We start from the raw sequence: 144,179 nt of genomic DNA, 5'->3' as shown, positions 1-144,179 counted from the left end.
TCAACAAAAGGAAGCACATTTGGAAGCACAATCAACAAAAAGAACGCATAAACGGAAGCACAATCAACAAAAAGGAAGAACATTTGGAAGCACAATCAACGAATAAGGAAGCACAATCATAGAAAAGGACGCACAATCTGAAGCACATTCAACAAAAGACGCACATTTGGAAGCACATTCAACAAAAAGGAAGCACAATCGAAAGCACAATCAACAAAAGGAAGCTCAATCAACAAAAAGGACGCATATTTGGAAGCACAATCAACAAAAAGGAAGCACATTGGAAGCACAATCAACGAAAAAGGAAGCACATTCATAGAAAAGGACGCACAATCGGAAGCACAATCATAGAAAAGGACTCACAATCGGAAACACATTTGATGAAGAGGAAGCACAATTGGGAGCATGTTAAACGAAGAGGTAGCAGTATTACGAGATCTCAGTCTTAGTTTGAATTCAGTTTACAAGAAATAAAAGATACTTCTTTAAATTTAAATAATATATTTATTTTTCAATAGTACACACATGACAGTTAAACAAATGATTATTGTATGTAGCCAGCTTTCCGCAGTTCTTGTAAGTATGGACGATACTTGGTCGATATGCGAGTAGTTTCCTCTACGAACATATGCCATCATCAGTGTCAGTCTATCAACTAATATGTTAGGATCTTCACATGACATATAATCAATCTATTCTGCTACGATAATATTCCCTGCATGGTTATAATAAATATTATGATCTCTAGTGTCTTACGTTTTAACACCAAACCTCAAGGTAACTTTCGTCATCGATAGCTTGATCAGGATAATTAATTTTATTACGACGTCTCAAGTGTTTCGGACTCAGGACATCGTCTCAGTACTCGATCTTGTCAACTTTAGGTGCTTCATCACAGTCTTTGCCTTTGTCATCAGCCTCAGAGTCACTGTCGCCATCACCGTAGAAGGCATCGTCTTCACCCAGATTACTGTAAGAATTCGATATCAGTAGTTGGAAATAGGGGGTTCAAGCACAGGCGCAGGAGCCAGGAGCCCGCCATCTTGGATGACGTCATCGGCGGCCATCTTGGATGACGTCATCGGCGGCCATCTTGGATGACGTCATCATGACCTTTGACCTTGACCTTTGACCTTGCTAATCTATGCTAATCTATGCCAATCTATGCCAATCTATGCTAATCTATGCCAATCTATGCTAATCTATGCCAATCTATGCTAATCCGTATGCTAATCTATGCTAATCTGTATGCTAATCCATGCTAATCTGTATGCCAATCCATGCTAATCCATCCGCCATTTTGTATTTCTAGAAATTTCCACCAACTTTGAATCATGACGTCACCGTTGCACTTTGTGTCACGGACGCCATCTTGGATTTGAATTTTTTTTTTATAACTTTGAAATTCGATGTAAACATCAACCACCATCTTGTTTTCGTCTGCTGGTGGCCGCCATATTGTTTTCGTCTGCTGGAGGCAGCCATCTTGTGACATCATATAGTTCTGTTGGTCGCCACCAGATAGCACCAGGGATTATTTTATTTTAACTAAAATATTTTCAGTGCCGAGGCTGGGATTCGATCCATGGGACATGAAAACGTCCAGGATGTCGTGGTTACGAGGCGGACACCTTGACCACTAGACCACGAGACCAATTGGGATATGGTGGAATAAATAATCTATATATGCTACGTACTGACGGCAAGTTTATGATAAATGGGGGAGGAGGGTGTTTTTGCCTTCCTTAATGCATACCTAAGGCGCCACATTTGAAATTAAAATTATTATTATACCATCGCCATCTTTAATTCCAGCACAGACTACCAGATGGCGCCAAATTCAAATATTAGTTAGGGAGTCGGCAGGCAGGTGTCGCATGCCGCCATCTTGGTTCTCAAGTTGGCTGGTAGATGTCGCTAGTATCGCGCGCCAAATTCAAAAATTAGTTGCCAGAGGCGCCGCCATCTTGGTTCTCAAGTTGGCTGGTAGATGTCGCTAGTATCGCGCGCCAAATTCAAAAATTAGTTGCCAGAGGCGTCGCCATCTTGGTTCTCAAGTTGGCTGGTAGATGTCGCTAGTATCGCGCGCCAAATTCAAAAATTAGTTGCCAGAGGCACCGCCATCTTGGTTCTCAAGTTGGCTGGTAGATGGCGCCACCGTCGCCATATTTTAGTTCATACAATCGATACCAGATGAAGCCACCATCGCCATCTTTAGTTCCTAGTGTTGCTACCAGAGTGTGCCACCATCGCCATCTTTAATTCTTAAAGTTACCGCTGGAGCGCGCCACCATCGCCATCTTTTATTCATAAAGTCGCTACCGGATGGCACCACTGTCGGCCATCTTTAATTCAAGGTATTGTCGCCGGATGGTGCCAAGTTTGAATTTAAAAACCTACAAGTGTTATGCAATGTGTAACCAGTCGAGATAAGTTTGGAACCTGTAGCCATATTATTATTATTATTATTTATTAATGTATGTTTATTAAATATGATAGAGTATTTATAAAATATTGGTGTTGTGTAGAGTCTCTCTCTCTTATTCTCGTAGTGGCAGACAGTTGTAGCAATTGTAGTCAGTTTGGAACCACTATACTACATCTCGACACTACTTAGAAATTATGCCTCCACTATTTTACCCGGACTTGGCACCGGGCAAGCATGGAACCAGAGGAGTAATGCAAGGGAATGGCTTTTCATTTGTTTGTAACAAACAAACCATCCATCCGATTACATTATCCCAAGTACCATGCCTGGCTGTGTTACCCCCCCACGAAGCTGAAAAATGAAAACAATTCCCATAAGAACACAAGGGGAGGGTAAATATGTGCAAACATTGAGGGAAAAATAACCATCGCTGAAACATACTTCCCAGCATTAATTACAAAAACAAAAGATGACAGCAAAGAGGACGGGGAAGAGAAGGCCTAAATAAAAAATGTATAAATACATGTGATAAGCCTCCATTACCCAACGTAGCCATGGGGTAGCGTATGTATACCATCATCCTGGATAACTCTTTTGTTATCTGTCCAAGTAAGTGCTAGTTTGTTGGTGCACTCGGAATAGATATCATGGTGGTAGGAGCGTATAGATCGCACTTTTACACGCAATGTAGACTCCTGGTGTAGTGTACGCAGGTAGTCCTCAAAAGTGATTCGGTTTTTAATCACAGACCTTTGCACACCTTTGGACTTCTTGGTTACAATGTCACTGCACTTTAGGGCGTACAGCTTAGCCCTCAAGCCGATAAATTCTGTCATGGGTCGGCCACAGCACTCATCTTTGAATTTCCCGATTACTTTAGAATTGGTCGCAGAGTGCAGGACATGGTTGGTAGGGTAACCACTCATGTCAAAGTGGTCTAACAGTGCATGGTCAGACTGCAAATCAGAGTAGAAATCATGAGTATCAATCTGATAAATAAAGCTGTCTGTATCCATGTAGGCTAGCTCAAGCCTATCATTATACCTGGGTTTCATCACATCATAATGGAAGTGGTACATCAAAGTCTTGGAGAGGTCAAGAACGGCAAATCCAACATATATTGGCTTGTCGAACATTATTTTCTCGTGCTGAAGGTGCACCAGTGCCAGACTCTGATCATAGACTGTGTAGTCCTTGAAGGTGGGGCGAGCCACAAGCTTGCGGAGGCGCTCTTCACAGCACACCAGCTCCATTGCTTGCCTCTTACGTTTCGCCTCCATCAATTTCCCAAAAGTAGCATTATTAGCTAGTTTGAAAAAGTCTTTCTCAAAGTCGTTCTGTGCGGCTTGTCGTTTTCCAGTGTTCAATGCTATGTATGGCTGTAACCATGCTGACTGACGAAAATGTAGGACTCTATGGATATGAGTTAGGCGGAGACCGTGGGAAATTGCTTGTTTGAGGTTAATGTAATGGATAAATTAGTGGGATTTGTTGGAGAGAGTGGTGAGAAGTTTAGATTGGGTAGAATTGGGAGGACACTCATTCCTAGGAAGGAAGGGTAGATCCCGGTGGGACGGATGTAATTCTACTGGATACTCGACGTCACACTCCACAATGTAGCCAATATCACTATCATCAGGTATGCTGGTAAAATCAATGTTCGTATCATTGCTCCACTGAAAGTCACTGTGTGGTAGAGGGCAAGACATGGCCCAACCGTACAAATTGTTGGCATCTAGGTATGCAAGAGACGATGAAGGTTTGGTGGGGTTGTGTGTCTCAGGTGCATAGGCATTGTTTGCCACGCAGTGCCTTTTCATGCACTGTGCCACCCCACCTCGGATGCCTGACTCAACAAATAAATGCATGTCATAATCTGTGAGCAGGTCCAACCGAACTTGGGTAGTCTTGAGCATGGCATCAAAAGTAAATCCTGGTGCACTGACGTAATGCGCACAATCTATACCATACGTGTCAAGACAAAGGCTGCGGAAGCTCTCGAAAACATCACATAAGATCAAAACATCTGACTTTAGGTATACATCGCTATACTCCCCCAATGTCGAGCAATGAAAGGCATCCCAGACGGTGTGTGCATGAACATAATCCTCATCGCTAATGGTAGAGTCGGTGAGAATGTTAAAGAAAGCCTCCTTGGGCGGTAGCTGTTGTTCGTCCAGACGTTCCCAGGAATCAATGTGATCATATGGGAATACTCCCTTCCGCATGACGAGCGACACACAGGTGGGATCGAAAAACTTCATGGTGGTGACAAACTGTGCTGGTGGTAGGTTATGTGCTAGTGTAGACAGGGAGCATGCCATGAATCTAAGTGTGTCAATGAACTGGACTGAGAACCTATCACCAAGCTTCTTCGAGAATGTTATCATTTTCTCTTCACTGTGTGGTATGATGAAGATCTCCTTAGTGTCATACCCAAGCTGCTTGACAATAAAGTGCTGGTCGTAGCCGAGATTATGGAAGAAGACTACTAGCTTCTTTGGTCTACGACGCAACATGTTACAGCCATTACAGGAAGGTCCAATGTAATTTCCTGTAAAATGATCATGATCCTTCACCCTATAGTTTGATGCAGTGAAGGGTTTGTGGCAGTAGCAGCATTGTGCTGCATGGTTGAAGGTAATGTACTGGGCCCGTGTCAGAGGTGTCATTGGGATGGAGGTAGCATATATATCCTTCACTTTGTTCCCAATTTCAACTATATCCTCCATGAACCTACTCGCAGCATCCACACCTCGGTATATAATCGGTTCCTGTGGCAGGTTTGCTGTAAGGTGTGTGGGTATACGAGCATTGTCCACCTTGATGTATATACCATAGCTATATGGCTCATGCTTCTGGTACTTCTCTGTGTATGCTATATTGGGGTCATGCTGACATGAGTCCACCTTGGTTAGCATGGCCTCGAAGTCTGCATACACAACTATAGGCAGTTTACCCATGTGGTGGAAGTTGGTGAATTCCAACCTGGGTGGGTTTCCATCCTTGTCTGGAAGCGGCATTTCAACACGCACAGGTGCATGAGGAACACAGTACCTCCTATGTTGTTCCAGGCACTGTTGTCCCATCATTCCAGTCACTCGGAGTTGATCATCAAATGATTTGAAGCATCTCTTACATATATATATTCTTTCATTGTGATTGGTTACCTGAGACCGTATCAGCCGTGAAAAGTCCGTAATGAGGCAGTAGTGCTTGTGATCGACATCAGATATTAGCAGAAGATCGAAATGCTGCTGCTTCTCTTCATCAACAACCCGAATTGTGACCACCTTATTCTCTTCACCGAGAGTATAGACATTAACTGACACGGTTGGGTTGTGTCGCTCAAAGACATTAATCTGTTTGACTGGTGTAGGGAAATCAAGTCCGTCAAAGTTAAATTGTGTCTCCAGGTTCAGGTATCGTTGGTCAACTCGACACACATTAAATCCCCCAACAAACTTGGAGATAATGGCCCACTTGAAACATTCTTGATCTTCGTTCTGGGGATTAAGTACAGCATGTTTGATAGCAATCGATGGTGGCAGAGGCAGATAGGAAGATGCACGCAGTGGGTCGAGCTTGCTGACACGAAGTTGTATGCACTTCACTGACGTCAGCGACCAGCCAGAACCTTTGCTCATGTACTCGTCCTCCTCCTTACAGATGTTCAAAATACTATTTCGAACAGCTATAGCAACATCATCTACATTGTATAGAGGGATGTTGGGGGTCTTGAAGGCACGCAGGTCTGCACTGTCGTCGAATGGTGCTGGTTTTGCATAATTGCACTCGAGCCACATATTAAATTTTACGGCCCCAGTTGCCTCTACAATCTCAGTTAGCTGCGCAACTATTCTATCCTCCATCGTCTCAAGATATGTACAGATATCCAATGAACGGTCGAAATTGTTCCCGGCTACGAAGGTGCGCAAACTACCACTGAATGCACGAGCCACTTCAACGAAATCATTATTATTATTAATATCTTCTGGCTCAATGGTTGATGTGGCCTGGGATGTTGAGGTATTAGGCAACACCATGGGTTGAACTGCTCTAGAAGTAGAGGCTTGCTGCTCATTACTCACAAGCATTGTGCACCGAGTCGGGAGAGCTGGAGTCGTCGCCGCAGACCCACGACATACCAAGCGGTGTGCTGCTAAATTGTCGCGCCGGGCAAAAACATTTCCGCACTTATCACAAAGAGCATTAACTGCTCGAGCCTGGTTTCCAGTACAGGAATCCTCATGCCTACGAGCATCGAAGGTCCTCGTAAACTGCCTGTAGCAGTACCGACAATGCTTGCTGCGAGATGTATGTGTGCCGGTACAGATCTTCAAATGGCACTGTAGGTTACCCCAACGAGCAAATGTAGTGCCGCATTTCTCGCAGAGGTGCATTTCTAGGTTAGGTGCGTCTGCACACTGTCGTTCATGACGTAAGGCATTTTTCCAGGCCGTAAATAACTTCTTGCAAAAGCGACAACTAGGACCCATCGCGCCTACCCCTGAACTAACTGAAATATCAGCAGACGTGGATGATGATGATGATGATGATGATGATGATGATGCTATATATCTTGCTATCAGCTCCGGATCCTGCAGAGAAGCCTCGATGCGGTTCGACGGAGAAGTAGATACCTACCAACGAAATACTAGTTAAAATACTATTTCGAAGAATAACCAGCAGTCACTTGCATAAAAACAGATGAAAGTGTATAAGCAGGACCACCAACTTGTTAAAAAAAATTTTATGTATTACTGAGAACTTGACAAAAAAAAATGTGTCAACAGTTTGAAGCTGTAATATTTCCTGTGTAAACATAAGCAGGTCACACTAGCTTTATAATAATTAATTGTACTGGTAGGAAATGTGTGTACTAGCCGACGAGACTCTAACAGACCGTCTACCGCTACGTGATACAGTGCTAGGTATCGTGCGTGAAAAAACTTTATTCATTAAGAATATATTTGTAATGAAATACGCAGCAAATGTAAATAACGAGTTAACAAAAATACAAATAATATTTATGATTTAATAAGGTATGAGACTCAGTAATATCGTGCGCGATGTAAGGAAATGGACTCGCAGTGCATATATAATTTCACGTAGCTCTGCGCTGGGTCAGAGCACTAATGGAAACCTTTCAGAAGGTATGTTGAAGCTCCCCCCCTCCCCCCAACCCCACCTCTCTTACACCACTCTCTTCAGACAGGCGGCGCGCGCTTCATGACAGTCTGAGTCGTGTCCCGACATGTCTCGAGCACCCGATGCTGTCAGGGGGGCATTTACGTATAATGAAAGGAAGTAGCTCTGCTGTTTTATTGCTGGAATACTAGACATACTTACACTGATATTTAAAATAAAAACATAATCTATATAAATTAATGTATCGCTACTCATAACATAGTGTGCTGCCAACTATGCGTCCTTTTTCTGTATGTGGCCAGACACTTTAGGATATATGATTTCAGCATAAGTACAACAAGAAAAATATTACTTCCTAATGTGGTCCCTACATTGTTCCCAGGGTATCGTAAATGGTTTCATGGCTACAACTGCATGTGACACTACATAAAATAACAATCACAAGTGTAATACTTTTTACAAGTATGTGTAGGCTTCTGACTGTGGCGGACTGAAGGCTCGTGCCTGCAGTAGGACGTTAACACAGACTACGTATTCATCAGTTGAGACGTGATAAAATTACAGGTTACATCAGCTGAGGCGAGGTCAAAGACTTGTCCGTACCCTATAGCATAGGACCGATGCCTGAGAGCAGCGGTATATATGTAAGCCGCTAGGATATTACAGTACATTATGTAGACGTCAACTACCACTCAAGTCAAAAATGTGTTTAATAAATACGAAAATAACTATTCTATGTGAAAATACACTAGTATGAAAAATCCATATTACTCATGCTAGAGAATAAAACTGTGTAAGGACATGCACAATAAATTATAAAACTAATAATGAGCCTACTAGTGTTACATTGGAAATAATTATTTAAAATAAATACATCTTAATTTGTGGCTTGTCAGAATAAATAAAGTCATCGGTCCCCCCCGAGCATGTCTGGCATTTGGTTCAGTCAGGGAAAGAGGACTGAGCATGGTTGCTTACGAGATTATGGCTCGCAGACAATAATGCATGCGATACTAGAATTGCACTTGGACGTAACGTATACAGTAAATGTGACTATGAAAGATTTCAATATATAGACATAGTGAACAACTTTTTTTTGTAATAACATAAAACTGGACGAGATGGGTATCGAACCGCGCACTCCAGACTATGGAGCGCCATGTCTACCAGATAGGAGCACAACACTGTAGCTACGAGTTGCAGAGGGGATCAATGTAAACAGTTTACAACTAACCTACAGACGTGTTAGGAATAAAGCATAAGCGTGCACGATTTGTGTTGGATTTCCCCAGTGTGCTTCTACTTATTCTTGAGACGGTAATTCTCCGTAAAGTTTTTTAGATATTAGCCACCACGACACTCGTGATTTGATGTGTGTTGGTATATATCGTAACAAAACTAGTAGATACATGGTTTATGCAAAAAGAGGAAATTAACTCTCGCTAATGAATTATTTTAGGAAATATGTTTCAATTTTAAAATATCTGAATGCACCTGAATATATAAGCTAATATAGAATGCAGATCGATGCCTATAGTGTTATCGAAAGGTTGTAGATTTTTAGAGCCGAATAATCTGACTCATCGTAATGATTGCTAGACATTCAAAATGTTTTTAATTTTGAGTTAAATTTAAAATCTAGATGCTTGTTGACGCCACGGTACAGACGTTAACAATATAGATTATTTTTAACTACTGCTTTTGCTTCTTGTAAAATAAATAATTAGTTGCAAACGAATTTAGTTATTACTATAAGCCGTTAATCTTCAGCCGCGAATAGTGTTACTTCACAACTAATGAAATGCACGAATGACAATACTTTAATATTAATGTGACATGGATCTGAACAATGCACTGTTATACTAATATTTCTTTTATAAACGGGGAGCGGGCATCTTACCTCAGCGGTGAACTGAAGACGTGGACTAGTGGACTGGTAGAACTCGATCATGAAGGCACGATACAAAATGGTTGGAGTTGCGCTCGCTCGAGTATATAAAGGATTTCTGTGTGTGACGTCAGAGAGGTCATGGACGAGTCACTAGGGTGGGTTCACACCTGAACGTTCATTTGATGTGTTAGCTTTTAAAAAAAATCGAGTAAATTTATATTGGTTTCCAACACAGGTTCTAAAGATGATGACTGTTTATAAATATATATTTTTAAAAACATTAATTTTTTTTATATGTTTAGTGGTTTGATTTTTAGTATTAATGCATACCAGTAGTTTCATACATTATAAACTAATGGTATGCATTATTGAACTTCCTTTAGACATGCGTATTACAAAATTAATTTCGGATTTGTTGGGTCTGTTCATTACGAAGGACCTCGCATGAAACCACCTTAAGACTGACCCGTCTCCCACAGGCAGTCAACAAAATTCCTTACCCCGGAAATACTTTTTCCGTCCGGTCGCTGGCCTAGCATGCTGCTCCGAACCGTTGACCTCAACCTGCGTTTCAAAGCATGCACTATTTGCTTTAGGGATTTTTACACGAATAAATATTAATTTGAAGTTATACACTTTGGGGGTTTACTTAAATTAAAGTCGAGAAATACATTCATTATTTTTATTACAAGAAAGTCGACATATACTCGTGCAACCACAGATTTGCAAATAATAATAATATATTTTTAAAAACAAGCCATTTATAAAACTTTTAAAATTAAATTTCTCGAGTTACAAACATTGTAATTTTAAAACTAAAAATATTCCACTTCATAAGTAAACTGCGTATGGCTCAGAGCATACTGGTGGTATGTGGTTCATTGTATACAGTTGGCGCATGAGTCTTATTTAATATTATAATAATTAGTTTCACGATTATGACGGAAACAATGTCATACAGTTGTACCAACTTTATTGTTGTGCAACACTTTCGTTTTTTTTTTTTTCAAAAATGGTTCTCTTGCTTGTATTTCATAGATGTCACTTGGTACTAACTACCGGGTTCGTACAGAGGCTTAAAACTATGTAGGTTACATTGCAGGTAGTTGCATGAAGCCCACCATACTTGATTACTTTCTTCCTCAATGGTGTGGTGAATAAGCCCGTCACACTGTTCCGTCCAACTGATAACCGCGCCGGTGCTACGCCGCAACTCACACTTCATTGACGCTTGTCCTGGACGCACACGTAACGTTTCGGTTGCTGATGCAGCCTTAAGTATGTCTAAGCTTGTGGGAAATTTACTGTCAGGTCGTATATGATATATAACACAGTTGACCTTACTACATGCTTGATTGCGTACATCTAGGTTGTCCTCGTCACAGTTCGACACCCAGTGATGACCAAAGTTGCAGACCTCCAGCTGGAACTGACCATCAGCTGTCACGAAGAACACACGACGGAATCCAGACGTTACCTCTGCATACTCAGCAGATGGATGAAAAGACATTTTGACCACAGTACACGGGTAGTGGATGAGATCTATGATTCAACTAGCTTCTTCAGGATCGTTGTCCTCAAATTTATATCACAGTACAAAATTTCAATATGGCCGCTGGACATGTTATTAATTTGTCAACATTTAATTTTCAAAATATTATTTAACTGTAAAAATTAAATGCAATCATTAAATTAAAGATTTGTCTGTTATCAAAGAAACATGTACAGTATACTTAATGCTCTAAGATGTAGATGTTATATAGAATAAAATAATGTTTAGTTGGATGAAGAATATTTATAAATTGTATTTTATGATTTAATAAAATTTAAACAGTTGATATTAAGAGGTGTATCTTAATTTTTGTAACTTAGTTCTGTATCGGGTGCAGATGGAGAATGAGTGTTTAATTGAGTGTTGATTTTGAATATGAATGTTGAATTAAGTGTCGATTTTTGAAAAATGAGTGGAGAGTATTTATTTCCATACATTACAACATTTAAAGTATGATTATCGCACAGGAATTGTCTCATGTCATTTATGAAGTTGGGTAGTCTAAATATATTTGGTTATTCAATTGTTCTAGCTCCTGTAGCATACGCCTGTTTTGTCTGCTGCGGGAGTGACGTCTGTGCTTGGGAAGAGGCTTTCACAGCAGCGCGTGTTCGGGCAGGAGGAAACACGCAGAGCCACTTAGGGGTGTTTGTGTCGTCAACCATAGGCTGCGTCGGGTTTTTGGAATGTGTTGTGCAGGTTATTTCGATCGAGTTCTGGGGCCTCACAGCATCGCTCCGCTAACGTGGTAGTCTGCTTCTAACCACGCTCTCATCATCATGGCTTCATCCAGCGACAGCGAAATGGATGATAGTAGGGAGCGATCCCGCAGCCCTCTGCATCGAAGGACACTTTCTTCCCTGGACAGAGAGGCTGAAAATGATGCCGCTCGAACTGCCATTCTGCTACTCAGCAGTGGTAGTGATGATGATGATGATTATGATGTTGATGATGACAATGATGATCAAGATGATGATGATGGCGATGATGGCGATGATGACGAAGATTTTGATGATGATGATGACGAAGATTTTGATGATGATGAAGGTGATTATGTAGACATGGATAATTATACGGAAGATGAGTGGGATGCTTATTTACAAAATTTGTTTGCGGAGATAGACGATGAACGGATGACGAGAGATTTTGAAGTGGAGGAGTAATTTATTATTATCTTCCTTCCAACCTCTTTGCTGTCATCTTTTGTTGTTGTAATTAATGCTGGGAAGTATGTTTCAGCGATGGTTATTTTTCCCTCAATGTTTGCACATATTTACCCTCCCCTTGTGTTCTTATGGGAATTGTTTTCATTTTTCAGCTTCGTGGGGGGGTAACACAGCCAGGCATGGTACTTGGGATAATGTAATCGGATGGATGGTTTGTTTGTTACAAACAAATGAAAAGCCATTCCCTTGCATTACTCCTCTGGTTCCATGCTTGCCCGGTGCCAAGTCCGGGTAAAATAGTGGAGGCATAATTTCTAAGTAGTGTCGAGATGTAGTATAGTGGTTCCAAACTGACTACAATTGCTACAACTGTCTGCCACTACGAGAATAAGAGAGAGACTCTACACAACACCAATATTTTATAAATACTCTATCATATTTAATAAACATACATTAATAAATAATAATAGTAATAATATGGCTACAGGTTCCAAACTTATCTCGACTGGTTACACATTGCATAACACTTGTAGGTTTTTAAATTCAAACTTGGCACCATCCGGCGACAATACCTTGAATTAAAGATGGCCGACAGTGGTGCCATCCGGTAGCGACTTTATGAATTAAAGATGGCGATGGTGGCGCGCTCCGGCGGTAACTTTAAGAATTAAAGATGGCGATGGTGGCACACTCTGGTAGCAACACTAGGAACTAAAGATGGCGATGGTGGCGTCATCTGGTATCGATTGTATGAACTAAAATATGGCGACGGTGGCGCCATCTACCAGCCAACTTGAGAACCAAGATGGCGGTGCCTCTGGCAACTAATTTTTGAATTTGGCGCGCGATACTAGCGACATCTACCAGCCAACTTGAGAACCAAGATGGCGACGCCTCTGGCAACTAATTTTTGAATTTGGCGCGCGATACTAGCGACATCTACCAGCCAACTTGAGAACCAAGATGGCGGCGCCTCTGGCCACTAATTTTTGAATTTGGCGCGCGATACTAGCGACATCTACCAGCCAACTTGAGAACCAAGATGGCGGCATGCGACACCTGCCTGCCGACTCCCTAACTAATATTTGAATTTGGCGCCATCTGGTAGTCTGTGCAATTTTAATTTCAAATGTGGCGCCTTAGGTATGCATTAAGGAAGGCAAAAACACCCTTCTCCCCCATTTATCATAAACTTGCCGTCAGTACGTAGCATATATAGATTATTTATTCCACCATATCCCAATTGGTCTCGTGGTCTAGTGGTCAAGGTGTCCGCCTCGTAACCACGACATCCTGGACGTTTTCACGTCCCATGGATCGAATCCCAGCCTCGGCACTGAAAATATTTTAGTTAAAATAAAATAATCCCTGGTGCTATCTGGTGGCGACCAACAGAACTATATGATGTCACAAGATGGCTGCCTCCAGCAGACGAAAACAATATGGCGGCCACCAGCAGACTAAAACAAGATGGCGGCCACCAGCAGACGAAAACAATATGGCGGCCACCAGCAGACGAAAACAAGATGGTGGTTGATGTTTACATCGAATTTCAAAGTTCGAAAAAAAAAAATTCAAATCCAAGATGGCGTCCGTGACACAAAGTGCAACGGTGACGTCACGATTCAAAGTTGGTGGAAATTTCTAGAAATACAAAATGGCGGATGGATTAGCATGGATTGGCATACATATTAGCATGGATTAGCATACAGATTAGCATAGATTAGCATACGGATTAGCATAGATTGGCATAGATTAGCATAGATTGGCATATATTGGCATAGATTAGCGTAGATTGGCATAGATTGGCATAGATTAGCATAGATTAGCAAGGTCAAAGGTCAAGGTCAAAGGTCATGATGACGTCATCCAAGATGGCCGCCGATGACGTCATCCAAGATGGCGGGCTCCTGGCTCCTGCGCCTGTGCTTGAACCCCCTATTTCCAACTACTGATATCGTTGATGTCGAAGCTTCTTCATCGTCTTCATGCTTCCTTTTTTAGGAGTCCACCATTTTTACAAAGTAGTAAAGATCTACTTGAATTCAGCTTGAATGTATTCACAATTTTCATGTTAAGGATTCTTACATTGTCTTCATTCTTCCATAAATCATCAACGTCCTTCAATTTAAGTTCTTTGTTGAGATCGGAAGAGCCATGAACATAATCTCTTTCAAGGCAAGGAAAGTTATTGACGTAATGCAGATCACTCTTCTTTAGATTAGTGGATCATTCGTTGACCTCTAGCTTATATGCAGGCGTAGCGTTACAAGTTCTATCATGTCTTTTTAAGCTCTCTCTTCGATTGAACGACTTGCTACATCGAGCACAACTTATCATATTGCTTAGTGGATTTTTAACACAATCATACTTCTCGTGTTGCCTTCCATTCTTTCTCAATATGAATTCTTTGCTGCAATAATTACACCTGTGTACTTTCGATACAGTGACAGACACCGAATCAGGATTCATATTAGTTACTGAGACCAATGCCAGATGCAAACTGAGAGTTATAAATTAGACCCTGTACTTAAATAGAATATGTTTAATATTTAATAGGCGAGAGTTAGGTTATCTAAAACAAAATAACTTTTTACAAGTAGTTCCGATTATTGGCATGATTTGCCGTTACTTGTTGTGTTGAGTCATAATTTATTTATTTATTTCATGTTGGATGCGGAATGCTCACTAACGATCGCAAAAAAAGGATGGCTCCGCTAAGCACCAATGCGAAGGAAGTTCGTCTTGCTTTTTTGTGACTTTCAGATGTTTCAGAGCTTATTATTATATATATGACTGAGTAATGGTATTGTCGTTTGAATTCTACCTGATAAAAATATTACGAGTGATGATTTAGTATCAGAAATCCAATTAATTAAATTTAACTCTGAATAATATGTCATGTCTCATTAGGAAACAAATCATACTTGCATAGATCGGTTTCTCAGAAACAACCCGAAGCACTTGGAGAAACCTCATGATTAATAACCAGGAGCACACGGAGAAAACCATCATAATATTGAAAAGAATAATAGGGAGCACACGGAGAAAACTGTCAAAAATTTTCTTCGATATAAGAAAAATCATAAAAAAATTAAAATTAATAAATAATAATAAATAAAAACAATAAAGTTAAAAAAATTACAAAAACTGCTTCTGTTAGCCTGTGAACTTCTCACTTGTAGAACAAGGATAAAGTTATAGAACAAGCCAGAACCGACTCGAGCTGCTGTAACAAGTTGCGTTATCCTGTGCCAACCCGACGACCGAAAAGTTCAGAAGAGCGGCGCTTATTCATGCTACTTCACATGGTGCAAAGAGGAATTCCCAAGGACGCTCAGTGAATGGCAATATTGGGGGTTGGGAATGGGGGAGTGGGTAAAGATGAACCTTGTAATCTGGCCAGGGAACAAGTGGCATGCCTTACATCAGTGGACGGCATGTGACACGGCATGTGAGGCCAGTGGCCATGGAGGGTCCTCAGCCAGCTCTGAACCTGGTGCGTGTCATGGTCATGTCTGCATTCGTAACACTGTTCATCACGAACAGGTAATGCATCTCTTCTAGCATATTCCTTCAACCATTCCAAATGTACTACTTTCATCCGTCCCCTCTTACCTCTCTGCATGCGGTATCCACATAATTTAGCGGCTTAAAGATTTCATACGGGCCTTACCACGCTGCTTGAAGTTTAGGGCACATTTCCTCCCTTCATTGTATGTTGTACATCCACACCAAATCACCCCATGAAATCTGATTGAGTTAGCTTTCAGGTCGTACCTCGTCTTCATTCGATTCGTCGCTAATGGAAAATTTTTGCGAGCTTCCTCATGTATATGTGCCATTAGCTCCTCTAGACGATTCACATAATCAGGGGTGCTAGTCGGCTCTGTGCGAGGACGACCGAACTTGACATCACAGGGCAGCCTCAACTCCTGTCCAAACACAATACTCGCAGGTGTCTGTCCAGTGGAGTCATAGATGGCCGACCTATATGACATTAGGAACAACTGTATGTGTTGATCCCAATCCTGTTGATGCATGGTCACAACCTTGACAAGGTTTTCCTCAAAAGTTCTGTTAAAACATCGCCACCATTCCATCGGACTGAATATTTAGGGCTGTAGTCCTGCTTTTATTTATTCCCGGCAGCCGATACATCTCCTAAAATATTGACAACTCTAAATTGCAGCCTTTTTCTGAATGGAGCTCAATAGGTACCCCAAATCTGAAAATAAAGTTATTGAGTATTGCATCCGCAATTGTAGTAGCTTCTTGGTTATGAAGTGCATAAACCTCTGGCCACTTACTGAAGTAATCCATTGCCACCAGAACATACTGTTTGTCATCTTAAGTATTGGAAAATGGTGGAGTCATGTCAATGACTAACCTCTCATCATGGATTTCATTCAACATCTCTTTCACCAGACTCTTTGGAAGGAGTATCTGCATGGTAAATAAATTTCCATTTGGACTCATCCGCGCCCTTATTAGCAGCCCATACACCATACTCAAGGAATCCCACTTTTCCGAGAAAGCTTTTACAGTTCTATGGTCACTGGAAATCTTATGCGATATTTGTCTTCCAGTACCACTCTATAGCCAGCTTATAATAGGTGCCAGGTCAGGATCTTGCCATGGAGCTGCTTACAAGCCGGCATTACCCCATTTATATTCCCTATTAGTAATCGTTGTTCGCAAAAAATCATGATTCCCTCATTTTTTCCGCCCAATTTAAATTGTTGCAGACTGTCTTGCAAGTTCTTTAAAAGAGGCCATCGACATTGCCGAGAATTCGGTCTTCCAGGGTTCTATCCGACAATAACATTGCTGTATCTGTTCAATCCACCTAGCAAGTATTCCCTCTGGATTCTTAAACTGTAGTAGCCACTTAAGTGCGTCATGGTTAGTGCGTAAAATAAATTTTCTCCCATGTAAATATTTGTGGAAATGTTGCAGAAATTTTACTACAGTCAAGAGTTATCATTTGTGATAGAATAGTTGCATTCAGAATTAGACAAAACTTTGGTGAAGTATGCTATTACTTTTTCATTTCCATCTTGTACCTGGGAAAGTAGAGCACCCAAACCATCTCCGCTTCCATCTGTGTCGAGGCTATACTCTCCATGTTGAGGGGGGTAGGCAAGTATACAGTTAGTACACAGAGATTCCTTGAGGTCTTGAAAGGCAGTCTCACGTGCTGAAGTCCATATGAATAGTTTCTTATCCACGGTCAGCTGATGCAATGGTTTTTTTATCATCGAGAACCCAAGCACAAACCACCTATAGCAAGTACAGGGTCCCAAGAAACTCCTTGCTTCATTCTTATCCTTAGGTTTGAGGCCACTCCTTAACTGAATGGATCTTCTCAGGATCTTTTCGTACTCCATCCTATGATACAATATGTCCCAGGAATGTAACCTCATGTTTTAACAAGAAGCTCTTCTTAGGATTTAACTTAAGATTTGTTTGGTGAAGCCTGTCGAATACATCATGGAGATTTTGCAATTTTTCTTTCACTGTATTCCCCACCACAATCATATCGTCTATTGTAAATTTCTGGTATCAAAGTATCACAAAAAATATTTATTATCAATTTGAATTCAAACAAGAAACATACATTACTCAGTCAAATAATATGCCATTATAAGCACTAACATGCAATACGAACTACCTTTACTTTGATGTCTATCGTAGCCTTCCGATGATGCCAATGATCGCTGGAGCCAATGACTGTTGTAGCTAATGATTATTGGAATCAATGACCATGGGAGCCAATGACTGTTGGAGACAATGACTGTTGGCACCATTGACTGTTGTAGCCAATGACTGCTGGAGCCAATGGCTGTTGGAGCCAAAGACTGTTGGAACCGATAGCCGTTGCTGCCAATGACTGTTGGAACCCATGACCGTTGGAGTCGATGACTGTTGGTGCCAATGACTTTTGGAGTCAATGACTTTTGAGCCAAAATACTGCTGGAGCCAATGTAAAATTGGCGATCACATCATACTGTGTTGAATGTTAGTGAAAATGTATGTCATTTTCTTTAAATCTACTTAGACAAGCTTGTAGTATCATATCCGTTTGATGGGACAGAGTCAATATAATGAGATCGTTTTTTAATGAGTTGACCTTTCGTACCTATATGCGCTATTTTCGTTAAATTTGTTTATTTTTTTTGTGCTTCCTTTTATTATTATGCTTCCTTTTCTTTGCTTGTACATCCAAATGGCTTCCTTTTCTATGATTGTGCTTCCTGTTTGTCAAAGTCTGTACTCAGGACATGATTTGCCTCATGGTTCGGAGACAACTGGTATATTGGCATGAAATTGAGCATGACCTGTTTAAAATGAATGCTGGTCGCATATCGGTCGATGTAATCTCTTGGTTTGGAGACGCTTGGTCTATGCGTATGATTTTGTACATGAACTGTTAAAAATTTTCGTCGAGTGTTGACGAAGAAATACCTCTTGACTACTTATTGGAAGTGTGTTGACCACCTACTGGATGCACCTGACTACCATCTAGATATGACTTACCACCTAAAGGGATGTACATTACTGAATGCTGAATAGACATTCCTGGCCACTGACTGGGTGCGTATTACCACCTACTGGACATGTCTGACCACCGAATACATTCCTGTCCACCAACTAGTCGTGCATGGTTGCTTACTGGACATGCCTATCTGATAACTAGTCATGTCGGCCACAAACTGAATGCTCTGGACATCGGTTACATGCCTGGCTACTGAATATAATGGCTTAACTACCAACTGGAAAATTCTTATCATCTACTGATTGTGCTTTTCTGGCATCTTAATATATACGTGCCTGGCCACAGTCTGGTTGTGTTTAACCAACAACTACTGGATGTGCTTGGATACCAACTTGATTTGCCTGATCACTAACTGATCGTGACCTCGATCTAGAAGTGCCCTAACAAAATGGACGTTTCTAGCCAACACCCTGAATATGGCTATAACTTAAGTAGATGCCTGACCACAGAATATTGTGACGGAGGCCCTTGGTCTCCGTCAATATCTGCCAAATGTCACTCAAAATAAAAATAATAAAATAACATCTTAAGATTTCAAAAACATTTGGAGGGGAGGGGGGTAGCAGTATAGCTGGTACAAGGAAGTCTAACCTCCTTGGGACAGGGGTTGTATCTAAGGTGTTCAATGAAAAAAAGAATTATTCATCCCACATCGTTTCAGGTTTATTTCCGGTAAACTATGACCAACACATAAATAAATAAATAATGTAAATAATTTCAAACTACTTTGTTCACAATAAATAAATAAATACTCCTTTGAAAAAAAAAAACAATAATTTATCCTCTTCTTGGCACGAGTATTAACTTTTAAAATAACATGATTAATCTTAACACACACCTCGACCCATCCTTAGGCTAAATTAACAAAAGAAATTTAACATTACTGGATTCCAAACTGCCTGCAATCCTGGAAAGAAACAAAAAGTTAAGTCATCCTAACACAATTTGAAATACGCCTACATACTTTAACCTAGGTGAAGGAGAGTTACGTGTTCGCCATTACTTACAACACTGTCTCCGAACGGCAGCACGCAGCTACCTGCCAGAGAGGGGCTCCGACAGTCCTCAAACACCTCACCGAGAAGAACCACCCTGGGCGCACCCTGGGTGCACCCAGGGTGGCCCATTTATTAATTGCCCCTCAAATCGTCATCACGTCGAGAACATTCCAGGCGAAAGCAAAAATCCCGGCCGCGATTTCACAACACAACCGCCATGCCGCCAACCGACGCTATCCCCTCTTCACCCGTCATGCCAGACTCGCATTTCTTCAACCAGATTGCGACACCAACACCAGCATGTCAGGCGCGCGTGCCTGGGCGAAAACAACAATGCAGCGAAAACGACTAGGGCGGCCAACGCTCCCGGAGATTCCAGGCCACGATGTCGCAACCACCCGCGTAGCTGGCCAGGCCCCCGGGTGGCGAATCACGCCACCATTCCAGAAAAACAGAGAGCGTTAGCAATCTACCGTGCCAGGAAGACAAAATACAACACCCGAGTGTCGCATGCAAGCATCAGGAGCTCAAGCGGACTCTCACAAAGCACTACTTGCGCAAAGCCAAGTTCAATAAACCCTTCACGTAAAATTTTGCTCGTGACAATATAAATGCCTGGCCACCTCGAATGGACGCGCCTTGACACCAACTGGACATACCTGACCGTCAAATATGTGCCTGGCCACGGACTCAATAGGTCTAACCACCGACTGGATTTTCCTGGTGGCGTATTACGTGGCTGGTTACTGAATATACATGCCTGGTTAATCAACTGTTATACATAACTGACTCGAAGACATATGTCAAGGCATGCAAAAGACTCGCTTCACCTTCATAGAGGACTTTAGTTATAGAGGAATGATGGTAATTTACTTGTTTGTAATTGTACAATTTATGTAATTAATGTTTTTATTTGAAGTTGTGTTGTTTTATTTTTCAAACCTGTAACCTTTATGATAATTTTAATTTAATTAATTTTCTTTTACCTGAAATTATATTATTTTGTATAAATAAAGGCTAGAACCGAGGACGGATATAGTTCGAATCAATCATTATTTTAATAAGTAGGTTTTTTTTAATGAATTTTGTATGAGTTTCTAGGTAAAAAATTATGAATTTCTAATATGTCGTCGAAATGTCAAGATGTCGGATACCACAAGAGATAACGGTATGTTAATAAATAATACCCCACACTAGCGGCTAAGAATTAAACTAATATGACGGCAACACCCACTAGCAGGTGACACTGTACTAGATGACACTATCACTCCTAGTAACAAGTATTGAAAACAAGATGGTGGGGATGTCCTCTAGCAGGCGATGTGTGTTAACTAACGCTCTTGATAGCGAGTACTGAAAACCAGATTGTGGATCCAAGAAGGTCACTGTGGTCAAGGTCAAAATTCAAGGTCAAAGGTCAAGTTCCACATTAGAGGTCAAAGGGTAATGGTCAAAGGTCAAGGTCAACATTTTTGAACAAGGTTAGATGCAAAGTGAACAAAATATTAACTAACACGGTGTTAGTGGATTTTAGCAGACGAAATCAAGATTGTGGCATCCTGCAGATGAAAATGAGATGGCGGACGTGACATCATACTAGCTGTCGATATATACTTTGTCATTATTGGTGAGAGGTCTGTCTGCCGGCGGCTTCCATTGAAGAAAGAATTTGTCTTAATTTTTGCCCTCGCCATTTTCGAAACAAGGACTTTAGTGCGTAATTTGAATAATATTTTATTAATATTTGTTTAGTTTTTTTTTTAAATTTTAATTTTTTCCTATTAAAATCTGATAATAATCACCAATTTTCAAGATTATGGACGTGACATTGAATTCTAAATCGCGGAGTGTTTTTATGTAATTATTTATTACATTTTTTTATAATTTTTTGGATTTTCCCGAATTTATAGATTAATAGTTACTCATTTCCAAGATGGTGCCCAAATATCAAGATTGTGGGTGACACAGTAATAATAATTGATTACTGCACTCTAGCAGGTAAAAATTAAACTAACATGATGATAACGCACTCTAGCAGATGGCATGTTTACTACATGACACAATTGCTCCTGGTAGCAAGTATTGAAAACAAGATGTTGGTTCTGTCTTGAACAGGCAATGTTATTATTCCTTCAATTGAAAAAAAATAGAAGACCGAATATGTGTGTTATTTTAATACACATTATTTAATTTTCAGTCTGGTAAATGTCTCGATGGCCATGCGGTTAAAGGCGTTTGTTTTTTAACCTAGAGGTCAGAGCTGTAATGGTTAGAAACACAGCACTTCCAATGCATTTTGTAAAAAAATTAAATTCAATATGGCGATAAGGACCATAATTAATAGCTCTGGTAGGTAATGGAACATCGACCTCATGTGATGAGAGAGAGCAACGCTGGTGCTATCTAGGAGTAAACAGCAGAAACAAAGATGTCGGTTTCGAAGATGGTGGCCTCCAGCAGAACAGAAAAAAAAACAAAAACAAATTGGCATATGTATCGTCATTCAAGATGGTTTCCTCCAGCGAATGTAAACAAGATGGCGGACATATCACAATCGATAAAAATGGCTTTGAAATCAAATCCAAGATGGTGGACATGTTATTAGAATTCAAGATGGTGGACATGTTATTAGAATTCATGATGACATACATGTTATTAGAATTCTCGATGGCAGCCATAGCAAAAACTGCAATGTACTTGAATCCAAGGTGGTGGCCATAATGAAAAGTGCAACGATGTTGTCATACACATCTAAGATGGTGGGTGTAACTAAAATGGTAGCATTAGTGAGAAGGGCAATCGATTTAAAGATGGTGGATCCAAGATGGCATATCCAAGATGGCAGATCCAAAATGGTGGATCCAATATGGCCACCAGGGTAAAGGTCAAGGGTCCAGTTCATTCAAGATGGCCGCCATGACATCACAATCCAGGATAGGGGTCGGCACCTGGCACCTCAGTCAGAAGCCAGGTTCTAAGGAACATTTATATACTACTCACTACATATGTTACTCAGCTGAGAGTTCAATATTTAATTAAATTATATGCCATATTTTAATATTTCATTTATATTTAATGAATAAAAGGCTAGAACTTCTATGACACTGTTATCAAGCACATTCAGAGTCACCATTACAATTGTGTATTACACATTCACGAAGCTTCAAGTTAACGATGTTGTCACAGAATTTACAACCTGGGCACTGCTTAACTGGCCCGAAGCAAATTTCATCATGTCGCTTTAAGTTATTACGAGAACGAAATAGTAGGGGCACTGATACATTGCTCTTTGTACACTATTAGGGAATACACATCTTCAATGCCGGTCAACATAAGATTATATGGTAAAGTAATTTCCCCAGCAGTCACATCGGTAGTCTGAAATTGTCGCTGCACCTCCATTGGTCTTCGCTGATGGATTTACCAAAGTATATGTCTTTGTATCCATTGAAGTCTCTTTAGCTGAAGACACTTCAGAAGTTAAAGTTTCCTTGGCCAATGAAACTGCTGTAATCATGTTTCCTGAAGTGCAGCTACCACTAACATTTCCAAGGTGTCAGTATCGCTGCCATCGAAATCTCATATGATGATGGTATACATTCCCTCTAGAAATCTGAAGTCGTCAGCATCGCTGACATCAGTCCCCGCGACCGCTACTGAACACATTCCATTAATGTCTCTGCATTTGGCGGCCTTGTTGCCAACATGGTCCACACTGCCGATGGTACACCTTCCATCAAGCTAGACAATGAAGATGCTCCAGCTAAATTCCTGTGTGTGTATTAAAAAGAGCTGATTCACATATACTAAAAAAGCCGCAGGTGAACTGACGACTCCAAATCTGGACCTCACTTATACACTCATGGTCTCTGGTATAAAATTTGATTTAAAACAATAAATTTCCTTTTTTATATAACGTTTATATTATGTACGAATTTTAGATTGACCAATCATATTACAAAATTGTTCCAACAGGTTACACTTTGTTTCAACTAGCTCCAATAACATTTGACTCAAATTGCCTCCAATGGCTTTAATTAGATGCAATTGCTTCAAATAGCTCTAATGGCTCTTACTGGCTACATATGGCTCAATATGGCTCCATAAAGCTACATCAGGCTCCAACTAGCTGCAATTACCTTTAGCGCCAACTGGATAATCCGGCTTCAATAGCTCCAATTAGCTATATTTATCTCCAAATAACTGGTTTCAACAGATGCATTAAGGTTTTATAAGTAATTAACAGTATGTAGCCTAAAACTGTTATGTCACTAAGTTATTTTGGTGATAGATAAATTTCAGGCAATTTGTGAAGCAAATAGCAGTCTTAACCTGACGACCAATATGTTAGAATCTTTTCACAATGAGTAATCAATCTTTTCCGCTTATTTTAGTTTCCATACATTGTAACGGGTCGTACATCTGTTATGTCTCCACATGCGTCAGCAGTTACCAAACTCTTAATTCAGTGAAACATCCTGCGAGCTCGTGTGATGCAACAGAAAAATAACCGGGATCAGTGATTTCAATAGTTTTCTGGGTTTTATTACAGTTTTCTCAGTCTTAACGACGGTTGCTGCCTACAAGTACATAAAACTGCCATGCAGGTGACCAGACATCGGAAGTCACCAAAAGACGTTCATGGGCGATCAACTATACAAGAAGATAGCTGCGACCAACTCGATGCCACCACAAAAGAGGGAGACTAAGCACTGGTCACCATGACTATTGACATAGGGAGAAATGTTGAACGGGGCAGTAAGGAGTGTCAAGAGACTCACTGTGAATAATGTGTTGGAGTCCACCACCAAAGAGTAGCAACTCGCTGGGTGACTTTTAGTCCGAAAGCGAGTAATGCCAGACATCACCAAATATGCTATTGTCTACACCCCGATGAGAGAAACTGGTTACGGTCCACCAGTGACAATCAGATACTCGCTGAATGAGTTGATGGCTGTAATGCCAGTGAACAGAAACACCATCGAGGAGATGGCAAGAAATACTACATCATGAGAGTCCAGGTTGGAGTCCTCCTCCCACGAATAACTACTCGATTGGCTACTGCCCACTGAGCTGATCCTAATCAAAGAGAATCATTTAGACAACTAGGGGTTGCTGGTTGGAATCAAGTAACTCTGGCTGCCCAATAACTGGGCGAGTGCAATCCAAGGAAAGCAGACGAGGCCGTTGAGTTATTGTCCAGACGACCAACCAGGCGGCATCACTCCCTATGCTCCATTCTGCGGAGGTGAACGAGTGACGGACGAGTTAGCATGATGCGGCGCTCGTCTCTGGGAGGCCGCACAATCCGTCGCTTCTGGAGAGACTGCTTGATATAATGCGATTAGCGTCTCTCGACAGCGTTTGTAGCAGATGCCCCTTGTTCTTGTATTTTTAAAATAACATGCATATTAACTGGAGACTGTTTCTGGCATAATATGTCTAACTTTAGCTCCAGGAACGATTTTATAATACACGTTTGTACAATTGCAGCAAAGTAACTATGGAGTTTGTCTTTTTTTAACATTTAAGTGTTTTAATAAGTATTAAAACAGAGTGCAAAACAGAGTGAAGTGTTTTCGTTGTGAATATGGAAAATTATTTCTAATAGTTTCTGAAACAAAAATTTTGTTTGCAGCCAAGTTTAGGTGAGACCACGGAATCGGCATTTACTATTAGATTAATTACTCTTGTTTTGTGAATGTTTAAGTAATAAATTGCAAATGATCTTTGTGCTTTTGAAATCGGAGGACCCATATGTTTTTAAAATTGATTGGCTGTGTTTTTAAGAAAAAAACACACAAACCACTTAACAACATGATCATTATTAATAATTTCAAAGTCGCTAGTCTTCATCACTATTGCCAGCTACATAATCATAATTCATAACAGCATTACATACATTTACGGTATCTTTTATACTTATTTTAAAACATTTTTTACATCGTTTTGTTTTGGGGCCTTCAAAATAGTTTTCGATCTAGTCGGCTATATGTGTTTCTTATTGTTCTATGTTTGCGGAGGTGACTAAGATTTGGTGTAATTTTTTTTTCCTCTCCATGGAGGTATAAGTCCATTCTTCTTTCACTGTCTTTTTGATACCTTTACCAGCTTTCTATTTTAAATCATTAGTGTAATCTGCATTAGTGTTTATAGCATCATCATTTTCACTTTCCTTGAGATATTAATATTGGTCTAATTATTTTCTGTCATTCCATTTTCTTGATGCTGTAGACATGTCCTCGTTATTATTAGTTAGCTTGGTTGTACAATTTTGCGATGATTATTCAAGAAACATCTTCGTCCAAAATACTTCTGGAACTGACAGCAAATAAATGGTTTTTGATAAGGACCCAAAATACAATACATGTATTTCTTAAGGTAATCTACTTGCTGCAGTAACAACAAAGTTGGCCTTTCGATAACACCGCAGGCATCTCTCCGGAATGCACAAAATCACCTTTGTGACTTTTTACAGATGCATACTACAAAAAGTATGTATTTAAATCCAACACATAAGCATTAATTTAAATAATCGATTAGCGAGAGTTAATTTTCTATTTGGAAAAATGCATGCCTAATTAGTTCTGCATTTGACTAACAGATGTTGCATCATGTAATGACTGAGAGAGTGCTCTTTCTTTAAGAAGAAATATTTCAATCCACCTATCATAATTATCTTGTATTTTAATAGACTTATCAAACATTCTAATTCATTGTGTTTTCAAAGTAGTCGCTGTTTTATGTGGAATGTAGGATGCTCTCTGACGGTCGTAAGAGAAGGAGGGCATCGCTAGACCTTAAAGGGAAGAGGAATGATATTGCATTATAGTGTTTCTCAGTTTTAATTAACATAGTTTATGGACTGAAAAGAGAGTTTCAGTGCCACCTGATTAAAATATTAAATATTGCTGATTTTGTAACAGGAATTCAAGACAAAATCACTCAAATTATTTCAAGATAGGATTTTATCATCGAAATTAAATATAAGATTTTCAATTATTCTGCATTTTGATATTGCACTTAATTCGGAAATCATTTATTTTAATGTTTATTAAAAATTATTTTAATAAATATTAATTTATCTTAATAATCTAAAGTATTTCTTTTAATTATTTTTTATATTTTTTTATTTGCTGTCAGACCTGCTATGACTCTTTTCGGTTTTGTTTATGTGAAAATATTTTTTTAACCTTATTTTTGCAGCTGTTATAAAATAATTGTAATTCGGTCTAACAATATAAAAGCATATCTAATGTCAGGAAAAGCATCAATCCCATTAGGATGCATACATGCACAGACTCAATACAGAAGAAAATGATACAGCTGTTGATACCTTTCCGGAGTAATGTTAAGCCACATACAATTTAACTGAACTCTAAATACATACAATATCTGTTCTGCGTTAGAGTTCACGTTGCGCTGCTCCCACAAATGTTCTAAAATAAAAATATCGGAACAACATTCTGGCCTCGGCAGTGAGTTAGTGTGATGCATAAAAATCAAAAATAATTTTTCTTCCATGCTGTTGCTGCCGTTGCCAATCAATTTACATGCTTGATCATATATGATTACATAATTTTGTTCACTTTAATAATTATCATAAACAAGATATTTTCATGATATTTACTAAAACAAACTTAATGGTTGGATTGTAAAAATTTACAGAGCGTGAAATAAAATTTGCCTTTTATCACATAAATTTTAGAAAGCAATATGTTTTTAACTAAATTCCATATTTGTGCAAATGTAAAATAATTGAAAGATATTAAAACAAATGTCTAATAAATTTTTAATAAATAAATTTATTTACAAAAAATTCATCAAAATTTAATAAAACAATTTTTCAAGACAAATGATTATTTTTACTATCATTTGGAATACACTCCGTTGTAATGTTCAACATTTCCTTTTCTGAGGGATGTTGGACGTCCGCTTTACGCGAGTCGCCGTATTTCTTCATGAACCAAACCAGTAACCGAGCATCCACAGTCTTCGGGTCCTGGAATCCTGTGAAGTAGCTGACGGCTAGTCCAACCACTACGACAATGGTTGCTCCCACAAGACAGTAGTAGTTGAAGGAAATTTTGTAAAGTATGAAGGCGTCGTCTCCCATTCCTGGAGGTAATGCTGTGGGCCTGTAGGGATAGAACACGGCAAAATTATAATTTAAATTATTATGTTAAGTCTATTAATAACATTAATTTATTTATTTTAAATTTTTATTCAAACATTTGTTTCAAAAATTGAAATTAAATTATAATCAAATACAAAAAAAATTAATAAAATTGGTTTAGGTTTGATTCTGATAAACTTAATTATAAATTGCTGTTATACTACTGAAAAAATGAATTCCGTTTTAAATTGCATTTTTAAAGAAAATAGTTTTAAACATATTTAGATACTAAAAAAAAATATTATTTAAAACTAAAAAAAGACATGATTTGGTAACCATTATGTTCATGGTTTTAGTAAAATAATGTAGATACAGCAAAAATCATTAATTATAGTGATTGTGTCGATATTGATAACCACATGTATTTCATAAATATACATTTTGGCATGGCCAAAAAATTCATAATTTTATATGGACGAGTAAATTTTTATTGATTGTGGGGAAATTCATGCACGTAAACAGTAATAAAATCAAGAAAATATTTTTTTGACTGCCACAGCTGCATGTCCACCTGTTTGCTCGACGCTAATTTATTTTCCTTTCTTTGATATAAAATTTTATTTCTTATTTAGTCAGTGCATCTAACTTCTAAGCTAAGAAATGTTTAAATTAAAAGCATTTTTAATACAGTGAGCACAATTCTAGATAAAATAAAAAAATTGTAAAAATAAACATTTAAATAATCTCAGCTTAAATGGAAGTGATAATTTCGAAACTTTAGTTGTAGTATTTCTAATCATGTTCATATATTTGTACAGTATGAACATAGGATATGACATAACCATCTATTTATTATTAAAAAAAGGTACCTGGTATTAAATTCGTATATTTTAATTTGTGAATCACTGTTTTTATTTGCACAGTCACTTTGACTGCATAATGATATTTTAATTTATTTATTTTACTAAACTTATTTACTTTATCGTTTTTATACCATTAGTCTTTGACCTGAAGGGTTAACATAATAAAATATTCAATTATTATATTACACAGTATCACACAAATGTATATAGGAAAATAATATTTCAAAAAAATTATCCAGGATTAAAAATTAGAACCTGAGTAGTTTATAAGAGCCGGTACTAGTCCCTGTTGCTGGATGAGTTTCTGGTACCATGTGTCACCATCTTGGATAGTGACTTGAAGTATGGAATTTTAGATTACTTTGACCTTACGCCATATAGGATTCCATAATATTGCATGAAATCCTGTCCGCCCTTATGAAAAACAGTAATTATTGTGTAAAACATCATTAAATGTTTTAAATTTACAAAAATTATTTTATTAAGTTTTATCCTGTACTTGTGAAAAAATCGAAATATAATTTATCCACAATATTGACCAACCGACTGACCCCTACCACATATACCAAGGAATATATATTACGGTAACCAGTATGACATCATGGAGGTCATCTTAGATCTGCTATCTTGTATTCTTTTTTGTCTATTAGAATATGCTAACACCATAATGTTTTGTTTCGTTACCCACTACGATCGTCAGCTGTCGTAACACCCACCATCTTGTCACCTTTATTGGCCACCATAATGAAAATCCATATTTTTCAAACGAAAAAATCCTAAAAAAATTTAAAAATAATTAAAAATTTAACTATTGATATATTTATCGATTCTTTAGATTTCTGTCCTTGGTTTGACACTAAGAATTACAAAGTTAGTTAAATTGACATATTAAAAAATAGTTTCCATTACAAGTTCAAGATATGAAGCCACTATTTTACAATAATAATTATTACTTAAATTTCTAAACCACAACATGAACAAACAAGCACGTTATTGAAAACTTTAGGAGTTCTGAATTTTCGCATTTGCTACCTTCGAATTAAAACGATAAAGTCCCACTTTTGAATTGTAGAGTCAACAATCTCTTCGTTTAAGTATATTTTCTACAAATTATTTGTACAGATTCATCGTAGGCTGAATCTCTTTGGCATAAAAGCCACACCGAATATGCTTGTGAAATTAATCTTCGAGGGGATAGGTACTGGGCTCTAATTCGCAAACGTGGGTCTTAGGGATCAGTGTGGGTCTTTAATTCGTAGTGAAACCTTTCTCGAAGACGCCCTTATGCTTGGAGATCTGCAAAAGTTTAACGCTTTCGTCTGTTTTTCTTCTTCGTGTTGGGAAACTGTCTAAAGTGAACGATTGTCCTTTAAGCCTTTGGGGTTAATTTTCGTGTTAAAATGCACCTTTTGATGGGATTCATCAGTAGGAATGTTCGACAAGGTAACCAACGACTTGTATGTTTCTTTAGCCGTGTACTCACACTCTTGATGTACAAAATGGTGGTACGAAGGTTTTGACATAACTAAATACAAAGTAGTTTTTGGTGCCAAACGTTTTCATCAAAGCCTTAAGGGTCGCATTGTGGGATTATTGGCCGATATCTGTTTGCTCAAAATGATTGCAATGGCTTTAGTGACACCAGTCGCCTTCTTCGATTTCAAAGGTGTGGCCTAAGCTCACCTGATATACACATCAATGACTGTCAACATGTATTCGTTCTTGTATATGGTATTATCTTAACAAGATCCCCGTGGAATAAAGCACTTATGCTCACATACTAATACTTTGGGTCGAAGATAGTTCCATCTTGCAAGAGCAGGAATTTCTCGAGTGATTCGTGTTAGACTTATAGTATGGTTCCCCTAGTTCTTTAAGTATAAAAACTATGTTGTTAGTTTGCGAATAGATTCCTGCACTAAGCGAAGTCAGCAGCGAGATCACCTTGTTCTCCAGGCGACGTCTCTTCGGACGCAGTGGCCACACCAGCTGGTCTGCTGGCAGTCAGAGAGCAGAATTGTGGTTGGATCAGGGACTTCCGACTCACACCGCGGCCGCGAGTCCATCGCCGCCTCCCAGGCTTCTTTCAGCAAACAAAACCTCCAAAACTACGGGTCTAGAGTCCTCCTGGGTTCGCCACAAGATGATATGTACCCCTCGCCCCGGGCACTAAGTGTCTCGCGATGGCCCTGTATGATGTTTACAGCTAATCAACGGTATGGTCGTCAGAGATGGAAATCGAACCAACAACACATTCAAGGGCAGGGGGAATGAACCAGCCAGGTTCTACAGTAAAGAACCATCTCGGCAATTCGGGTGAACTGTTCTGGTTTTGAAATTGGATCCCCCTGAGTCCTATTTTTATATTTCAAATAATTGGTGTAGTACCCTTAATTTTCACATTTGCCATACCTATTTCTGCAATTAATACCACCCTTCTTAACTTTTATTTAGCGAGCTGAAAATTTCGGAGAATGTTCTTCAAGGTGTTTAGAATCTTATAAAATTCTATGTATTTCTAATGATTTAATTTTAAATTTAGTTATTTTTTTGCTGTAAGGTTTTGTTTGATTAAAATTTGTTTATTTTTAAATGATCCGATTTAGCAAAAAATTACAGTTTAAATCCAGCTGTTTTAAAAAAATTTTTTAAAATAATGGTCATGAGTGGGATTCGAATTCATGCTAAAAGTGTACCAGAACGCTCACTTAACTTCAAAGTCAAAGCAAAGATCTCTATAAGTCTGGCAATTTAGACAACGTTTTTAATTTTTTATTTTATAAAATATGGGTGGCACACTGGCAAGTTTGACAGTCACCAATGTACCAAACACTTCCCCCCTCCCCGTAATGTGGTTTCTTTCATTTAACCCCACGTCGTTGTGATATTGTATTTGTAGTGGTTGGTGTATGGTTAAGCGCCAAGGAGACCATTAGGACAACACAAAATACATCTATGTCTTACCCGGGATTCTAACCCAGAGACCCCGGACCGTATCTCAACCATCCTGACACTTCAATAGTGTGGCAACTCCAACATTATTTGCGTACGAAAATGTTATAGCTAAAACATTTTTGATTGATTCTATCTGGACTAAGAAAAAATATAAAAAAATAATAATCTTCCAAATTGCTTCAATTGTACTTTTTTTAACTCAATAATCTACTAATTTCCCAAAAAAAATCCATCGTTATTAGCCGACGGACAGAAACATGTGTATAATGTATTATTACGTATTACTGGGGGGCAATTGTAATTTGACTCGTCCCAATACGCATAGACAACGTTCTAACTTATTTCGTGCTTTTAACCTTTACTGCAAGTTCACTTAAAATATTAATAAAATAATTTTTGATTTTTTTTGTTTTGCTTCGTTTATGTGACTATCTGGATAGCTATCGCGAAAATATTCATTAGTAAGCTGCATCAGTTTTTTTTTACTTTTGAAAATATTCGCAGGAATAGCCATTAGTTTAATTTCTATACATCAATTCGTATAGACATGGAGTCCCAGGTATTTTGTAATCATCTAATAATATAATAGGTATTTCCTGGTAATAAGAGAATTCCTTTAGCAATGAGAAAACATTTATGTTTTCGGTACATTCCATAGGTCGAATAATTACTCAGACTCGTGAATGGTCTCAGGTATGGTCGAACTATTGCATTAACTTTGTGTCCACATTTCCCTTATTTTTTATTGAGCATTAATTCTGTACTCGTAAAGTCATGTGCTCCTCGAGCTACTTGATAATTTCCTCTTATTTTATTTTTGTATGTCATTCATTACAGTCTTCACGGTGATGAATGATTCAGATTTGTTTTTGAGTTGGTCAAGATGGCAAGTGAATAGTTTAAAAATTTATTAAATTTCCATTTAATGTGAATGTCTCAGTCATCTAGCATGAATATATCTTGCAGAATCATACTGTGTAGTGCGATGAAGTTTATTGGCCAAGTCTATACTATACTTACTTAAAAATAAGTAACAAAATCTTCCTTTGTACATTTTTTCGTCCTCACTAACTTTACCGATTTCTTCCATACATTACTCGATCACAATCTTACTGTATTTAGCAAGATCTTTTAAATTTGCTAATTAAGATAGTGAATCATTCAGACTATCATGCAAGGTCGTCAAATTAACACATATATTATTGAATTCTTTACCTGAATCATGTTACGAATTTTAGAATCCGAGACCTTTACACGCTGGTCAATGTCTACTTTGTACTCAAGTAATTCGTGTTTCGCACTTTACAATTTTATACCAAGTGGCAAAATGTACTTACGGATTTCTGTGATACGAATCTTGAGAACAGTATGCAAGTAATTTTAAGTACTTAAAGTTCAACTGCTATGACCAAATTTGGAAGTGCTATGATTCATGTTTGAACATAAATTGATTGAATACTTGTCATTATCAGCACTTTTATAAAGGCCAGTACTTGATAATAACAAGAAATCCGTGCAGGTTTTTTTCAGCACAAGGTCAACATGTGGTTAAATTTCTGAATCCTCTTATCAGTGCTTATAATATCGTCATAAGAATGACATAAATTAAGTTTGTCCATGCGATACAACAACGTGTCGTTGGCATTGTTCCGTAGCAAATGTTTAGGTATTCTGTTCTACATATGCTCTAACCTAGTTTTGTGTGTCTTCCCATGGAAAACTATGTTTGAATCAGGACAAGCTTCTCGCACATGACATCGCCGAAAACAAACCCGCAATCGGCTTGTGCTTTGCTAGAAGTTATCACACCTGCAAAGTCAGTAAAGAAAAAACTCCATGCACTCCACCATTTAAATAATCGTAGCCAAGCTCTAGTACAAAGGCTGCTGCAGCGACTCGGAACACAGGTACATGTTCTCGAACCTAAGATAATTTGGTTCTTCTAGCAAAATTGGTAAAACACACATTTTTCAGCAGTTGGATTGGCCTACGATTAAAATACAACAAATATCCATCAGATGATTTACACGGACTGGTTTGTACTGCGTCATGAGCACAGGCTAACACATTTCCTGCTTGATGACTAGTGTGATATTGGCGAAATTCTATCAGAACCAACACATTTATACCTTTGGCTCTGAGGTGCATAATGTCCCGTGGGGGTAATAGCAAAATTGCATTAATAATCTGAGTATTGAGCTACAGATTCCTTGCTACAGAATATGTAGTCCAGGAACGAAATTAGCCAAACGACTAGCTTGTGGTGACGTTAATTCTCTTGATGTGGCATGCAGGCAAAACATATTTCCTCAGTCAGAATATGGAATGTAGGCATCTTTCTGACGAGATAATGGCTCATGTAGGCAAAGATATAAATGGCTGGCCAGGCCTACGAATCGGAAAAACAAATCGCAGCATGAGGTGTATGTATTGAAGGTGATAAAGGCCAAGAATAAATTAGGAATGGCTATTTGTCAAACTAAAATTGGACCCGCAAGACTAAGATAACATGCTCTTGCAAGACTGGTGGAGGTGTGCGAAATATAAAGAAAAAAGCACAGACTCAGAATACGAAATTACTGGACGATTATTTTGTGTTTGATCGGCGGGCTCATTGGTGCAATAACCTGTACAGTACTGGCAATCAATACTTCGAAAAAGTAGCGCAAAGAGTTAAAGAAGCACAAATACACAATGCCAACACAAAAGCCATAGTCACGGACACGAAAAAAATAGCACTTGACTTAACCCGTGACTGCACAAATAAGGTTGCGTTGTAAGAAAGTAACAAGTGAAAAGATCATAATTTATCTGCCAAAGTTTGGAACAGTGGGTGGTCTATTTCCCATATGTAGAACTTGAAGTATGTGTATTGAAATAGGAGATTTTCAAACTTATATTGCTATACAAAATATTGATTACCATAAATGCAAATCTGATTCCTGAAAAGGGATGTGACCACTCAAGATATACAAATACCTGCTGGCTCTTACGAAATTGACATTACAAATTATACCCAGGAAAAGCTATCATTGGATGTTGACTTTCAACTGTGCGGAAATAAAACACAAAAATATTATTTTAACCTGCAGTGAAAAGGTCAAACTATGAAGCAATATCAATAGGTACGATGCATGGATTAAAACTAAATACATACATTGCAGGAAAAATATTAATTAAATAAGAATAAACTGCAAGGCGGCAAATGTAACATATATCAAAGTAAGACTAAACTACATTTTATTTGAGTTTTTACCAATGGTTCCATCAAGATTAAAATTGTTTGAAGTGCCACAAAGCATTATTTAAGTTCCAGTTCTCGTTAAAAGTTCATACAAATTCATCGTCAGAATCGTTGACCTAGCAAGGGTGATTGGAGAATTTTAAAAACGAAAAAAATAGCATATGTCTGCAAAGAAGCGATGGGCTTAAAGTTTGAAAGACTGGACAGTTATGAAATAAATCGCATTGGGTGCAGAAGACCAGTTCTCTGCGAGATTTCGGTGTATTAACACTTGAAAAAGTAATTTTTTTTTTTTCAGTATAGATGTATGACGAAATCCTCTCCTTTGCAGTCATTTATAAAAAAAATCAGATCGAGGTAATCCGACCAAAAAGACAATTTGTTGTAATCGTATTCTTCACCTAATCAATCCAATTACATAAATATGTACTTAATGGTATTGAGGTAGACCAGAGAATAGATGTGGGCATAACATTCGCATAGGCCTAAAGAACAGTATTTTTCAAAGATGGCCAGATGACCCCTCAAGTATGAGTACAAGAAACATGTTTATGTCAAAGGAGTGTTCAAAGCCTGTGATTCTCTGTTCATTTTGCTTAGATAGGTTCAAGACAACAATAATAATTCAAATAAAAGTTTGGATCGTTAATAACCAACATTCACTTTAGTGCAATATTAGCTGCTGCAGATAATCCAGAGGATGTCTCGCTGACACTACACTCTATCAAGTGGATACATCTTCATGTCAAGTGAGCATGGTAAAACATTTAGAGATGCTGAAGAATGTAGTAAATAGCATATCAATTGAATGCTAAGATCAAGCACGCATACTACGGTCACAGATATTGTCTCTAATACTGACTCCACACCATTTCAAGAGAAATTCTCTGGTAATTATATTTGCCATATACAAACAGGATGATCAAATGCATTGAAACATAATCGAATGTAGGATGGAGATATCGACCAACGGAAATATTCCACCAAAAACCTGTGCTTTCCGTATAATACTTTATGATCGAATTGCATAATAAAACTACCAAGACCAACTATTAAAAATTTTCTCACAATAAGTTATGTGTTAACAATTTTAATTTAGCCACGACAATACATTGCTAGCCTCAAGATGTACTGCAACCTCCGTGGTTTCCAGAGACCAAATAGATTTATGCTCAAGGAGATTGCCATCACCTACAATTATGACGGCATGACTCGAACTTGTAACTTTCATTTCGTTATCCACGGAAAATATGAATGAAAAAAGCAAGTGGATCAACAATTGTCTAACCAAATATCACCATAGCCTGAAGTGAATCGAAGAAAATATTCTGTACCACCAAGCAAAAAACACACTTGAAGATTTACTACTGCAGAATAATGAATAACATCATTTATGTCGCGGAGCCCTAATAGAAGAAATAACTATGCAACTTTTTTTCACTAAGCCATTGAAATCGTTGACCTTCAGGTTTACTAAGGCGGTCCTTCTCTGCAGAAGCATAGTGCAATGTATGGCAAGCAACCTTACAATTGAAAATGGATACGAATGGAATTGTGCCTGCTGCAATTCTCAGATATTGCGTAAAGGTTTTTTGAAATGAAGTACCTAGTCTTGAAAGAACTATTATGGTTCTTGTATATATAAATGTCTGCAACAGTTTGTGCCGACAGTGGTCATCTGACCTGTAAGAAGATGTTTTTGCTCCATCCTGCTAATCTCTATGTGAGCATAAGATAACATCTTAAGCAGAGCCAAGTAAAGCTACTGGGATGCTTGATATCTGTGCAGATAAACAGATCTCCTTCAATAAGGTGCTTAGCACTGGCGGATTTTTGCACTCTCCTCTGTCCTAAGAACCGACTCAAATACTACTAGATTGCTGCAACACTTAAACTTTGTCATCTATGACACTAGACCACTTGCAATCTTTTTAGTCATCGTCGAAGTAGTAGTATCTTTCACTGCATATATGCGACATCAAACTTTTCATTTGAAGGCTTGTTACAAACTTTTACGACCAGCAAATTCATTTTTGCAGAGGTACAAACGACAGAGGACACATAAATATCGTCTTTGCTCTGACAGTGTTCCTGTTTCAATAAGTATTGAGACAAAGTCATGTCGCAGCTGTGGTAATCATAGGATACCTGTGTTCCTGAGCCAGAGGTAATCGAACGAATTTTAAGCAGAATTGATGGTGCAATAACCGGAGTTGACGAGGCATTAGCTAGAGTCGAAGAAGCAATTAATGCAGCATTAAAGACTCTGCTTACAAAAATGCTGATAGCCTTAACCTATTATGTATTAGTAATTTCTATATTTTCTAAAATAAATCATCTAATATTTTAATATTGTATTTCTTATTATGAGAGTTTTTAGCTACCCTCAAATTAAATCAATTAACTTAAAAACTAGAAGTTATTTTGACTAACATATTATACAAGTGACTGTGTTATTTGAGTGAGGTTCATACAACCAGGTTTACATTCTAACTTTAACTGTAGTGTAGATCGTCTCTCTTTAGTACTCAGTGTCAAACAATTTCCTCACGACCATACATAAATGATAGCTTTGGCGTGACGCTCATTTATGTTTTGACTGTAAGATCGAGGACAGACTCTTCTCTCACTCTTCTCTCTTACTGAACACAGTTAAACCTTAATCAGACTTGACCGCTACAGTAGCATCAAAGACGAAACCCTTTATGACACCTATACAATCATAAATGGAATATATTTCTGCTCAGACTGACCAATCACCTACAACAAAAGTAATGTCAACTCCATCATCAATAGAAATATCAGCGATGGCGACAACCATGGGGATCTTGGGGGTAGCAGCTCTGACATTATCTACTGTCTTAGCAGTATCGCAGAATTAAACGAATAAGCATTTATCAGTAGCAGGAGTAACACCGTTAACCAAGGAAGCAACAACTTTCGATGATCCATTAACGAAATAATCCTTTAAACTGGAAACTTAAAGGTAGGTAGTTGTGTAATACACGATCGTAGTAATAATTGTAAACATTTTAAATATCAGCGTAGCCAGTTTATACTATCTGGAAACTTTATTAGCATGTTATTAGGTACAAATAAGTGGTTAAACATTCACAATGACAAAACTAGACCTTATGTAGAAATTCCTTAACACACGTGTTCTGTGCAAGGCATTATGAAATATATTAGTTTCATTTTAATAAAATGGAATACTCTCAATTGTGACATGTGTGGTGATCTACTCTCATGTGGTTTTGCCCTGAAAGATATGCAAATGACTCGCTTCATACACTTGAAGACAGACAGAGTCAATAATATTTTGAGACTATTTATACTTGCAGTGTAGTATAATATATGTAATAAACATTTGTTAACTTGTTTGTTTTATTTCCTGTAGTATTAATCCATGGACATTTTTTTGGTGAATCGTACAATACGTTATTTGGAAGATGTAAGAACATTACCAGGGAACATGATGTCTGTGAAGCCAATGACCACGGACATACTTTATGCTTAATCACTGTCAATAAGTGAATTTACTTTAACAGACGCGGTTAAACCAGCAGAAGAACTCTCTAAACCTAAATGTTCTTTCGTCGGATAATGAGACTTTATGAGTACAGTGTCTTCAGCAATGGTATTGAGAACAGCGGCCTCAGTGACAGCAATGACTAACAAAGATATTCGATGCATCAGTATAGACACTGTTAAATGTATTTTATCAAGTGTTTTATTGTTCGCATCTGTAAATGATGCGAATGCCCGAATAATAAACTCCAAATACTCTATTAGTGTGTCAAATGTAATTAACTGATGGGATCATGCGATAGCTGAAAATTCCATAGTGAAATATGCATGTACCGGTTATGTGTAAGTAAAATCCGATAGTAAATTTGGTGGCAAACATGTGTACCATGATATACACTAAAAGGATTTAATTCTTCACTGAGCAAACCAATTAATTTGTAGCAGTGTGAATAGTATGTCATATCGACATCGCGATAATTTGGCAGTCAATCCAAATATTTTAAAGTGACAAAATGAAGAAATAATATGGTACTCAGTGTCAAACAGTTTTCTCACAACCATACATAAATGATAGCTTTGGCGTGACTCTCATTTATGTTTTGACTGTGTAAGATCGAGGACCGACTCTTCTCTCAGTTACTGAACACAGTTAATCCTTAATCAGACTTGACAACTACAGTAGCATCAAAGACGAAACCCTCTATGACACCTATACAATCATAATGGGATATATTTCTGCTCTGACTGAACAACCACCTACAACAACAGTAATGTCAACTCCATCATCAATAGAAATATCAGCGATGGCGACAACCATGGGGATCTTGGGGGTAGCAGCTCTGACATTATTTACGGTCTTAGCAGTATCGCAGAATTAAACGAATAAGCATTTATCAGTAGCAGGAGTAACACCGATAACCAAGGAAGCAACAACTGACGATGTTCCATTAACGAAATAATCCTTTAAACTGGAAACTTAAAGGAAGGTGGTTGTGTAATACACGATCGTAGTAATAATTGTAAACATTTTAAATATCAGTGTAGCCAGTTAAAACTATGTGGAAACTTTATTAGCATGTCATTAGGTACAAATAAGTGGTTAAACAGTCACTATGACAAAACTAGACCTTATGCAGAAATTCCTTAACACACGTGTTCTGTGCAAGGCATTATGAAATACATTAGTTTCATTTTAATGAAATGGAATACTCTCAATTGTGACATGTGTGGTGATCTACTCTCATGTGGTTTTGCCCTGAAAGATATGCAAAGGACTCGCTTCATACACTTGAAGACTGACAGAGTCAATAATATTTTGAGACTATTTATACTTGCAGTGTAGTATAATATATGTAATAAACATTTGTTAACTTGTTTGTTTTATTTCCTGTAGTATTAATCCATGGACATTTTTTTGGTAAATCGTTAAATTTACATATAGTACTGGAATGGTGTTTTCTAAAATAAGTACTTTATTTTTCGACCCGAAAAAGTATTGAAATGGATAGATATTAACCGTTTCATTTAATATATAAATATGTTAATTTTTTAAAAGCATTTTGATGTTGATGTTTTTTTATTTTCATTGGGCGGCGAATATGGCCTACAAGGAGTGTGAAATCATTGCAACTAATGATTTGGCGATTTATGTTACTGTGTTCTAGCGGCAAAAATTAACAATATGCCAGTAGTGATCTCTATCAGACGAAAAGAGAATGCAATATGGCGCATCCAATAAGGCCACCATGATGTCATACTGGTTGGAGTATTATATATTTTTCTTGGTAATAGTGGTGGGCTTCACTTGGATGGTAAATATTATGAAAGAAATATGTGTTGAATTTTTTCACACGTGCATAAACATGTTTCGAACCACAGGCTTTAAGGTAAACTACTTATTGCTTTTAATAGAATTTTGTAAAAAAATTTTTTTTATTATTTTCTTAATTTTTCTATTTTTTATAAATAATATTATTTTTTTATGGGGGACATGACAACATGAAAGATGGTGGGTGGAGTGTTATAGAAAAACGGGCAGCTGTAACGTTATTATCCATTATAGCGGCATTCAAGATGGCAGCTGGTGTCAAGGTCATTAAATATGACGGCTGCAGTCAAGATCATTTAATGTGTTGGATAACTTACGTTGGTGTAACTGGAGCAGTGAAGTTAAAGATTTCTTCGCATCCCTCAGTGGACATGGGAGCATACGGAAACCTTTCTATTCCCGTACCCTTGTAGACTTGGGCACCGGTAGTTATCCATGTCATGATCACAAGACTGGTTATACTTCCCGCTAGGCAACCCTGAAAACCCAAAATCCTCACGTAAATACATACAATATTATCAAAATTTTTTATCTGTTTACAATTGGTTATTGTTGGAAAATCAATTTAGACCAATTAAAAAATCCGAAATCTTATGGTACAAACATTATGACAAATTATAAGTAACTTCTAAAAAGTAAAAATAAATTACGAAAATATATACTTAATCTTGTAGCCTAAAATTTATAGGTAAATAAATAATTGTATTTAATACCCTGTAGTTTGTTACAACAGAAATTAAATTTCAGGAAATTCCAAAGCAATTATTTAAATATCCATTTCAATTTTTTTTATCTTTTCTCCGTAAACAAAAATATCGTAATTAAAATATCAACATTTTTAACACAACAATGTACCTCAAGATTAATAAAAGTAATGATCAGATATAAAGCAATGTCATAAAATTTGTCCTCAATTCAGAATATAAGACATGTAGCTTGTAGTAAAGATTGTTTTTCTCTTCCTGCACTTTATCAAATTAAAATTATTAATTGATTTTTCGATATGTTAAACCAGAAGAATTGTATACAATGACAATAATTGGTACAGGTAAAATAGTTCCAAAAATTTTACTAAAAAGAAAGAAAGGCCTTCGATGAAACATGTTTAAAACTTTTTGTTTGTCATGAAAATGAAGAACCAAAGAATGTCCATAAAAATTGTTAATGCAAAAAGTGATTTTTTAGGAAATTTCAGTTTTATGGAAAAGAAAAAACATGATTATGGTAATATCTAGTAAAATGGAACACTTTTATGAGTATAATTTGACACCGTATCGAATAAAAAATTCAAGAATGTAATTTTAACCTAGAAAAAAATTTTATACTCATTTCCATAAACGGATATACAATTTAAAAGTGCGGATGGTAATGGGAAAAAGATGAAAGGTGCCAATGAAAATGTAACTGCTTCTAAACAACCAACAGCAATGAGCCTTCTCTTCTTTTCCCGAGTTCCTTTTTTTCAAATTTTTTTTTGCTTCGTGAACACGTCTATTTTTGGCATCGAAGCCTCTGATAGAATAACTTAACTGCAACTGTTACCAACCCACGGATATTTATCCCACCGCAAAAAAAAATACTTTGAAATTTCGGTATATCCATTTTGAAAGAAGTAATTATAATGTGAAGTTACACCAGAAAATGAAAGAAAACAAATAGTTACTGTGTGAAAACGTACGATGACTATCCTTCATATCACAATAATATTAGAATGGCTGGAAATTTAAAAAATTTGGAGGAAACCCCTGGATGGGATGGGATTTTGGAAAACCGTGCTCTGAGTACAATGGCATATATACAGGTAAACAGGTGACTTTAATCGTGGGACCACCATCTGACTACGGCACTACCCACATAGCATTAACAATGTCAGAAACTGAATGGGAAAAGGGTCTACATAAATTTTTTTTATTGAAATCCTCTTATATATAAAACCTGTAAATGTGGTTATTTCTGTTCCCGTTCATTCACAATTGAAGATATTCAGTTTAAGATTAAAAGAATTCAATCTTTTTATGTCCTTTTTAGAAACAATATGTTACCTATTGAATGGCAGTGGCTTGCAGAAGCGATTGTCAGTAATTTATGCTGAAAACTCGGAGAAGCTTATAATTAGTTTGCACACCTGCGCACTAGCAGAACGTGCTCATAATTTATGTCTACTGTTGTCCATAAGTTGATATTCAAAAATGTTAATACTTTTTAAGACGGTGCAATGTTAGCAAGTTTCTTGAAGATAAGAAAAGCCGTCCTGAATGACGAACACACTAAGAACGAATATTTACACATAAAAAACGTTTATTCAAAATTCTGATGACAACTTGACTCCACTGAACGGAAAGAAACAACTACGAAACTTTGGATTCAGTATTTAGAGATGATGCCATTAATAAAAAACACACAGCAGCTATAGGAACAAACATCTGGGAGATCTATTTGCATAATCTCAAAATAACGATGCCTTATTTAATTTCCAGTGGTCCTTTAAATTATTCGAAAACAAGGAACATATACTTGTAGATGTTTGAACGGTCTCATAAAATGGACCCACTGTTGGAAGAAAAATTCTTAAAGAGATTATGTGTTAATGGTACAATAACATTACGTTCAGTTACGTGTACTTATATGGTTATAGCAGACCAAGTATCTTGAATTAAAGTGGCAGGAGAAATTTTAAGGAGGAGTTTCACGGAGGATATGTTAAATGCTTACATATTTACTAAACTAAAAAGTATAAAATAATCTTTAAATTTAAGTAATTGGTTCAACAGCGACAGAATGAATCTTATCTTTGTATATCGAAATTTTTAATCAGTTTAAAATAAAAAAAAACAAGTAAAAACAAAACAACTATTAGTTATTCTGTCCTAAAGAATAGTCATTAGTGGTATAAAAATAAGACAACTGATATCAAAAACACCAATGTATAATTTTAAAATAAATTGTTCTGTTTATTACTTGATGATTATTTTAAGCTTATTAAATAATTGCGTTATACAGAGATGTAGTTCATTACTTAAATTAATTACAATTAAAAATAATTTCATACTTTATACAACATAGAAAGCGTGTTTTTGAGTTGTTTTTTTTTTCTTTTTTATTTCATATTAATTTTTTTTATAAATTCCTCGAAATGCATAACAATTTTCAAATTCCTGAAAAGGGGAATTCGACCCCCCCCCCCCCCCCGAGGGTAATAAGTGGTGTCCGAAGGCCTCGGAAGCACGTCCATATCAACATACTTAAATTTTTCCGCCTTTTAAAAAAAGTGGGCAAACTGTAGAATCGTTTTATTGAAATTTTATCAATTTTGTGGCAATGACCAACTCAACCCTTCTACCGGTGGACGGGGGGGCAGTTTAATTGGGAAAGAATGCCCACCATGACCCGGCCTCATGTATATCTACACAAAAAGCATAGCTCGAAAGTAGTGGTCTTTTGCCCATATGTCGAAAGAAATGGTTTTTTGCCCCTATGATACTTCTTCCCTCTCTCTTTTCAGGATATAGTCATCAAACCGTTGTATTGTCACACTAAATGCATATTCTTGCAAAGTTTCAAATAGTTACGGCATGTAGAAGATCAACTTTCAAGATTGTATTACATAGTTAGTTACAAGTGAAGCTAATACTTGCGTGTTAAAAAAGGAAGGAAAGAAGTGAGTCAAATTATATTTTCATCGCTGTACAGCGATAATAAGTGTAAAGGTTCTCTAAATCAATAAAGATACAGACTGTTTCAAATGACTTTGAAAATGTCTAGTGCCAAATTGCAATATTTATTACATACGTCAGACACTGCATTTCAGCACTCATAAATATGTTACTACCAAGTAAAGCTGTGACTTGATAATTAATTTCTGCCTGAACAGTGCGTTTGGACATGAAAGGATGGAAATTTGTCGCTACCCACTTAAACCGACATTGGAAGTAGCCCCTGAAGACATTCTGAAGTTTGTGTCATGTACATGTGTAGCAGAGAGCAAACTACGCTCTGAATACCATTTTGTAACCTACGCTGGGCTGCAGATAAAAACTCTTCAATCAATAAGTAAAAAAAAATAAGGCTTTGGAAGCGTCAGACCACAAACAAAAAAACACAACAATTATCACAGAGGTGTCCAGACGTCGTATAAAGGAATTTACTTATAACCTACTAGGAACTCTAGGAGGCTATGTGGATCGAGGATGAATAATAATTAAATTTAAAAAATGCTGGTTTGATTTATGTTTATGCCCTTTTACTAAAATTATTTACTTAGCTTTTTCTTTTCTGTTTTTATCTATAAGCACACATGTATTAAAATACATTAATTACAAACAGAAGGGAGCCCGGTGCGAAAATTACATATAAAAGAGAAACAACCATATCTCTTCTGGTTTTACGTGAGCTCGCAGGCTCAAAAGTAAGATAATTACATTTTTAATTTGATTTTAAAATGAATTTAATCAACTACGATGTCCTGAAAACTGGCGGTCCTGGAACCGGACGTTTCTGGGAATTAAAGTTTAGAGAAAGCCGATTTATGAAGTAACTTGAATGTCGACCAGTGTGGGGAGAAATTTTGTTACTCCATGAGCCCAATCACGGACTGCTAATTTTGGCGGTGAAGTTCCGTCATAAATCTTGAATCTACTTCTTGGACCACGTCTGTAACTAAAAATTCCAATTTGGTTAACAGACGGCTGAATCTAGGCGGAGTTAAGTCCAGGAGAAAGATTAAAAGGGAGGTGTGTGGGACCTTGAAGAACACACTTACCGAAGCTGCGGGGTGTAGTCGGACAGGGCGGTCCCTAATGTAGTCCAGGTGACGCGCTTCGCCGAAGATCGCGGTAAACATGGTTGATATAAAGAAGTTGACAAAAAAAATGGAAACTAAACTATTTTGGGTAGCCAAGACTTAAAATTTAATAGAGAGCCAAACTGGCTATGCCGAGAGCCAACTACATGCTGTAGCGAAACGGTTCACGATTCGTATTCTCTTTCTCTGGATGCGGAGTCGAAACGTCTCTTTCGAGTGCTGCCAGTGGAATCTCTAAAAATGGCGCCGGGACGCGTAGTTAAAACGCGCTCCTCTGGCTATCCCGGGTGGAGGGGGGCGGCTTCTCAAGCTCGCTCGCTCTGGCGAGTCGCTAGGTAACTACAGGTAAGGGCCGACCGCTCGACTAGGAGCCGAGTTGATTCTTTAGGCACGGCTCGTGTGGGAGAGAGCCGTGCTGCGCTCTGGCGGAGAGAAGGGGGAAGCTGCCCGTTAGTTCTGGCCGCTCTCGCTAGATGGCGCGGGCATGAAGGACTGTTGGCCTCGAGTGCGAGACCGTTCGAACGTCGCGCCTCCTGATGGCGACCAATCGCGCTCGGACGGGCAGTCCGGGTCATCGGGGGTCGTTGGCTCCCAACACCTTTGGCCAGGGAAGGACGGGGGGGGGGGGGGGCTGGAGAGAAATGCTTACTCTGGTGGGAAAGGGCTTCCGTCGGACGTGCTTGGACGGTAGGGAACACGAGCAGCGTGGCTCGCGAATCTCGCCGATGTCAGGCTGTTACTTGGAGGGAGTGGTGGGTGGCAGGTGGCCTTCCGCAAGCGTTTTGTGACACGAAGGTGTTGGCTACCAACACCCGGGGCATGGCTCCAAGCGAGAAAAATATGAAGCCGGCTGCTTGGCTAAGACTAGCCGGAGAAAACTGCGGTTGAGTCAGGAAAAAAAAGGGGGAGGAGTGCACTACACCGAAGAATCATGGGTCCGGCCGTACACTGGGCCGATTAAATTTTTAAAAACTGGTCATATAAGTTTAGATAAAATTTAAAAAAATTAGGAAATAATCTAATTTTTATTATTATTAGAAATAATGGTGCCGAAGTGGCGCATTATCGGCACACATGCAAATGCAAATGTTCTAATTCTTTTTTTATTTCTTTATTTAAACATATGTTATTAAGTTATTACTTATTCCTAGAGACATGCAATATTCGCGGATTCAATTCGCGATAGGCTAGCATCAAAACAACTATACCCTAGTACCGCTTCTGCTATTGGCCCACATTTTAGCCGGTGAAATGTGAGCCAATGGGAAACACTAAACCAAGAAAGTGCCGAATTACGGACAGCCTAGTTGAGACGTCTCACGCGTCAGTAGCCAATGAACAGGTGTCATTTCTGCGAGTATTTAAAGGACTGTGGAGTCTATCCTAGAAGTCAATGAATCCGCGAATTTTGCAGGTCTCTAATATTCCTTAACACTTATACTTATTAATACTTCTGTTTTATTTATTCATTACTGTGTAATTTTTTTAATTAAACTAAAATAAACTATTTCACCCTTGCGAATTCCACAGTGCGCATCAAATCGTTTTGTATGGCATTCCATTCTTTAAACATTTGAGAGAAATGATATTTTGAAAAAGAATAGAAAAAAGTAAACGGGTGTCGGTACAAAAGAGGTCATGTAATCGAACACATCAGTACAAATAGCTGTTACATATTTTTAACGTGACAACGTCTAATAAATCGATAAACGCCGGCTGCACGCATGAAAAAGTGTCCCGTAACGCACATTTTCCCACTACGAATGTGTCATGTTATGCTCATTGTACGCATGCGTGGCATATCTCTTCCACTCGATTGGAACAACCATCGATTTGACTTTTCATTAATGTTTTCGTCGTTTGAATTATTAATATTATGCAATTTAACGATCGTCCACCGATTTTCAGCACAATCGGTACGGCTATTTAAAAGAAATATTGAATTTTCAATTACGTTTTTAACGACCAATGGTGTTTTACATTTACACATACTAATAATTCAAATTACACCCGAAATCTTTTGCACAATGTTTTAAAAAATACTGTAACACATTATAAATAAGGTTGGTATATTTGGGATGCGCATTTGTTATAAAATCGTGTTATAAAAACGAAATAATATTATTCCCCTACCGTGCTGCCATCAACGGTGACAGACGCGAACCGAATGAATCGCGATATCTATCCGCTATAGAGTGAACCAGGCACTCCTTAAAACATATTTTCCTTTGTTTATCGCGAGGGGCGTTATTATTAATGAATTATAAATAAAATTTCGTGGCCGGGGCCAAAATTGCATATCATTTTGAGCACTGGAAGACACAAAAACAAAAATATTCTCGACGGATTTTAATCTCTGGTTTTCATTGCGTATTACAACAACAATTTCGGCAAAAAAGGTAAATTATTTTTGCATTTTAAAAATCTGATTACTCGTATAATTTCAAGTATTTATTCTTTTATTATTTAAAAAAAGTAGCACCTGTCGGCGAGTGCAGTAATAATAGGTTGATCACAGTTATTTATATGAAAACTTGTTAATAATTATGTTTAAACGAAAAGTTAATATGGTTTCAATTCTTATTACAACAACAATTTCGGCAACAAAGGTTAACTATTCTTGCATTTTAAATATCTGATTACTAGTATAAATTCAATATTTAAAAAAGTAGCATCTGTCGGCGAGTGCAGTAATAATAGGTCATGTTACAATTAACTAAAAATTATGGTGATTCATATAATTGATGATAGATATTTGATTACATTTTATTTATATGAAAACTTGTTCATAATTATATTTAAACTTTATAGCTAAACGCCAGTTTTTAAAATTAATTACAAGTCATCTACACGTGAACTATTTCGTCGACTGTTTATAAAGTGAAGTGAAAAGTTAATGTGGTTTTCATTGCTGATTACAACAGCAATTTTGGCAATAAAGGTTAATTATTCTTGCATTTTTAAAATCGGAATACTAGTATAATTTAAAGTATTTATTCTTTTATTATTAAAATAAAAATTATTAAATTTTATTCATAAAAGTATGCAATCATTTCATCAATGTTTTGTTATGACGTTGTCACGTTAAACTATCGTCCGTAAACCGACTTTACAGACAACGAATTTTTTTTTACATAAGTAATATATTCAAACATATCAATAATATACGCGTTTACAAAACCTCTTTCAATACAATGTTGGAAGTGATTATGTGATCATCGTTCACTTTTTTGTTGTACGTATATTCAATACTGACTGTTGCTATGAGAAGTAAATGTAAGAGGTTATATTTTTAGGGTATGTTACTGATACAAAATATTAACAGTTATTGCAAAAGTACTTAATTATAATAAAAGTTTGACGTGTCAGAAGTTTTGGTTAAGTGGTTTTTTTGGTGGAATTTTTTGGTTAAGATCAAGGATTCTCTATGATTTCTTTATCAAATGTTCTGTATATTATAACGGAAGAGCAATATAAAAAAATATGTAAACGATGATGTTTCAAGTGGATATACTTTTCGATATTTATCGAATCCGATTCGATATCTATCGAAACATAGACGCATCCATTAAAGGACCTCTTCTTAGATGATTTTAAATCTCAAATTTAAGAGTAGCGGTACATTACTAGATAGTGGGTATGTTTTTCGTCATTAGCCGGAACGATAAGCTTTAAAACGATGGGTAAATCATGGAATTTTGATAAAGGAATAAGAAAGACCTCGCGGACCGAAAGATAAACTGTCTAGAGAAATAAAATTGTTACAAACGCAAGCAGGGCCGCGACGCGCGCCAGGTTCGGTGCTGGCTGGCGGCCCCGCACGGTCACTGAGGTCATGTGCCATCCATTGACGTAAGACATTCCACGCATGCCTACCCGGTTTACAAGGGTCGTCGCTAGCCCCTCCTCCTCTACGCTCCCCGTGCGGCACCCTGCCTCGCGCGAGTGGCCAAAGCCCTTCTCGACGCATCGTGTGTCGGGTCGGCACAGGATGACGCGACTGGCCCCAGCCACGCTCGTCCCTTCTAGAAGGGCGTCAGGATCTATATAAGCGAGAGCGGCTCAACGAATTGGAGTGAGCTCCTTGACCAAGGAAGTGCGACGTGGACGACGGAGTTCCGATGAAGAGTGCTGCGGCGAGAGTTGCGCGAGGGGTGCGGCCAGCGAGGTGTGCGGTGTGTAAGGACTTGAGATACTGAGTGCGAGTAATTGATTAGTAGGCATTTTAAGTAAGATTATGTAATAGTATTGTAAAAATTAGCAGTCAAAAAAACTGTACAGAAATAAATATATAATTGGGCTATCCTTATACGAACCCAGCTCGTCCCATTTAACAATTATTAAAATCATAACTATATATGTGATGATTACATATTTTGTCTATTGTAATTTTTCTAATTTCCATTAATAATAAAACTTTTTAATAAATAAGTAGTATATTTTGGTATGTCCTGGGACAGGCTTCAGGCTGTGTTGAGTTGTGCCAGGTCAATGTCAGATTGCTCTGATGTCACGGCGGCCATCTTGGACTCAAAAATTACTCAAAATTACTCAAAAATTCCCATTTTGAGAAACAATTTCTTGTTTTCTTCCACAAAAATTCAAAAATTAGGATTTCGAAAAACATCAAAATACTTTTGCCTTTGAAAGAACACCACCCTAAAAGCGGTTTGAAAGTCCTAAGAGCTAGCCGCTCTAAGCCGCTGACATCATCGAGGATTATGACATAACTGTTGCATTTTCCGTTACGGCCGCCATCTTGAAAAACCTTATTATATGATTTTAATGAAAAAAATTAAATCTATAAAAAAATTCAATTAATAAAATTTTAATAAAAAATATTTAAAAAACATACATTTACGACTTGGAACTCAGAGTCCTCGGTTCGAACCCGACAAGGACAAAATAAAAATGGCAACCGTGTTAGTGTAATTTTTACATGCTAGAGTATAGTTATCATTTATTTTTGCCGAGGCACCCATTATCTTGAAATTTGAGTGCCATCTTGGAATTGTGTAATTATTTAGCTAGAGATTCGGGAAAAAATCCAAAATTTATAAAAAAACCTATTAAAGTAATGATTGATTCGATCAATTCCTGTCCTTGGTTCGATACCTTGGCGATACAAAAAAAATAATTTTATGTTAAAAATAATAACTTCAATAAATCATGTTCTAAATCCTAAAAGAGGCTTAAAATCGTCTACGACCAGCATCCAGTAAGCCATTAGGACCACCATATTGACAATATGAATTTATTGACCTATAAATTCGGGGAAAATTCCAAAATACACGGAAAAAATAACTCATTAATTTTACATATTGAATATATGGATTCCTCTCCTCGGTTTGGTTCTTGACCAGGGCAAAGTATAACTAAATATTAAATAAATTTTATATTCTAGTTTCCATTACCTTTCGCGGAATTAATTAATCATTCACTCTACGAAAAACAACTCAAGACAATATACCTGTTCGACTAATTAAATACATTGCCGATAAGCCTAACATGAAAATCTAGTTTTTCGATACTTAGAATAACCTTTAAATCGTTCATGTAGAAAGTCATACATATAGACCAATCGTCATCGGACCACGATACCGGGTCATAAACAATGTCAGACGTATAGACCAGTCATTTCCGAAACTTACGACCTTTTTCATCGACAACAAATTATATTAAATTAGACCAACGTTACATGTTTTACGCATAGGAAAGGATCAGCAGACGTTGAAAAATATTCTACCAACACCACGTGGTTTTGAACTAGTAAATATTCGGTCACTACAGATATTACTAAGCACAATCATCGAAAAGGCAGCACATTTGGAAGCACAATATAACAAAATGAAGCACAATCAACAAAAAGGAAGCACATTTGGAAGAAAAATCAAAAAGGCAGCAAATTTGGAAGCACAATCAAAAAATAGGAAGCACATTTTGGAAGCACCATCAACAAAAAGGAAGCACATTTGGAAGCACAATCAACCAAAGGAAGCTCATTTAACGAAAAGGACGCCCATTTGGAAGCACGATTTAAAGAGGAAGCTGTGTTACGAGAACTAAGTCCTAGTTAGAAATCAGAATACAAGAATATAATCATTAAATTTTTACTTTAAATATTTAATTTATTTCACAACATTTTACAAATGCAAGTAAAACAAGCCATTAGTGTACGTAGCTAGCTTACCTCAGTTCTTTGAGTATGAAGGATATTATTTTGATGCACGAATAGTTTCCTGTACATAGCGAGTCATGTAGAGCACACGGAGAAAACCATCACGATTTACATAATTACAGAAAATCACAGAAAAAATTCATAGTAAAAATAAAAAAATGGAAAAAATTACAAAAAATACTGCCTGCTGTGAACTTATATTTTGTAGAACAAGGTAGAGTTCTAGCACAAGTAAGCTCCCGATTATTCTTGTCAATATTATGATGGCTTTCTCCCTGTGTTCCTGATTATTCCTGTGGTTTCTCCAAGTGCTTCTGGTTATTTCTAAGAAACCGATCTCTGCATGAAGTATTGTTTACCTAATGAGACATGCCATTTTATCCAGAGTTGCAATTAAATTGTGAATTTCTGCTACTAAATCAGCACTTGTAATATTTTTATAAGGTGGAATTAAATGAGTTATTTATGAGGAATTTTTGAGTCCAAGATGGCCACCGTGACGTCAGAGCAAGCGGTCATTGACCTGGCACCACTCACCACAGCCGGAGGCCTGTCCCAGGACATACAAAAACCAACTACTTAAATAATACATGTAATTTCGTTTTTACAAATAATACACCTTTTTTTAGGGTGAATTTGTTTATTCGATCCAGGGCCAAAAATTAAAAAAAAAAAATTGCTTTACTTGCTTAGATTGTACCAAATTAATTTTTCAATTTCAATAGCCAAAATTTTCTTCTCTTACCAGCCTTTAAATAACCACCCTTCAAAAAACATCCCTTACATCCTATACATTATTATATATGGTTTTTAATATTATTTATTCTCATGAGTGATGACTATTTTTTGCCAAGTTTTATAAAATTATTAATTTTTATTTAATAAAAAAATCATTTTTACTTCTTTTTTTAAAGCAATAAGCAACGAATCCCAAATTTATGAACTCAGTTGCAAAAAAAGTAAACAAACGGGTTTTAAATACATAATCCTATTTACCTTCCAATTGGCCCATGGAATAAACATGCCAAGAAAAAACATGCCCAGTGTAGCTCCTGAAGTTATGCCGGCTAGGGTTGAAGCAACCTGTAGAAGGAAACAGAAAAACAGTTTGTGCCTCAAAAAAGTTACAATGGAAAGATTTAACTTTTGAATGTATAAATAAGATAAATTAAAATAAATAAGTTTTTAAATTTTGTTACTATATAGCAGAAAATATATCAATTAAAAAATATTAACTTCATTTTGAAAAAAAAATTACTGGATGTCTAACTATTAAAGTTAACTTGAAATATATTTTACTTTAAAGATGATTAAATTCTCGTATTATTTTAATTGTACATTTAATGACATAAAATACCTACCAACAAGTATTAAATAATTTTTTTTCTAAACTCAGGCAAATTATAAAAGACTAGCTTTTACCCGCGGCTTCGCTCGCGTTATGTCCTTAAGTATCAAAGATCATTGCAAAGAAAATAAAATAATATGACAATTTTTTTATTGCGTGACTGGAAACATCAGTATTTAAACATTTTAACATCCGATTTAGCTTAAAAAACTGAAAACATGATTTATTGAAATATGTTTCACTATTACAAAAAATGATAATTTTTAATCCTATCATTTTAAAAAGTTCAAAGTATTAACGTAGAATAAAAAAATAAATTAATTAATATTCTGCCCCAACTGTGTGATCCGAAGCCTCGTTCCATTACATAGTCGAGGAGCATCTAGATTTCGTATATGCGTAACTTGTAGGCCTACATTTAGTTTCATTTGAAGTTTATGTGAGGGTACACCCGAAAGTTCAAGTGAATTTAGAAACTCCGAAGGATATGAAGTGTTTGTTCTCTATCCATGATTGTATATATTGACAAATACTCCATTTCCCCTTGCACCTCTTTTAAAATATAAGTGTAGATTTTATTAAAGATATACATTTTTGGGCGCCAATATTGCTCTTGCGTACAACCACCGATCACTATTCAAATTTTGCTGCAAGTGCGGGAAAACTTGAGTAATTAGATCCACATCATTTTCACTAAATTACAAAATTATCTTGAAAGAAAAGTATAAGTAAAATAGGAATGGGCATACGGGCGCAGGCTTCAGGCTGTGGATTGAAGATTGTTTACATTGTGACGTCACGGCGGCCATATTGGATGAGTGTAACGGGACACAGCGTAACGGGACACAGTGTAACGGGACATAACGTAACGGGACAAGTAGATCACGGCGGCCATCTTGGATCCGCCATTTTGGATGACGTCATTGTGTTCTAGAAAATTCCGGCGATGTGTTTTCCGCCATATTGGATGATGACGTCACCGTTGCAATTTCCGTTACGGCCGCCATCTTTAACTTTTTTATTTATCATCCGAATTTAATGAAATGTTTTTTAAAAATTATAAAAAAATTCAAATAATAAAATTTTAATAAATTATTTATAAAAATCATACATTAACGACACGGAGTTCGGAGTCTTCGGTTCGAACCCGACGAGGTCAAAAAAAAATGGCGACCGATCCTTCCCTCACAGTGGATGCTGGCATACTAACTCCCACCACTTTTTTTCAAAGCATATATATCGTCATCTAGTATGACGTCATGTACGCCATCTTGAAATTTGGACGCCATCTTGAAAATCTTTATTTATTATCCGATTTTAATGAAAAAAATTCCAAAATTCATCAAAAAATTAGCGTATTTGAATTCTGTTTGATTATATCGATGTACGTCCTTGGTTCGACTCCCGGCGAGAGTAAACACTCGATCCTTCCTCCATGAAAGCTACCTAGACTGATCTACCACCAACAATACCAAGGTTTATATCGTCAACTGGTATGGCATCATGTCCGCCATCTTGTCTTCATCCGCTGGAGACCACCATCTTGTTTTCGTCTGCTAGAGTGTGCCGATACCATGTAGTATAATTATCTGGTACCATACTTTTGTCCTCAACTGTTGACATTGAACATTGACCTTGACCTTGAACCTTGACCTTGAACTTTGACATTGACCTTAAAATTTGACCTTGGAATTTGACCTTAACCTTGAACTTTGACCTTGACCTTGAAATTTGACCTTGACCTTTAAATTTGACCTTGACCTTGAAATTTGACCTTGACCTTGAAATTTGACTTCGTCCTTGAAATTTGACTTCGTCCTTGAAATTTTACTTTGTCCTTGTCGTCCATCATGGATCCGACATTTTATGTTCAGTACATGCTACCAGGAGCCACCACCTGCTGGAGTACGCCATATTGTGTGTGTACTTGTATTATAGAGTACATTTCCATCTTGATAATTTTATTCTAACCCGCTACACTGCAGTAATCATTTATTATGGAGGTGCCCCCCGCCATCTTGAAATTCGGCCGCCATCTTAAAATCATGTAATAATGTAGCTATAAAAGCGGGAAAAAATCCAAAATTCATTAAATAAATTAGTAATCCATATAATGATTGATTGGATCGACTAAGGTCCTTGGTTCGATCCCTGGCCGATACAAAACAACTTTAATTTAAAAAAATACTAAAAACGTGTTAGGTTTGAGAAAATAAAAACACCACAAGTTCTTTTAAAAAAATTAATTACATAAATTCAATACACTACTACAAGTACAAAAAACACTGACAAATTACCAAAGCCTTTTGGATTCCCCGATTCAAAAAGTCTTCTTATTGTACGGACTAAGCCTTTTACATGACTTTAAATGTCTATCCGATCCAGTCATCACCGCAGCCAGAGACGGACTGAAGTTCATATCACTTATATAGTCTCATTAGCCGGTACAACACATGAGTCAAATCAATAACCATGTTCATTATACGTCTCGGAGCATTTTTTATAATGACGATGTAAGCTATCGAGACGTGAAATTAGTTTATTGCACTTATTGCACTGAAATTATATTCTTTGAACATTATTAGAACAACCGCTTCTTTCATGTCTGCGAGCATTTGAGGTGATAGTAAATGATGCACCACAGTATTTGCACTGATGCGAAGTATGCTCTTCATTAATTGAAGTATTCAATGCTGATGAAACTTCAGCTGATGGTAGAACAGCACATATCCAAGTCTCCTCCAGTGTTGTCAGGACCGTTGCCAACGGGATCTGCTCCAACATCGTCGGCGCCGACGTCATGGTTCCCGTAGTCGATGATACATCCTCCATCGAGTATGACGTTAAAGTCGGTAAAGATGCCATCGAAGTCTCAAGAACAGGCAATTACACGACCTATGCACCAGAAGAAAAAAACTAGGTGATCAGTACACCGTCGACGACAGTAACAAACTGAGCGTCCTGCTGTCTAGGACTCGCTTATATACATGCACCGTATGGAATAATACGCCAGTCAAATCAAGAACAATTTACTAAAATACGAGAGTCAAAACAACATTAAAAAAATAGAAGCACCATCAACAAAAAAGGAAGCACATTTGGAAGCACCTTCAAAAAAGTAAAAACAATAGGAAGCACCGACTACGAAAAGGCAGCACATTTGGAAGCACCGACAACGAAAAGGCAGCACATTTGGAAGCACCGACTACGAAAAGGAAGCACATTTGGAAGCACCGACAACGAAAAGGAAGCACATTTGGAAGCGCCGTCAACGAAATGGCAGCACATTTGGAAGCACCGACTACGAAAAGGCAGCACATTTGGAAGCACCGTCATCGAAAAGGCAGCACATTTGGAAGCACCGTCTACGAAAAGGCAGCATATTTGACAGCACCGACAACGAAAAGGCAGCACATTTGGAAGCACCGACTACGAAAAGGCAGCACATTTGGAAGCACCGACAACGAAAAGGCAGCACATTTGGAAGCACCGACAACGAAAAGGCAGCACATTTGGCAGCACCGACAACGAAAAGGCAGCACATTTGGAAGCACCGTCTCAAAAAGGAAGCACATTTGGCAGTACCGACAACGAAAAGGCAGCACATTTGGAAGCACCGACTACGAAAAGGCAGCACATTTGGAAGCACCGACAACGAAAATGCAACACATTTGGAAGCACCGACTACGAAATGGCAGCACATTTGGAAGCACCGACAACGAAAAGACAGCACATTTGGAAGCACCGACAACGAAATGGCAGCACATTTGGAAGCAACGACTTCGAAATGGCAGCACATTTGGCAGCACCGACAACGAAAAAAAAAAGGCAAAAAGGAAGCACAAGTTACGAGATCTAAGTCTTAGTTAGAAATCAGAATACAAGAAATAAAAACATTAAATTCTTACAATTTAAATTATTTATTTTATTGCTTTACATTATACAAATGCAAGTAAAACAAGCCATTATTGTATATAGCCAGCATTCCTCAGTTCCTTGAGTATGAAGGATATTTCTTTGATGCACGAATAGTTCCCTGCACAAAGCGAACCATGTAGTAGTCTTAGCCGGTCAACCAATATGTTTGGATCTTTCCATGATGTGTAATCATTCTCTTCTACCACCATCTTCCTTGCACCTTTATAATAAATATTATGATCTCTGGTGTCTTCCGTTTTACCGCCAACCTCAGGGTAACTTTCATGTTTGAGACGGTGATCATCACAAGCTTGATCAGATTTATTTAATATATCACGTCGTTTCCACCGTTTCGGTCTCAGGACACCGCCACATTCTTCGATCTTGGAAGCTTTAGGTGCTTCATCATAGTCTATGTCTTTGTCAACAGCCTCAGAGTCACTGTATCAATCACCGTAGAAGGAATCGTCTTCACCCAATTTACCGTAATAATTCGATGTTGATGATGTTGAAGTGTCTTCATCGTCTTCATGCTTCCTTTTTAGGAGTCCATCATTTTTACAAAGTAGGAAAGATCTACTTGAATTCGGCTGGAATATATTCTCACTTTTCACGTTAAGGATTCTTCCATTGTCTTCATTCTTCCGTAAATCATCAACCTCCTTCAATTTAAGTTCTTTGTCGAGATCGGAAGAGCCAAGAAAATTATTGTCGTAATGCAGATCACTCTTCCTTAGGCTAGTAGATTCATCGTTGTCCTATAGGTTGTACGCAGGCTTGGCGCTACAAGTTCTGCCATGTCTTTTTAGGCTCTCTCTCCGCGTAAACGACTTGCTACATCGAACACAACTTATCATATTGCGCCGTGGATTTTTAACACAGTCATTCTTCTCGTGTTGTCTTTTATTCTTTCTCAAGATAAACTCTTTACTGCAAAACTTACACCTATGTTCTTTCGATACAGCGTCAGATCCCAAATCGGAATTCATATTAGTTACTGAGACTAATGCCAGATACCAATTGAGTGTTTTAAATTAGATCCAATACTTAAATAGAAATTTTGTCATATTTCATCAGCGAGAATTAATATATCTCATGCAAAAGTAATTTATGCATGTAGTTCTGCTTTTCAACAACAGATGTCGCCACATGTTGCTTGCAGGTAAATAATATTTAGTTCTTTTATGCGGGATGCGGGATGCTCACTAACGATCGCAAAAGAAGGCTGGCTTCGCTAGACTCAAAGGAAAAGGAAGTTCGTCTTGCATGTTGGTGCCTCACAGATGTCTCATGGCGTAATATTAATTTGACTGAGTAATGATATTTTTTAATTCCACCTGATAAAAATATTGCAAGTTTTGATTTAGTAGCAGAAATTATCGAATTAAATGTAACTCCAAATAAAATGACATGTCTCATTAGACAAAAAAAAAATCCATGCAGAGATAGATCTCTCACAAATAATCAGGAGCACTCGGTGAAAACCATCAGATGTCTAGTCAGGAATAATCAGAAACACTTGGGGAAAGCCATCAATATAATAACAAGAATAATCAGGAGCACACGGAGAAAACTACCATAATATTGTCAAGAATAATCAGGAGCACACGGATAAATCCACCATAATACTGTCAAGAATAAACGGGAGCACACTGAGAAAACCACCATAATATTGACAAGAATAATCAGGAGCACACGGAGAAAACCGCCACAAGTTTTCTTTGATATCATAAAATTTCAGAAATAAATAATTAATAAAAAATTTAAAAAAATGAAATATAAAAATACATAAAATTCTGGCTTGTACTAGAACTATATCTTTGCTCAACAATGAAAAGTTCACAAGCTAGCAGATTCTATTTATGTATTTTTTATTTCATTTTTTTAAATTTTTTATTATTAATTTTTTTCTGAAATTTTATGATATCAAAGAAAACTTGTGGCGGTTTTCTCCGTGTGCTCCTGATTATTCTTGTCAATATTATGGTGGTTTTCTCCGTGTGCTCCTGTTTATTCTTGACAGTATTATGGTGGATTTATCCGTGTGCTCCTGATTATTCTTGACAATATTATGGTAGTTTTCTCCGTGTGCTCCTGATTATTCTTGTTATTATATTGATGGCTTTCCCCAAGTGTTTCTGATTATTCCTGACTAGACATCTGATGGTTTTTACCGAGTGCTCCTGATTATTTGTGAGAGATCTATCTCTGCATGGATTTTTTTTTTGTCTAATGAGACATGTCATTTTATTTGGAGTTACTTTTAATTCGATAATTTCTGCTACTAAATCAAAACTTGCAATATTTTTATCAGGTGGAATTAAAAAATATCATTACTTAGTCAAATTAATATTACGCCATGAGACATCTGTGGAGCACCAACATGCAAGACGAACTTCCTTTTCCTTTGAGTCTAGCGAAGCCATCCTTCTTTTGCGATCGTTAGTGAGCATCCCGCATCCCGCATAAAAGAACTAAATATTATTTACCTGCAAGCAACATGTGGCGACATCTGTTGTTGAAAAGCAGAACTACATGCATAAATTACTTTTGCATGAGATATATTAATTCTCGCTGATGAAATATGAAAAAATTTCTATTTAAGTATTGGATCTAATTTAAAACACTTAATTGGTATCTGGCATTAGTCTCAGTAACTAATATCTATTCCGATTTGGGATCTGACGCTGTATCGAAAGAACATAGGTGTAAGTTTTGCAGTAAAGAGTTTATCTTGAGAAAGAATAAAAGACAACACGAGAAGAATGACTGTGTTAAAAATCCACGGCGCAATATGATAAGTTGTGTTCGATGTAGCAAGTCGTTTACGCGGAGAGAGAGCCTAAAAAGACATGGCAGAACTTGTAGCGCCCAGCCTGCGTACAAGCTATAGGACAACGAAGAATCTACTAGCCTAAGGAAGAGTGATCTGCATTACGACAATAATTTTCTTGGCTCTTCCGATCTCGACAAAGAACTTAAATTGAAGGAGGTTGATGATTTACGGAAGAATGAAGACAATGGAAGAATCCTTAATGTGAAAAGTGAGAATATATTCCAGCCGAATTCAAGTAGATCTTTCCTACTTTGTAAAAATGATGGACTCCTAAAAAGGAAGCATGAAGACGATGAAGACACTTCAACATCATCAACATCGAATTATTACGGTAAATTGGGTGAAGACGATTCCTTCTACGGTGATTGATACAGTGACTCTGAGGCTGTTGACAAAGACATAGACTATGATGAAGCACCTAAAGCTTCCAAGATCGAAGAATGTGGCGGTGTCCTGAGACCGAAACGGTGGAAACGACGTGATATATTAAATAAATCTGATCAAGCTTGTGATGATCACCGTCTCAAACATGAAAGTTACCCTGAGGTTGGCGGTAAAACGGAAGACACCAGAGATCATAATATTTATTATAAAGGTGCAAGGAAGATGGTGGTAGAAGAGAATGATTACACATCATGGAAAGATCCAAACATATTGGTTGACCGGCTAAGACTACTACATGGTTCGCTTTGTGCAGGGAACTATTCGTGCATCAAAGAAATATCCTTCATACTCAAGGAACTGAGGAATGCTGGCTATATACAATAATGGCTTGTTTTACTTGCATTTGTATAATGTAAAGCAATAAAATAAATAATTTAAATTATAAGAATTTAATGTTTTTATTTTTTGTATTCTGATTTCTAACTAAGACTTAGATCTCGTAACTTGTGCTTCCTTTTTGCCTTTTTTTTTTTTCGTTTTCGGTGCTGCCAAATGTGCTGCCTTTTCGAAGTCGGTGCTTCCAAATGTGCTGCCATTTCGTTGTCGGTGCTTCCAAATTTGCTGCCTTTTCGTTGTCGGTGCTTCCAAATGTGCTGCCATTTCGTAGTCGGTGCTTCCAAATGTGCTTCCTTTTCGTAGTCGGTGCTTCCAAATGTGCTGCCTTTTCGTTGTCGGTACTGCCAAATGTGCTTACTTTTCGAAATCGGTGCTTCCAAATGTGCTGCCTTTTAGTTGTCGGTGCTGCCAAATGTGCTGCCTTTTTGTTGATGGTGCTTCTATTTTTATAATGTTGTTTTGACTCTCGTATTTTAGTAAATTGTTCTTGATTTGACTAGCGTATTATTCCATACGGTGCATGTATATAAGCGAGTCCTAGACAGCAGGACGCTCAGTTTGTTACTGTCGTCGACGGTGTACGGATCACCTAGTTTTTTTCTTCTGGTGCATTGGTCGTGTAATTGCCTGTTCTTGAGACTTCGATAGCATCTTTACCGACTTTAACGTCATACTCGATGGAGGATGTATCATCGACTACGGGAACCATGACGTCGGCGCCGACGATGTTGGAGCAGATCCCGTTGGCAACGGTCCTGACAACACTGGAGGAGACTTCGATATGTGCTGTTCCACCATCAGCTGAAGTTTCATCAGCATTGAATACTTCAATTAATGAAGAGCGTACTTCGCATCAGTGCAAATACTGTGGTGCATCATTTACTATCACCTCAAATGCTCGCAAACATGAAAGAAGCGGTTGTTCTAATAATGTTCAAAGAATACAATTTCAGTGCAATAAGTGCAATAAACTAAGTTCACGTCTCGATAGCTTACATCGTCATTATAAAAAATGCTCCGAGACGTATAATGAACATGGTTATTGATTTGACTCATGTATTGTACCGGCTAATGAGACTATATAAGTGATATGAACTTCAGTCCGTCTCTGGCTGCGGTGATGACTGGATCGGATAGACATTTAAAGTCATGTAAAAGGCTTAGTCCGTACAATAAGAAGACTGTTTGAATCGGGGAATCCAAAAGGCTTTGGTAATTTGTCAGTTTTTTTTTGTACTTGTAGTAGTGTATTGAATTTATGTAATAAATTTTTTTTAAAAGAACTTGTGGTGTTTTTTTTTTCTCAAACCTAACACGTTTTTAGTATTTTTTTAAATTAAAGTTGTTTTGTATCGGCCAGGGATCGAACCAAGGATCTTAGTCGATCCAATCAATCATTATATGTATTACTAATTTATTTAATGAATTTTGGATTTTTTCCCGCTTTTCTAGCTACATTATTACATGATTTCAAGATGGCGGCCGAATTTCAAGATGGCGGGGGGCACCTCCATAATAAAAGATTACTGCACTGTAGCGGGTTAGAATAAAATTATCAAGATGGAAATGTACTCTAGAATACAAGTACACACACAATATGGCGTACTCCAGCAGGTGGTGGCTCCTGGTAGCATGTACTGAACATAAAATGTCGGATCCATGATGGACGACAAGGACAAAGTAAAATTTCAAGGACGAAGTCAAATTTCAAGGACAAAGTCAAATATCAAGGTCAAGGTCAAATTTCAAGGTCAAGGTCAAAGTTCAATGTCAAGGTCAAATTCCAAGGTCAAATTGTAAGGTCAAGGTCAAATTTCAAGGTCAAGGTTAAAGTTCAAGGTCAGGGTTCAAGGTCAAGGTCAATGTTCAATGTCAACAGTTGAGGACAAAAGTATGGTGACCAGATAATTATACTACATGGTATCGGCACACTCTAGCAGACGAAAACAAGATGGTGGTCTCCAGCGGATGAAGACAAGATGGCGGACATGATGCCATACCAGTTGACGATATAAACCTTGGTATTGTTGGTGGTAGATCAGTCTAGGTAGCTTTCATGGAGGAAGGATCGAGTGTTTACTCTCGCCGGGAGTCGAACCAAGGACGTACATCGATATAATCAAACAGAATTCAAATACGCTAATTTTTTGATGAATTTTGGAATTTTTTTCATTAAAATCGGATAATAAATAAAGATTTTCAAGATGGCTTCCAAATTTCAAGATGGCGTACATGACGTCATACTAGATGACGATATATATGCTTTGAAAAAAAGTGGTGGGAGTCAGTATGCCAGCGTCCACTGTGAGGGAAGGATCGGTCGCCATTTTTTTTTTGACCTCGTCGGGTTCGAACCGAGGACTCCGAACTCCATGTCGTTAATGTATGATTTTTATAAATAATTTATTAAAATTTTATTATTTGAATTTTTTTATAATTTTTAAAAAACATTTCATTAAAATCGGATAATAAATAAAAAAGTTAAAGATGGCGGCCGTAACGGAAATTGCAACGGTGACGTCATCATCCAATATGGCGGAAAACACATCGCCGGAATTTTCTAGAACACAATGACGTCATCCAAAATGGCGGATCCAAGATGGCCGCCGTGATCTACTTGTCCCGTTACGTTATGTCCCGTTATACTATGTCCCGTTACGCTGTGTCCCGTTACACTCATACAAGATGGCCGCCGTGACGTCACAATGTAAACAATCTTCAATCCACAGCCTGAAGCCTGCGCCCGTATGCCCATTCCTATACTACTAGTATAACCTTCAGCATCAATGTCCAAACAACAATCACCGAAGAAAATAGACACCTTACCTCAAAAATTTAAAAAGTTTAAGAATTACTTGGTGGTGACAGAAAAATAAAATTGAATAGAAAATTGGCCACCGTTTATATGTTATCAAATTACCTAATTATTTAATTTACTTATTGAAACACCAGATGGCGCTAAATGTCATTCAAATTACTCAAACTCGCAGTCAGATGATCATACATATAAATATCAATTTTTTTGCCCTTCGGAAAAAATTGTATTTTTTTCAATAAAAAGTATCCTATGTTTCTTCTAATACCTCCAAGAAAATGTATACAAAGTTTCATGATGATCGGTTAAGTGGTTTTCGCGTGAAAGCGTAACAAACAAACTAAACTTACATTCACAATTAGAATATTATAAGTAGGGATAAAGTTGATCACAAACAATTATACACAAATATTTTCTACTTAATTTATGAAAAAAAAAAAAAAGTTACCAGCACTTTTGTCAAAAGAAGTGAAAATAATAATATGTTTTTACAGAATATATAATGTGCAAAATAGTTATTTTTTTTAAATTATTTCCTAATATGCTTTAAACAAGTACAGCTTCATTCAATATTAACAGCTATTCTGTTCGCTAAGGGAAGATAAATAAAGTATTACTAGCTGATTAATGTTAGTTCAATAGCAACTATGTAGTGAAATATATAAAAAATCATACTAGTTTTTTGCTGCAATAATTATTAGCTTACAATGTTTTTGAGGTCAAGAATTATCATATGTGATGATAATTTGAATTATTTTGTGTTAAATTACATCTTAATTATTTCAGCATGCTGACAACAATCAAAACAACCTCCAAATAAAAAAAAACTCAAAATATGAGTAAAAATAATTTGAAGTATTTAATGCTCTATATTACAAAGAAAAACTATATGTTAATTGTGACAAAATTAAAATAATTTGTTAAGAAGTCAATTGCGATTTTAGTTTAAGTAATAAAGTAATTTTATTCAAGGAAAGAATGATTTAAATGATCGCTGTCATTTAAATAATGTAAGATATTTAAAGTAAACCAAAACTACGACAGAAATAATCTTTCCTTTGTTTTAAGAACACGCATGATAATATTTTACAATATAGAAAATATTTCGTTAATTATTTTGTTTTAATTGTTTACAAATTTTGTGTCCCTGATTTTTATTTTTAATTATTATTTTCTTAAGCATTTTTAGTTATTGTTTATAAAGTAAAAATGTTTTAATTCCAACCCACAACGTTGGAATAACTAAAAAATCGTGTATAATTTTTATATGGTTTGCATATATTTAAGAAAATAATTAATTAATTGTACGTGAACAAATCTTATATTCTTTACCTGAAAAATTCCTCCCATTTTCTCAACTACAAGCACCATTAAAAGGCAGATCATTCCTGTTAAAATTACTATTCCTTTAAGAATGTATGGAATCTTCGATTCAAAGGACTTCTTCCCTTTTATTAAGGGAGAAATGAAATCTTCAAAAATGGTGGCTGACAGACAGTTGAAATTACTTGACAGCGTGCTGAAAATACAATTACCAATAGTTAATAAACTTTTAACTTTTAAAATGTATCTCTAAATATGTAGCTTATACAACCTGTAAAGTCATTATTCGCCATATTAGAACCTTGGGCATGTATAAGAAAAAAAATTGCTTTTAAAAGGTAGCGACATGAATTTAAATCTCGGCGGCCTTTTTGCACTGTTCGCCTTTTTAAACAGCTCATCCACGTTGTATAACAAACGCTATTAATTTGTCATCAATGAAGAATAGCTTTATTTATTCGTTAATTCTACAACATGCATCATCACTTTATTAATTTTGAAGTTAACATTTCACCTAATTCTCATATGTGGATCTGATTTATATAAATATGATACGCATGAAATTCGAACCTGAAAAATATAGAGATTACAGGACACCAAGAGATACATTTAAAGTTACCAGCTTTGCGGTGTAAATTACACTGATTAAGATTCTTCTAATGCACATACAAAAGTTAAAGTGCCATTATTAAACGATGCGTTATCAATTAAGAAAAATAAAAAGCCTAATTTAAATCCTATGTACAATAATGTAATGTTAAAAAATTATAGAAAATCTTTTTCCCGTGTATGCTTTAAAATAGCGAATACAATTTCTTTTATTTTTTTGTGATCATAACATTTAATTTAAATTTAAATTATATTTTAGTAACACGTTTACTCTTTATTGATATCCATTATAAAAACGGGACTGCACAAAACATTGCCTAGCAGAAAATTAAACTTTAATATGTGTAACAATCACAACCTCGTGGTTAAATGCGTCTAAGACCTATTATACCTACTCTGAAATTTTCTGTGTGCCATCCCAATTTTCTTGCTCAAACCAGTAACACACAAAGCCAAATTCCTTGGAAGTCTACTTTAATCTTTTCTAATGGCACATCTGCTCTCGTGCTCAGCATACATAAGAGTCTGCATCTGTCTATAACAGTTTTCATGTCAAAAGTCCTGCTCAGACCTAAATTTAACTTATCATATTTTTTCTTATGTTCACTCTCGAAACAAATTCACGAAGATGGTGGACAAGTGAGTCATGGGCGAAAATCTGTATGATTTACGCGAGAAGTGTGAGGAGGTGCTGCAGAATAACTTTTTTAATTCCTATTTCACTGTGACGTTTTCGCAAGCGTTTTTTTAATACAAAGGGTTGGTGGCTTCCCTCCCTCCTCCTGGTATCGGTAAATACACATGACTTAGAGACACACAACTTAGAACAGTCATAGTTTAGAAACCTCGATAAAAAATCAACGTAACTTATATCTGTCATAAGTTAGAACGATCATAACTTCGAAACACGGGACTTTGAAACACACACGCAGAATCACACAACCTAGAACTGTAATAACATAGAAACACGTGACTTAGAAACACGCAACGCAGAACCACACAACTTAAAAAAGTCGTAACTTAGAAAGTATAGCTTAGAACTATAACAACTTAGAATCCCACAGCTTAGAACTAATATAACTTAGAAACACGTAAGTTAGAAAGACACAACGCCGAAACACACAACCTAGAATTTTGGATGAGAAATGTAGTAACAAAAGATTTTTTGTACTCTTCCTGCATTCAGGGCTGCGCTCTTAGCAAAATAGTAACTTTCGCGTTTAGTTTGTATCTCACTCTATAGGTGGTGCTGTCAGTTACACACATAGCTAGATGAAGACCAGGTAATGGTTTATCAGCCAGATCCGATCGACACGTTTGTTTGATTCCGGTTTTTCACGAATAACTTTAAACTTATTTAAGTAAAAGAAGTTGTTTGTTGTTTGTGTACTACTTTTAATTAATAAAATGTTCAATTAACTACATTTTTGTTTGGCTAAATATAAAAAAAAAATTTTAAAAAATAACTTTCCCGTGTCTATGACCTCACTCTAAACAAGACGGTAAACCGAAATAAAATATTATTTTCTGAAATTAACTTTATTATCCCTCTTGTTTTTCCGTCATAAGACATTATCTTCTTCAAACTTACATTAGTGTCATTTATATATTAAAAAATACATTTATTTAAAGTACCGAAAAAATTAATTTCTTGAGAACATACATACATACATACATTAAGAAAGTAAAGTACATGTCAAAACTTTGAGTGCGAATGCAGATTATTTGGAGAAATCATAACTGTTAATGTTCAGAGAAAGGTTACACTTGTTAGAAATTATTTTAAAATATATATATTATTAAAAACTGTTGCAAATATTAGGTCGTAATAACGAATAAAAATAAATTAAAATGTTTCTCTTACAAATAATTACAAATTAAAGTTCTATTTTCCTCCTAATTCTCAGAACAATGCTGCACAAGTATTTTTACTGTGAATGCAGTAAATATTTAGCCAGACAGCCGGTTCCAACGTGTCAGGGAGGCGTTAGGCGGTATCATTTCAAAAAACGTTGGATTAAAATATCACGACTGATGAAACAGAATTTGAATGAGATCCCTCGTGATTGCGCCACCTGATTCGATCATACGTAACTTTCGTTAATTGAAGGGTAAACATGTTATATTTTTATGTATATTATTTTGTATTTAAAAATCATTTTTAAAATTGTAATTTTAGATACTTCAATTAATTTAATTGTTTGCACAACTTATTTTCATATTTTTAAACGATTTTTGTTTGTAACATTCATATTTTTACTGTGTCATTACATAGTTGTTTATTACTCTGTATGACTACTATTATAATTGGGGTATTATAAAAGGGGTATTTCCCGTTTTTATAATTATTACTTTGGATTTATAAATATAAATATGGGCAAAATGGATTTTCCTGCTCTTTAGGAAAGCAGATGTTCGGGCTGCGTTCATATTTCAGCATGACTCTTGCGGCCGAAAATGCGGCTTTCTGTTGACTATCCAGACTTCCAAACTATCTGCTCGGTGTGACCTGCGTTACGTCTGAATCAGTAATTTAACTCTCTCTCTCTCTCGGTCTTTCTTTTTCATCACTGACTTTGAAAGTTTCCAATACCTTAACACATACGTTGTGGTGTACCTCCTACAACGACAGTTTACGTTTTTTTTTGTAATTAAAGTATGTTAATTATAGAGGATTTTTCATCTCAAATGATTAAATTATTTTTGTTTCGTATTTCGCACAATAAACTTTAAAAAAAAACATTGTTTAAATGACTCAATAAACAATTCTTCGTTTTTTTACAAACTTTATTCTAAAATAAAGGATTATATGAGGTGATAATGAGCGACAATTTCTTGCACCCAGATAATTATTTACTCGACTTTTGATAAACACTTTCTTTAGTTCATTCCATATAGCGGGTCGGGGAGGAACACCAAAATTTTAAAAACAGAGATAAAGTGCCAAATAGAAAGTTGAACTATATTGCAAAGTACATAAAAAATATCAATAAGATATTTTAATTCTAAAATATTCACTTACAGCCTTGACAAACCCGTGCCAATACGTCATTTTATTATAAGCAATTAACTATGGCTAATAAATAAATAAAGGCCCGTGTTTTTATATTAGGTATTAATATACTGTAGCATGTGTGTTTTATAGTTTATTTTTATATTTTTAAATATATTTTCTTAGCATCATTTAGTTTTTTTACTTCCAAGTGTTATCGTTGCCGTTGCATCGGAATGTTTCAGTGACGTATTATTTTAATTTTTATTTAAAGTTTATTTGATGATTTACCTACACTTTGACAAAGTTGTTAACTTACTAATTTCGTCAATTTATGTGTTATTTTAAATTAAAAACACATTAACTAAACTGGTTTCTAAATTCCATAGTCACAAGAAAAAATTTAGTTTGTATAAGAAAAGTACCTATGTGAATCAAAATCCATGGTGTTGTGTGTGGAAAAAAGGTATACATAGGGATGTACCTTGTTTTAGAAGTAAAGAACCAACTGATATGCACAGAGTTGAAAAACTTTTAAGGGTAATAAGTTTTAGAAAATAATTTTTATTTAAAAATGTAAGCCATTTTAAGGCATAAACCATTTTATAAGTTTGTAAAAATGTTGTAATACACCTTAAGCACGCACTGAATATCCCAGCAACAAACAGGCCAGGAAGTCCTGGTATATGAGCTGCAGCATCCATTGCGAAGAATGGTACAATTTGGTCAGCTTTGTCAATCACCTGCAAGAAAAATATTAAAAATAATCCTTATCGTATATCACAACACTAAGAAACATATAAAACTGGAATTATAGTTTTAATTAGAAAAATGTTTTGGGAGAAAATCTTTAATTTATGTAAATATTAATAAAGGAACCAACCTTTGATGTAACAGGGTCACATTGATAGTAATTAGAATAAATGACCAGTCCAATAAGAAGCACCAATGTCTTCATTAACAAATATCCGAAGAAGAAAATCACCAATGACCTATAAAACAATCAATTACATAAATTTTTTTTGTTTTGTTATAACAATAAATATATATGAACTACACACAATTAATTAGAACAGAGGAATACAACTGGTGTTTAGAGATTACATAATGTCAGATATATTACCTTAATAATTCATCTAAACTAATTGTAGAACTGTTCGAGGTAAGAAGTCCGTACATTTAATGAAATAATAATCATCTAGCGGAAATAACCGTTAACATTATTCATAACACCAAATTATAGTACTAACAATTTTTTTTGTTGGTTTGTTCTGTTTGTTCCGGTATCAATCGATAAATACTTGACGGAAGTTAATGAAATCTTTTCATTAGTAAGTTATTTCGCTAACTTAAACACTTTACCACATTTAATGTCAGAATTCTGTCTCCAAGGAGATTGAAAAGAGGTTAATATGGTTGTATGATAGTAATTGTATCGCCAAAGTTAATTAAGCACAAGGAAATATAATGGGTATCAATTAAAAACATACTTAATATAGGTACAAAATCAAGTTATACTATTTTTGTAAATTCAAAACCTATTTAGCGTAAATGGGTTAGTAAAGTTTTTAAAATGAAAATGCCTATTTATACATTTATTATAAATAGAGGTAAAAAAACTAAGGAATAAAACATACATGTATACTATCATTCATAATTCTTTCCAATAACCGAAATTCGACCTTTGAGAGGGTGACAGGTGGTATAATTTTATTTTTTATGTTTTATTTCTTTGTAAAATTTTGCATACTTGGCCGCCGGAAGTGACATAATCCAAAATGGCCGCCGTGGCTCCCTGGCTCCCCAGCCCCCAGCCCATGTCCCCATACCTACTAAATACACCTACTCTCCTGCACAAATCTAAGCGCCTAGAGCCCTAGACAATAGGCCGAGAGAAATTTCGCAGGGGAATGTCGCTGGCCTATTATTGGCCAGTGCTAATGGCAGGAGTGAGTACAGTCAAGTTTCGCTACGACCGATTGCTGTATGCCCCTTCATGATGACTGATATCCATCTAAAATCTTCATTAGTAAGTAAGTGTTAAAAAAAATAAGAAAAGTTTTTAATTTTAACAAAACCCAATGTCAGGAAATATGTTTAACTTTATAAAAGTTGTCTCGAATCATACTTTGAAATAAATTTAATCATTTTACTAACACTTCATATTGTATAGAGATAGACACGAAGCTTTGTGGTTGTGGAACTCTATGGTGCCTGTTATTATACTAAAAGTTCATTTGTAAGTAAGAACCTGTTTACGGATTTGTCTCGAGTAGTATATAAATACCGGATCTAGCCCTGAGTGCTGGGCGAGGATTGTGATTGTTGTCCACCATCTTTGATTATGACGTCACAGCGGCCATATTGGATTATCTAAACTTTGAAATTTGTCCTTGACGTTGACATGCAACATTTTACCTTAACTCTGGCCGCCGCCATCTGGAATTCTGATGTCGCGGATGCCATCATAAAATCAGGTATTACGGACATAGTTTTGGATTCAGAAATTTTAAATTATGAACTCACTGACTCAATTTGGTTTCTAGAACAGTTCCACAGTTTTAATTATTTATATTTACCATTTTGTTTTCTAGAACTTTCCTTCGTATTGTTTTCTAGAACCCTCCGCCGTTTAGAATTCCCCCATCTTGGAATCTGTTGTTACAGTCACCGCTGTAGTCATATAAGGAAAACAAAGAGGGCAAACCTCAGAATGAAAGATAATACGCTACCAACTTGTATCAATATTTGTTTTGAAATTTTATGTGTTATATTAAGAGTCTCAAAAAATCTTGTGTACCTGAGTGAAGCTATTCAAGGTCAAAGGTCACAAAAACTATTTTTGTAAATATATTGTTTCATATGCTCTAAATTTTTTGAGTATAAAATTCTCTAGAAATTTGATCTTAGACAATATTTTATACATTTAACCATTCTTGAGATAGAGCTTGCAGAGTGTGTAGCGCTTGGCCGTATGTACGATAAAGCAAGGTGAACTTTAGAATTCAGTACTTAGTACAAATTATAAAGTTTTTATCTCACTAAAATATAATAGGTATTAACAAACCTTAACTATTTACTATTAAATAAAGGATATTTATAAATTTTATTTATAAACAAAATATATTCTTTACCAACAAACTGAGAAATGTCTCAGTAGAGAGAGTGACGCCTTGAAAACGAAACCGTTCGCAAAAATTAAAAATCTACCCCCAATAACAATAAATATATAAAGTCATATGAGGAAAGGGGGGGGGGGGTTGGTTTTATTCATATTATACATACTAACAAATATTCAAGTATTTTCACCTTTTAAAAAAAGATACTTAAATTCTATCGTACTTAAACTATAAACATGATAGAATAAAATATAATTAAACTGTACTTAAGCAATTTAATTTTATATATCTTATTGTTGAAATAGCTAAACTCAGGTAAATTAAAATACTTTTCGTTTATAAACAATTACTATAAATATTAATTGAAGTTAATAATTAATGTTTGTTACTGATTGTAATATTTTTAGTGAGTTATAATATTTATAATGTCTTTTAAGTAGTGGATTCTACAGTTGACCATATAAAATGTCAAAACATAGATTCATTTAACTTTGTAACTTATTATCATTCATTTCGAGGTTGAATTATTATTTTACTCGTCTACCCATTAGTTTTCGTCTTCTGTATTTCACTATTTTTTATTCTGACATCAAATCCGTAATATTATTTTCGACTGCTGGAGATCACCATCTTAGATGATTTAATTCACGTCATGTAGTTTTTGTCTGCTGAAGGTTGTCATTTTGTATGATGTAATTCAAGCCATGTTGTTTTTGTCTGCTGGAGGTCGCCATATTAAAGGACATAATGTTTGTCATTCTTGTATATGCTGTTTGTTTCAAGTGTGCGACAGCATCGCTCTTTCTAACGCGCGTAAGGCGAATGTTACATTACCTACGGGAGTTGTTATGACAATTATATACATAATACATTTAATTTTTTTAACAAAATAAATTTTATGCAAGGTGATTCGAACCATGAGAGCTTGGACCACTGGTAAAGAAAACATATGCCTTTGAATACACTTCATTCAAAACATGTATCCAACTTAGAATTAAATACGCTTTGTATAAAAATTACAAATATTTTAACTGATTTTTTTTTTCAAAAATAAAGTAATTATTGTTTGATATAGACGAAATAAAGACGTCAAAAAATACGTCCAAACTGTTATATTTACATATTAATAAGTATAAGTTTTATATGATAATTTACACAATAGATAAAATTAAATTTGGTAATTAAATTGTATTTTAGAGTGTGGTCACAGTCAAAAAGAAAGTTTGATTACATTTTATATTAATATTAATATCAAGTAGTTGTGTCAATTTGAGCACATAAGTAATTATGAATTTAATTTTTTATGCTATTTCAGTAATTTTTTTTCTCAATATTTTTGAGTGTATCAATTTCTTAAATGTTTGGAGTTGATACATTAACCTGAATTTTTAAAGGAAACAATAATTGAAAATAGAAGGTTTCTTCCAATCTGCATTCAATTAATTTGATATTGAGATACGCTCTTATATATTTTAAAAATTATAATTGAAGATAGCTAGGATTCGGTGAATATAATATACAGGTTAGGCTAAAATTGTAAGGAAAGTAAATAGTTATTGAGGAAGATATTTGAAAATATCTTGTCTAGGAGAGAATTATAATTGTTTTTGGCATCAGCTTCTGAGGTAAGCTGTTGAATGTATGCATTGAAGCTATGTCAAGTCTGTCGCACTTTAATTGGCAGTTAAATATTTTCTAAATGTTATCATATTCACCGGGAGGGAATGGTACATCGATCATCTGTGCATGAGAAGGAGCGATGCTGGCACACTAAGAACAAACAGCAGAAACAAATATGGTGACATCCAGCAGAAGAAAAACCTATGGCGATTATTGCATTACCTAATTTGGCGATTCCAAAGGATGAAAACCATTTTGCGGGTATTAAATAATCCAATATGGTGACTTCCAGCAGTCGCAAACATGATGGCGACCTACAGCAGTCGAAAAAAAAAATGACCGGCATTACTTTATTCTAGATAGTAACCTCCAGAAATATGGCGAGTATTTGGTCACCAACGATGGTGATCTGCAGCAGACGAAAATATGATTATTGATGTGACATCAGAATTTACAATGGCAGAATACAGAAGTAGAAAACCAAATGGTGGTTGTGATGTCGTAATCCAAGATGGCGGAATTAAAATATCGCTGAATGTTCTAGAAAACTATATGGTGGAAAATTCCAGGAAACTTTTTTATGGACGTGACATTGTAATTAAAAATGGCGGGATGTTCTAGTTTCCAAGATGAAGCTGTGGCATATTTCAAAATGGTGGATTCCATGTTTGCGTCAGGGGTCAAGGTCATCCTATATGAAGCTTTGATGTCAGAATCCAAGATAGCAACTGGGTTAAAGATTAACGTTAAAGATCCAGAATCAAGCACATCCAAGAGGTCGATCATGACTGACGTCACAATACAAGATGCAGGATGACAATCTCAATTTTCACCCAGCAACCATGGCCATGATAACCATTTATTTACTATTGTTTTGCATTGTCGTATTCTGAATCGCAGCCAGAATTAATCCCTACAATGTTTTAATTACATAATTGTTAAATAATAATTGTTTAAGTGAATAAATTTCATATTATTTGTTGCTATTACTAACAATACAATATTTTCTTATTAATTTCCCTAATAATGGATATTATTTATTAGTTAACATGCAACTTCTGAACATATTGAAAAGACATTTTCGGAATTTTTTTTTTAATAAAATACAAGAGCATGTCAACCAGGTAAAGAAGATTTAATTATTTATATGTAATGCGTTTGAATACTTGAAGTATGAGTCTTCATAAGAATTCCATCGATAAAAATAACATACTCACACACATTAATATATCCTCTATATATTAATTCACCCTTTATCGCCGAGAATGATAAACAGTGATTGTATTTCGCAATGTAAAGCACAAAAATTAATGTTTTAATATTTTGCAGGAAAACAAGTAAGGGATCCGACATTGCATTTTAGTGGAACCATCTCAGAAATTGCAAATTGCAAAAAAATTTTCAGAAAAAAAATCACAACGGGTTAATCATTTGAGCCCGGTTTTTCTTACGAATGCTTGCCCAGTGTTTCAATACTAATAATTGCGGGGTTTTTACAATTGAAAAAATAAATCTTATATATCACAAGTAAATTATAGCTCAAAAATGGTTCCATGTACCTATAAACAAAAAAAAAACATAATTGCACTAATACGCCCCGTCATTAACTATTAATGAAACCAAAACTATGCAAGATTTCATTCTGAACAATCAATATTCCAAAAATTAGATTAAATTGTAGTATTAAAATAATTTTCTTTTTAAAATTTCCTAGATATAAATATTAAATTCAAATAATTTTTATTAAGTTTCTGGAATATTGATCTACCAATAAATAATTTTTAAAATTCATCAAACATTAAATACTTAAATTTAAAAAAAATTATTATGGTAATGATAAAAACTGCAATTAAATATTTAATCAACCAATGGCACAAATAAATATTTTATTTAATATCCTAATATCCTAAAATTGAATCAATTTTATACTTACAGTCTAGCTTTTTTTAAGGATGGAAGTGCAATAAACTTCTGCACCATTCCTTGATTAATACCAAGTGAGAACATCCAATGGAAAGTGCTGCCGACAACTACTGTCCAGTAAGTATTCCTTTCAAAGGGATCTGGGTTGAAGCTAAAAAAATTAGAATAAAATAACATTTCGTATTAAAATAATAAGTAATAAAACAACACAAAAACTACATTTTTATTTAGCTTGAATGCTTGAGGTAACTAAAATACATAGTACACCCACTGTTACAGAAAACCTTACATTTCTTGTTGATAATGAGGGATAAAGTGACTGCACAAACACCCCACCACCAACAAATTACTAATTAATTGGTACAAAACACCTTTTCTGACCTATGGCCGTTTGATATTTCGAGCAAGAAGATTGATGAAGCTTTTTTTAACCAATAATAATAGAATTTGTTTTTTCAGAAACCCCGTAAGTCATTGTTTTTCAGAAAATAAGGTTTTTCGCAGATAGTTATTATTCTCATGTAACTGCACGCTTTACGAAAGAATCCCGTAAGTCAAAAAACTCAATGCATATTTTTATGCCATTTGAATGCTTATATTTTTCAGAAACTCCTATACTTTATTGACTTATGGTGTTTCTGAAATAAATGTGTGCAGAAAACCCTTAAGTAACATGCTTGTGGATTTCGTTATGAACTGTTCCCAACACAGTTGGTATCCCTGATATTTGGCATTATATAGTTGTAAAATGGCGTCAGTCATTGGCAATGATTGCCCTGGGGGTGAATTAATTTATGTAAGTGAGTGAAATGGGAGAATGCCAGGTAAAAAATATATGTGGTATATTGTTATAAAGGCAAGAGTTAAGTGTTTACCCCACTATAATTATAAAGGAAGTATGTTCCAGAGAAGAAACCTGACGGTGACTGCAAGTAAGTATAAAATATCATCATAAGTTAGCTTTGCCCTAAGTAGTACAAGACATTTAATTTTGGTTATATATTACATTTTTTTAAAAAATAACGTATTTCTGAGAATAATTTAACATTGTTAATGATCAAATCCATTTATTTTATTTTGATTTCTGACGCAACCAACAGTGTTACAAGAAAGTATTGGAAGTAAAGCAAATTGACTCTTTTTTCTAAGTTTATTAAAAAAATCAGCAAGATGGCTATCTGATAAGCTTGATTTCATCAGAACCCAAAGAGGACAGCAAACCTCAGGAAATGCGAAAACACAAGCTGTGATTAATACTGCAGTAAAGCATAATTTCTCATTTTCTGTAAATACAGCACAACACCAACAAAAATTTAATTACTCGAATGAAATACTTAACCCAAATAAAATGCACGAATTATTTGTTGTTAATTGTCCTAGTTTGAGCGTTAATTATGGTTTCTACTAGAAGGTATTTCTTGAAAGGTATAAATTGGCATTTGGTAGACCGCAAGTGGATACATGCAGTACGTGTGAGGAACTCAGATGTTTAAATTCAAATAAGTTCCTTAAAACGAAAGCTCGTCAAGTTGCAGTAACTGAAAATATTATTCGTTTGCCTCGTTCCAAGAGATGAAAGCTATAGAAGATTGTAAACTTTAATGACGAAATAGCAGGCAGTGCAGTAAATTATATGCAAAATATACACATTCCCAAAAAACAGGTCCAGGAATCATTCTAGTTGAAACAGCTTACTATCAATATATTTTACATCCACAACCTCAAGGAAAACAGTAATGTCGTATTTTACGTTTATCATGACGTTGTTCAAACGAAGTTTGAAGCTTCCTCAAACAATACATTAATGAATATTTTCCAACGAGTGCAAATCATTTGCACGTTGTACTGATGGGTGCTCGGCACAAAAAAAAAAGAAACAACACTAAAGTGAGAATGTTTTTAGCACTAGTAACGTCAAAGATATTTGTTTCTATGAACCAGTATTTACCGATTCGTGGACACTCATTATTACCGTGAAATCGGGATTTTGGCTTTGTTAAAAAAAAGTTGAAACATTCAGATCGTATATACACAGTCGAAGATTGTGTTAAACTGATTGCATCATCTAGTAAAAAACAGAAATTCGAAGTGATTATGCCAAACACCAACATGATTTTCGAATTTAAGATGTGGTGGTATGCATTTTACAAAGTAAGTAAGTGGTAGCCTACTTTGTCTGTCGAAATACGGAGACAGAAAATACCAACAGTTAATAAGGTGACAAGTTTCATGCATTTTCTTCACACATCAGAAAATTCTGGAGATTTAACAGCAATGGATTTAATTGGCGGTATTGTTGTACGCAACTTCATGCTGAGACTTGGAGTGAGCACACTTTGTCAACCTTAAGCCAAGACATATCCACAAGGACGTGTTCCCATTAAAAAGCAAAAAAAAAAAATGGGTGCGTGTACTTATGTACGCGCGTGAGAAGTTATACTTCTTTGGCATCATTAAAAAATAGTTTTTAATTGCATGCAAAAATAGTGCGTGGAGTCCCTCCGCGCGGAAGAAGTGAAACTTCGTTATGTGGAAATTAAAATAGGAAGGGGTAGAAATTGATTTTTAGTGAAATCATATTGTATTAAATCAAACTAAAAAAATAAAGGAAATAAATTTGTAACGATTCATAGATTGATTTTCAGAGAGAGAGAGAGAGAGGGAGACCCTATTTAATGTCTATTAAACTTACTTTTTTTATGATGGCAGAATTTCATGAAATAAATCATGAAATCATTCAACGATAAAAGCTGTTTATTTAACCAAGCGGAAGGGTTCGCCCCAAGAAGAAAATTGACGCGGCGAGACCTCGTGGACATAGAGAAATGACACACACTATTTATGTGTTTATGAAACATGACTTTTTTCTGCAATTTAAATTGTAATATACAAAAAGGGCCTCTAGGAGCACTTTCTCAATGTACGACCTGGGCAGTAAGAGCCACATTATCAATGAAAATCGTTTCAGTAAGAACGTGTAAATTTATTCCTCCCCAATCCACAACTCATTGCTATTCAAAATTCCGTTACTCGCAAAAAATTTACATTAAATGAGTTTCTCCCCTGGTCGTCTCCACACCCAGTCGACCATCCTAATGGTGCAGACCAAAACGAAACACGTCTGAAAACTCGCTTGTTTTATGTTTCTCTATATCGCTTACATTTGGTGTGGAATGTTGGTTAAGTGCCACAGTTAACATTCCCGAAAAATACCTACTCCAATTGTTATGTAATTTTTTCAAGTGTTCGACATTAATTTTGACTGAATAAATTTATAGATAAAAAATATTTAAATAACAAAGTAGTCCACAGTATGCTTGCGGAAAAATTAAAGATTATAAATGTTTGTCTTCGATCAATATTATTTGGATTGGTATGTTTCTATAAAATATTTTTTTTAATTCTTTTTTATGGCTTCCAAATCCATGTTTTCAATGAATTTACTGATTTGCCTATACATCTGAGCTCTCTTTTTCATTCTGACTGACGACTGAGCTTAAGATTCTCTGCTTTATAATAATGTGTTTAAAAAAAAAAAAAAAACAGTTTCAGGGTAACTTAACGTAATGGAAGTAAGAATCGTTAACAAAAGTTAAGAAGGTAACGAAGGTAATAAAAGATTGCTCAATGGCACGGGGTTTTAAATCCTTACTTATATTACAAATGCGAAAGTAACTCTGTCTATCTGTCTGTCTGTCTGTCGCGGTTTCACGCCAAAACTACTGAACCGGTTCAAATGAAATTTGGTACACAGATAGTCTAGAACCTGAGAAAGGACATAGTCTACTTTTTGAAGCGCAAAAAGGGATGTAAGGGATTGAAAGGGGGGATGGAATGTTGTATGGAAGTATCGTCATTTTTAGAGTTAGATGCTTGAAACATATTTTTTTAGGCTGTTGATCCTTACTAATATTATAAATGCAAAAGTAACTCTGTCTATCTGTTTGTCTGTCGCGCTTTCACGCCAAAACTACTGAACTGATTTAAATTAATTTTGGTACACAGATAGTCTAGAGCCTGAGAAAATATATAGGCTTCATTTTAAATAATGCGAAAAAAATGTTGTAAGGGGTTGAAAAGGGGGATAAAAAGTTGTATGGAAGTATCGTCATTTTTAGAGCAAGAAGCTTGAAACAAATTTTTTTAGGCTGTTTATTCGATTTAAATAAATTTGACATTCAAAGTTTTTAAAAGCTTTACCCTCAAGGGTGTAAAATAACAAAAGGTAATAAGGGATGAAAGTTTGTATGGAAATATGTAAGGTTTATGTAAATGTTTTATAAGTTTGCGACAAGAGACAAAATATTAGAGCTATTCTGATGTAACATTTACTGAGTCATTACAGAATGTGAAACTGAAGTTAACGCGAGTAAGAAACTTGCCAAGCACCGCGCCGTACACAATGAGCGCTGTGAAGCCGCATGGGAAAAGGGGGGGGGGGGGGGGGGGGGGCGGAGCGCGGTGTGGTACGGCGCGGTGTAGGTGGGGAAATATGCTTAAGTGTGCTCACCCGATAAGCAGACACGTGAGGGCAGACGACTGTGCCACGCGCATGCGCATACTGATTTTTTCCGCTGAAAATTCATTATTATGGACTGCAAATTATTACAATTCGTTTTGCTTACACGTTTTTTGTGTATTTAATTAATGTTCTTCGTTACATACAAATAACTTAAAGTTTTTGGGTTAGGGTATTAAATATATTTTTTTCTTTTGTTGGGTCATTGATTTGTTTAGTTCATTCGTCAAAAGTAGATTACTTTAGAATTTAGTTAGAGGTTATTACGTCATTATTATTTGTCATTAATATTATTATAGTTAATCATTGGGCATGACGTAGCTCAATTTAGTATTTTACTTTATACCTTATGTGTTTATATACTAAAATAATTTAATAAGCTATTTGTAGTGAAACACTGCAAATAGCTAATTAAAGTATTTATACGTATGTGTCTTATTTGTAAAATAATTAGCCTAAATAATTAAAAATGCTACCCAAAGACACTATTCCACGCGGACGAAGTCACGGGCACAGCTTGTGAGTCATATTGCTCTAAGATTCTGAATAGGGACGGGGTGGAAATTCGTGTAAAAAAACAAGAAGTAAAATTCGTTGAGGTTTTTGGTACCATGTTTTTGTGACAATCAATTCTGAACAATCAATGTGTACTTTATTGATTATTGTAATCGTTTGAGTAAATTATTGAATATTTTCAAATTAAACCCTTTTACATTCTGTTTCAAATACGTTTTACATAGTGAAGATTGATAGAATAATAAACATTAATAATTATGTATTTTACATTTATGTTTTACTGGTCAAGTGAATTCTACACCCAACCTACAACACAGTGCATACACAAGCACAATACTTGCTTTCAAAGAATTCGGTTTCTTTTTACATATTTTTAATTACTTTTGGATATTTTTCCTCTCTTTCAAAACATTTGAACATATTTTTATACTTTTCTTCACTTTTCCCACTTTTAGATATATTTTCGCACTTCACATACTTTTATACACTTCTGCATAATTTCCCAAACATTTGTACAATCTTGCTTCAAATTGGACACTTTTAAATGCTTTTCCACACTCCTGCACAATTAATCGCAAATTGTGGAACATTTCCATAATCTTTAACGCTTTTACATACTTTTCCAAATTTTTGCCAACTTCCTCACACTTGTGCAATTTTTTTAGCATAAGTTTTTCAGGTTTTCCATAATTTGTTTGATTTTGCATAATTTTACAAATTTTTTTGATATTTTTTTCTAATCTTCCACATTTACCATAAATTTTTGACTTTTTTTTGTAATTTTTCACACTTTTCTATAACTTCCTATAACTTTTCATGCTTTTCCATACTTTCGCACACTATGGCATTATTTGGCAGAATTTTGCATACTTTAGCACACTTTTGCAACTATCGACTATATCGATAGATCCTATGTTGTTACCACAATTATCAAGTAAATTTTCACTATGACGAAAGGCTCTATTTTTATTAAAAGTTCATTGTTAGTCGAAAAATTTGTTAATTTTTTTACGTACAATTCTGACGACATACACCATTGCACATTCATTGAAGAGACACCAGTTCCCGAAGCGTCGCCACGGTTTCGTCATAGCAAGCCTATTGTGTTCGTCTGTGCTGTGACGTTGTGTTGTCCGCAACACTTGTTAGGTTTCCTCGTCGGGTTTGTCTGTTCACTGTGTCTTAAGCTGATGTCTGTCTGAATTTTTTTTTTGGTCGAAACTAGTTCGCCGTTGTTAGCACACTGCTTGTCTGTGTGCTAATTTATTATCATGACTAAATTCCTTTCACGGAAATTCTGTGTTTTATGATATTTACAACTTGATATTAGCTGAGTATGGCTTGTTAGCTGCGGGCTAATGTTTTCATTTTATTTTTTAATCATTGAAATTTTCCATGACAAACAGTGCAAAACTGCAGTGAGTGATGTCCAAAGAATTGTTTTAAATCTAAATCCTCCATTGAAAAGATAACTTAAATATTTCACTATTATATTGTTACTAGTTCAGGTTCGCAAGAGTTCCCTTGCTTAAGTCAAAGTTCTTCACAGCTGGCAAGGCAAATCAAGGCGATGACTCATCAAGTACCAAGCTCAGGAGTGGTGCACTCGATGGCGTGTAGGGGTGCTTGGTTATGACTGGGGAGCTCGAAAATGGAAAGTGTGAGGGTGAATATTAGGCACCCCAATCTTCTCTTTTGGGCAAGCGTTCATGAACTGCAGTTCATGAGCTTCAGTGATGCATTTTTCGTTGAACTGACACGTACAAAGTGTCATCTATTAAAAGTAAATAAATTTAGAATCTTGAAAGTTTGTATATATTTTTGCAAAAGGATTGCGTATCATACTAAAACTTTTATTATTAAATGATTGCTTTTTCTACTTCATTCGGCCTTCGCACTGTGACTTTAATTTTACATGTTTAATTTTTTTATCGTACTTTATAAGGCTGTAGTTTTAACTGAATTGCTGGCCATTTTTTATAGCTAGGAACATTTTTAAAATCCGAAGTTTAACGTAGCAAATCTAGACTTTAACAGCTTATCTTTACCCTGTTTAATTTTTTTGTACTGGAGAATTAAAATTTTCATAGTATGTGTTATATTTTATATATAACGGTTAAAATGTTTTTTATAAAACAAAAATTTTCCCTAATATTTCTACAAGCTATAAACAATTGTTAGTGTTAACATGCAAGAAAACAACACAGTTGATATTTAAAAAAAATTACAACTTTAACAGTGTAATACGCACCAAGCTACTTGGGTAGAATCTTATAGCCTATTACCTATTAGGAATTATTATTCATGCCAATAATTGGAACACATTTTTGGACCCCAACCTTGACAAATCTTATTAAAGCACATCATTCTATGACTTTTTCTTGCATAAAAACGGAAATTAGTTGTGAAAAAATATTAGAGCCAATACTTTCTTTTTATTCTAAAGTCTTAGAATAAAAATAATCTTACTACATTAACGGTGGTACACAGAGTAGCAGACAAAAACATATCTCACTTTATACTTATAATTGAGATAGTGCTTGGTTAAAACTATTTTTAAGTATTTTTTTTTCAGGCTAGGTGGATATAGGTAATGAAATTGCGTTGGCTAAAATCTGCATAATTATTTTTACCACGCATTTTTATTAAATGAATACCTTAAACCACTAACAGTAAAATGTTTTTTGTCAAAGACTCTAGTATGAATAAAGTTACCAAACTTTAACGAAATAATTAAACATTGGCCAATATTTGCTTATTTTGTAACAGTTTCTTATGTGTAACTAAAAAAATAAACATAATATTGTGATATCAAGAAGCAGAAAACACTAACGTAGATTTATTTTTAATAATCAGGATAAAATTAAGTTAAACTTTTTAGTATTGTTTATTTTCATCCTAGGAACAAGCAATGTAATTGCATAGTAAAAATTTCAGATTTAAAGTTAAGTACTACTAGTACTAACTTTATGCGATGAATGAAAATTTTAAACAATTAAATGTGAAATTAAACCAGGTCCATACATTTCTATAATGTTTGTATATTATCATCCCAAATAATATAACTGCGAAATTTGATGAATTACATAGACATAAATGGATTTAAGAATATTTTTTTGCGGAGAATTACTTTATCATATATCACCAATGCTCATATTTGTTCCCGGCAGTTATTGGGAGATATTCATTTGCCAAAAATATTGAAAGAGATGCCTGTTCTTAGTTCCCCATTCGAATACATTATCGTTACAATGTTTTAAATCTACCACGCAGTCTTCCTTGTTTATCCTTTGTAATTCTGTAACTCGACGAGATTCTTTTGATCCAATTCACCTCTATGTTGTGAATATTACTGCGATACACGTGAAGTCAAATAGTTTATTAAGAAAAAGCACTTGCAATCTAATGAATCACTGAATATATCCCAAAATAAGTAAGAATTAAATATATTTGCACCAGCCCTATGTGTGTAAGTTGACAATAGAATGGATAAAAATATAATTCATTCCCTAAACAAAATTCACTGTCCATGTGAGTGTCTGATGTTTTAATGAGATTAGTTGTAAAAGTTCTTTATTTTAAGAACCTTCAAAACAAGTAAATTCCATGTTGGTTTAGAACAAGGATGAAAATTTTTTGTCAGGTTATTTTAACCATTTAATTTACACAAACTTACTCAAAAATTTCAAGCCTTCCTCCTTTTCCGCTTCTGTCCCACATGACGTTGAATCCTCCGGTCTTGGCGAGTCCCACACAAATTATTGCTATGCAAGAGCTTACGGTCACAAATGACTGCAAAAAGTCTGTCCACACCACAGCTTTCATTCCACCCTGTAAAGTAAAGAAGATATTGAAGCAAGCAACAGTTCCTGCCTGTATTGTAAGTCAGTCATGGTAAAGTTTTCCAAACCCATAACGAAGAGAATAAATCTCATTTCTAAGAAAAACATTTTTGTATAGTAAATACAATGATTAAATTGACATATTTTTTTGTTTTAATTATTTGACAAATGCATTTCTTAAATTAACCTTTTTCCTCAATTACGAATATAAAACTAAATATTTACAAACACTAATTTTATACAAGACGGTACATTTAAAACTGCCGGTAGTAGCCAAAATCGAGATTTTCTCTTATAAATATAGTAAAACTCTTCTGAAACATGAACATGAATTGGTTTTAACATTCGTCTCACAAAATCTTTTTAATTACATAATTTTTTGTTTAAATATTATTTCAAAATAAATCTTTACAAATTACCAACACTTGTGATATTGAATTTGAACCATTGTGTGATTACGAATCATTACAAAAAATTAATAATGTATCAAAATTCTAAAGAAACAATAAACCATATTTTTTGTTTTAAAATAAATTTTTATCTTGAGAAATTTATTCCTTTTGAAATCATCCACTGACAAAACATAAATAGAGTACAGTACAAAGAGTTTCCACGTCATTCAAACATCCGCGAACACCTTGCAAAAATTTAAGAAAATAGTGCTGTGATAACTTTTATTCTATTTAGTTTAATTTATATTTTAATATTTGTTAACAACAATAAGCTTTTAACAATTATTAAAGTGATCCGCGTTGAAGTAAAATAAATGTCATAAATATGGTTATTACTTTGTTGTATATTAAAGGAGTTTTAAATATTTTGAAGGAAAATTTGATTACAGTGTTATAGCAATTTAGGTAACGCTGGAAAAATATGTTTTTAATTGACTAAGGTGTTCATGTTTGGGGAAGATTTGCTGGCAATAATTTACATCAATTATAGCGTGTTTTATGCATGTGGTATATAATTGAAACCTTTATTAGTAAGGACTGGAAAAATTCGCGGGTTCAATGACCTCCAGGATGAATTCCATAGTTATACGTACACTCGGACAAATTTCACCCACTCATTGGCTGCTGTCTTGTGAGACGTCCCAACGTCAGCCTGTGATTCGATAAAGCTTTGGTTGGGTGTTTCTCATTACCTCAGAGTCATCCAGGTGAGTTGTGAGCCAATAGCAGAGGCAGCACTGAGGTATAACTATTTATATATTAGCCTATCGAGAAATGAACTCGCGAATTTTTTCGGTCTCTAGTTATTAGCTGTGTTTAAATACTGAATAGATGCAAATGGAGATATTTAGCATGTTCGGATATGAAATAATTATTGGATGGGATGTATATATATATGATACTTACTGTTCAAAGGTATGTCGTAAAGAAACCTATTTACACAGTATCGTGTCGTTTGTTCATTTCGTGGAAAGAAAGAAATGAAAATAATGGATTCAGGTGTGGATGAAAATTCTTAGTGTACTTTGTGTTTAGAACAAACTGGTAATCCAATTAATAACAATGTTATTAATTTAATTGTTCTGTGGAAAATATAGTTATAACAGTTCTTCATTAAGTAAGATTTATAAAACTCTATTTTAATATCAAATGTTGCGTGTTTTAGAGGGGTGCCTCCCATTTCAGGTCAAGATTTTATATTTACAGTGGAAAGTCCTCTAGCCCCGGACAGTTAATATTTTTCGTTCATAGTAATTTAATTAATAGCTGTTTAAATTAAGTATTATATTCCAGATATCTTCGAACAAATATTTAATAATATTACTCATTCAATAAACAAAAACTCTAATGCAATTAGTGAAAACACTGAGTTAAAATTATTGAGTTATTTTCTTATTTCTCGAGATTGGCAGGTAGTATCGGACAGTTAAAAAACTTGTCAAAAATTTGTGTACATAATTTAAGTAATTTATATATACAGGATCGTAATACATTGAATGTGTTTAGAAATCTCGGGGATACATATAAATATTATGCTAGAGCTTTTTAAGCAGTATAAAGTTATAAAATTAGCTGTTTTAATGTAAAAACGTTTTCAAAAGTGCACGACGTCATTCAAATTTAGAATAAGAGTGTATAAATAGAAGAAAATGGTGTCATAAGTCAATAAAATATTTCTTGATTTCACAGAATATCCAGCATAAAAATATACCCCCAAAAGAATATTAGACGATATTCTTAAGTTTATCACATCTGTCACATTTATAAAATATTGGTGCTCCTTCAACACTTGCACAGTTTTCATGGGCCCATTCTTTACACACACAGCATTGGATCCATCTTCTTCAAAACTTTCTCCACATAATATGCAGATGGTTTTCTGTACACTTGACTGTGATGATGTTGCAAAGGCATCGAATTGGAATGATTTCTTGTACTTCAGACACTTTCTTGTTTCCTTCTCAACTGTCTCATTGTGCTTAGCCTGCAGGGCTTCTTTAAATGGAGTTGATGTAAGAATTTCACTTTTCTGCGTCTTCCTTTTCCTACTTTGAATCTTGCGTTTGCTGGCATCTGGGAGAGGTGAGAGTTTTTTTTAAATAGTCAAAGGTTTAACTAATCCACTTGAACCTGGAGTTGGTTCCACGTTGGATGGTGCTGAACTGGACTGTGTGGCATACATTTCATTTTCTTGGCTGGTTGACGGATTTTTCACTTCTGTCATTTTGGAAGGTAGAAAATCCAAATTTGAAAATATACCCGAGTTGAATGGATGGATGCCTGTACACGAGAATCCTTTCAGAGTGATCTTCAGACGACAGACCTTGGTGTATGCAGAACTTGCCAACTCTGCAATGTCGTATTCATTAATATGCAGTCCAGGATTCTTTCTCATTCATGCGGAACATGCTTCTGCGTACGCCCCTTTAAAAGGTTTCATGAATGACCTGTCGAGAGGTTGCAGCCTATGAGTGTGTGGGGAGGTGTTGATAGCATGTGGATATGCTGCGATCTAGCATACACAATGACATCCAGTTCCTTATGACTGCAGTGGTCGTCGAGGACGAGAAGTGTGGGACTTTTCTCCGTTGGATGTGCGTGCTTAGCAAAGTGTTTTAACCATGCTAAAAAATGTCTGCATTCATCCAGCCATTTGGCTGAGCGACTCCGAAGCTCTCACCAGGAGCACCAATCATAAGCCTTTGATTCATTTTATGTCGAGGAAAGATAAAAATAGGTGGAATGAAGTGCCCCGTAGCACTCATGCAGAACACTAATGTTACGTTTCTACCTCTCTCCCCAGAAGTTAGTTTCCCAACTTGTCTTTTTCCTTTCACTGAAATCACTTTGCTGTTTTCATGGACAGAAGATATTCCCGCCTCATCCGCATTATAAATACGGGAAGGTGGGAAAGAATATTTATCGAACAATTGACCTAGTTTGTCTTAAAATATAGTAACTTGAGGCTTATTAAAACCCACTGTTCGCATTATGCTGGTAGATTCTGCAGTTCTCAATTACAATTCAGGATGCCTCTTCATGAAATCGTAGTAGAAGTTTTTCTTTGCAAGTTTTTTTCTCTTTATTGAACCTATGGGGCAGAATCAAAGCAGCAGCCAAATCATACGCTAGCTTCAGGAACTCTTTTCTGGTGAGAGGCATAAACATATCATCTAACTGTTTGATGGGAGAGGTTAATTGTTCCTCGTAACTATCTGAAAATGTCTTCTCAAACCGGCCTAATTTTGGTGAGATCTGAATTTCCCATCACTTTTAATTCGCATTAATCTGTCCTGTAAAGGGCTCTTTGAAACACTAAAAGTTATTGCAGCTTCTCGTACACTTAAACTTTTAGCCAAAACATTGTTTACAGCCAGCTTCATATCGTCTTCGGACCATTTGCCTCTTCTTTTCGCATCATTTTTGTCTTTCGACATGCTTGAAATCTATATAATCTGCAAACAGAAAACCTATTTCATGTCTGAACACATTAAACAACCGTGTAAAATTAGCATGTGGTTTCTCTTACTAGCTACAGTAAAAATAAATGCTATAATTTCAAATTATTAGTAACGTCTTCAACACGCATGTTAAATTTAAATACATTCATAATTAGATTGTACCACTCCTTTAAGTAACAATTATAAACTCAATAACAAAAATATGTAACGAAAACTACTTTTGAAAACAATTAGAGACACTCTCGTAATCAACATTTGTAAATCATGCAAATTCTTGCTAATTCATACTAAACACAAATCTCATTATTGAAAAAATACTCAGGAATTTATAAACAAGCCTTAAAACAGTTACATATGTGTCTGAAAACAGAAGACTTATATTTGTGTGTCTTAATACAGAAAATAGAGTACCTATGTATGTGTCCGGTACTACAGGACAAAGGGCATGTTGGCTAATTGTGTGTCCGATACTAGAGGACATTAAGTGTCCGGTGCTACCGGAACCGCGTGCGACCAAATTAATTCTCGCCATTAGATAAATACTGTTAGATTTCCACTAACATCAAAGAATATGTTATTCAGACTATAATAGTTACCTGAATACAGTTTAGACACAATCCATTCAACTAATTCCGGGTAGTTCACTTTCAAATCTTAACTAGGGTAGAAACATAAACGATGATATTCACAAAAACGCTCACAGTGTGGTCACAGCTCGAGGAACTAACACACTCTGCCGGAACATTTGTGTACTGGAAGGAACCTTTAAGACGCACCCTGCATTACGTTGATACCTAGCGGGATTTTCGTTAACTCTTATGTGTCCGATGCTAGAGGCCGTCCGGTACTAGAGGACTTTCCTAATTACAGATAAACTTGTAGACTTTTTTTAATTGTTTAACTTTCACGAAATTAAAAATATATACAGCCCATACTTCTTGCATAATTAGCTGCCAAAGTTACATTTTTAACGTTTTTGGGTTGTACAAATAATGAGAATTTAATTAATTGCAGAACTGAAATTTTTTAAGTTTAACTGCAATGCCACTGGCTACTTCAAGAATTATTTTGAATGTCTTTCAGAATACGTTAATTGATTTTACCTGGAATTTCAAAATTCTCAAATTTGTTACGATTTTGACAGCCAAGTAACATGAAATGAGTTTTTGTGATAGAACTGCAAACCATATCATGAAGTAACCAGTGGCATTGTTGTTAAACCTAAAAAGTTTAAGTTCTGCAATAAATTAATTTCTCCTTATTTGTACAACCCAAAAACATTAAAAATTTAACTTTGGCAGCTTATTATGCAAAAACTATGCGCTGTATATATTTTTAATTTCGTGAAAGTTAAAAAATTGAAAAAGTCTAAAAGTTGATCAGTGATTAATATAAATATAATAATAAATCTGCAACAAAGATGCATTACAACATGTCTATCTATAATTTTCTTGTAGGCAAATCTATATAAGATTTTATTTATTTAGGTGAATATACTATACTATGAAATTCATTTGTAGGCTGATACGAATACTCTAGCAAATAAAAAATGCTTTGTAGAACTAGGGTCGTAATTCGCTCAGCTTTGTAATAATGAAGGGGGGGGGGGGGGTTATTACACGTGAGCCCTTTGACCAACAAATATTTTTTTTGAAACTTAGGAATGAAGTTAAAAGGATAATATTTATGATTTTACTAATAAATAAATAGAACATTTATACGGTTTTTTTATGTGGGCTGAGTTTCAGAAAATCTTAAGTGATCTTTACCACTAGGTACTTTAAGCCGGATCATATGCGACCTATTTCTTGCCATCCATACCATTTCTCATAATTTATGATGACTTTACCGTAATCAAATGCTTAAAATGTTTAAAGTTTAAATTTTAAAGATTTTCACTCAACAAATTTCCGTTTGCCTTTAAGAATAATAAACGTGTTATTTAATTAAATTATTATTTCTTAGCATTTTTTTGCAGATGAAAGAAAAAAAATTTCAATTATGTAGCCAAAGATATCAGTTTGTAAAGTCCAAAAAGGTTTTAAAAAGGAGGGATTTAGTAAAGTGTTAAAACGAAACATTAGTTTTCGAAATTCGTGGAACCGTTAAAGAAAATTTCTGATTGCATCCTATTTTGAAATTTAATTTTTGCAGTAGGGTACCCACATGGAGATTTACGGAAACATTGTTTTTATATGAATGGTATATATGTCATTTAGTAAAATAATAACGTTTTTACTTTGGAACTATTGATGCGGTCCAAACCACAACTTCTTATATAGAAGGTGATGAGTCATTTTACACACTTTAAATAATATTGATTGTAAAAGAAAGTTACCTGTCAATAATTCTTACAAATTAACAGGAACTGTTTGGACTGTTTACTATTTTAAAACTACGTGTGTTTGTGGTACTAAGAAATATAGGTTTATAACGTCATGGCATCATCTCATTGGTTGAACGTTGAATGTTTAAAATTCGATAGTGTTGAAGAACATAGTTCTTTCTCCAACTGACATCCATTTTGTCTCACGTATTGCAGCAAAGCTGTGTTCTATATAAATATAACTAGGAATTCGTTGAACTTATAACGGCCTAGGGCCTATGTCTAATAGTTAGCTAGTAGAGGATTGCATCATAATTATCCAGGTGTGTTAAAATAAATGTTTAAAACTGACGGCTGTGTTAAATTGTAATCCCACATCGTTAGACAGTTGGAAGCATTTTATACCCACAGGAACCAAAAAATGGTTTCGTGCGATAACCCCTGGCTAAAGAAATATGTCAATTTTAAATGCTAATTATTATTGAATTTAAATTTGTATTTTTTGTGAACTTTCGTACCTGGAACCTATTTTTAAAAATTCAGTGAACCTAGTCGAGGTAACTCTGCGACCAGTGTTTTTTTGATAAGACTTTTAAAATATACCGTGTGAAACTAGTCGAGAGCAAGTGTTCAAAATATAAAAAAAATATTTATTTCAAAATGTTTTCCCTATTTAATTATTATAACATTTTAACACTTTATTTAGAACTACTGTGAAATATCCCCCTGTGTTCTACAAAGCTCCAGGAATTGAAACATTACTTAACCTGAATTCACGTGTTTGGGATATAAAAATTAAATTAATTTTATAGACAGAGAGTTGAAAATAATAATAATTTTAGTTTACATTTGTTGTGTTTTTTTAGTGCAGTTGTAGGTACTATCATAATACGTATTTTACTACGTTTATTTGTTGGTTTGTCTATATGGCAAAAAGTCGTACTTCACGTAGTTCATACTGTTAGGTTTGTTTCACTCATTTTTCCAGCTACTCTGATTTTAAAAACACTCTATCTATGTATTGCTCTATTAACTCAAATTAAAAAGTAAACAGTCACTATAAGTATTGTGTATTTTGATTAGTGTATTGCTGTGATCAGCTAATGGTATGTTGTCTGAAATGTGTTTAAACCTTGCACATGTACAGCTTAGCATACATAAATAACATTTTTGGCAATCCAAGAAGTAAAGGTCTTTTCATTACACAATTTTAACTAGCACGGCAAATTAAATTGGTTTTTATGATTTTGGTTAACCACATATTTTACGATAACAGTAGATATTAATAATTTTGGTCCTAAAAGAAGAACCTTTTAAAAATATTTAAATTCTTAAAAGTTAGAATTTTGAAATTTTTTAAAATCATTAAAAAATACACCACCTAGAACGTTTCATATGTATAGGAGAGAGAATTGCTTTAAAAATTTTACTTTTACATTTATGAGCTCTTATTCTGGCCGTACCAAAGATTCGTGATGGATTTAACGCATATGTTCTGTTACTTACTTTAATAAGCTTTGAAATGTTAATTTCTGTATTTTTCTACACTAAAAATTTCTTTTAAGAAAGATAGGAAATAAAATGTGGGTCATTTAATGTGATGAAGCTTTCAGTTTGCACATGTGTATAACAACCCTATACAGTATTGTCTAAAAAGTTTTCGAACTCAACATGAAGATGACAGCACTCACCAACAAAACTTGGCGAGTGTGTTTGCTCATTCTTTCAAAAATACACTCTGAAATTTCAACCATTTTGATTTCGCAGTTGTTTGACAATCTTTTCCGTTCGTCTCTGCAAAATATTTGTTTACCATAGGTCAAGGTCTCTTCATTCGAAAAAATCTCTGGCCCTGAGCGCAATTTTTAGCCTAAAGGAAAAAAATTTGTTTGGGTTTAATATGGTGAGTAAGGAGGGTGGTCAATAATTTCAAACCGCAATTCGTAGATTTTCGCTATGGCAATCGCTGATGTGTGAGTTGGTGCATTGTCTTGGTGAACAGCCATTCCATGCCAAAAAGGACCAAATTGTGCAAAATTAAAACATACTATAAAATGTTTTTATATGACTATAACTACCCATCATATCCTTATTTAACTAGAAATATATACATTTTTCAATTATTTCTAATTTTTCATGCACAACTTTTCATTTTAAAATGGGTACCTAATAATTATCATGATATTGGCAGGTCAAGTTGGTGCTCCTTTAACATTGGCTAAATATGTGTTTCTTTAACAGCTGTGTTTTGGAGGGAAAAGACCAGTTCATTTGGCTTCCATCTATATGGTGTTTGTGATAAAAAGTTATTTTTCAGAGGTTTCAGCTAGTGTTTCTTGAAGACCTAATTGATGGTGTCCCGTCTGTAACAAAAAAGTAAGAATGTTTATTATACTCATAAAATATTAATCAAGTAATTGTTTATCATGCATGTCTAGATACTTAAACTATATGTAAACATAACCTTAAAGTTTAATGTTGATAATTAATTTTCTGGACTAATAATTAACTTTTTATGATTTGTCCCGTCCGTAACGTTTTTAAGATTTATTATAATATATAATAATTTTGTTGTTTCTTGTAAATTATTGCGAATTTACTTAAACATGTGCTAATAACTTAACATTCAAATGAGAATTTATATAATAATATCAACAAATTTAGAAAACTGTAAAGTACAAAAATCTTTACTTTGAGAGTTTTAGAGGTTCTGTAAATTAACTGAAAACAGTGTATAGCCACTCTAGCAAAATATTTGTAGGTACTTTTCTGTTTCAGAAGCAGTGATGGATGAAAAGGAATTGGATAGGGTGAGCATCCGAATGAGAGTGAGTAAACATAGGGAAAAACTAAAACAGGATGAAGAAAAATTGAAGAAATATAAACATGCAGATGCAGAACGAAAAAGGGTAGCTAGAGCTCAAGCAAAAAAAGATTTGGACATGATAAAGCATACACTATCTGGTAAGTCACAAATTAAATTAAAAAGACTCAAAGAGAAAGAAAGAAAAAGACTGTATAGACTGAACAAGAAACACCGAATTGAGTCAGAAATGAAAACTAAACCTACTATTGATGGAAGCGATCTGGGGTCTTTTAAATGCAAGCAGACTCTTGGTAAAGCCACTCTGAGGGTCAAACGAATCCTTCCTCAAAGCCCAAGCAAAAAGTTAGCTGTGATAAAAAAATTGATTTGTGATGAAGTACCTCTTGAATATTCAAGGTTAATTGAAAAAGTACCTAGAAAAGCAATTTCAACTGTCTTATGTAGTACATCAAAAGAAAAAGTAGTATTGTTTTACATGCGAGATGATGTCAGTCGTCAGGCTCCTGGTAAGCGTGACTGCAAAACTGTTAAGGATGAAGTTACTGGCGAAATACAGAAAAAGCAGAAACGACAAATGGTTATGACTGTAAAAGAAGCATATGCCTTCTTCACTATAGAGCATCCTGATATTCCTATTAAAAAGAGCAAGTTTTATGATCTAAGACCAAAGCATGTTCTGTTGTCTTCTCAAATGCCACATAATGTGTGTGTATGCGAGTATCATGCAAACTTTAACTATTTACTTGAAGCATTGGGAAGGAAAGTCGCCAGTTTTCCAAAAACAGGAAGAGAGTTGCTTCTTCAACTTACCTGTGACATAATGAGTGAGAAATGTATGTCTGAAATGTGTGAGAAATGTTCTAGAAAAGGTATTATGGATATTATACCAGCAGACTACGACTTACAATCCGATCTTTCATGGAAAAAGTGGTGTGAAATTAATGGTCGTCCTGTTCTAAGCAACATGGCAGGGTCAGTAGAGCATGCTATAGATATTCTTAAAAAGAAGTTGCCAATATTCAAAATTCATTTTTTTGTTAAGTCGACCCAAAGCTCCATATTTGAACAAAAGAAACAGTATTTGCAGCCACATGAAGCTCTAATACAGATCGACTTTGCCGAGAATTACTCGTGTGTGTCGCAGGACGAGATTCAGAGTGCACACTGGAGCAACATTCAAGTAACCATATTTACATGTGTTGCATGGTTAAGTGATGGATCAAAAAAGTGCTATGCAATTGTAAGTGATGATTTAACCCACGACAAATTTTGCGTATGGGTGTTCCTCAAAGCAATTCTAAATGACTTGACGACAAAATACTCTATTGAAGAAGTTATATTTTTTTCTGATGGTGCTGCCAGCCAGTTTAAAAATAAGTATACGTTGTCAAACCTGTGCTTTTTGGTAGAATATTATGGAGTGGATGGAGAGTGGTGCTTTTTTGCAACCTCTCATGGGAAAGGGGCTGTAGATGGTGTTGGGGGTACAGTGAAAAGGATAGTGTGGGAGAGAGCAAAAACAAGGAAAGCTCTTGTTTCATCTGCAGAAGAATTTTACACAACTTGTTCTGGTGTTGTTCAAGGTATTGAGATTATGTTTATTCCCAGGGCTGAGATTGACCATAACAGAATTTTCTTAGAAGAGCGATGGAAAAACATCTCTCCAATTCCAAAAGTCCGTTCAAGTCATTACTTCCGTGCTTCTTTTTTATACCCGGGATATATTGTAAGTGGTAGAACCAAGTCTTCTCAACTACAGATGAATAAAGTATTTTGATGGGAATGCCTGTGATTCTGAATCTGAAGTTTCTGATGATAACAACACATTGAAGCCAAGGAACATAATTCCATACTACCGTAAAGTGTACACTGATTCTGAGACAGATGAAGAGTGTGTTGTGCAGAAACTTACCAAGAACAATGTCAAAGGAGGGCAGTACCTACTCACTGAGCAAGTAGGGCAGAGTAAACAGCAGAAAAAACATAAATATGTGGTGGTGAGCCAGGGAGGAGTAGAAGATGATGGCAGCATTGAGATTTCTTACATGGAGCAGGTTGTACGCGTTGGATGCCAGGACATTCTTTTTAAAACTGATACAAGGAAGAAATGTGTTGTTAACTTTTCAGAAGTGATAGGTTTACTGCCAGAACCTGAATTAAAACAGCTTGGAGATAGGATTTTTTACAAATTTGAAAAGATAATTCCTGGGATTATGTAGAATCTTCTTTTATTAACTTAAAAAAATATTTATGATACTGAAATGACTGGTAATGTTATAATTTTTGCTGTTTTGTTCATTAAGGAGTAACTTTTAAACCAAATTGTTATGTTCAGTAAGGTGGTATTGTAAATTATATTTTGTGTCAGGTCATGTCCCGTTCATAACAGGTCACTCACTAACAAACATTTTAACTTTTGCTTAAAACTTAATATTTTGTCAGTATATAGCACACTTTTAACTTCTCATCATCTAGTTAATAAATAGTAAATTAATTGGATAAAAACCACTTAATTATTTTCAAAAAATATTAAGTATTCATTTTTTATTCAAAGGCCAATAATAACTTTAAAATAGACAATTAATAGCATTATATATGCTGATATTACTTAATTCCATTATGTTCTGTTTATTAAGATAATTATTTAAGCCAGAGTACTAAATTAAAAGTACTAAATTAAATTCAGACTTTTGTCCCATCCGTAACGTCCCGTCCGTAACCTGTCACTTTCTCAAAAACATTTTATTGACGGTTATAAAAACTAAATTCTGATTTCAGGAGGTTATGCATGTTTGAACTAACTACTACTATACCATGTATTGTAATAACTGGATGTAAATCACTTCATAATTCACAGAAAATATTCGGTGAAAAACTCACCTTTGCCATCCTGTCCAAACTGTGTCCCGTCCGTAACAATACCAAAAAGATGTATAATTCAAGAATCAAAATTACTAATTATCTCGTACATCAACAATTGGTTGTTGTATAATACGTACTAAGGGTGAGTAACTGCAGATATTGATAAAATAGTTAAATAATATATTTGAGACAGTGTGCAACATTATTATTAAGGTCTAACTGTCCCGTCCGTAACAATGGAATGACCCTGAAATCTTTTTTTTATTTTTTGAAATGTGACCGTTTTCTGCAATTTCTGCCTTCAGTTTGTCCAGTACTGATCCTAAGTATGCTCTGGTCATGATTTATTTCTTCCTTTTTCAAGATGATTAAGACATTTACATGACTATCCTAGAAAACAGTCACCACCGCTTTCCTGGCCAAAGGAACAGTCTTTACCTTTTCTGGAGCTGTGTTTTCCCCTTCGCAGTTTTTCGTGTCACAAAAGTTTGTCACCGAAGCTTGTTCGTCCATGTTTGAGTCTAGGTACCCATAATATAACTGTGGCAAATGATGGTTCAGAGTCCCCGCTCACAGCGCCTGACTCATCTTTAATTTAGCGAAAGCGTATTGCCTTTCAAAAACAACTATTCAGTGACAGTTTGATACTCAATTTTTCATTAACACAGATACGCGCATCGACTCACGCAAACTATTGTTGAAAAACAATGCAACTCCAAAATGCCTGAAATTTTAGACGTTTAATTCCAAAGCATCAGCAAACACATATCCGCAATGTTTGTTGACGAGTGCTGCCATTTTCATATTGGGGTAGGAAACATTTTAGACAACCCTCGTAGCTGTTCATATACATTTCAACAACAATAAATGATGTAACTGGAGAAAATATAATTTTAAGACCTAAGTTTTTCATTGTATTTGTGATAAAGTTTAGACAATGATGATATGTGTCTGAAATAGAATATCATATTATGTGATGGCTATAATTATAATTTTTCGAGATATATATGTTTATAGATCGTAAGTAAAATATTTAATTCAATATCTTTGGAAAAGTTACACTTTTTATTCCTGCTATATTTATGAGCTCAAACGCTGTGACTTTTGGAAAGCTAGGCAAATATTCATTGTTAACAAAAAAATATTCTGCATTATGGTGTTAAAAATAAGAAAATTTTTGCAATTATTTTAAACGAATAAAATTTCTTAATTGCAAATTATTTAAGACAAAGTCAAGCGAAAAATATTATGCGAACACAGGTACATGAAAGGAGGGAGGGATTGTGAGAATAACGAATAGAGAGCCAGATAACTATAAAACTGTATTAGTTTTCTTGTCGCCATGTTTGTTACAATTTCTTATTTCGATGCAAACCTACATTGTGTACTATAAGAACTGAGAAATAACATGTCAGTAGATGTATATAGTTCATCCTGGGGCACCGAAGGACGGAGGGGGATCCGGGGATCCGATCCAGCTACCTTAAGGCTTCGCTTCATCAGCCATGTTGGAAATATGTCACTTCCTTCGACCATGCACACACGAAAAAGTGTCACGTTACGTTCATCAGCCATGTACGCACGAAAAAATGTCCCGTTACAGTAGTTGGAAATGGGGGGTTCAAGCACAGGCAGAGGATCCAGGATCCGACCTTGAACATTGACCTTGACCTTTAACTATGACCTTGAACATTGACAATGACCTTGAACATTGACTTTGACCATTGACCTTGACCTTGACCTTTAACTTTGACCTTGACCTTGAAATCTGACCTTTAACTTTGACCTTGACCTTGAAATTTGACCCTGACATTGAAATTCGACCCTGACCTTTAGCCTTGCAACCCTCGATGTTGCCAAACTGATGACATCATCTAATCTGTATGCTAATCCATATGCTAACCTAACCTAACCTAACCTAATCCATATGCTAATCTATGCTAACCTAACCTAACCTAGCCTAACCTAACCTAACCTAACCTAATCCATATGCTAATCTATGCTAACCTAACCTATCCTAAACTAACCTAACCTAATCCATATGCTAATCTATGCTAACCTAACCTAACCTAATCCATATGCTAATCTATGCTAACCTAACCTAACCTAATCCATATGCTAATCTATCCTAACCTAACCTAACCTAACCTAATCCATATGCTAATCTATGCTAACCTAACCTAACCTAACCTAACCTAATCCATATGCTAATCTATGCTAACCCAACCTAACCTAACCTAACCTAACCTAATCCATATGCTAATCTATGCTAACCTAACCTAACCTAACCTAATCCATATGCTAATCTATGCTAACCTAACCTAACCTAACCTAACCTTATCCATATGCTAATCTATGCTAACCTAACCTAACCTAACCTAACCTAACCTAACCTAACCTAACCTAATCCATATGCAAATCTATGCTAACCTAACCTAACATAACCTAACCTAATCCTATTACTGTTGCATGTTTCGTTATGGCAGCCATCTGGGAATCGTGTAATTATTTAGCTAGAAATTCAGGAAAAAATCCATAATTCATTAAATAAATCACTCATTAATTTACATATTGATTCGATCAGTTCCTGTCCTTGGTTCGATACTCGACCGATGCAATAATGTTTAATTTTATGTAAAAAATAATAATTACAATAAACCATGTTCAAAAATTGTTATGAGGCTTAAAATCCTCTACTACCATCATCCTATAAGCCATCATGTCCGCCATCTTGGAAATTCATAATTTCAATGCTAGAAATTCAGGTAAAAGTTCAAAATTCATTAAATAAATTTTGTAACCAATAAAATGATTAATTAGATCGACTTAGGTTCTTGGTACGATTCTGGATGCTGAAGAAAAAATAAATAAAACAATAATTTAACATAATAGGGACAGGTTCGTAAATAAAACATCGCAATTTCTTTTACAAAATAAATTTTATTACAAAATCTATATTTTACTACAGGATCACTTGCGAAAGCCCTGCATAGGCGTGAAATGACTAATTCTTAGCTCCAATTGGTTTATACTAGACAGAGACCAACCAGAACCTTTACAGACATAGTCCTCCTCTTCTTGACAGAGTTTCTGGATACCGTTTTTAACAGTTTGCTTCACATCGTCAGAACTGTAAATTACTGCAGCCGATGTCTTGAATGCACACTTCCTCACTTCGTCTTCGAATGGATACGGCTTTCCATATATACAGTCCAACCACAAGTTCTATTTTGATGGACCGTTTGTTGCTACATCATCAGTAAGCTGATTGATTATGTCCTCTCTGATATCATAAATAAAATTACAAATGTCTTTTGACTCACCTAACGTATTTAGATAATAGTAATCTTTCAATTTTCCACGAAATGCAGACTGCGCCAAGTAGAACCCATTATCATTCACTTGTAATGCACCGAGCACAGTATTAGGTTTATTTTCATGTCCAGACGTTGTAGCAATCGGTTGCTGCACATTGGTTTTCTTGCTTGTACGCTTACGAGTCTCCAATCTAAAGCAAGGAGTCGAAATTTCTACAGGTAGTTCTTCAGTAGACACACGAACTTTACCGTTGCATTTTTTCACATGCCGTCGCAAACTATCAATACGTGTAAACCATTCATGACACTCATCACAGCGGAACTTTATGTGAGATGGATTCTTCTTGCATTTACTCCTCTCATGTCTTCGTGCTACATGAGAAAAGTGAACGACATATCGCAGTAGCTGCAAGGATACCTTGCTGATGAAGACAAGCCTTTCAGACCTGATACAGATACTGACGTTGTCGCAGTTGCGCCATCTCCAGGCATACTCTTATGAACATCAATGCATCGTTGTTGAATAGAAACCTTTACTTTCTACCGAACAGCAGGACCTTTGCATGTCTTCATGTGCGTTTTCATATTATCTTTTCTGGCAAACTGCTTATGGCATTTCTCACAAACAATCATTTTACGATAAAGGTTCTTGACACATTCTCTCTTTTCGTGTCGTCGAGCATTGCTGTTGTTTGTGAAAATCTTGTCACAGTAACAACACCGATGTCCGTTAGTTGTTGAATCACCAGCCATTGAAGTCTCCATCGAGGCTGAAACGAAGTTCATCATGTTTTCCTGTGAAGCCAGCACCACCGGCATTAAATACTCTTCTGCTGGTGGTATCACATCTGTTGAAATCTCCTCCAATGTTGACGTCGTCGTTGCCAACGGGATCTGCACCTTCTCCATCGTAGCTGTCGTCAAGGTTCCCGTAGACGATGGTACAACCTCCGAGTTCGACGTTAAAGACGGTAAAGATGCCATCGAGGTCTCAAGAACAGCTAATTGACACGACTTATGCACCAGAAGAAACAAACTAAGTGATCCTCACACCGCCGACGTCAGTAACAAACTGAGCATCCTGCTGTCTAGGACTCGCTTATATACATGCACCGTATGGAATAATACGCTAGTCAAATCAAGAACCATTTACAATAATACTAGAGTCAAATCTACAAATTAAAAAATAGGATCATTAGATCGAAAAAAAAAATTCGATCTCTCCAATATACACCAGGCTCCAAGGGCTACAATTCACGTCATCAGATCAATCTACATTTTGCCCCTATGCTTCAATTGACCATAAGCTGCAAGTGCTCCAAAAGATCCATCAGCTCTAACACGTAATGTACGCAATGTATGCACAATACATGCAATTTACATGCAATAAATGTAATGATCACACAGTACACACAGGAAACGGAACGTACACACAGTACACACAGGAAACGGAACATACACACAGTACACACAGGAAACGAAACGTACACACAGTACACACAGGAAACGAAATGTACACACAGTACACACAGGAAACGAAATGTACACACAGTACACACAGGAAACGGAACGTACACACAGTACACACAGGAAACGAAACATACACACAGTACACACAGGAATCGGAACGTATACACACAGTACACACAGGAAACGGAATGTACACACAGTACACACAGGAAACGGGACGTACACACAGTACACACAGGAAACGGAACGTACACACAATACACACACAGGAAACGGAACGTATACACACAGTACACACAGGAAACGGAACGTACACACAGTACACACAGGAAACAGAACGTACACACAGGAAACGAAACGTACACACAGTACACACAGGAAAGGAAACTTATACACACAGTACACACAGGAAACGGAATGATCACACATACATTAGCGGAAACACACAGGCTTAGTTGGAAATCAAAATACAAGAAATAAAAACATTAAATTTTTACTTTCAATATTTAATTACTTCTCAACATTACACAAATACAAGTAAAAGAAGCCATTATTGTATGTAGCCAGCTTTCCTCAGTTCTTTGAGTATGAAGGATATTTCTTTGATGCACGAATAGTTTCCTGCACAAAGCGAGCCATGTAGAAGTCTTAGCCGGTCAACCAATATGTTTGGATCTTTCCATGATGTGTAACCAATCTCTTCTACTACCATCTTACTTGTTTGTTTATTATAAATACTGTTAATATCACAATCGTCCCAGTGATCATAATAAGCATTATCAGATTTATTTATTATAACACGACGTTTCCATCGTTTCGGTCTCAGGACATCGCCACATTCTTCGATCTTGTTAGCTCTAGGTGCTTCATCACAGTCTATGCCTTTGTCATCAGCCTCAGAGTCACTGTAACAATCACTGTAGAAGACATCCTCTTCACCCAGATTACCGTATGAATTCGCTATCGATGATGTCGAAGTGTCTTCATCGTCTTCATGCTTCCTTTTTAGGAGTCCATCATTTTTACAAAGAATGGAGGATCTACTGAATATAGGCTTGAATGTATTCTCACTTTTCACGGTGTTGTTACTGCCATTAGTTTCAGTCTTCCCGAAGCCATTAGCATCCTTCAATTTATGTTCTTCCTTACGATCGGGTGAGCTAATACCATCACGCTCAGGACAAGGAAAATTATTGTCGTAATGCAGATCACTCTTCTTTAGTCTAGTGGATCCATCGGTATCCTCTATGCCGTAAGTAGTCTTGACTTTACATGTTCTACCATGTCTTTTTAAGCTGTCAATTCGTGTTAACAACCTGCTACAACTATTACATGTTGCATAGTGGGTTTCTAGCACAATCATTCTCCTCATGACGTCTAGCATTCCTCCTCATGGCAAAATCCTTGCCACAGTATCTACAGCGGCTTCCTTCCGATTCAGCTGAAGATAACAAACCACGATCCATGGTAGCTTCTGTGACTAATGTTAGATACAAACTGTAAGTTTTCTCCAATTGGAACCATTTCTTAAATAGAGTTTTTGAAATATTTCATCAGCGAGAGTTAAGTTATCTAAGGCAAAGCAAATTGATGCAAGTAGTTCTGGCTGTCGTAAACAGATGTCGCCACGTGTTGCTTGCAGGTAAATAATATATATTTCATTAATGGGGGATGTGGAACGCTCACTATCGATCGCAAAGGGAGGTTGGCTACGATAGTATCCAAGGAGAAAAAAGTTCGTCCTTCCTGCTAGTGCTTCTTAGATTTCTCACGGTCCGCCATCTTGGATTGCGACGTCACGGCGGCCATCTTAGATGGGTGTGACCTTGACCTTTGACCGAAACCGCAGGAATGATCGCAAGCACACGGATTAACCATCAAAATATTGATAAGATTAATCAGGAGCACACGGAGAAAACCACCATAATATTGGCAAGAATAATCAGGAGCACACGGAGAAAACCACCACATGTTTTCTTTGACATCATAAAAATACAAAAAAAAAATTAATAAAAAATTAAAAATAAAAACGAAAAAAAAATCAAACATTCTGGCTTGTACTAGAACTCTATATTTGCTCAACAATGAGAAGTTCACCAGCTAGCAGAATGTTTGATTTTTTTTTTCGTTTTTATTTTTAATTTTTTATTATTTTTTTTTTTGTTTTTTTATGATATCAAAGAAAACTTGTGGTGGTTTTCTCCGTGTGCTCCTAATTATTCTTGACAATATTATGATGGTTTTCTCCGTGTGTTCCTGATTAATCTTATCAATATTTTGATGGTTAATCCATGTGCTTGCGATCATTCCTGCGGTTTCGGTCAAAGGTCAAGGTCACATCCATCCAAGATGGCCGCCGTGACGTCGCAATCCAAGATGGCGGACCGTGAAAAATCTGAGAAGCACTAGCAGGAAGGACGAACTTTTTTCTCCTTGGATACTATCGAAGCCAACCTCCCTTTGCTATCGATAGTGAGCATTCCGCATCCCACATTAATGAAATATATATTATTTACCTGCAAGCAACACGTGGCGACATCTGTTTACGACAGCCAGAACTACTTGCATCAATTTGCTTTGCATTAGATAACTTAACTCTCGCTGATGAAATATTTCAAAAACTCTATTTAAGAAATGGTTCCAATTGGAGAAAACTTACAGTTTGTATCTAACATTAGTCACAGAAGCTACCATGGATCGTGGTTTGTTATCTTCAGCTGAATCGGAAGGAAGCCGCTGTAGATACTGTGGCAAGGATTTTGCCATGAGGAGGAATGCTAGACGTCATGAGGAGAATGATTCTGCTAGAAACCCACTAAGCAACATGTTAAGCTGTAATCGTTGTAGCAGGTTGTTAACACGAATTGACAGCTTAAAAAGACATGGTAGAACATGTAAAGTCAAGACTACTTACGGCATAGAGGATACCGATGGATCCACTAGACTAAAGAAGAGTGATCTGCATTACGACAATAATTTACCTTGTCCTGAGCGTGATGGTATTAGCTCTCCCGATCGTTGGAAGAACATAAATTGAAGGATGCTAATGGCTTCGGGAAGACTGAAACTAATGGCAGTAACAACACCGTGAAAAGTGAGAATACATTCAAGCCTATATTCAGTAGATCCTCCATTCTTTGTAAAAATGATGGACTCCTAAAAAGGAAGCATGAAGACGATGAAGACACTTCGACATCATTGATAGCGAATTCATATGGTAATCTGGGTGAAGAGGATGTCTTCTACAGTGATTGTTACAGTGACTCTGAGGCTGATGACAAAGGCATAGACTGTGATGAAGCACCTAGAGCTAACAAGATCGAAGAATGTGGCAATGTCCTGAGACCGAAACGATGGAAACGTCGTGTTATAATAAATAAATCTGATAATGCTTATTATGATCACTGGGACGATTGTGATATTAACAGTATTTATAATAAACAACCAAGTAAGATGGTAGTAGAAGAGATTGGTTACACATCATGGAAAGATCCAAACATATTGGTTGACCGGCTAAGACTTCTACATGGCTCGCTTTGTGCAGGAAACTATTCGTGCATCAAAGAAATATCCTTCATACTCAAAGAACTGAGGAAAGCTGGCTACATACAATAATATCTTCTTTTACTTGTATTTGTGTAATGTTGAGAAGTAATTAAATATTGAAAGTAAAAATTTAATGTTTTTATTTCTTGTATTTTGATTTCCAACTAAGCCTGTGTGTTTCCGCTAATGTATGTGTGATCATTCCGTTTCCTGTGTGTACTGTGTGTATAAGTTTCCTTTCCTGTGTGTACTGTGTGTACGTTTCGTTTCCTGTGTGTACGTTCTGTTTCCTGTGTGTACTGTGTGTACGTTCCGTTTCCTGTGTGTACTGTGTGTATACGTTCCGTTTCCTGTGTGTGTACTGAGTGTACCTTCCGTTTCCTGTGTGTACTGTGTGTACGTCCCGTTTCCTGTGTGTACTGTGTGTACGTTCCGTTTCCTGTGTGTGTACTGTGTGTATACGTTCCGTTTCCTGTGTGTACTGTGTGTACATTTCGTTTCCTGTGTGTACTGTGTGTACGTTTCGTTTCCTGTGTGTACTGTGTGTACGTTCCGTTTCCTGTGTGTACTGTGTGTACGTTCCGTTTCCTGTGTGTACTGTGTGATCATTACATTTATTGCATGTAAATTGCATGTATTGTGCATACATTGCGTACATTACGTGTTGGAGCTGATGGATCTGTTGGAGCACTTGCAGCTTATGGTCAATTGAAGCATAGGGGCAAAATGTAGATTGATCTGATGACGTGAATTGTAGCCCTTGGAGCCTGGTGTATATTGGAGAGATCGAATTTTTTTTTCGATCTAATGATCCTCTTTTTTAATTTGTAGATTTGACTCTAGTATTATTGTAAATGGTTCTTGATTTGACTAGCGTATTATTCCATACGGTGCATGTATATAAGCGAGTCCTAGACAGCAGGACGCTCAGTTTGTTACTGACGTCGGCGGTGTGAGGATCACCTAGTTTGTTTCTTCTGGTGCATAAGTCGTGTCAATTAGCTGTTCTTGAGATCTCGATGGCATCTTTACCGTCTTTAACGTCGAACTCGGAGGTTGTACCATCGTCTACGGGAACCTTGACGACAGCTACGATGGAGAAGGTGCAGATCCCGTTGGCAACGACGACGTCAACATTGGAGGGGATTTCAACAGATGTGATACCACCAGCAGAAAAGTATTTAATGCCGGTGGTGCTGGCTTCACAGGAAAAAATTGATGAACTTCGTTTCAGCCTCGATGGAGACTTCAATGGCTGGTGATTCAACAACTAACGGACATCGGTGTTGTTACTGTGACAAGATTTTCACAAACAACAGCAATGCTCGACGATACGAAAAGAGAGAATGTGTCAAGAACCTTTATCGTAAAATGATTGTTTGTGAGAAATGCCATAAGCAGTTTGCCAGAAAAGATAATATGAAAACGCACATGAAGACATGCAAAGGTCCTGCTGTTCGGTAGAAAGTAAAGGTTTCTATTCAACAACGATGCATTGATGTTCATAAGAGTATGCCTGGAGATGGCGCAACTGCGACAACGTCAGTATCTGTATCGGGTCTGAAAGGCTTGTCTTCATCAGCAAGGTATCCTTGTAGCTACTGCGATATGTCGTTCACTTTTTCTCATGTAACACGAAGACATGAGAGGAGTAAATGCAAGAAGAATCCATCTCGCATATAGTTCCGCTGTGATGAGTGTCATGAATGGTTTACACGTATTGATAGTTTGCGACGGCATGTGCAAAAATGCAACGGTAAAGTTCGTGTGTCTACTGAAGAACTACCTGTAGAAATTTCGACTCCTCGCTTTAGATTGGAGACTCGTAAGCGTACAAGCAAGAAAACCAATGTGCAGCAACCGATTGCTACAACGTCTGGACATGAAAATAAACCTAATACTGTGCTCGGTGCATTACAAGTGAATGATAATGGGTTCTACTTGGCGCAGTCTGCATTTCGTGGAAAATTGAAAGATTACTATTATCTAAATACGTTAGGTGAGTCAAAAGACACTTGTAATTTTCTTGATGATATCAGAGAGGACATAATCAATCAGCTTACTGATGATGTAGCAACAAACGGTCCATCAAAATATAACTTGTGGTTGGACTGTATATATATGGAAAGCCGTATCCATTCGAAGACGAAGTGAGGAAGTGTGCATTCAAGACATCGGCTGCAGTAATTTACAGTTCTGACGATGTGAAGCAAACTGTTAAAAACGGTATCCAGAAACTCTGTCAAGAAGAGGAGGACTATGTCTGTAATGGTTCTGGTTGGTCTCTGTCTAGTATAAACCAATTGGAGCTAAGAATTAGTCATTTCACGCCTATGCAGGGCTTTCGAAAGTGATCCTGTAGTAAAATATAGATTTTGTAATAAAATTATTTTGTAAAAGAATTTGCGATGTTTTATTTACGAACCTGTCCCTATTATGTTAAATAATTGTTATATTTATTTTTTCTTCAGCATCCAGAATCGTACCAAGAACCTAAGTCGATCTAATTAATCATTTTATTGTTTACAAAATTTATTTAATGAATTTTGAACTTTTTCCTGAATTTCTAGCATTGAAATTATGAATTTCCAAGATGGCGGACATGATGGCTTATAGGATGATGGTAGTAGAGGATTTTAAGCCTCATAACAATTTTTGAACATGGTTTATTGTAATTATTATTTTTTACATAAAATTAAACATTATTGCATCGGTCGAGTATCGAAACAAGGACAGGAACTGATCGAATCAATATGTAAATTAATGAGTGATTTATTTAATGAATTATGGATTTTTTCCCGAATTTCTAGCTAAATAATTACACGATTCCAAGATGGCTGCCATAACGAAACATGCAACAGTAATAGGATTAGGTTAGGTTATGTTAGGTTAGGTTAGCATAGATTTGCATATGGATTAGGTTAGGTTAGGTTAGGTTAGGTTAGGTTAGTTTAGGTTAGGTTAGGTTATGATAGGTTAGGTTAGTATAGATTAGCATATGGATTAGGTTAGGTTAGGTTAGGTTAGGTTAGGTTAGGTTAGCATAGATTAGCATATGGATTAGGTTAGGTTAGGTTAGGTTAGGTTAGCATAGATTAGCATATGGATTAGGTTAGGTTAGGTTAGGTTAGGTTAGCATAGATTAGCATATGGATTAGGTTAGGTTAGGTTAGGTTAGGTTAGCATAGATTAGCATATGGATTAGGTTAGGTTAGGTTAGGTTTAGGTTAGGTTAGCATAGATTAGCATATGGATTAGGTTAGGTTAGGTTAGGTTAGCATAGATTAGCATATGGATTAGGTTAGGTTAGGTTAGCATAGATTAGCATATGGATTAGGTTAGGTTAGTTTAGTATAGGTTAGGTTAGCATAGATTAGCATATGGATTAGGTTAGGTTAGGTTAGGTTAGGCTAGGTTAGGTAAGTTAGGTTAGCATAGATTAGCATATGGATTAGGTTAGGTTAGGTTAGGTTAGCATATGGATTAGCATACAGATTAGATGACGTCATCAGGTTGGCAACATCGAGGGTTGCAAGGCTAAAGGTCAGGGTCGAATTTCAATGTCAGGGTTAAATTTCAAGGTCAAGGTTAAAGGTCAGATTTCAAGGTCAAAGTCAATGTTCAAGGTCATATTTAAAGGTCAAGGTCAATGTTCAAGGTCGGATCCTGGATCCTCCGCCTGTGCTTGAACCCCCCATTTCCAACTACTGTAACGGGACATTTTTTCGTGTGTACATGGCTGATGAACGTAACGTGACACTTTTTCGTGTGTGCATGGTCGAAGGAAGTGACATATTTCCAACATGGCTGATGAAGCGAAGCCTTAAGGTAGCTGGATCGGATCCCCGGATCCCCCTCCGTCCTCCGGTGCCCCAGGATGAACTATATACATCTACTCATGTCATAATATTTAACTTTCAAATTACTTGCAATTAACACAGATTGTAGTAGAACCTCGCGATGGCGTTATAACATAATACCATAATTGCGCACCTGTTTACAGGCGCACCTGCGTATTTAATAGCTGCGTATTCGTACAGTTGAGCATTCGCATGATTGCGCACTCGCATATTTGCATATTCACACATCTTTTAACTAGCATTCTTGCTCTTTCACATACTTCAGCATACGGATACTTGCACACATTCTTATAAATTTGTAGGTATATCTGTACATACATATTTACATGCACACTTGTATAGAATTTTAAAATATTTATGTACCATGCAAAACTCATATATTTTTTTTCTCTCTGAAGGTGTATTGGTAACTCTAGTGGCAGCCATTAAACCATTTTTTTAAGAAATGTAAATAATTTAAACAAAATTTTTATTTTAATTGACATATCATGCTAAAGTGGTTGGAGAATTTTACTTAAAACTTGTCACGTTATTTTCTCTAGAAGACACTGAGTTTATGAATGAGATGAATATGTGTGGTTATTGACTTATTTAGAATGCATTTAAAAGATGGGGAAAAAGTTATGGTTGAGGAAAGAGAGAGGAAGAGGAAGCTTAACGGTATGTGGAGAGTTTAGTTAAAATTGGCATGCGTGGTTGTGGCAAGTGTTGTTTGCTAAGTAACATAGTTTTTGCAAGATATTATTAATATTTTAGTTTACTATTGTTATTGTGTTTCAATTTTTAAAATATATTTTTGATTGATTACGTATTTTTTTTACCATTCTTTACAAAAATTGTAAATTTTTTTTTTCCAAAATGTATTAATGGGGCTTATTTGGCAATGAAACCTTTTTGCTGGGAAATGTGTTAGATAACCCTTTAGTAATTTCAGTTTCTTTTGTACTTTTTTAAAAAAAATTAGGGTTTTCATGTCATGGAGTATCAGGTCATAAAGAAAAAAAAATTTAAAGGTAATATGTGAATGTTAGGATTTTCGAAACGTGGCGGCTGGGAATCCGAAACGCACAGCCATTGGTTATAAATACGAAACAAATATCACAAAATTTAAATTCGCAATGTATTGTCAAAACTGTTACACTGAGTAAGAATTCTTAATTAATAAAAACACATCAAAACACAGTTTCAAATCTTGGACAAAACTGCTACATATTTTGAATTTGAAGTGAGAGTCTTTCAAAAATTTAGGCAGACAGCCATATTACAAAACAATACGTATCTGAATTATTATATATTTACTGTTATAGCTGATTTCAGTATTCTGCTATATTTCAGTACATCAGAAATTTTTTTTTTCTGGCTGGCTAAACCAAGTAATAAATATTTATTTCTGTATTCTTTAATACAATTTTTTTTTCTCATTCTATCATATTTCTTTTCAAACATATAAAATATTAAAATGTTTAAATAATTCGTTATAATAATTTAACTATTTAAACGCTTTTTTAATGTTATTCCTTGATAACTATTCACTCTAGTTGTTGGATGCAAACAATAAACATATATCATTCTTTTACTCTACTAAGTTGTTTTATGTATGAAAATTATGAATTATTCTGAAGTTTTCAAGAAATATCATGAATTAATAATTTTCAGCATTTAAATAAAACAAGTTCTAAAGATTTCATAAATATACTATTTTAAATAACAGTAAACATACTATTTGAAATGGTATGCACTTTCAAATTTTTATATGGATGGTATTTAAATTAATGAAATTAATACTAAGAAGAATCATTTCAAAAATAATGTTTTAATTTTCAGATGTACTTACCAGCATTGTGTACAGCATGCACACAATACAGACTACAGAGGTGACAAGATGAACACTTAGGCCACTAACTGAAAATAAAAAAAAATATTAAATCCTGTATGTTAACATTTGTGTCGATATAATTTAAATAACAGGGGATGTTATAGCACTGTGAAAGATAGAGACAGTAAATTACTGGCCACCATATAAGATTCAGATGACCAACAACTTAACTTAAATAGTAAATATTGATATAAATATACGAAACGTGACTAAAATGTAAAGTCTCCTTGAAAATCTTACATCCCAACTGTTTTTTAACATATAACAAAAACAATTGTTACTAGCGTACTTCCTTAAATAAGACAAATAAATCTAAAAGCACGTTAAAATTTAATTGATAAGGTCACATGGACGACTTGTGAGAGACGGAAATAAAAATCAATATGTAGATGTAGAGTTAAAGGACAATGAAGGTACTGTTTCTTTTTCAAACAATTGTTTCACATATTTTTTTTTACTGGACTCTAACTAAGGAAATCAAACACACGCGTTTATCACTTGCACAACATGTTGACGGTGACATGCAAAAAGAAATTCCTGATATCCTATATGCCAGGCGTATTTATTGTCTGTTTCATGGTCTTTAAGGAGATAAATATTTTTAAACAAAGGTATGCCAATGTCTTCCCCTACCAATTTAATACGATCCTTCTTTTATAAGCATTTATATTTGACAGTTCATTAGGCAATACATTAAGACTAAGTAAGAGTTGAGCCGATTTTTTTATATATAAAAATGGGAACATAAATATGGTTTTTTACAATCTGAATAGTTCAAATAACTTGTTAAACATATAAAAGTTTAAAGTTGTAAATAACTAATTCTTGAATAAAAATAAACTACCTGTTGGTTTTTTGGTGTAAATATTTGTCATAATGCAATCATTGCTTCTATAAAAAATGTATTTTTGTTTCTTACATATTAAAATATAATTAAAAAATATTATTGTGATATTTTCTAGAAATTGTTGATAAAACAGGTACAGTAAACATTAAAAAAAACTATTTTTGTATGTTAAGTAAATTCATGTATTTTAAATTAAAGTAATTATAAATTAAATAATAAAACAAATGTGTTATTATGTTACCTTCGTTGAAAGCCAAGGCTGGTGTGTAGATCACAATTGGAAGATAGAGAATAAGACTGCAGGCAAATAGAAAGGATGCCATCGTGCGAACATTTTTGTCAAAACGTAGTTCTAAATACTGAAAAAAAGTATACACTCTATTTATTTTTATAAAATTAATTATTGTACAACTTCTTAAGATATTTTAACACTCACGACTCACCTCGTAGGTAGAAGTAATTTGTAGTTCAAAAAATATTGGTAGAAATACTGATATAGTGATAATACATGTAATAAGACCTGCAAAAAACTGATTGAAGTACATCGCTCCATAGGTATAGTATTCCGTTGGTAGAGCGACTATTGAAATTCCAGATACATGGCTGTAAAAGATAAAACAGTGTTATAAGGAAAAGCAAAGCACTTTATATTTACCTGAATTATTACACAAAAACCTTTAATCTTAAATTATTACACTTGTTTTTGACGAAAAAGTTTTCAATTTTCTTTATTTTAATTGTAGTGGCATATTGAAATAAATTTTATAATAACATTAAACTGGGTGAAATATCTGAAATCAGTTTTTGAAAAATCAGAAACACAAATGTATAGGTTTAAAAGTTTTTGTATTTTTTTTTCTTGAATCAATCTTAGGCTATTAAATGGTTTCCATGAAAACTGTTTTGTTACTTAGTTCTTTGAACAATTTTTAAAATTATATGATTACTAAATGTAACAAATATTAGTGAAAACTCGATAAATAAAAAAGGTATATCATTTAATTTACTGTATGAAACGAAAGTAACTGAATTTTCTTTGAATACATAAACGTTTATAAAGTGACGCTTCAATTTTTTTTACACTTTTAACTGTTCAGTGAGTGAAATGATTTTAAGTTCGTCTTTGTTATAAATACCAAATAATATCAATGCTAATAACACAGAAGAAAAATATTGTGTTTGAATTATGACTTTAACAAACAGCAAACTTCTCTAAAACATTTAATAAAACATTTGTTTAAAGTGAATTAAAAAATTAATTTAGATTAGCAAAGAAAAGTTAATAGCTACATTCAAAACTATTGTAGTGAGAAACAAGAAACAAGGCATTAAAACCCATATTGAAATTAGATATTTTAAGTTTATCGTTACGAAAATTTATTTTCTAATATGGTGTTTATTTGGTTTATAGAAGCTCAAATGTATCGGTATTAAAAAATTACGATATAAAATCTTTATTACTGTCATTTGGAGACTTCGGGCTAATTTTATTCTTATGGTACTATGGCTTGGTGGCTTACACAATTGTGGCTTACCAATCGGAAAGATTAGGCCATGTTCGGGCGTGTCCGCCGCTCGTTGACTATGATCGGGACCTCGTGCTGACTGGCGGCGGAGTGAGTGGTCAGTGCAACCACACACCACCAGGGGCACTTGCGTCCCTGGTCACTAAATCCAGTACTGGACAAATAGCAAAGCGGACCACGAGTCCAAGTGCCCAACCCCCGCATGGTAGACTCTTTTCTACTCTGTCCAACACTTCATCCAGACCATCCTCTGTCTACTGTAAATTCCTACACATAATGCATGCCAATTTGCATCCCGCATGAATGTGCCCAGGGTTTTCCCTGTGTCTATGCAGGTTTTACCTGGGCCCAACCTATCTCTAGTTACAGTCTAGATTTATGTGTGAGGGGAGTTAGTCATGGCGCCAATCGTTGCCATGGCTGGCCAATCCCCTCCTAGCACATGATGCAGGCGACCCTCTCCCTGCATGGCTAATCCCAGCATGACTAGGCGTATAGGCTTCGGCCTGAGACGCACCTAGGTCCCTCCCTAACCCGGACCCCTCCCAAATACACTTAGTTTTAGTTAGGTTAGGGGAAAAAAATCGGGACCTTGTCAACCATCTTCGGTAACATTCGTCTCTTTCATCCACAATCCTGCCTGAACACTTAGCTACCAATTAAAGATAGGAGAAAAGTGTTTTATGTATGTATACTAGGCGTAATATGCTTTAAAAAACTATAATTATTCGTTGACAATTGTAAAATATTTAATAAGTCCAGATTAAGCAACCAGATAACATTTTTTTCATTTTATTGTATTTTCTTATATATATTTTTAAACCTCATTAATACTACACCATAAGTCTGTATTTTGGATATTTTTTCATTAATTTATTTTTGTAGTAGTTTTTGTACCGAATTTCCTACCAATATATCATTACAGTCCAGATTTATATTATTTTTATTAACATATCACATGTGGGATAAACATTTTATGCTATCTTCATTTATATAGGAACGAAAAGTTTATATAAAATAAAAACAAAAGTTTTGTGATTAGAAAATTTATTTTTATTAAAATCTTTATTTTCTTATGGTGTACTTCTAAGGAGTAGAGTCCGTATATTACGAACCCATAGCTGTAAATAAAATTTGTACAATATACAAAATATACAAATAACATTAAAATAAACATAATTTATCCAATAGTTGTGTAGAATAGTTCCTCCTGCGCCAGGGTTGCAGGGTGCGGTGCTTGCTGCCGATCGCCATCTTAGATTGTGACGTCACGGCAGCCATTTGGACTCAAAATTGACTCTAAATGATTCAAATTTCCTAATATTTCCTATTTTAGAAGGACAAACTCCAGTTATGAGGAAACATTTCCCGTATTAGCCCTCAAAAATGACAAAGCCTTCGAAATTCCTAAAGACAGCTTAAACTCCTTAATAACTAGCCTCTCTAGGCTGCACCTTGACAATAAGAACGACATGATCGCCATTTTTTAATTATGACGTAACTCTTGCAATTTTTCGTTACGGCCGTCATCTTGAAATTCTGTAATTATTTTCAGATTTAAATAGGAAAAAATTTAAAAATTCATAACAAACTTTTATTAATCAAATGTTAATAAAATACTTTTAAAACCCTGTTGCATACGATCACCATATTGGATTATAGAAACGTTGCACATTTCGTTACGCCTGTCATCTTGGATGTGTATTAAATAATCGTTGTTCGTTTCGTTACAGACACCATAATGGATTCTAGATCGTTGCACTTTTCGTGAAGCCCACCATCTTGAAAATCTGGAATTTTATGCTAGAAAATAGGGAACATTAAAAAAAAGTTTAAAAAATATTTAATCAAAGTTTAATAAAATATTATTTAAAACACGATCTTAAAACCTTGATTCTAACCTGGTGAGGTCAAAAATAAAATTAATTACGATAGTTCCCTCCTCCACCGAAGCCACAGACTGACTGACCTCCCACCACTAATGCCAAAGTATATATATATATATATATATATATATATATATATATATATATATATATATCGCCAGCTAGTCTGACGTATGTCCGCCATCTTGTTTTCGTCTGCTGGGTCCCAACTTCTTGTTTTCGTCGTTCAGAGTGCGCTACCACAATTTTAATTTAATTTCTTTTTCGCTAGACCGCAGTATTAATTTATTATTACAGTGGCGCCCGCCATCTGAGAATTTGGGCGCCATCTTGGAAATGTGTAATTATTCTGCTAGAAATTAAGGAAAAATTCCCAAAATTCATTAAAAAATCTGAAATTAATATACTGATTGATTCGATCAGTCCCTGTCTTTGGTTCGATCCCGGGGTGTTGTAAAAATATTTTATCTAAAAAATATTCATTTAAATAAATATAGAGTAAAACCCTTAAAGTAGCATAGTTTCCTTGAAAAATGGCCTCCAGTAAGCAGTTATGACCACCATCTTGAAAATTCATGTAAATTAATATAGGAATTCGTCAAAAATTCCAAAATTCATTAAAAGAATCACTCACTAATATAATAGTTTATTTGATCGTCTTGGTTCGATACTTAATCATTAATTTATATTTAAAAGATGACAGGTTCGTGAAATAAAACACCACAAAAGAACAACTAAAACATGTATTATGTAATTTCTACTCTACTCCAGAAACACTAGCAAAATTTAACAATCTAATAAACATTGGTCCTGCATTGGCCTGAAATGACTAATTCACAGCTTCAATCGGTTTATACTAGACAGAGACCAAACAGATCCTTTATTGACATAGTCTTCCTCTTCTTGACAGAGTTTATGGACACTGTGTTTAACAGACTGCTTCACATCGTCAGAACTGTAAATTACAGCAGCCGATGTCTTGAAAACACACTTCTTCACTTTTTCCTTGAACAGATACGGTTTACCATATATACAGTCCAACAACAAGTTATATTTCAAAGGACCGTTTTTTGCTACGTCATCAGTTAGATGAATGATAATGTTCTGCCTGATATCGTCAAGAATAGTAGAAATGCCTTTCGACTCACTAAACGTATTTAGAAAATAGTAGTCTTTCAATATTCCACGAAATGTGTACTGCGCCAAGTAGAACCCATTATTATTCACCTGTAATGCACTGAACACAGTTTTGGTTTTAATTTCATGTCCAGACGTCATGGCAATCGGTTGCTGCACATATTTTTTTTGTTTGTACGCTTACGAGTCTCCAACCTAAATCGGGGAGTAGAAAAGTCTTCCGGTAGTGCCACAGTAGACACATGGACTTCACCTTTACAATATTTGGCATGCCGTTGCAAACAGTCAATACGTGTAAACCTAATATGGAACTCATTGCAGCGAAACTTTGTACTAGAAGGTTTGTTTACTCATTTGCTCCGCTCATGTCTTCTTGCATCATGGGAAAATGCGAACGACATACCACAGTAGCTGCACGGATGCCTAGTTGATGATGACGAACCTTTCAGACCCGAATCAGATGTTGATGTTGTTGCAGTTTTACCAAATCCCAGTGTATTCTTAAGAAAATCAATTAATCGCTGTTGCAGAGAAACCTTAATTTTCTGTCGTACAGCAGGACCTCTGCATGTCTTAATGTTCGTTTTCATGTTATATTCTCTGGCAAACTGTTTAATATCATTTATCAGAGCCAAACAATTTTTGAGGAGGATTCATAGCACATTCTCTCTTCTCATGTCATCGAACATTGCTGTTATTTGAGAAAATCTTGTCACAGTGACGGCATCGATGCTCGATAGTTGTTGTCGAAACACCAGCCATTGAAGTCTCCAGCGAGGACGAAAGGTCGTTCATCATGGTTTCCTGTGCAGCCAGCACTGAAGTCATTAAGCTATCTTCTGCTGGTGGTACCACAGAGTATGAAGTGTCCTCTAGTGTTGACGTTGACGTTGCCAACGGGATATCCACCATCATCGTCAACGCTAACGTCAGGGTTCCCGTAGTCGGTGGTTCAACTTCCATCCAGTTCGACGTTAAAGACTGTAAAGATACCATCGAGTTCACAAGAAAGGGGAAAAACGTGACTTATGCACCAGATGTAGTAAACTAGGTGATCCTTACACCGCCTTAGCCAGTGACAAACTTAAATTCCTTTCGTCTGGGTCCTGCTAATATACACGAAACCGGTCGAATAATATGCTAGGTAAAACATGTTTCATTTATAATTATACACTAGTAAAAAACATTAAATAAAGAAGCACATATGGAAGCAAATTTGACAAAAGAGTTGGACACATAATACACGCACTGGACACACAATTTACACGCAATGACCACATAATGTTCGCACCAAACACGGGATGGGAGGTCAATCGGTCAATGGCTTCGGTGGAGGAAGGATCTATCGTAATTTTATTATTTTTAGTTCACGAGGTTAGAACCAAGGTTTTAAGTGCGAGTTTTAAATAATATTTTATTAAAATTTTATTAAATATTTTTTTATAAATTTTAAAATTTTCCTGATTTTAAAGCATAAAATTACTGATTTTCAAGATGGCAGGCGTAACGAAAAGAGCAACGATCTAGAATACAAGATAGTGTCCGTAACTAAACATGCAACGATTAAGAAATACACGACCAAGATGACAGGCGTAACGAAATATGCAACGTTTCTATAATTCAATTTGGAGATCGTATTCAACGGCTTTTTAAAAATATTTCATTAACATTTTATTAATTAAATTTTGTTATGAATTTTTAAATTTTTTCAATTAAAATCTGATAATAATTACGGAATTTCAAGATGACGCAAGATGACGGCCGTAACGAAAAATTGCAAGATATAGGTCATAATTTGAAAATGGCGGTCATGTCGTTCTAATTGTCAAGGTGCGGCTTGGAACGGCTAGTCATTAAGGAATTGCAGCTGTTTTTAGGAATTTCGAAGCTGTTGTCATTTTTGAGGACTAAAACGGGAAATTTTCCCTCAAAACGGGAATTAAAATTTTCAGAAAATTTAAGTCATTTTAAATCCAAAATCTCCGCCGTAACATCACATCCAAGATTGTTGTTGACACTAAGCCCCACACCCTGCAACCCTGGCACAGAAGGAACTATTCTACATTACTCCCAATTTTTAAACTCATCTATGATAAAAAAGATTTTCATATACAGGTGGCGGCGCGGAAACTTGCTGATTTGTATTTCGCGTCAAGATGTGAGATGGGGTTGTAAAATAGTGGGGAGGGTCTCGTTCGATGTTGACACCCGCCTAGTCAGTTGTTGCTATGCGTTGGACCAATGAGCAGCGCGCATTTGCCGTCGAGGCTTACTTTTCTAATGGCCGTTCCATTATCACCACTCAACGAGCGTTCCGTATTCGATTCAATATTCGTCCTACAGGCCCAGTTCCTGGTTGGCAATCGATTGTTACGTGGGTAGACACATATAGGACGAGTGGAAGTGTGGTTTAACATTGTGACAGGAGGTCTGCGGACTGTCACTACCCCCGAAATCATTGAGAAAGTGAGGGAGTCATTTTTGCGCTCTTCACGGCGTTCAGCACCAAAACACGCCACTGCTCTGGGGATATCGTATCGCCGTGTGATACGAATTCTTCATAATGAGCTGAACTTTTATCCCTACAAAATTGTTGTGACACGAGTGCTTAGTGAACACGATTTTATTGGTCGCCGAAATGCATGTGAAGTGCTCCTTGAAAACTTGCCTCATGACACACACGTGTCCTTCAGTGATGAGGCTCACTTTCACATTTCGAGGAGTGTAAACAAGCAAAACATGCGTTATTGGAGTGATAACAATAAGCGTGAATTTCATCAGCGGCCACTTCACTGTGAACGAGTAACTGTTGGTGTGCAGTACCAGATTGGGGATAATTGGTCCTTAATTTTTTGAAGAAAATGAATGCGCAGTCACGGTGACTGCGGTTCTTTACACACAAATGATTGAAGGATTTTGTCTGCCTGCACTCACAGAAATGAATGTTGAGGATATATGGTTTCAACAGGATCGAGCCACGGCACACACCGCGCGATGTTCAATGGATCATTTGAATCAACATTTCGCAGAGCGCCTAATTTCATTGATAGGCGACCTTGTTTGGCTCGCCCGTTCCCCCGATTTCACTCCGTGCTAATTTTTTTATAGGGTTATCTAATATAAATTGTTTAAAATGACCGACCAAGGACCCTACATCATCTATAAATCAACATACACCAAGCTATCGCCAACATACCTGTCGATATACTTGACAGGGTTGCAGAGAACTTCAGAAATCAGGTAACTCAATGCATTGACAATGGGGGCCATCATTTGATGTATGTCATCATTAAAACTATGTAATGGAAAAATTTCAAATGATGTTTATTACAAGAAAAATTAAATTATAATTATATCTCTACTACTTTATTTTTTATTGGCCTTTCAAATCAGCAAGTTTCCGCGCAGCACCATGAAGAATACTAACCGTCATATTCACAACAAAAAATATATTTATACTGTGTGTATCCATAAGGCAGAGTATAAATTCTAACCTAGCAAATAATGTGATTATATTGCCAGCTAAGAGCAAGTTTGTTAATTCACTCCGTAAACAGTTTAAACATGTAGGAGATATTTATACAACTGACGAGGCTTTATTATGGCTGCTGGCATGGCGGTAAAGACAGAATGGATAAGTTTTTTTCTGGTAAAGGCCCTCAGAATGGTATGGTATACCAGAATTAGAAACATGTAAAATCTAAGGCCAAAATCCACTCTTGGCTCACATCAGCTCAGTGGGTCAGGATGGATACTAAGAATAAATGTAGTGCTCCTAGTACACCCTAACTGGTTCAGTTCTAGGAGGTGGTGGTGGTGAGGCTAGGCTGGGCTTTGCCCGGAAATAACTTGCAAGAACTTGTTACAGATATAGAGGTAGAAGACATGGTAGATTTCTCCACATACAAACACCGCAATACACATTCCATGCATATACCTCTAGCTCAGGCTTGGACAGGTTTTATGAGTCACTGACACACAAAGGAATGCCAGAACTGATGATGTGGTACCGGTGGTGGTGACTGATCATGCAATGGTAGTACGAACAGTGGCAGCCTCAGAAGTTTCACCAATGCCAGGACTGAATTATGGGAGACTATAGATCAGATTACTAGGGTAAACAAAAGTAGACGATGATTTCCGAAGGCACTGCCAACAATGATTGCGGTAAAAGCAGCGATATGCGGATGCGTTAGAGTGGTGGGAAAACTGTGTCAAACTGGGCATTACCTAATGGTTTAAATACGACAGTGCGCAATGCCTATGGGAACAAGACTCTGTTCTCTACTTGTACGAAAGGGCACTGAAAGAACTAAGTGTGCAATCAGTGTAGGATATGAACTAGAGGGAGGAATCCCGTCGACTGAAAGAAAAACTATTGGCCAAACACCTGTCTAACATGAAAAGTCATCTCATATTCAGTTACACTCAGAGGGTTCCAACAAGAACGGCTTATTATCCACTCACTCGTGCAGGTGCGGATGATGCAGACCAAAAGGCACATAAGTGTTATAACGAATGTGTATTGTACAGTAATAATGGATTCAGCCACGATCCTAGAAGCATTTACCATTACATATAAGAAGCTTTATAGCGAACATACCATTGACTTTGATGCAGAAACACGATTTATAGACATATAAAGACAGCAGTCTTGGTGATGCAGCACAGTGTGGACTGGTGTCAGAACTAATGAAGGAAGAAATAACTCACATCGTTTTTTGAGCTCCGAAAACAAAATATTCCCTGGTGTAGATGGTATGCCATATGAATTTTACCAGAATTATTGGCCGATAATTCGAGGTGAATTATGTGAAATGGCTCGAACAGTCATCCAACGAGGATGCCTGGGACGCACACAAACAGAACGAATTATTGTTCTCCTTCCTAAGGTGAAACAACCACATGATATCACTTATTATAGGCCTGTCACTCTTCTTTGTGCTGACTACAAACCAATTGCGTTGGTGAATTCTAATCAAATTAAAAATCTGTTCTTAGATGTCATTGGACCTAATCAACAATGTACAGTGCAGGGAACATCCATTTCACACACCACCACCGCACTTCGGGATGTTCAGATAACTCCGGGTTCTGTAGCTCTACTGAACATTGATCTTGAGAAAGCCTATGAGAGGGTGAATTTGTCGTTCTAGGACAGAGTGCTTGAGCTCCTACGGTTCCCACCAACGCTCCTGGCAACATTCCGTACATTCCATGGAAACTTCAAGGTTGTCTATCAATGGCAGATTTGGTGACAATTTAGACAAGGATGCCCGCTCTCTATGGCGGTTTTCGTAATATACATCAAGCCCATTACAAGTAAGTTCAATTCTACTCTCTCAGTCTTGAGTATTCATGGAAACCAATTAACATGCATAGGCTACACACAAGACATCACAATTATTGTGGGCAATGAGGCGAAAAACACATCTGTTCAAATATTCTATCGGAGTATCACCAAACTATGGTGGCTAAAAGCAACTTCTCAAAAACGCACATCCTTAACTTGAAAGAAGAACCAGGGGTGATCGCTCCACGGTATTCCTTCAATGCATGGATGCGATACAAATACTTATAACAATCCTTAACTGCAACATGGAGCAGACAATTCAAGAGAACTGGGATTATGTTGCTCAAACCTTACGCGGCAGCCTGCTCGAATCCCACCTTCAAAATCTCGACATTATTCAGAGAATATACATTATAAACACCCACACACTGTCACAGTTATGGTACATGGTGCAGGTGTTCCCAATGCCAGCATCTATAGCGACTTGCATCAGCAGAGATCAAACAACGATTCGTGCCATCAAAGGAGGTTCAACACGAGCAGAAAGCAAGATCTTTATTCCAGAAGTCCATTATACAGCATGTTTTGAAGGGTGGAAGATCATCAGCTTTGTACACAGAAGCATGGGACGATACATGGAACTACAGGACAGCCGCAGAGCATCTGAGGACCACCATTTCAGGACTCCCAGATGGAACGAATTTGTTAACTTGTTTCCTCTATGATTTTCATCGAAGAACAACAACCACTGTACCGAAAATTCAGACAAAGATCCTCTCATTGTTTTGGACGTAAATATGGAAAAATATCGCGGACTCGGAACTACACACTCATATCCGTTTTGCTTTCGTAAACGACCTGACTTCCACCAAATATCTCAGGAAACGAATCGTGGTAACCCAGGACGACAGGTGTGAACTCTGTGTCTATCGTGACATTGCTATACATCGAGTCAATGACTGCTCTTTCTCGCGCCCGTTGTTGAAGTGGTGTCAACGAACACTTGCAAGACTTCTAGGCATACCACAGAAAGACGTGTGTACAGACAGGATGTGCTATCTTGACATAATAACGTTTCCGACCATGAAGAGGAGGGCTGCCGTGTGGATCATAACAAACGTGATTGCTTTCGTGCTCAATAAGCAAGTGCCATATCTACTGGGCTGCTTCATCGCCAAGCTACCACGTGACAGGTGGTTAATGGTAAAAAACAAAACTCTAATAATATGATATGGATGTTACCTTTTCCTGTTTTTAAAACATTAATGGTAGAACATGTTAGTTTCTTGTTATGAGAGTATGTAACCCATTTGTATACCCTTCATACAAATTTAGTTCTGTTATGGGAATGAACCAGCCATAATCTTTTCAATAAACAAAAAATAAAAAGACTGTTTAACGAAGCTGGGCTGCAAATTAAAGGTATTGGGTTAGAATCCACATGCCTTAAAATATATTGTTTTCTAACTTAAAATGTTTAAGGAACTATCATAAATATTTATATTAAGCAATTTTTACAATAGAAGTAACCAATACCGTGAAAAAAAAAAATATATGGCGTGTGGCGAGGGCAGAGTACCTCGCAAGCGACAATAGCACAACTGCGAACCATTAAAGTCAACGAGCGGCAGACATGACCGAATATTTCTGACTGCTAAGCTACAACTGAGTAAGCCACCAAGTCATAGTCCCATAAGAAAAAGCTGAGACCCGAAGTCTCTACATCACACTACTTGCTTCAACGCTATAAGCATATGAAATATAACTAAAAAAAATAAAATTTTCTTATGAAATGCAGTTCCTGAGTTTCTAAAAAAAGAAGTTTTTTTTTCTATCATTAGCTAAAGCAAAGTGTATTATTAAATGACGAAATTTAGGGTTTTAATGTGGACAAAAATATTATACTCAGAAAATAAAGAAATGACATTTATTTTTGTAATTAAAACCTGAAGGAATAAGGGTAAAGATAATTAGGCCGTGTTTGAATTCGTTTTGACTTGACCTGTCTATGGATATACAAATAAAGGTAGGAGATAAGAACGTTCATATTTTTAATCTGCATTGTAACTAAACTTGAGTGTATTTAAAAGTTTTTTCCTTAGATTGAATCTGTGCTTATCCCTGAAATTTTATATCGTATATTACTTTATAGAAGGATGTGTGAAATTTATTACAATGTTATATAACTAGGTTACAACATTTTTAGGAACAAAGGCAAAAGTTGTAAGCCAGTTTACATGACAATGGACTGTGGTTTGGTTGAAGTCTTATTATAATTTAATTCAAAATTAACGTGTCGGTACCACATTTCTTAAAGCCCTATTATAAATGTTTATTAAATATATACATATAGTGGCATTCTCTAAATCGTGCTTAATCAACTTTTCTTTCAGTGTGAAACCTTTATTAAAAACTATTCTAAAATTTATCCTACCAGGTCCTTCATCGTGCAGCATAAGTAGAATAAAAAAGGCTATCCGGCGCATTTGCTAGTGATTGGAACCGAAGCTAATGCCCACCATATAAAATTGTGAAATAATGGATGCCATTTTGAAAGCCCTTGAATTTGACCCCGGCAACATCAAGGATCATGTCATCTTTAGTTACTAGGTCACAGCCAACATTTTGTTGTCTTTTGTTTCGTCTGCATGAGACCACCATTTAATTTCAGCTGCTGGACATCGCTATCTTATATGAAGCAGTGTCAGCCATATTGTTTTCTTCTGCTTGATGTCGCCATGTTTGCTTCTGCTGTTTGTTCCTAGAGTGCACCAGCGTCATTATGTCTCAAGGACGTACGTTCCATGTACCATTACCTACCAGTGTTGCAAAATCATAATTAGAATGAACATTATAATTATGCGTATATAAATATTTTATTCCCATATATTATGCGTATGCATGTCTAAAATTAATAGAGTTGATCTTTATTCTTAGCATACCTATGTAGGATTTATGCATGTGTATATTTGCAACATATTTATATGTTTAGAATAACTTAAAAGGTCTTGTGCATATGCATATGATGAGTATTAGTACAAAGTCTAAATGTAATATTCTAGAATTGTTTCATTTTTCGTTAAGCCCAACATCTTGGATTCGAGATCGCTGCACTTTTCGTCATTGTCACAAAATGACGTCATTGTTTCAATTTTCGTTATGCGTGCAGTATTGAAAATCCGTACTTATTTTCGGAATTTCATGAGAAAATTTTTAAAATTTATAAAAAAATTTGATTAATTTAATTTTGTTAAAAAATTATGACATTTTTAAAACTGGCTGCCATCTTGACAGTACGTTATAATTCTACGATTTTAACGATAAAAATATTAAATAAAAATAAATTAGATAAAATTTAAACAAAAACGTACTTGTGAAATCGGCATCCTCTGTTAGAACCCGTCGGGAGCGATAAATTACTAATAAAGATGGATCCTTAATCCACACAAACAGCAGACTGAACTCCAACCACGAATGCCAAGGCAGATATTACGCCAGTCAGTATTACGTCATGACAGTAATCTTGTTTTTGCCTGCTGGAGGTCACCTTCTGGAATCTGACAAATTGTTTTCATCTGCTTAGAGCACTACCGACATGTTAGTTTAATTTTAACCCGCTAGAGTTCAGGAATAAATTATTACTGTGGAGTCCACCATATTGTAATTTAGGCGCCATCTGGAAAATATCTAATTATTTAGCTATAAATTCGGGAAAAATTCCAAATATCATGTAAAAAATACTCGTGATTCGAATGATTTCTGTACTTGGATCGATCCTTACTTGAAGCAATAAAATACAGTTTGGATCAAATGACTTTTGTAGCAAAGACGTTTGGAGTCATTGTAGGCTACCATAAATTGATAATCGCATCCCATAGAGTTAAAAAATCGTGAAAATGTACATAATTTTCGTTAAATGTATGAAGTCAAGGCTACATTATCGTATCCAACTAAAGATAATATATCCCTGCAACGAAATCATATCCCTGTTTAATTCGTTTCCTACTGAGTTGAATTTACGACCTTTTCTTCAAATGTGCTATCTTTTTAAAATGTTCATTCTTTTTGACTAATATTCAGCGACAAGTCTGTATTCAAGATCTGATTGGCGTTGTGGTTCGGAGACGACTGTTCGATATGCGTCACATTGAACATGACATGTATCAAATACTAGCTGCCCAACCCGGCTTCGCACGGCTATACTAATGGAAAAAATTTAAGCCACATCTCCCATTTACAGTAATGGTAAATAAAAACAAATTCAGTGAAAATTTATTACAATGCTGTATAATGTACTGGAGAGAAAATGAATAGCATCGATGGTTTCCCGAATCGTGCACGCAACGTACAACTGATGTACCCGTACTTCGCTACGGCAGTCTACATGCAGATCACTCTTGCGCCGCTCATTATACATGCCCCTCCTTGTGGGTACGCCAATGCCACGCGATGCCCGTTGCCATGGAGACGCAGAAGGCATGAACAATGCAAAATCCTGTTCTCATGCAGACAAAGTACCCACTGTTGCCTGGTTTTAACCACCCATGGGAAATAATTTTCGGAAAATGTCATCCTGCGTAACATAAGGAACATTACTGTGAAGTTTCAAGTTTGTAATATATATATACTTGATAAAGGGCAATTTTTGGTATTTAAAGTACCCAGAAAATTTCAACGGTGATGAGGACTGCACTAACAATGAAATAGTCGTTGCCATAGAGACGAATAAAGCAACAGCCGTTGCCATGGTGATTTTCTACCAAAAACTGGAAATTTTGATATATTACGCCCCCGAAACTCCCCTTGGGATCGGATTTCCGCAAATTCCGTTCTTAGTGAGCGTCTACATCACAAAATGAGTAACTATGCTAAATTTTAAGTCAATCGGGTGTATAGTTTTAGAGATCTCGTGATGAGTGAGTCAGTGCGTGGTATTTCCTTATATATATATATATATATATATATATATATATATACACAAGTCCTTGTCAGAATTTTAACAGGAGAGGAAAATTATTGATGGTCCGAAAAATTAAAATCAATTAAAAATAATAAAAATAATTCTAGTAAAAGAAAAAAACCAATTAAACACAGAGAGAGGAAAAAACAATAGTTTAGTTTTGCGATTTAAAGTGATAAAAAGTATTTAAATACCAATTGAACTCTTATGAGGGTACTGATTGCTTCGTTGTTAATATCACACGGGTGTTTTTTACTTGTATGGGAAAATTAAGATTGATAAGGAATCTAGTGCGTGGCAACAATGTTAATAGGCAATAGGAAATAAACTTCTAGCGCCTGCGGCATTGTCAACACACACTTCTTACATGTACTGCATGTTGTATCTAACCCCTCCAACGCATTTTATTCTAAATTGGACTCTTAGTAAGGATCCCTAATGTTATTGATAATATAATAAAGCCTATAGCCTTCCTCGATAAATGTACTATCCAACAGTGAAAGAATTTTTTAAATCGGACCAGTGGTTCCTGAGATTAGCGCGTTCAAACAACAAACAAACAAACTCTTCAGCTTTATAATATTAGTATAGATTGGTCGCGTATCGGCGAATAGCACCTCTTGGTTCGGATACGCTTGGTATATGCGCATGATTTTGTACATGATCTGTTCAAAATGTTCACCGATTATGGACGAAAAATACCTCTTGGCTAATGACTGGATGTGTCTGACTACCTACCTGATGGGCCTGGCTACCAACTTGATATGGCTGACCACCAACTGGACATGCGTTACTGACCACCAACTTGGTGTACCTTGCCACCTATTGGACGTTATAGCCTTTCGAATTGACTGTTCGTGAGTGTCTGGCCAATCACCTGATGTGCATGGTCACCGACTGGACGCAGCTGGTTAATCGACTTACATGTGAAAATGCGCTAAGAATACCTGTCAAGGCATGCAAAAGACGTTTTTGGCCTTCGAAAAAGACTTTACACATAGGTAAACGTTGGTACTTTGTTTTTTGTTCGTGTAGAATTACTGTAATAAATTTCGTTTTGTAATTTTGTTGTTTTTTCTCGAACCTGGCATTTCCTTGTAATTAAATTTTATTATATTTAAATGCATCAAGCAAGGATTGACCCAAGTTCAGAAATCATTCGAATCACTAGTATTTTTTATGATATTTGGAATTTTTCCCGAATTTATAGATAATAATTACAGATTTTCCAGATGGCGCCCAAATCAAAATATGGTGGACTTTACAGTAATAATTGATTCCTGAACTCTAGCGGCGAAAAATAAAACTATTAAGACGGTAGTGCTCTCTAGCAGACGAAAACAATTCGTCGGATCCAAGAGGCGACAACAAGATGACTGTCATGACGTCATAGGTCATACTGACGTAATATCTGCCTTGGCATTAGTGGTTGGAGTTCATTCTGCCAGTTGTTTGTGTGGAGTAATGATCCATCGTAATTTGTAATCGATCGCTATTGACGGGTTCAAACAGAGGATGCAATTTCACAAGTAAGTTTTTAGTTTGAATTTAATCAAATTTAGTTATTTTTAATTTTTTTTCTCTTTATAATCGTACGATTATAACGTTTTGTCAAAATAGCAGCCAGTTTTAAAAATGGCGTAATTTTTAAAATATATATAATTAATTAAATTTGTATTTATTTAAAAAATTTCACTTTATATTCCGAAAATAAGTACGGATTTTCAATACTGCTTGATACATTGGTGATGTTTGTCATTAACATTCATAATCCAAGTCCAGACCAGCCCATTCTTTACCATATTTTGGTACTCATATTTTATTGGGATTTTCGTAAATTTAACAATACCTCAATCAGTATAAATTTTATATTTGATCTTCAGGAGTTCCCTGGTGTATATTTGAAGTTCCAATTCCAATAACGATGAAATTAAAATGGAACCACCTTGGAGTTATACTGAACCAAAAGCAAAAAGAATCATTAAAAACCGGTTCTTAAAAAAAGAATTTATGCCCGAACATACATTAAAAAATATATATACAAACAAACTAAAGAGCTCCTCCGTTTTTGGAGGTTGGTAAGTAAATGTAACCATTTAAGTTTTTATCATATTTATATTAGGTGTGAAAATTATAATTAATATTAAGATGAAATAATTATGACTATTTTTAAAAATAATTCTCACTTTTCTACAATTTATTCTTCGGTGCCTAAAATATTACTTGCGTATATTGAATAATGACATACCTGGTTCTTAGAGTTAAAATATATATTTAACCTTTTAATCTCGATGTTGCAAAATTAAATGTTCAAAAGAGAAGTGGTGTGTTAAAAAGGAATTTTTATAAAATATTAGTCCTCTTTGTAATGGTCATAATTTTAAAAAAATGTGAGATTTTTAGGATACCAGTAAGTAAAGAATATCATTTTAAAAGTATTGTTTGGATAATCTGTTTGAATGAGATTAGTGAAATAAAATTACAGAAGGATTGCTGGGATACACTGTTTGGCTAGGATCGGTAGAATAATTTAAGAGAATATTAGGATATATAGTTTGTTGAACTCAATAGAATGCATCGAAAAATGAAACAGTGGGATATTCTGCTTGGTTGGCCTCGGAATGATACATCAGGAAATGGAATACTGGGATATTCTGTTTCGTTGAGATCCGTAGGATAAAATGATAGAAAGGTCAATAGAATACTATAGGATACGATCGGCAGTATATGATTGGATACGATCGGCCATATATGATAGGAATCGACTGACAGGATACTGTAATATAAATTTTGCTGGATACCATATGACACGATTAGCAGGATAAAATTGGCAGGAAACTATAGGATACCGTAGGAAACGATTGGCTGTATACGATTGTTAGGATATAGTAAGGTAAGATAGGATAGGAATGGCAGGATACGATTGGGAGGATACTATCGGCAGTATACGATAGGATATTAATGGTAATATACAGAAGGATACTATACGATGCGATCAACTGGTTACGTTTGTCAGGATAGGATTGGCAGAATATGATCAGCAGGATACGTTGACAGAATCAATGGTATATGGATTTTAGCTAAATAGTGTATTATCTGAAATTGTTGTGTATATGCTTGCAAATACCAATCGTAAATAACACCAGTTTATTCCCGTACTGTAGGTCTGACATTTTTTGGGACTCTTGTCTATTATGTTTGAAATAGGTTTGATAGTAAGTGTAAGTCAAGTTTTGAGTGTATACGCACAGCAGGATTCGTGGTTCGGAGATGATCAATTTATGTGCTTGTCAGTTTTACTTGGAAGTATGCATAGTTAGTATTTACAAAGAAGAACTCGTGGTTCAAATATGCATCGCATATATGGTTGTAGATGGAACTCTAATAGACATAAGGTACACTTAATACAGACTACGTCCCAGTAATAATGACATGAGAATATTTTGTTCAGTTGGGGCTGTTGTTTCTTATAGGCTTTTTGTTTGTAGTGAGGATGAATAACATGCATCTCAATGAGAACCTTTTTAAAGATAAATGTTCTTTTTAAATATGATTTTGTGCATTTTCGTTGTCTAACAGAGGATAGGAATCATTAATCTAATATAGGCCCCCTATATATCTCGATGGTCTTGTTGTCAAATGCTAAAAGTTTTCCATACCTGACGCTCTACTTGCCATGGTTATAAACACCTCACTTCCGATCAATTTTGATGAAAAATTAAAATTTTATATGTTTATGAGGGCCATAACAATACCGGGTGAAAATGGAACATCAACCATCAGCGCATGAGACAGGGAGATCCATATGAACTAAGAACACCATCCAAAATGGCGACCTCTAGCAGATGAAATAATGTAGTTCGCTGCAGCAAATTAAAACAAGATGGCGGCCTCAAAAAAAAACAAGCTGGCAGAAAGTTTTAGAAAACAAAATGGTGGCTGTAACAGAATCCAAGATGGTGGAATCCAAGATGGCCGGGTTCAAGGTTATCCAAATTGGCGGCCTATGTCATCCAAGATGGTGACCGTGACATCACAATCCAGTACGGAGGACACAGGCTCCGGCTCCACGCACCAGCACCAGGCGCAGGAGTCACGTCTCACCTGAATATCAGCGACACAGCTATGGGTATGACGCTCATCTTCTTCCCTCCCAGCAGGTAGTCTACCTTGGTGTCCTGCTTGCCGCACACGCCTATCAGCACCCCCACCACTGTGGACACCACCAGCATCAGGGCGAACATGGTGTGGTCCACCCAGCTGAAGTGGGCGTGGTTACCAGCTATCGTATAATTCATTTCTTCTTTTCAGCTAGAAATATAACATTATATTAAACGTGGTTCTGCAAGCATATCATAGGAGCAATTTCTAAGTTTTACGTTTTTTTAATGAAATAAATTTTTTGATATATCAATTTTTTTTGCTTTTGATTTTTATGAAATGATGAATTTTTTAAACAATGAAAACTTTTTAAATTTTTAAATAAATATACTATTAAACATTTTATGAAGCTTAACAGTGGATTTTGTACAAAAATTTCTCCATAATAAAGCACTGAAACTCTTTATTTGTTCCAGAATTTATTTTATAAACAAAATTTAATAACGTGTCTATTAGAAAGATAATGATAAATCAAACCAGTTGCACATTATATATGAGAAACAAACTTTTTTTAAAAATGTGACCGAAAATTCCAGTATGAAAATGATAATCATTCGAATAAATATATTTGAAAATTATTCTAATAAATAATTATATTTGCGGTGGTATATCTTTTTCCCTGGAAAAAAAGGTTTATCCTATCTACTTAGTTAATTGATGTGAATGTTATATCCAATGTTGGTAATTGCACGGGCTTAATACCAGTTAACCGTTGTCTTATATTTACAATTAACTCCACAATTAAATAATTTTTATATTACTAAAAATGTTTATCTTAGTGAACCCTTTGACTTTTATAATTTTCAAAATCACATATTACACAAATTAATACAGCCATTTTCATAAAAACCGTGGTTTATAGATTCGCTTAAAATATTTCGGAAATTTTTTAGTCTTGAACATGTTTGTAAATAATATATTTATTAAATACAATTTCAAACGTTTTAAAAGTAATAACCGACTTTTAAAGAACAATTTATGAATGCAATATCTTCAACAGTTTCACTTATGATATTTTTTTATATAGTTCTTTTTCTTTTAGAAAAATTTACTTTACGATAAAAATTCATTAGTAAAATTTTGGGTTAGCACCCTTTTTTATGTTTACCAATAAATAAACTGCCAATTCTCTGGCACAGTTTCAGGGTATTGCTGATATCTTACCACAGAAAGATAAGTATGTTGTTGATTCCAAATATATTTATAAAATAAATAGGCCAAATAAATTGTCAGACGCATGAATTATTTCATTCATAACAATTTTTTTAGAACACTATTTTGTCAATAAATTGTTTAGGCGTAGGCTATTTCAATTTAAATATAGATTAAGTATCTGATTTTATAACTTATGGTTGAGTGTTTTTGAATATATATTTTACATTCATGAATACAAAAAAAAACCTCCCTTCCATTTCATGAAGTAGACAATTAATTTTTTTTTAATATGCACAAATTTCATTTTGGAAATTTCATGCCATCTTTTACACTAACACTTGAATTTATTTGGTTAAAGCTACGCGTTGAATAATGAAATAATTTCATTACATTTATGATATTTCCAATATTTCAAGATATTTGATAAAATTGCAACTTTATTGGAAATTAAGTGTAAAAATGAAAAAATTAGTGTCCGAAGTATAAGTAATTTCTTAGTTTTGCTAAGTATTACTCAAAAGAAAACCCCCAAATATTTTACACCTCTCCTCTATTTCCAAACGGATGCAAATTTAAAATTTATAACTATGTAAATACGGAAAAATCCGTTAACCAAATAAAACCAAACACTCATCCTGTTTTGCTACCGCAAATGTAAACACCAAAATAATTATATTTAACATGCATTTATAGTAAATTAAATTTTATCTTGCCAAAACTTATTTTTGGATTCCATAATATATTTAAAAAATATTATTTACCCCTGTTACACCTTAAGATATATTTCGTAGAATATTTAATAAGAGAAAATAGTTAAGTTATGTTAAATAATAATTTCCGATAAGTTAAAAAAAGTTTGATTTAATCAGAAAATATTTTTTATGGTAAAACAATATTTACAATATTTTACTCTTTTATATAAAGAACTTTAGCATGCCGTAAAAAGTGTTGGTACATATTGTATTTTTATAAATCAATTAGCATAACGTACATTCCACTTTATTAGCTTTAGAGATACGATTTAAATTAAAAAATTTACCATATTTTCACCTCTTTTGAGGTCGAATATAGAAAAATACTAAAGGTTAAATATGCTATTAAATGTTAATAATGTACGTTAGTCAAACTCAGATACTTACTTTTATCTTAATTTGTTTGAACTTTTTATTTATTACTATAAAAACTAACGTGACACATTTTCACTGTCTTTGGGGACAAATATCTAAAATAAGTAGGCAAATTACAATCTACATAAATGATTGATTGATTTATGCTATGTTTCTTACAGGTTTATTTTCTATGAGTATTATGTTTTTTATTATATTACAAATCTTACACCTTTTGCACACCGTTAAAAGTCTAAATCCATAAAATTGAAAGAAATACAATTTTTATCTCTAAATGCCTGTTGTACAATCTTAATTTCTTACCCTAAAGTCTAGTAGGTTAATAATTATGCATCTTTTTCATTAAACATAACCTAACCCTTTTACAAATTTTAGGGGCGGTATCATGAAAAACAGTAAAATAATGATTTTTAGTTTATAAGATAATTTTTTTTTACAAATTTTACATCTTACATAATTATTTTTGGAGAAACAAATTGAACAAAATTAAAACTTACCCCCTTTTTGCTACCTTAAAATACGAACTTAAAAAATTAAAACGATAAACAATAAACAAATATAGGTGCAATAATTTTATTAATATTTTATTTTTTCTAGTTCTTATTGATTCGGATGCCTAATTTTTCGTTTAAAAATTTATCTACCTCTTTTAACTAATTCAGGGTTTGAATTTCGGAAAGTAAATTTTAAGTTTGAAGTTTTATAATGTTTATTATTGGTATCCAACATACATTATAAAGTTTAATTGTATTTGAAATTTTAAACATTCATCTTTAAACTATATAACCCCTTTTTAGCCCTTGTTGTCGGATATTTAATTAAAATCCCAACACCATATTAAAATAATTTTAATTTTTTAAATGTTGAATTTATAAAATTGTGGTTTGAGATTTTAGTTTTTGAATAATTAATAATCATTTTATTTCTTTCTGCTTGAATAGGTTTGGAGTTATTTATTGTTATCGTAAAACCCCTTTTCATCCATGTTTACACCTTAGTTATTATATTTCAAAATATGTCATATATCGGTTGGATGTTTTCATATCGTTATTCTTGGAAATCATTATATTTTAATTTGCTTTATTAGATTTCAAGTTATAATCATTTATCTTAAAACCGTATTACCCCTTTATCAGTGCTTAGGATTTGAATTTCGTAAAATGGTAATATTTTGGCTGGTAGTTTTTGTATGCATATTCTTGAACACCAATATACTATATAATTGTTAGTTTATTTCGCTGATATACGTAATCATTAATATTAAAACTTAAAACACATTTTTTTCTTATTTGGGTTGAATTTCGATACATGGCTGAATTTTGTTTCGTAGTATTTTTATATTTATTATTGTAACACATGATATTTTCTTATGCATATATATATTCAAAGATATAATAATTTATTTTAAATCCTTAATAAATACTTTTTTCACTACTTAGGGTTCAATTTTTTCTAAACGATAATACTGGGGTTGGAAGTATTTGTATTATTATTAATTTACCACTACTATTCTAATGTTCTCCATCCCATAAGTGTTGATTTTCGCCAAATGGTAAAATTGTGGTTGGTAATACTGGTATGTTTTAATAATAACTCAAAATTTTTGTTAAGTTCTATTAGATTTAATATATTGTAATTTAATACTTAATTTACACTTTTTTCACCAATCAGGGATGAATTTCGTACAATACTAAGAATGTTGTTTGGTAGTATTGGAATGTTTTTTATTGTTTCCAATATATTTTCATGTGCTTGATTAAATATGGAGATGTAATAATTAATTTTAAAATTTTATTTTGCAATATTGTACAATTTTTTTTTGGTAGTAATCCTGAGCTTATTTTTGGTACCAATAAATGTCTTACGCTAGATTAGATTCAGAGACCACATTCATTTTGAAACCTAATTTACCAGTTTATCAGCTCTTTGGGATTGAATGTCACAAAATCTTAAAATGGTGGAAGGTAGTATTCGAATGATTACTTACAAAATTTTCTTAGGTTTGATTAGGTTTAGAGAAATAATTACATTTCTTTAAACAGCATTTACCACTTTTCACCACATAAGTGATGGAATTCTCTGTGTATATATGTATATATATGTTGATATATATATAGCCAAGATTTTAAGTAAGCCAGAGACCTTACTAATGTATAGACATTTTTATCGAAGATAATTGATGTGGTTCTTATTTTTATGCATCCTATCGTAAGGAATGATGTGTAGAGTGATGTTATTTACATATGTTATGATACTTCCCCTATCCCTACGGTTTGAATATTTACTTTTTGGATTTTCTGTACTGGGAGACAAGTATGAAGCGTTCTGTTTTAAGCGTGACCCTTAGAAGATTCACTACTGGTTATTCATCACTAAAAGAAACGCTCCTGCTAGAAATAATTCCCAGAATTAAATAATAGTTAATGAATCGTGAGAGCCAAAGGCCAAATATCGACTCCAATACAGAAGTTTGCAGTGTGTCCTTGTTGGTGGTCCCGAGCCTAGATTTCGGGTACATAAACTCCAAGTAATGAAACTCAGCAGCAGAAGTGGAAGCAGAAAACGCCAGTCGACGACCGCTGACGAACATCCGAAGAGAATACTGCCGTCGCTGTGCTCAGTACGTTGCCCTACCCGCCGCCGAGTTTGCCACTTGCGTAAAGTACGTAGGGCCTTAGTGTTATTGTCTAGGGTAGGGTGGGGTTATTTTAATAAAAATAAAGGAAAAAAAATACCTCTTTTATTTAAAGGTAAAACGCCATCTCCCATGTGGTAACTTGTGAGTGGAGTTGTGGATGGAAGCACTAGAAGATTTAACTAAAAATCTTTAACGTATCTCATGTGATATAAATTTAAAATTTGTTAGGTTTGTATTTTCTGTAAATGCAGGGCACTGATATAGTTTTCGCTGTTTGTAATTTAAGTTCTGACGAGAATAATAACTGCAACTTTGTGCATGTTGTGTTTGTATCATGGCCTGCAAGGATCTCTTCGCGATTCTACATGACAATTAGCGGCATACGTTGCTTGGTCTAGGAACTATTAGAAGTTTCGAACTTTGTCTCACGTGGGGGTATTTGAATAGTTTTTGGTGGGACTATTTTAATTTCCCAGAAAAATTCCTTCGTTTTCGTTTAATTGCCTTTATGTTTTAATGTGTAAGAAATAAAATTTTAAAAATATAAATACAATATCCAAAAAAAATTAATAAAATATTAAAATATTACAGAAAAAACCAAAAACGATTATATTATATTTAATGTTTATTGTGAATCGATTAATTGCAATATTGTTTGCAGTTAACATTAGTTTGCATTTTTTTTAATTCTGTAAATATAAACTTCAATAATTACAGCAAATGCTTACACATAAAATTTATATTTGAATTATACGGAGGTTAATTTTTTTTTCACTTGGTGAGGAATTATAAAATTAAGAATACGTACTTAAAGTGGTCTGAATAAAGAATGAATCAAGCGAAATTTAGTGCTCTTAATGGCCATTTAAGTATGAGAGCTGCTGCTTTGCACTTCAATGTTCCATTCATTACTCTGCAGAGAAGAGTCCGTGGAGCTCGTCTTCAAGTATATTTGATGAACTATGCTAACCATGCACAAATTCTCAATAAAAGAAAGGCGATTGGTCATCCCACAACATTTTCACCACAGTAAGAAATTGATCTCGTGAATAAACTCAAAAGTCTTTCTAGCCGTGGTTTTGGCCACTCATCAGTCAGTATGAGGAGGGCAGTGTACCATTTTGCAAAATTGATGAACATAATTACGCCATGGAGTGATGAAATAAAAGTGGCTGGAAAGGATTGGTTTTTGTCTTTCATGGCCAGACATAGAAATGCAATTTCCTTGAGGAATCCAGAAGGTCGTTAGAAATATCGGGCTATGGGTTTAAAAAAAATATCGTTTTGATTATTTATATGACATCTTGAGAAATGTATTATTCGAGTTTGGTATTCAGGACCAGCCACAGAACATGTACAATGTCGATGAGAGTGGTTTTCCAATAAACAACAGGTCCTTGAAGGTGGTTAGTAAAAGGGGTAAGAGAGGTCGGATCACTTACAAAATTAGAACGAGGAGAAAATGTAACAGCAGTTGTCTATGACAGTGATAGCGGGATGTGAATTCCACCATTCATTCTATTCAGTGGCAACAGAATGAAAAAAGAATAGAAGAATGGATTGCCTCCTGGTAGTCAAGTTACAATATCGGAGTCAGGTACAAAGATTTGTTTCTGGTTTGGCGGCAGCATTGTTAAACACATCTTTCACCATGAAGATGCATACTGTTATTGGATGGACATATATCTCACCAGTCACTACAGTGCATGGAGTATTGTGTGTAACTTCAAATAGAGTTTCTATTTCTACCACCACACACTACTAATGTCTTGCAACAATTGAACATAACTGTTTTTAAGCCTTTGAAAACATTTTACAGCAATGAAAAAAATTCATTCGTTCATACCAAACCCACAGCTTTCATTACCAAGTACTATTTTGGTAGCATATTCAATGTAGCATGAAGAAAGGGTGCAACTGTAGGCAACGTAGTTAAAGGATTTGAATTCTTTTCGCGCAGATAAAATATCTGAAGAAAAGTTCCTCCCTTCAACAATTTTAGAAAATACTATCCCTAGCGACCATGACAATGAAACTGAAGCACAAAATGTGGAGTCATTAGAAATGCCAACTTCATCCACTAATTTCTCTGTGCAACAACGTTCTGAAAACTAAAAAATTTTAAGTACAACCACATCCTTCGCTGGTGTGCTGCATCACCACAAAAAAGGGAAATAAAGGAAATATTGACTAGAGCAAAGGGATCATCATGTCACATGACTTCTCCGGAACACACTGAAAAAAGAAACAACTAAGAATAAATTAAATAGTAATAAATCAACACTGACAAGAAACAAGCCAGCAACAAATCCTAATGCAAGGTTTCATAGAAAACAGAAGCGAATAAGGAAACAAAATAGGACCGCTATAGTAACACATATGTACGCCGTGTGGAGTGCAAGCCACCTACTTGACGGTGTGTAAGGATTAGCAAATAAAATAAAACGTAGAAGAAAGACATTTTAAAGCAGGACCGCAATAGTAACACCTCTGTGCGCCGTGTAGTCACTCGGGAGACTGTTGACAGTAACTCTCGCGACGGCAGCCACCGAGAAGTGAAAGTGACCAATCGGTGTAAAGTTGTTTTGTCACTGACCCGCTGCGATCACGCGTGTTATTTTTAGTACGCTTCCAGTAGTGTCGCGAAACTTGCCTAAGCGTGGAACACATTAAAAAAAAATTTACAGGCCAGTGATACATACTGTTAATCAACCACCAAATGTATGAGCACTCTATGACTGTGAAAAAAAAACTATGCTTTAATACCATAAATCATGTTTAAAAAATACAAATAGGTATTAATAAACCAATTAAAACATTCCATGTTAAATATAACAAAATTAATCAAAACACTAAAGCAGACACACACAAACCCACGAACACAATACAGCGGAATGCAGAAAATTATTCATTTTAAACTTGCCTATCACAGATAATAAAACCCCAACAGCGAAAACTCTGATGAAAAAATAGAACACGAATCCTCTCGAGAAAATACTCCCTTATTGAGAAAGCATGATGCAGCATGTAAAACTCAAAACATTTATAAGAGAAGCAAAGAAAAATCCTTTACATTCCTATATGTAAATAGAAAAAATTACCATCACTACAAAAAAAAACACGGAAACAAAAGACCGTTACCACAGTGAGAAACCAACTGTAACGTCACGTACGTTATGTAACAGTATTATTATTGTTAAGCTGTATTTAAATATATTTATTTGTATTCATTCGCTTATAATGTGTTAGAAAAGATATTGTTGAGGCTAGCAAGTCACTAGCATGTACTTTTATTATTATTTTTTTTTTTACTAACTCATCCTCGCGCAGCTGTGCTGTTGCGAATGTTTTGAACTGCTAATGAAAAGACACTGAGAACTGTTTTAAGGACATTTAAATGTTGATTTCATATTTATTATGTATATTTTATTGTATCATGTTTCATGTTATCGTTTGACACATGTCATTTATAATATCTTAAATTCTATTTGTACTTACCGTACTTAGCTACTACAAAATGTGCCAGTAGCCATAATTTTGTCCTAAGTTTCCAGCATACAGGCGGAAGTAGTCCTTTCAACTAGATCAGAAAACCGGAACTACAGATAGAGTGTTGTTGTTGAATTTTTGGGCGTACATCGTTTCGGCGTTAGGCCGACGCCAGGCCTTGAAATAATGTAGAAATGTATTGTTTGGTGCTATTAAGGCCAATATTAGGTAGTGAAAAGTATTTGACCAGTTACCAGTTTCACTTGTGAATATTTGTGGATCCAGATATCACATTACCAAAAAGATGTGTTTTAAGGTAAAATCGTATATTTACTATTACCGTTTTTAGCCATCTTGGACGATAGCGTCCCTTTGCAAATTGACTGCTACAAATATTGATTTTCATCCATACTAACTTTCCTGGTTTTGTTTTTTTTTATTATAAATCACTTCGAACATTGAACTTATAATAAAACTTTTATTTTATTATAATAATGAAGCAGGAGAAAAGAAAACTCAGGTGTCCTGAAACGGATTTTCGTACTATCCCTGAGCAAATAATAGTCGGAGCCAACCCATAATAAAACTTTTACATATTTATTAATACCTATATAAACTTGAATAAAGGTATTTCAGTGGAGTTTTACCGTGTTTTGAAAGAAAGATAAGTACATTTACACCAACTCCAGGTTTAAATACGGTAATGTACACACTCCTAAGAACAGAATATTTGAATCCTAACGAACCTTTGACACATTAAGAAGTTATTAAAACATTTGAAATTAAGTCTGGTCACATCATAATTCCTGATTTTGCATCTGATAAACGTATACAGAAATGCCGAGGGATATTTTTAACAATTATTATAATTAAGTATTGTCAGATTACTTATATCAGTTATTGTTCAAAATATTATTTTTAATATTGGTATTATCAACACTATAATTAATTGTCCTACTCTGTCTGCCATCTGGATTAATAATATAATTTGTTCATTTAACCTCTGCTATATAATATTTCGTATTTATTTGTGTTTATGCCATTCTTTTGTTTTTTTATAATAATAAAACCAAGTCATACTGAAGCTTTTGGAATTTTTTTAATTTTATTTGTAAATTAGTATTATTATTATAATTCAATTATTTATTATATTAGTACTTCCATCTGTGAGAGAAGAAAGTAGAAGGAGGTCAACCCCTTATATTCATTGTAAAGAGGGGCCAACTCTGCACAGAGAACAACAATAATGCGTTTCAATATAGAGTTAATGAAAAACCCTTAACAAAAAAATTTAAATCAGGTGCTACTGCAAAAAGCATAATCGCATGAGAGTAATAAAAATATAAATACAGATATTAAAAAATGTTAAACCAGAATACTGACTTAAATAAAATTACACCACCCATAACTGAATCACAATAGAAAACTACTACACTCACATTTCAGCATATACTTACACTGCTTCAAATGGCATGACTCGTGACATGACTACAATTCAAATAAAAATCGAATACCAAAAATAATATAGACTCAAAATAAAAATTTTCTATAATGCATAGTGTATACACGACTTTCAAGATCAAACATATAATCATATCCATAAATATCTTAAGGAAGACCCGAACCCAAGATCTCTCATAGAGAGGCCACCACCCCTCCCACCTGCAGCACCCCACGGAGAAACAAGATATGTCTCTCTAAAAGGCTGTTTAATATAACGAAGCCTTTACCCGATACGAAATTGGAGGACTGTTCCAATCTGAAAAACAGAATGTAAATGATGTTAATATAATTCAGAATCTCTCCTGCTAGTATATCGGTCTTCTAAATACACCATCAATGAATGTTAATAAAAAAGTAACGCGAACGCCTACATGAACGTTACAGTACCAGAATCTCCCTATATTAGGATATATACATCTATTTTTACAACTTGATAAATCAAGATACATTAAAGTAAAAATGAAACATGTTTTTTATTAATTATTTTTCTTCTTTATTATACAACAATTACATGTGTTATAGTCAAAAATATAGACAACACGTGACTTACGACTCCATATGTACAAAAACGATTATGAAAACTGTACATAACATTACACAACGGAAATCTAACATGTTGAATTTTTAATGCGCATGAATGCAGAAACTGATATAACCAAGAGCTTAAGTCGTCAAGATGCCGTACTCACGGGCGATGTACTAAATCTTTTATTGTTCCAAGTCAAATTAATGGTAGTAAATTTGAGTAATTAATAACATATAATAGCATTTCTAAAAATACTTATATATTATTATCCAGAAAAATTGTGTTGGGACAAACTGGGCGTCAAAGATAGTAAATATTTTTTTTATAAAGCATTACGAACGTGGCGCTATCTTTAGTATTTTTCAAAATAAAAGTTGCCGTCTAACATATCCCGTAATTTGACTTAATTTTTGACAAGAAATTATAACAAAATACTGCCCACCTTGTTAAAATTCAATGAAATTGTTAATAAAATAAATTTTCCACACTAAAATAGTAACCTAAATCATTTAAAATACATAAAAATAAATATATTTTTGTTTATTTGTTTTTGCTTAAACGACTGAAATCAGTCTGTAAATACGTCCTACAAACAAACCTTAACATTACTGAGCTGATTAAAAATTATTATAATATCATAATGTTCTTTTAACTAAAAAAAAAACAACTTCCACGAACTTTGACCACGGCCATAATGCTTACGAAACACACACCTTACCACCATGCTACCAATACTACTTGGAGTGATTAAGAAGAACATGTATTAAAATTGGTGCAAAGCCTAAAATTGTTAAGTGATTATAAATAAGAATTATGTACTTTTTACTGTTACTATTTTAGGACACAAAATATATTCCAGTGTAGTTTCACTTTCATAAAGTTTGATTTGGCACTAAGGCTATATGTAGTTTAATATTAACTAAGGTGACGAAATACAGGTTTAATTTGATACACTTGTTTCCGCCGCATTGTCGAGGTTTCTGCGAATTCTACAAAGACGCAGCATCGTTGTTTCGCATTTCCGTTTCATTTTCAATAAAATACTCCTACCAAATTCTGTATACTGACAGTTAAGACGTTTACAATTCAATAAATAATAATCTATTTCTCGAATTATAATAAATACTACATGTTCAACACAAAAGGAAATTGTTATTAATGTTATGCATGTTTAAAGAATTAGTTTTTAATGTAATATTTTTATATTTAAAAATACAAGTTTCTTTTAGTTTTATAAACCCCAGAATTATCTTAAACCATTTTATATAGCTAATTTACTATTAATAAATCACTTCCAAGTGATATCTGTAAAATAGCATAAAATTTACAGAAACCTATTGCAAATGTCTAATAATGTTAAAAAAATAAATAAATGATTAATTGTTCAGTTTTCTTTTTGGTGGTCGTTTGTTTCAGCATCAATCGAAAAATACTAAACGTATTAAAATGAAACTGCAGTATTATTAAATCATTTGGCTAACTAACACATCAGGCAATATATAATTAATTAAACATCATCTCAATGTGGTTGATAAACGGTTAAATATGCCTTTATATATTAATCGTGTCTCCAAAGCTAATCTCGAATAAGAAAATATGTTGGGTAGAAACAATAACATACCAAAAATACCAACAAGTACTTTCCATTTTTTTTTTAATTGTAACCTTAAGGATCGAAAAAGCGTACTTTTGGTTTTAAGTTCTTGGATGTTTACTTTCAAATCTACTAGATCTAAAAGTAAGATATGATAAATTAACAACATGCATATAAGTAGCATAATTTGTTTTTGAATTATTCTGTTAAATGGGATAAATAGGGTGAAATTCAATTTTATCACAAAAAATTATCGCCAAATAAAATTAAGTGAAGATTAATAATCTTTGAAAGAATTTGGTATTTAAATGAGTGACCTTGTATTTTTTTTCCTTGAGATTCGAATGTAAATGCGGTGAAAAAATTTTTATAATTATAAAATTAATTAAGTTACATTTCCAATCAAATAAAGTGGGATATAAGAAACTGACTTAGAAAAAAACGCAATTATTTAATTAGTGCGTTTCTATCAGCTTTAGCAATTAAACCTCAAAAGGAGATAAACGGTTTAGTTTTATTTTACAAATATATATATATATAAATCATATCTCCTTAGTAAATAAAGCAGGAGATAAGAAACTCAGCGTGAATAAAATATTTTTTTTAACTATATACAAAGTGTGTTTTTTTTTCTTTTAATGTTTGTAAATTTGATCCCAAATGTAGAGGAAAAGGGTTAACATAGATTTTAAAGGAATAAATCTTATCGCCAACTAAATCCAGCGGGATGTAAGAAACTGATGAAACCAAACCTAAATTTCGTTTTGTGTAGTATGTTTTTTTATCAGTTTAGCCAATAAGAGTGCAAACGAGTTAAATTCTTTAGTTGATTTTATGATAATAGTTCATATCTACGAAGCAATTCAAGCAGGCGATAAAAACTGAGTAAGAATAACCTACATAATGAGTTTCATAACGTGTTTTATATTTCCATTTGGGGATTTTTTTACTGTAAAGGTTGTGAAAAGAGATCAGCTACGTTTTATAATAAAATAATATCTCTGAAGGTGTTACATGAAAAATAATACAAGTCCAATCAGATTTGTTTAAAAATAAATGAAATATATACAGTAAAATTTTACTTACTTAAAAAATCTATCCCTAAAAGTGAGAAAGGTTTTTCGTGTAATTTAATATTTTATTGTAGAAATCGTAATTACATATTTAAAAAAAAATGTTTTAAATATGTGTGTGGTAATCAATTAAAATACCTTATATTAATGATTTTTTTCTTCAGAAATTTCCATTTTATGGTTGTAATAAGGGTAAATATATTTAAGAAAAAATTATGGAATTCATTTTTTCACAACAAATAAACATTTGTCAAAATAAACAAAAATTTTAAACAAATGTAAATTTATTATAAATATTAATGAATTACAAACGAAGGTCTTAAAATTGGGATGATATTGTATATTTTTTAAAAGGGATTTTGTATTATTCGCTCTCTAAGTAGTTCAGAAATTTCTTATATTCATCATTGTAGGAACATAAGAGAGGGGGAAAAACATTTTTAGTTTTGTTTCATTTATACTAAGTATTACTTCTAATCAAATAATGTGTAAGATAATACATTTCATATATGTATTCTACATTTCCAATTAAATGCTATAGTTCTTAAAAACAAGGCAATTTTTAAAAATTAGTTTATGATCTGGAAAGATTAATTGAAAGTGGAAATGTAAAAAGGTTTTTAAATCCTTAGTTAAAATGAGTTTGGTCACACGCGTGTATATGTATATATATAATATATTTTTAATAGTCTCCCTTATAAAATTAAAATAATGTTTGAATGGTTTCATCAAGATAAACTATATTCTCGAATACATTTTTCATAAAATCAGCACACAATATATAAATATTATATGAATTTAATATCATATAGACCTGACTTTTTTGTGTTTTAGTTTATAAGTTGGGAATTAAAAAACATTTTTGTTTTAGAATGATGAAATTTCAGCTTTAAACTAAAATAATTAATTTTTTTACGCATTTTCACGACATTTAAAATAATTTATTATAGTAAAATATGTGTTTTTTAATAATAAAATGATTGTTATATTTGTAAACATTTTGTTAGCTTTACAAAAGTTATAACAATATTTACCTTTTGCGGATGATCCAAGTACTTCTTCTCAACGGTGTGTGGTGTTTGATCAAGTCTATAACGTTTATTTTTAAATATTGTATATTACACTGTAAAAAAACTCACACACACATTTACTTAAAACTAAAATGTTCAAACTGGAAGTAAAAAGAAAATGAGAACCTTCTTATAGCTCTTATTACTTAAACACCTTTGTTGTTAAAGATTTAAGATAAAACTGTGTCATAAATCATGCAACATTTAAAACAAAGCCAGCAAATGTTACGTCAAGGGCATGTATGTAAATGACTTATTGAAGTGGTTTAAAAATATCGTACTTGGTTTCGCAAGAATTTGCTCGGTTACTGCCGATACCTTTAAAACAATACTTCGCATAGCCTTGTGGAGATAAACACCACTCCCTTGCATGCTCTCCAATGCGAGCCAAATCTTTCATAATTTACGGAGGTTATTGTGAAGTGATGTCTTAAACGCTTACGACGACATTAAGTTACACCTTCATAAGTAGAACTCAAATTCCATTTCTTCACCCAATCTCCATTCAAGTTTTTAATCGGGACTATAAATAAATTATATGTACTTCGCACCTCTCTTCAATCGTCATGGTACGTGCCCACTAATGATACTAGATGCGTGATGGCATAATCTGACGTAAACCGTAAACAAGTGTAACTTATCTATTTGTATTTCAATATTTAAATGGGGAGTTATAAGAAATATGTCACTTTTTGATACAAATGAACAATTATATTATTTTATATATTATTGTATGTTTTCATCTTTATTCGCAATAAATCCGTAACAGAAACGTGCTT

General features: G+C 35.1%; 1 protein-coding gene across 4 annotated transcripts; it reads right to left on the bottom strand.

Annotated features, from left to right (window-relative positions):
- Positions 1 to 27,521: 27,521 nt before the first annotated feature.
- LOC134533683 (sodium-coupled monocarboxylate transporter 1-like) lies at positions 27,522 to 143,493 on the bottom strand. Of its 4 annotated transcripts, XM_063371236.1 has the most exons (14): positions 143,365 to 143,487; positions 129,169 to 129,375; positions 110,706 to 110,865; positions 110,504 to 110,621; positions 109,374 to 109,441; positions 83,253 to 83,407; positions 74,552 to 74,692; positions 68,763 to 68,871; positions 68,513 to 68,622; positions 64,288 to 64,474; positions 52,255 to 52,341; positions 40,597 to 40,757; positions 30,669 to 30,721; positions 27,691 to 27,883 (listed from the first exon to the last, which is right to left on the bottom strand). In XM_063371236.1, exons 2-14 carry the CDS (start codon positions 129,360 to 129,362, stop codon positions 27,786 to 27,788), a joined length of 1,641 nt encoding a protein of 546 aa, XP_063227306.1. In that variant the 5' UTR covers positions 129,363 to 129,375; positions 143,365 to 143,487; the 3' UTR covers positions 27,691 to 27,785. The 4 variants fall into 4 exon arrangements, with proteins under 4 accessions (XP_063227305.1, XP_063227307.1, XP_063227306.1 ...); XM_063371235.1 differs by lacking the exon at positions 30,669 to 30,721 and having other exon boundaries at positions 27,522 to 27,883; positions 143,365 to 143,493; XM_063371238.1 differs by lacking the exons at positions 27,691 to 27,883; positions 30,669 to 30,721 and adding an exon at positions 30,724 to 30,804.
- Positions 143,494 to 144,179: the final 686 nt, after the last annotated feature.

Source organism: Bacillus rossius, chromosome 7 (assembly GCF_032445375.1).
Source record: "Bacillus rossius redtenbacheri isolate Brsri chromosome 7, Brsri_v3, whole genome shotgun sequence".
In the NCBI taxonomy this organism is placed as follows: Eukaryota; Metazoa; Arthropoda; class Insecta; order Phasmatodea; family Bacillidae; genus Bacillus; species Bacillus rossius.
The sequence above is the reverse complement of the archived record's forward strand: the minus strand, read 5'-3'. Positions and strand labels throughout refer to the sequence as shown.

Bases quoted from the DNA above. Each gene is read 5' to 3' on its own strand.
- LOC134533683 (XM_063371235.1), bottom strand. From the start codon at position 129,362: ATGAATTATACGATAGCTGGTAACCACGCCCACTTCAGCTGGGTGGAC. The intron at 109,442-110,503 runs GTAACATAATAA...TTTTATTTTCAG, and splicing joins AGCCTTGGCTTTCAACGAAG to TTAGTGGCCTAAGTGTTCAT. The intron at 68,623-68,762 runs GTTGGTTCCTTT...TTTTTCTTGCAG, and splicing joins GTGACCCTGTTACATCAAAG to GTGATTGACAAAGCTGACCA.